At 46.5% G+C, this 144,179-nt stretch overlaps 2 protein-coding genes across 2 annotated transcripts; both read right to left on the bottom strand.

Moving 5' to 3' along the window:
• Positions 1-18,167: 18,167 nt before the first annotated feature.
• LOC143981497 (uncharacterized) lies at positions 18,168-40,322 on the bottom strand. Its single transcript, XM_077479364.1, has 4 exons — positions 40,268-40,322; positions 24,862-25,200; positions 22,434-22,685; positions 18,168-18,654 (listed from the first exon to the last, which is right to left on the bottom strand). The coding sequence occupies exons 1-4, from the start codon at positions 40,320-40,322 to the stop codon at positions 18,461-18,463; spliced, it is 840 nt and encodes a 279-aa protein (XP_077335490.1). The 3' UTR covers positions 18,168-18,460.
• Positions 40,323-73,338: 33,016 nt separating this feature from the next.
• Positions 73,339-128,385, bottom strand: LOC143981557 (T-lymphocyte surface antigen Ly-9-like). Its single transcript, XM_077479501.1, has 6 exons — positions 128,263-128,385; positions 116,124-116,447; positions 99,585-99,830; positions 88,237-88,560; positions 80,027-80,272; positions 73,339-75,475 (listed from the first exon to the last, which is right to left on the bottom strand). The coding sequence occupies exons 1-6, from the start codon at positions 128,333-128,335 to the stop codon at positions 75,369-75,371; spliced, it is 1,320 nt and encodes a 439-aa protein (XP_077335627.1). The 5' UTR covers positions 128,336-128,385; the 3' UTR covers positions 73,339-75,368.
• Positions 128,386-144,179: the final 15,794 nt, after the last annotated feature.

Raw genomic sequence — 144,179 nt, 5'->3', positions numbered from 1 at the left:
GCGGACCACTGTGACAGAATCCTGGTATGAAACACTGACAGAAAAACTGGGGCAGAACACTATGACAGCAACCCTGGGGCAGAACACTATGACAGCAACCCTGGGCAGAAACGCTATGACCAAAATCCAGGAACAGAAAATGCTATGACAGAAATCGAGGGGCAGAAAAACGCTAAGACAGAAGTCCTGGGGCAGAATGCTAAGACAGACATGCCGGGCAGAACGCTATGACAGGAATCCCGGGGCAGGACGCTATGACAGGAATCCCGGGGCAGAACGCTATGCCAGGAATACAGGGGCAGAACGCTATGCCAGGAATCCAGAGGCAGAACGCTATGACAGGAATCCAGGGGAAGAACGCTATGACAGGAACCCGGGTCAGAAACACTATGACAGAACGCTAACCGAAAATGCTGGACAGAACGCTATCACGGAAATGCTGGACAGAACGCTATGACGGAAATGCTGGACAGAACGCTATGACAGAAATGCTGGACAGAACGCTATGACGGAAATGCTGGACAGAAGGCTATGACAGAAATCACTATGACAGAAAACCACTATGACAGAAAACCACTATGACAGAAAACACTATGACAGAAAACCACTATGACAGAAAAAAGCAATGACAGAAAACACTATGACAGAAAAACGCTATGACAGAAAAACGCTATGACAGAAAACCACTATGACAGAAAACCACTATGACAGAAAACCACAATGACAGAAAATCGCTATGACAGAAAACACTATGACAGAAAAACGCTATGACAGAAAAACACTATGACAGAAAACACTATGACAGAAAAACGCTATGACAGAAAACACTATGACAGAAAACACTATGACAGAAAACACTATGACAGAAAAACGCTATGACAGAAAAACGCTATGACAGAAAAAACTATGACAGGAAACACTATGACAGAAAAACGCTATGACAGAAAACGCTATGACAGAAAACACTATGACAGAAAACACTATGACAGAAAACACTGACAGAAAACCGCTATGACAGAAAAAATGCTATGACAGAAAACACTATGACAGAAAACACTATGACAGAAAACGCAAAACGCCATGATGAAAACGTCATGACAGAAACGCTGAAAATGAATGCTGATGCAGAAACGTAGAGACAGAAATCCAGGGGCAGAACGCAATGACAGAAAAACCAAGACTGAAACGCTGAGGCATAAATGCAACGCCAGAAATCCTGGGGCAGAAACGCTATAACAGAAAATCTTAGACAGCGAAGCAACAGCAGAATCTTGGCCGGAAATGCAATGACCAAAAAACACGCTGAGACTGAACGCTGAGGCAGAAATGCAAAGACAGAAATCCTGGGGTAGAAATGCTATGACCAAAATGCTAAGACTGAATGCCATGCCAGAACATTGAGACTGAACGCCGAGCCTGAATTACTGAGACTGACGCCGAGCCAGAAAAAAGCTGGAGCAGAACACTATGACAAAAAAGCACGCAATGACAGAAAAGCTGGGGCAGAACACTATAACAGAAATACTGGGGTAGAGACGCAAAGACAGAAATGCTTGGGCAAAATGCTATGAAAGAAATTCTGGGCATCATGCTGGGGCAGACCCCTGTGACAGAAATGCTGGGGCGCACCACTGTGACAGAATCCTGGTATGAAACACTGACAGAAAAACTGGGGCAGAACACTATGACAGCAACCCTGGGGCAGAACACTATGACAGCAACCCTGGGGCAGAACACTATGACAGCAACCCTGGGGCAGAACACTATGACAGCAACCCTGGGGCAGAACACTATGACAGCAACCCTGGGGCAGAAACACTATGACCAAAATCCAGGAACAGAAAATGCTATGACAGAAATCCAGGGGCAGAAAAACGCTAAGACAGAAGTCCTGGGGCAGAATGCTAAGACAGACATGCCGGGCAGAACGCTATGACAGGAATCCCGGGGCAGGACGCTATGACAGGAATCCCGGGGCAGAACGCTATGCCAGGAATACAGGGGAAGAACGCTATGCCAGGAATCCAGAGGCAGAACGCTATGACAGGAATCCAGGGGAAGAACGCTATGACAGGAACCCGGGTCAGAAACACTATGACAGAACGCTAACCGAAAATGCTGGACAGAACGCTATCACGGAAATGCTGTACAGAACGCTATGACGGAAATGCTGGACAGAACGCTATGACAGAAATGCTGGACAGAACACTATGACGGAAATGCTGGACAGAAGGCTATGACAGAAAACACTATGACAGAAAACCACTATGACAGAAAACACTATGACAGAAAAACGCTATGACAGAAAACACTATGACAGAAAACACTATGACAGAAAAACGCTATGACAGAAAAACACTATGACAGAAAAACGCTATGACAGAAAAAACTATGACAGAGAACACTATGACAGAAAACACTATGACAGAAAACACTATGACAGAAAACGCAAAACGCCATGATGAAAACGTCATGACAGAAACGCTGAAAATGAATGCTGATGCAGAAACGTAGAGACAGAAATCCAGGGGCAGAACGCAATGACAGCAAAACCAAGACTGAAACCCTGAGGCATAAATGCAACGCCAGAAATCCTGGGGCAGAAACGCTATAACAGAAAATCTTAGACAGCGAAGCAACAGCAGAATCTTGGCCGGAAATGCAATGAAAAAAAACACGCTGAGACTGAACGCTGAGGCAGAAATGCAAAGACAGAAATCCTGGGGTAGAAATGCTATGACCAAAATGCTAAGACTGAATGCCATGCCAGAACATCGAGACTGAACGCCGAGCCTGAATTACTGAGTAGTGATGGACGAACTTCCGACGGGACGTTTCGCGAACGCGAAACGCGAACGGACACAAACGTTCGCGAAAACGACCGTTCGCCGCGGGCTCCATTGACTTCAATGGGAGGCGAATTTCGCAAACCTTTAGGTCGAATTTGCGGCCACGGGGTAATTATTAGGGGGTAGCACGTAGTCCCACCACCTGGACAATAGCATAATACATGTATGAGGTGAATTTGGGATCGATAACTACAAGCATTTTTTTTTTATTTGGGAAATTGTTCTGACAATTCAGGACTATGGAGCTAATGAAGGCAATGGAGGAGAGGGAAGGTCAGGGACCAGGGTAGGCAAACAAGAGGGTGCAGGAGATACAGAGCACTGACAGCAGCACCGTAATACAGAGCACTGACATCAGCACCGTGACATACAGCGCTGACAGCAGCTCCGTGACATACAGCGCTGACAGCAGCTCCGTGACATACAGCGCTGACAGCAGCTCCGTGACATACAGCGCTGACAGCAGCTCCGTGACATACAGCGCTGACAGCAGCTCCGTGACATACAGCGCTGACAGCAGCACCGTGACATACAGCGCTGACAGCAGCTCCGTGACATACAGCGCTGACAGCAGCTCCGTGACATACAGCGCTGACAGCAGCTCCGTGACATACAGCACTGACAGCAGCTCCGTGACATACAGCGCTGACAGCAGCTCCGTGACATACAGCGCTGACAGCAGCACCGTGACATACAGCGCTGACAGCAGCTCCGTGACATACAGCGCTGACAGCAGCTCCGTGACATACAGCGCTGACAGCAGCTCCGTGACATACAGCGCTGACAGCAGCTCCGTGACATACAGCGCTGACAGCAGCTCCGTGACATACAGCGCTGACAGCAGCTCCGTGACATACAGCGCTGACAGCAGCTCCGTGACATACAGCGCTGACAGCAGCTCCGTGACATACAGCGCTGACAGCAGCTCCGTGACATACAGCGCTGACAGCAGCTCCGTGACATACAGCGCTGACAGCAGCACCGTAAGCAGCCCCAGGAGGAAGTCAGCACAGCACAGGGATGGTGTGATCCCCTCATAATAAGAACCCCCAGGAGGAAGTCAGCACAGCACAGGGATGGTGGGAGCCCCTCATAATAAGAACACCCAGGAGGAAGTCAGCACAGCACAGGGATGGTGGGAACCCCTCATAATAAGCAGCCCCAGTAGAAATATGACACCGCTCAACCTCTTCAAAGAGGAGGGTAGGGGCATATAGTACGGTGTGCTTTTTTGGGTCAGGGAAGTGAGCCAAATGAATTAAGAAGGTCTGTGTGCTTGATTCCAAAAATTGTTTATAGACATATACATGGTCTACTGATCACATGTGTTGAATTCCTCCGAGATCCATGCCTCATTCATTTTTAGAAATGTGAGGTAGTTAACACTGTGGTGAGCTAGGCGAGTACGCTTATCGGTCACAATCCCCCCTGCTGCGCTGAACGTCCTTTCGGACAGGACACTGGATGAGGGGCAAGCCAACAGTTCGATTGCAAATTGGGCAAGCTCTGGCCAGAGGTCAAGCCTGCCCACCCAGTAGTCTAGGGGTTCATCACTCCTCAGAGCGTCCACATCGGCCGTTAACCCAATGTAGTCGGACACCTGACGGTCTAGGCGTTCCCTGATGCTGGATCCGGATGACACCTGTCGATGGGTCGGCTGAAAGAATGACCTCATATCCGAAGTCACCAACACATCTTCAAACCGGCCTCTTCTTGCAGGCGCTGTTGGATTGGTACCCGCAAATCCTTCTCTGGGAGTGGGAATTGCTCCTCTGCCAGCGCACGCAAAAGCAGAATGCAGCATTTCTCGAAGCAAGGCCTGGAAGTGCTGCATTCTGACAGCCCTCTGCGACGGCGGTAACATTTCCGCCATTTTGTGTTTGTACCGGGGGTCTAAGTACGTTGCCACCCAGTACTGGTCCTTGACCCTCATGCTTTTTATACGGGGGTCCCTATTAAAACACTGGAGCATGAAGGCCCCCATTTGCACTAAAGTGGAAGCGGTGTGGTGGCCTGGCTCCTGCTCATCATCCAGGATAATGTCGTCCTCTTCATTCTCCTCTCCCCATCCTCGCACAACAGGGATCCCAGAAAGGTTTAAAGCATGCTCTTCTTGCTCCTGCTCATCCGCCCCGGCACCATCCTCCTCTGACTCCTCATCAGACTCCTGTTGTTGACTTGTCTCAGATAGAGTAGCCCCCCCTGGGAATTCATCCAGCATTGCGACTTCCTCATCTTCCCGCTCCTGCTCCTCCACAGCCTGATCAATGACACGACGCAATGCACGCTCCAGAAAGAAGGCATAAGGTACCATGTCACTGATGGCGCCATGGCTGCGACTGACCAGTTTGGTGATCTCCTCAAATGGCCGCAGAAGTCTGCATGTGTCGCGCATGAGCAGCCACTGGCGCGGTGAAAAAAAACCCAGCTCCCCAGAACCGTTTCTTTCGCAGAGTTCATACAGGTAGACGTTAACTGCACGTTTCTGCTGGAGCAGCCTATCAAGCATATAGAAGGTTGAGTTCCATCGCGTCGGGCAATCGCAAATAAGACGTCTGACCGGCAGATGGTGTCGCCGCTGAATGTCAGCAAGGCGAGCCATGGCCGTGTAAGATCTTCTGAAATGGGCCGAGATTTTCCTTGCCTGCCGCAAGATGTCCTGGACCCCAGGGTATTTGACAAGGAATCGCTGCACGACCAAGTTTAAGACGTGTGCCATGCACGGCACGTGCGTGATTTTGCCCTGTTTCAATGCGCTAAGCAGATTGGCACCGTTGTCACACACCACTTTACCAACTGTCAAATTGAGCGGTGTTAGCCACTCATCTGCCTGTGAACGCAAAGCTGAAAGGAGTGCCGGGCCAGTGTGGCTCTTTGCTTCCAGGCACAACAGACGCAGCACGGCATGGCAACGTCTCACCTGGCATGTGGAATAGGTTCTGGGGAGCTTGGGCGGTGCAGTGGAAGAGACGCTAGCAGCGGAAAAGGAGGAGGCAGCTGAGGAGGAGAGGGAGGAGGATGGAGTAGGAGGAGGAGAAGAAGAGTCAGGCCTGCATGCAATCCGTGGCGGTAAAACCAAATCTACATGGGTGCCACGGGTTACATGCTTGACGGCCGTCAGAAGGTTCACCCAGTGGGCAGTAAAACTGATATACCTTCCCTGCCCGTGTTTGCTAGACCACGTGTCTGTGGTCAGATGTATCTTGGCACCGACACTGTGTGCCAGAGATACATTCACTTGCCGCTGAACATGGCCATATAGCTCTGGGATGCCCTTCTCTGAGAAATACTTCCTTCCTGGGACCTTCCATTGTGGTGTTCCAATGGCCACAAATTTGCGAAAGGCCTCCGAGTCCACCAGTTTATATGGCAGTAGTTGGCGGGCTATGAGTTCTGACAAGCCAGCCGCCAACCGTTGGGCAAGAGGGTTATCCGGCGTCATCATTTTTTTACGCTCAAACATTAGGCCCACGGAAGCCTGCCTTTTTGCAGAAAAATGTGAGCTTGGCGTGATGGAAGGTGGAGTGGAGGACAATTGTGAGGAGAGAGGAGAAGGAGAAGTAGAAGACGAGGCTGGACGGTGAGAGCCTGCAGTGTGGCTTTGTGTGTTCCGTTGCTCCCACTGGGCTCGGTGATGGCTGCTCATGTGCCTTCTTAAGGCGGTCGTCCCTAGGTGAGTATTGGGCTTACCGCGACTAACGCGTTGACTGCAAAGATTGCAGATGGCAACGCTATTGTCAGCAGCGGACACGTTAAAAAAAGCCCACACTGCGGAGCCATGTGCCGGTGTCCTGGGAGCGCCAGATGTGACCGTACATGGTCGATGACTCGCTCCTGATACATTTGCAGTCTGCTTTGTCCCTGCTGTGCAATGTAAGTCATTGCTGCTTCTCCTCCCTATCTGCTGGTCCATATCTCCCTCTGAACTCCCCTCCTCTTCCTCTCTTGTGGGCACCCACGTGACATCACTAGACACGTCATCATCAACGTCACCTTCCCCACCGCTATAAGTAGAGTAGGCAGCAACACCGGGGACCAACCTCCTCCTTGGGCTGATCTGGGTACTGGCGTCAGACTGCTGAGTAGCGCTTGTTGCTACCTCCTCTTCCTGATCCAATACCAAGAGTGGCTGCGCATCAGAAATGTCCTCTTGATATGGATCGGAAAATAATTCCAGTGACTCAAGCGGAAGGTATGTGGTGGTGGTGGTGGTGGTCGTGTTGTTGGTGGTAGTGTCTTTGGGGGTGCACATAGCAGAGAGTGAAGAAGAGGGTGCAGATCGAGAGGATGAGGAGGGTGCAGAAGAGTAAGGCTGAGCGAGCCACTCAACCAAGTCTGGTGCATCCTTTAAAGTAATTGAACGCACCTTCTGCAACTTCCCACTTTGGCTCAAGCCTGTTGCTCCTGCCCTACCCCTACCACCCCTGCGGAAGGGCCTGCCTCTTCCTCTGCATGTCATTTTTTAAATGACCCTGTGACAAAACTCTTAGTCCCTATACCGCTGAAGGACTGCTGCAGTATAGGTGAGCGGTCAGCAGTGGTGCACGTCAACCCTATCTATTGTGGACCTATAGCGGTCCTTACAGAACAGCAGACTGTACCGCACTCAAGCCTATGTACCGTAGCACCCTATACCAAGTTACCAGTCCTTATAAGAACTTTTGTGGACCAAGCAGGTTGTGTATTAGTGTTTAGCAGACTGTACGTCAGTCCCTATACCGCTGAAGGACTGCTGCAGTATAGGGCAGCGGTCAGCAGTGGTGCACGTCAACCCTATCTATTGTGGACCGATAGCGGTCCTTACAGAACAGCAGACTGTACCGCACTCAAGCCTATGTACCGTAGCACCCTATACCAAGTTACCAGTCCTTATAAGAACTTTTGTGGACCAAGCAGGTTGTGTGTTAGTGTTTAGCAGACTGTGCGTCAGTCCCTATACCGCTGAAGGACTGCTGCAGTATAGGGCAGCGGTCAGCAGTAGTGCACGGCAACCCTATGTATTGTGGACCGATAGCGGTCCTTACAGAACAGCAGACTGTAACGCACTCAGGCCTATGTACCGTAGCACCCTATACCAAGTTACCAGTCCTTATAAGAACTTTTGTGGACCAAGCAGGTTGTGTGTTAGTGATTAGCAGACTGTACGTCAGTCCCTATACCAATGAAGGACTGCTGCAGTATAGGGCAGCGGTCAGCAGTAGTGCACGGCAACCCTATGTATTGTGGACCGATAGCGGTCCTTACAGAACAGCAGACTGTAACGCACTCAGGCCTATGTACCGTAGCACCCTATACCAAGTTACCAGTCCTTATAAAAACTTTTGTGGACCAAGCAGGTTGTGTGTTAGTGTTTAGCAGACTGTGCGTCAGTCCCTATACCGCTGAAGGACTGCTGCAGTATAGGGCAGCGGTCAGCAGTGGTGCACGTCAACCCTATCTATTGTGGACCGATAGCGGTCCTTACAGAACAGCAGACTGTACCGCACTCAAGCCTATGTACCGTAGCACCCTATACCAAGTTACCAGTCCTTATAAGAACTTTTGTGGACCAAGCAGGTTGTGTATTAGTGTTTAGCAGACTGTACGTCAGTCCCTATACCGCTGAAGGACTGCTGCAGTATAGGGCAGCGGTCAGCAGTGGTGCACGTCAACCCTATCTATTGTGGACCGATAGCGGTCCTTACAGAACAGCAGACTGTACCGCACTCAAGCCTATGTACCGTAGCACCCTATACCAAGTTACCAGTCCTTATAAGAACTTTTGTGGAACAAGCAGGTTGTGTGTTAGTGATTAGCAGACTGTACGTCAGTCCCTATACCAATGAAGGACTGCTGCAGTATAGGGCAGCGGTCAGCAGTAGTGCACGGCAACCCTATGTATTGTGGACCGATAGCGGTCCTTACAGAACAGCAGACTGTACTGCACTCAGGCCTATGTACCGTAGCACCCTATACCAAGTTACCAGTCCTTATAAAAACTTTTGTGGACCAAGCAGGTTGTGTGTTAGTGTTTAGCAGACTGTGCGTCAGTCCCTATACCGCTGAAGGACTGCTGCAGTATAGGGCAGCGGTCAGCAGTAGTGCACGGCAACCCTATGTATTGTGGACCGATAGCGGTCCTTACAGAACAGCAGACTGTAACGCACTCAGGCCTATGTACCGTAGCACCCTATACCAAGTTACCAGTCCTTATAAGAACTTTTGTGGACCAAGCAGGTTGTGTGTTAGTGATTAGCAGACTGTACGTCAGTCCCTATACCAATGAAGGACTGCTGCAGTATAGGGCAGCGGTCAGCAGTAGTGCACGGCAACCCTATGTATTGTGGACCGATAGCGGTCCTTACAGAACAGCAGACTGTAACGCACTCAGGCCTATGTACCGTAGCACCCTATACCAAGTTACCAGTCCTTATAAGAACTTTTGTGGAACAAGCAGGTTGTGTGTTAGTGATTAGCAGACTGTACGTCAGTCCCTATACCAATGAAGGACTGCTGCAGTATAGGGCAGCGGTCAGCAGTAGTGCACGGCAACCCTATGTATTGTGGACCGATAGCGGTCCTTACAGAACAGCAGACTGTAACGCACTCAGGCCTATGTACCGTAGCACCCTATACCAAGTTACCAGTCCTTATAAAAACTTTTGTGGACCAAGCAGGTTGTGTGTTAGTGTTTAGCAGACTGTGCGTCAGTCCCTATACCGCTGAAGGACTGCTGCAGTATAGGGCAGCGGTCAGCAGTAGTGCACGGCAACCCTATGTATTGTGGACCGATAGCGGTCCTTACAGAACAGCAGACTGTAACGCACTCAGGCCTATGTACCGTAGCACCCTATACCAAGTTACCAGTCCTTATAAGAACTTTTGTGGACCAAGCAGGTTGTGTGTTAGTGATTAGCAGACTGTACGTCAGTCCCTATACCAATGAAGGACTGCTGCAGTATAGGGCAGCGGTCAGCAGTAGTGCACGGCAACCCTATGTATTGTGGACCGATAGCGGTCCTTACAGAACAGCAGACTGTACCGCACCCAAGCCTATGTACCGTAGCACCCTAGACAGACCAAGTTACCAGTCCTGATAAAGAGCTTTGTGGAACAAGTGAGTTGTGAATGATTAGCAGACTGCAGCAGAAGGGCAGCAGTCAAGTATAATATTCTTTCTATATTTGGAAGAAAGAATATTATACGTGTACAAGCCTATTACCGTACCACTGATACCAGTCCTGAAAAGAACCTTTGTGGAACTAATAGTAACAGCAAGTCTTTAAAATTATCCTCACTGCCTGACACACTGCTTCCTGCCTGTCCCTATACAAATTGGCAAAAAAGAGTAGGCTGGAACGATTAGCTGGAACAGCTCTTTTGTGGACCTGATAGTAACAGCTAATGATGATGATGATGATGATGATGAAGAAAGACTAATCTGGCTGAGCTGTCCCTAAAATAGCAGCATACAGCGCTCTGTCCCTTTATCTAAACTGACAAAAGAAACTCAGGCTGCTGACCTAACACCTATACCAGTCCTGAAAAGAACTTTTGTGTACCAAATAGCTAGCGTTTTCTCTGTCCCTACTCCACACAGGATCCTTTCCCTACAGTGACAGAAGAAAGAATGTAAAATGGCCACCGGATCGGGTGTATTTATAGGTTAGGGGGAATGTCCAAGTGTCCATGAGCTGTCATGTCTCAATTGGTTGTCCTGTAACACATGATAAACGTGTCACGAAAGGTTAAAGTTCTTGTATACATTAAACACGTAAGTCCGCCGGGGCGAACGACGGAAAAAGGCGTTCGAACCCGCGGACGGCGAAAGTCGGAAATTCGCCGCGAAACGACCGCCGGGCGAACCGTTCGGCCATCACTATTACTGAGACTGACGCCGAGCCAGAAAAAAGCTGGAGCAGAACACTATGACAGAAATGCTGGACAGAACGCTATGACGGAAATGCTGGGACAGAACGCTATGACAGAAATGCTGGAAAGAACGCTATGACAGAAATGCTGGAAAGAACGCTATGACAGAAATGCTGGAAAGAACGCTATGACAGAAATGCTGGACAGAATGCTATGACAGAAATGCTGGACAGAACGCTATGACGGAAATGCTGGACAGAACGCTATGACGGAAATGCTGGACAGAACGCTATGACGGAATTGCTGGACAGAACGCTATGACGGAAATGCTGGGCAGAACGCTATGACAGAAATGCTGGACAGAACGCTATGACGGAAATGCTGGACAGAACGCTATGACAGAAAACACTATGACAGAAAACCGCTATGACAGAAAAACGCTATGACAGAAAACAATATGACAGAAAAACGCTATGACAGAAGAACACTATGACAGAAATGCTGGACAGAATGCTATGACGGAAATGCTGGGACAGAACGCTATGACAGAAATGCTGGAAAGAACGCTATGACAGAAATGCTGGAAAGAATGCTATGACAGAAATGCTGGACAGAACGCTATGACAGAAATGCTGGACAGAACGCTATGACAGAAATGCTGGACAGAAATGCTGGACAGAAGGCTATGACGGAAATGCTGGACAGAACGCTATGACGGAAATGCTGGACAGAACGCTATGACAGAAATGCTGGAAAGAACGCTATGACAGAAATGCTGGAAAGAACGCTATGACAGAAATGCTGGAAAGAACGCTATGACAGAAATGCTGGAAAGAACGCTATGACAGAAATGCTGGACAGAATGCTATGACAGAAATGCTGGACAGAACGCTATGACGGAAATGCTGGACAGAACGCTATGACGGAAATGCTGGACAGAACGCTATGACGGAAATGCTGGGCAGAACGCTATGACAGAAATGCTGGACAGAACGCTATGACGGAAATGCTGGACAGAACGCTATGACAGAAAACACTATGACAGAAAACCGCTATGACAGAAAAACGCTATGACAGAAAACAATATGACAGAAAAACGCTATGACAGAAGAACACTATGACAGAAATGCTGGACAGAACGCTATGACGGAAATGCTGGGACAGAACGCTATGACAGAAATGCTGGAAAGAACGCTATGACAGAAATGCTGGACAGAACGCTATGACAGAAATGCTGGACAGAAATGCTGGACAGAAGGCTATGATGGAAATGCTGGACAGAACGCTATGACGGAAATGCTGGACAGAACGCTATGACAGAAATGCTGGACAGAACACTATGACGGAAATGCTGGGCAGAACGCTATGACAGAAATGCTGGACAGAACGCTATGACGGAAATGCTGGAAAGAACGCTATGACAGAAATGCTGGAAAGAACGCTATGACAGAAATGCTGGAAAGAACGCTATGACAGAAATGCTGGAAAGAACGCTATGACAGAAATGCTGGACAGAATGCTATGACAGAAATGCTGGACAGAACGCTATGACGGAAATGCTGGACAGAACGCTATGACGGAAATGCTGGACAGAACGCTATGACGGAAATGCTGGACAGAACGCTATGACGGAAATGCTGGGCAGAACGCTATGACAGAAATGCTGGACAGAACGCTATGACGGAAATGCTGGACAGAACGCTATGACAGAAAACACTATGACAGAAAACCGCTATGACAGAAAAACGCTATGACAGAAAACAATATGACAGAAAAACGCTATGACAGAAGAACACTATGACAGAAATGCTGGACAGAACGCTATGACGGAAATGCTGGGACAGAACGCTATGACAGAAATGCTGGAAAGAACGCTATGACAGAAATGCTGGAAAGAATGCTATGACAGAAATGCTGGACAGAACGCTATGACAGAAATGCTGGACAGAACGCTATGACAGAAATGCTGGACAGAAATGCTGGACAGAAGGCTATGACGGAAATGCTGGACAGAACGCTATGACGGAAATGCTGGACAGAACGCTATAACAGAAATGCTGGACAGAACACTATGACGGAAATGCTGGGCAGAACGCTATGACAGAAATGCTGGACAGAATGCTATGACGGAAATGCTGGACAGAACGCTATGACAGAAAACACTATGACAGAAAACCGCTATGACAGAAAAACGCTATGACAGAAAAACGCTATGACAGAAAACGCTATGACAGAAAACACTATGACAGAAAACACTGTCAGAAAACTGCTATGACAGAAAAAATGCTATGACAGAAAACACTATGACAGAAAACGCAAGATGCCATGATGAAAACGCCATAACAGAAACGCTGAAAATGAATGCTGATGCAGAAACGTAGAGACAGAAATCCAGGGGCAGAACGCAATGACAGCAAAACCAAGACTGAAACACTGAGGCATAAATGCAATGCCAGAAATCCTGGGGCAGAAACACTATAACAGAAAATCTGAGGCAGCGAAGCAACATCAGAATCTTGGCCGGAAATGCAATGACCGAAAACACGCTGAGACTGAACGCTGAGGCAGAAATGCAAAGACAGAAATCCTGGGGCAGAAATGCTATGACCGAAATGCTAAGACTGAATGCCGTGCCAGAACATCGAGACTGAACGCCGAGCCTGAATTACTGAGACTGACGCCAAGCCAGTAAAAAGCTGGGGCAGAACACTATGACAAAAAAGCACACAATGATAGAAAAGCTGGGGCAGAACACTATAACAGAAATACTGGGGTAGAGACGCAAAGACAGAAATGCTTGGGCAGAATGTTATGACGGAAATGCTGGGCATCATGCTAGGGCAGACCCCTTGACAGAAATGCTGGGGCGGACCACTGTGACAGAATGCTGGTGTGAAACACTGACAGCAACCCTGGGGCGGAAACCCTATGACCAAAATCCAGGACCAGAAAATGCTATGACAGAAATCCAGGGGCAGAAAAACGATAAGACAGAAGTCCTTGGGCAGAATGCTAAGACAGACATGCCGGGCAGAACGCTATGACAGGAATCCCAGGGCAGGACGCTATGACAGGAATCCCGGGGCAGAACGCTATGCCAGGAATCCAGGGGCAGAACGCTATGCCAGGAATCCAAGGGCAGAACGCTATGCCAGGAATCCAGGGGCAGAAAGCTATGACAGGAATCCAGGGGCAGAAAGCTATGACAGGAATCCAGGGGAAGAACGCTATGACAGGAACCCCGGGTCAGAAACACTATGACAGAACGCTAATCGAAAATGCTGGACAGAATGCTATGACGGGAATGCTGGAACAGAACGCTATGACAGAAATGCTGGACAGAACGCTATGACAGAAATGCTGGAAAGAACGCTATGACGGAAATGCTGGACAGAACGCTATGAGAGAAATGCTGGACAGAACGCTATGACAGAAATGCCGGAAAGAACGCTAGGACAGAAATGCCGGAAAGAACGCTAGGACAGAAATGCCGGAAAGAACGCTAGGACAGAAATGCTGGAAAGAACGCTAGGACAGAAATGCTGCACAGAACGCTATGACAGAAATGCTGGAAAGAACGCTAGGACAGAAATGCTGCACAGAACGCTATGACAGAAATGCCGGAAAGAACGCTAGGACAGAAATGCTGGAAAGAACGCTATGACAGAAATGCTGCACAGAACGCTATGACAGAAATGCTGGAAAGAACGCTATGACGGAAATGCTCCACAGAACGCTATAACAGAAATGCTAGACAGAACGCTATGACAGAAATGCTTAACAGAACGCTATGACGGAAATGCTGAACAGAACGCTATGACGGAAATGCTGGACAGAACGCTATGACAGAAATGCTGGACAGACGCTATGACAGAAATGCTGGACAGAACGCTATGACGGAAATGCTGGACAGAACGCTATGACGGAAATGCTGGACAGAACGCTATGACGGAAATGCTGGACAGAACGCTATGACAGAAATTCTGGACAGAAAGCTATGACAGAAATGCTGGACAGAACGCTATGACAGAAATGCTGGATAGAAATGCTATGACGGAAATACTGGACAGAATGCTATGACGGAAATGCTGGACAGAACGCTATGACAGAAACGCTATGACGGAAATGCTGGACAGAAACGCTATGACGGAAAAGCTGGACAGAAACGGAAAAGCTGGACCGACCGATATGATGGAAAAACCCTGGACAGAACATGATGACAGAAGAACGCAGAGACAGAAACCTGGGGCCGGACGCCAAGATGAAACCCTTGTGCCTGAAAAGGTGGGTGCCCGGTAGACCTGAGGGGATCCCCCTCGTGAGTACCGAGAGGTGAGCAGGCAGGTGAGTGCCCCCCCCATGAGAACCGGGAAGCGTGCGGGCTTCCCTTCCCTGGATCATAGCGTGAGTTCCCGGGAGGTGAACTGGCTGGTAAGTGGCCAGTGGTGTGTGTAGCCGAAAAGGACGTCCCCCCATGAGTGCCGGAAACACACAGGGGTGGAATGGAGAAGTGGATGATGCCCCCCCTAAATGTGTGGCATGAGCCCAGCAAAAATGGTGGGTGGACAGACAACACCCCCCCACCCCCGCGTGAAAAAGGGTGGCACCCTGGCCAGACTGAGCCCAGGAAGTTGGAAAAGAGGAGATGGATGAATGCCACCACCCCCCATGAGTGCCGGAGAAACGGGCAGCTGCACACTGGCCAACCGGAGCAGAGGGGAGAGCAAGGTGGAGGATGACCGATCACCCCCCTCCCCCCGGAGGAATACCGGGAGAAGCGGGCGGGCTGTATGCGGGAGAGCTGAGAGGAGAGCGTGGGTGGAGGACGGCCGAACACCCTCCCCACACTCCCACACCCGGTGGGAATAGACAAGCGTGCGGGCTGCCCGCTGACCCCACAGATATAAGGAGATTGTGGATGGATGGCTGGACAACCGACTACCGCTCCCCCGGCATGAGCGCTGGATAAAGCGGACGGGCCGCCCGCCAGCCATGTGAATCTATGAGGAAAACTGAGAATGGATGGCCGGACGAATGGCCCCCGCCCCCCTGGCATAAACGCCGGGAAAGTGGGCAGGCTGCATGCCGGCCACACGGAGTAGTGAGATGGAGGATGGCTTGCTGGACGAAACCCCCCCAACTTCCCCCCAAAATGAGCACCGGGAAAAGCGAGCGGGCTGCACGCCGGCCACATGGAGCTGTGAGATGGAGGATGGATGGCTGGATGAAATGCCCCCCCCCTGCTCCCCCCGGCATGAGCACTGGGAAAAGCGGGCGGGCTGCACGCTGGCCACACGGAGCTTGGATGGAAGGAAGGAAACATGGGCGGACGCCACCCCCCCTGCTCCCCCACCATGAACGCCGCGAGCAGCGGGTGGGATGTACGCTGGCCAGATGGAGCCGAGGGGAGAGTGTGAGGAAGAGGATGCTCCCCTGGCACCCCCCTCCCACGAGGCTGGAACATGGCCTCAAGGAAGGATGGGCAGGGCAGCCCCAATGGAACCCAGGGATGACGGGACAGACAAGGAACCGCCACACCCAGAAATCCCGACAACACTAGCCCTGACAGATGAGGAGGATGAAATAGCCCTCTCAGGCTCCTCCTACAAATACAGGCTGGCCTACGGCCAGCCTTACAACATATTGCCAGAATCTTGCAATAAATTACAGACGTGAGCAATTTTAAAAAACATTTTTTCCTTTAGAAGTGTCATTTTGCTGCAGTACTTTTCTAAACATGGGCAAAATGTGCAAATTTACAGGCAGACTAAGGGGGACCCCCGGCACGATATTTAAAGGAATATTTCATTTTTTCTGTTTCACTTTAAGCATTCTTAAATCACTGCTCTTGAAAAAAACGGCCATTTAAAAAAAAAAAATTGCATTGATACATGTCCCCTGGGGCAGTACCGGGTCCCCAAACACTTTTTATGGCAATAACTTGCATATAAGCCTTTGAAATGAGCACTTGGATTTTTCATGTTCGTGTCCCATAGACTTTAATGGTGTTTGCATAAATTTTTTGTCTGTTCACGAATTCTGGTGCGAACTGAAGCGGGGGGGGGATGTTTAGCTCATCCCTACTGCACATTTCAAAGAAGTGATCCAGTGGGCCATTAATGAGAAAGAATGTTCTACCTATTGACTGTTCTTCTCTGACGTTATGTGGACCCCCTGCAGATGACCACATGATCCAGAAAGGCGATGGCCTTATGGGTTGGAAAACTGCCCCTATGGTAAAAAAAAAAAAAAGCCACAAATTGATGGAAAAGGGCTATATCCACCAGATGAAATGGCAGAAGCTGTAAAGCCAGCAATTTTACCAAGCTGGTATTGAGATGATGGGTATGAGGTTAGCTAGAGGTGTACTTTTCCATTTGTTCTAGTGGCTGGGACATAGAAACCTGCCTGCTCAATACTGGAGATGGCAGGGCATTGATGGCTGAATCTGAGCATGGTTGTAGCCTATACTTGCCCCCACCCTTCATGTACTGATACTGAGCACCCCCCCCCCCCCCCAAGAAGTGCTGTAATGCCGCGTACACACGAGCGGACTTTTCAACATCCAAAGTCCGAAGGACTGAGTCCGTCAGACTATCCGATCGTGTGTGGGCTGCAACGGACTTTTGACTCACCAAAGTCCGAAGGACTTTAGAATATGGAACATGCTTCAAATTTTTCCGAGGGAACTCAGCCGGACCCGGTCCCCTTCGAAAAATCCGCTCGTGTGTATGCTACTCCGACGGACTAAAACCGACGCTAGGGCAGCTATTGGCTACTGGCTATGAACTTCCTTATTCGAGTCGGGTCATACGTCATCATGTTCGAATCCGTCGGAGTTTAGTGTGATCGTGTGTGGCCAAGTCCGTTCGGCCGAAAAGTCTGTTAGAACTCCGTCGGAATTCCAGCAGAACTCCGACGGAACTCCTTTGGAAGTCTGTCGGACATAAGTTCTCTCGTGTGTACGGGGCTTAAGGAAAACCTCTGACACTCCTTGAACTACTTTCATCCCTATTGTTTGAGGTTGATGATAGTTAATCTTGTATAGGAGGGGGAGGGGTGGAAATGGAGGAGCTTGAAGTAGCAGAAGAGTAAAGTGGTTCTTTTACTCTCTATCACAAGTCTTTGTAAGTTGCAATCAGGACAACATTTGGATACTTTACTCATCTCTCTTCTCCTAGTAGAGATTGTGGTCTCCTCAGGTCAGTCAAAGCTCTTCATCTTTGTTAGTGATTGTCAGGAAGGTGGGGGGATTATCAGGGTGGTATACCAATGAGTCCTAGGGGAAGGAAATGAGATGGAAAGGAGGTGGAACTGAACCAGAAGTCGGTATTGTTGGTATGAGAATATTTTATTGAGAATACACAAGAAAAAAATAATACGTATGTTAATCAATAATAAAGATCTACTGTATCTTCTAAGGTGGTTGTCAGATAAAAAGAAACAAAATCTGCATCTAAAAAATAATATATTGTATATAGAAAGTAAAAAAGTAGCTGTTGAATAATACGACTAAGCACAAATAAAATCAGAAAACATTCAGATACAGCCACCAATGGTCACCAATCCTTCAAGTCACTTGTCAACTTTGAGCCGGAGACTTAAGCTGGCCCTAGATGGCTCCCATTTCTACCAATACCTGCTGAATCAGCTGAAATTGGAGAAGTTGGTGGCCCTGTAAGTTTCCCCAGTTGGAGTTCTTTACATACGGTGTGCTTTGTTCTCATACAATTTCCAGGCTGACAATCTGGGGAGACGTTTCAATTCCTGTCATTATAGTAAGTTGGTTCCATTTCCATCTCCATCTGATCCCTTCTCCTTGTCTTCCTCTCACTCCGATTCTTCTCATCCTTCATCTTCCTCAGGTCATTGACTATAAAGATGAGGAGAACAGTGTAGAGGACAAAGACCGCAATGGGGGACAGGAGGTGACGTATCCCAGGCCAAACTTCTCCTAAATGGAGATAATGGGGTACAATGAGAGAGTTGTACAGAATAGTAAATATTAGATATGAAATCCAGTCAGATCTTCAGTACAGCAGTGTCAGTATAACAGGACAGAACACAATATTATAGGGCTGCACCATCTTTAATGCATCTTTTAGGGTGCGCCCCCCAAATCTCTGTTAGTATAACAGGACAGTCACACTGGTAACAGGGCAGAGATTCTGGTTGTCTTGATAAGGACATAGCCAGCCATTTAATAACTCATCCAGTAAACATGGAGGATAGAAGAAGGTCAGATTATCATCACTCAATGACAGCGGGCCGAGTGAGGACATGACTATGGGAGAGAGTCACCAGCCATTGTTCTATGTGTAACCAGTTGGCTCCGAGCGGCCGCATATTTGCATGCAATAGAACCAGCAGTGCTGTACTGAAAGCGCGTGCCGTGAAAGTTCCCAATCGCTCCTTGCAATCTGGAGACTTCTGATCATGTGGCCGCCATGACAGCCAATCACAGTGGTCACGTGGCCAAAAGCCCTGCCCCGCCTCCCAGAATAGCAAACCCCTTAAAGGGCCGGCGGTAGCTTGCACCAAGGGGTTAAACCTTATAAGCCATAGCAGGGTCCCACATACAGCATGGTGGGTTATGTTTTATTGGGTTTGCTGATACCATGGTGTGTTCTTTCCTTTAGTTTTCTATGTAAGGTGTTTTTGACTAAATGGCTGTGTGTTAATTGTATAGAATTATTGTTAGATAAGTGATATGTTTCTGTTCTAGGTTCTCAGTGGCAGTCTGTCCAGCTGTGTTTTCATATTTCTTTTGGATTACACAATTTCTGTTCTCCTTTTCTCTGAGCTCCGCACCGCTAGACAATCCCTTAGTGACACCTCCATTCCAATTTTGATCTCCACCTTAAACGTCTATGTCTACAATTTTATTCCCAGAACAATAAACCCGGAGCTAAGCAACTTAAACGTAGATTGGCTCATGCCAAAATCCCCCATCTCACTGATCATTCCGGCACCCGACACACCAACCCTAAAGATATTGCTGACCAATTTCTCTCTTTCTATGCCAAGCTATACAACCTCACATCTTCCACCACGGCACCAACTCCTGCATTTGCTGATATTGAGAGCTTCTTAAATAACTTGCAGTTATCCTCACTTCCACAGGACCAGATACATTCTCTTTCATCCCCTTTCACACCATCAGGAGTAGATAAAGCTATTGCTTCGCTTCCACCTCATATGGTCCCAGGGCCTGATGGTTTTAGTAACAAGTACTACAAACTATTCTCCAAAATTCTTACCCCTCACTTAAATGATTCATTCAACCATATCGCCTCTACGGGCTCCATACCTGCAGAATCCTTACAACCCACTATCACCACCATTCCAAAACCAGGCACACCACATGATGATCCTACCAGCTACAGACCCTTCTCCTTACTGAACACCAACACCAAGCTATTCACTAAACTTCTAGCTATGCGACTCTCCAACATCATCCCCTCCTTAGTACATATCAATTAGGTGGGTTTTGTGGCTGGCAGACAAGCATCGGATGGCACTAGGAGATTTATTGATCTATTGTAATGGGCAGAGCACCATCGAACACCTTCTCTGCTCATCTCCCTTGATGCATAGAAAGTGTTTGATAGAGACGACTGGAAGTACCTTAGAGACATTTTCCAAAGATTTGGCTTCTCTGGAACGATCATGAAAGCCATCTTATCGCTATACTCTTCCCCCAGCGCTAGGGTCATAACATCAGGCATACTTTCTGACCCTTTCCACATCACCAATGGGGCACGCCAGGGATGTCCACTTCCCACCTTAATATTTGCCCTAATTATGGAGCCCCTGGACCAATCCATTCCCACTAATCCCCTTATCTCGGATATTGAAATCGGTTATCACTCGCATAAAATCGGCCTCTACGCTGATGATGTGATTATATCCCTCACTGACCCTGTCATGTCTTTACCTGAACTCCATCACACCCTGGACCTAGATCCAGCTACCAGACAGAGAATTAACCTCTTTCTCATGGACCCCTAATTCTTCCCTTTCTTACCTGGGTATTCAGCTAATCTCTCCCTCTTCTCAACTAATCTCTCTCAATTTCTCTAACCACCTCTTAAAACAATACTAGACCCCCGTTATACTCAAGCATCATGGGCAGGTCAAATTGTCCCATCTAAGATGTACCGACTTCCACATATACCTTACACCTTTAGAAGGACCCCCTTCCCTTCCTTCAAGTGCAACACAAGAAACTCCAAAATATCATAACCTCATATATCTGGAATGGAAAACACTCACGGCTTAGACGTAATACACTGTGTACACCTATCCCCTCTGGAGGTATGGGTGCACCGAATATCTCTAGCTCTAGCTCCCAACCTATGCTGATCTGAAGTGCTTTATCTCTACACCACCATGGGGAGCGCTCTTATCTCCATATCATCAAAACCACCTTTTAGGACATGAAGAACAACTCTTGAAAGCACTAAGGGAGGCATAATGGAGAAGACACGATAGAGGAACATGGTTGAAGAGACAACCTGAAGGAGACATGAAGGAGAAGACACAGTGGAGAAGATGTGGTAGAGGAGATATGTTGGAGGGACATGGTTGAGGTGATAATGTGGAGGGGACATGGTGGAGGAGACCTGATGGAGGAAACACAGTGGAGAGGACATTGTGGAGGAGATATGGTGAGGAAAACGGGGTGGGGGGGGGGGGGCACGAAAAAAAGGAACATGGTGGGGGAGGCATGGAGGAGCTGATTTAGTAAGGGAGTAGAGAATATTCACTCTACAAGGTACATTTTAAATGAGCTTAGCGAATGAAGTAAAGATGTGCAAGGAAAAAATAAAAAGACAGGATATTTCCTTATACCCAATCACTAAGAGAAGTGGAATTCATTGTACAAAGTGAAGATGTTCAACTTCTTTAGTAAATCCACCTAATGAGACACTTTATTGAATATGATGAACCCAAAGGATTGATATATCGATAGAGATCTCTACTTCTTTATCTCAGACAATTAAATACAATTTCCTTTATGGATGGAGATGGTGAATTAGATGATTATTTATAAATTTACTTTCTCTACAGATAACTTGATGACCTGAAACTTAAAGAAAACAGAATTTCAATGAAGAGTGGAGACGGGGGAGGGGTTGGTTGTATTTCCCAGATTGGATACAAAGAACCTTTTTATTGATATAAATCTCATTTACTGGATTGCAGACAAATATATATTGTCAGGGATTTTATTCAGGGGGAGCGCAGTTCTGGGAACCTCCAGCACTGAATGTGTGTAATGGAAGGGGGGTTGGGGTGTGTTGGAGGGTCTATTGTTGCTGTCTGCTGGGGGGGTCTATTGTCACAGGGGATCTATTGTTTTTTGGGTGGATCTTTTATAGCTGGGAGGTTTATTGTTGCTAATGGGGGGTCTGTTGTTGCTGTGGGGTCTTATGTTGCTGGGAGGGAGAGGTGTATTGTTGCTGGCCACTGGGAGCTCAATTGTTGCTGGTGGAGATCTATTGTTACTGGGGGCTATTTTGTTGTGGGGGATCTGTTGTTACTGGGAGGGATCTACTGTTGCTGGCTGGTAGGGGGTGGAGCCAAGGGACGGTGTCTGGAGGTGGGTAGGGGGCGGAGACAAGGGGTGACTCGGAAGGAGGGGGGTATCTACACCTGGTCTCTCAGAAAAAAATCTCTTTATATTGTCATCTACAGACATTTCTCCATCCACTTCTGATCTCTCCTCACCTGGACAGGTGACCCCGGCTCTGCTCTCCTCCGACCGGCTGACCTCATTCTCCACAGTACAGGTGATGTTCCAGGGCCCCGGTGACTCCACAATGGCTGTAATGTTATTGGTGGATGCGGAATATCTCTCCTGGGATTCTCCAATCACAGATAGATGGATATTCGGCTTAGTCCCCTCCTCCACCCTGCAGGAGATCTCAGCGCTGCCATTCCGGAGACATGAGACATGGAGGAGCGGAACCGATACTGGAACTGAGAGAGACAATCATTTCCATTGATCAGATCCAATATATACACAGCATGCCCCTCCCCCATCCTTACCTATAATCAGGTGTGCAGACATCTTCCTGGAGACTGGAGGAGATAGATTGTGTCTGTGTGCACCCCTCCCCCAACACTAAATCCCCCCACTAACATGACACCCATTTTCTTCAGTCATGTGACCCCCATCAGGGTTGTCACCCCCACAACTTTTATTTACTTATTTAGAATCTACAGAAGAAGCTCATTATATTACTGACAACCTGAAATATGACAGAAACTCCTATTAGAGACGACTCTTTTATAAGAGGTGACACCTGATTGGCTGCTGTTGGCATAAGCTCCGCCCTCCATTGGGGATCTGTCACCCCCCCCCCCCGCCATCAATGGTCACATCTACCACATGGGGACCCCGAGCAGAAGGCACAGCACAGTTCAGATCACAGCAACTTCAGGAGGGCTGAGCACTGCAGATGTGACTCCACAGGGAATGGTGAGGATGGGGCAGTAATCAGAGGACATTGTACATACGTCTCTCCCAGATCTTCTACTATATAATGTATGGAGATAAAGACACGGAGCGGGGAGGACACTGCTAGGACTGGGGTTGGGGGTTGGATGGACTTGCCTTCTACATGGACGGTATATATAAAGACACGGAGCGGGGAGGACACTGCTAGGACTGGGGGTGGGGGTTGGATGGACTTGCCTTCTACATGGACGGTGTATATAAAGACACGGAGCGGGGAGGACACTGCTAGGACTGGGGGTGGGGGTTGGATGTACTTACCTTCTACATGGATGGTGTATATAAAGACACGGAGCGGGGAGGACATTGCTAGGACTGGAGGTGGGGGTTGGATGGACTTACCTTCTACATGGACGGTGTATATAAAGACACGGAGCGGGGGGGACACTGCTAGGACTGGGGGTGGGGGTTGGATGGACTTACCTTCTACATGGACGGTGTATATAAAGACACGGAGCGGGGAGGACACTGCTAGGACTGGGGGTGGGGGTTGGGTGGACTTACCTTCTACATGGACGGTGTATATAAAGACACGGAGCGGGGAGGACACTGCTAGGACTGGAGGTGGGGGTTGGATGCACTTACCTTCTACATGGACGGTGTATATAAAGACACGGAGCGGGGAGGACACTGCTAGGACTGGGGGTGGGGGTTGGGTGGACTTACCTTCTACATGGACGGTGTATATAAAGACACGGAGCGGTGAGGACACTGCTAGGACTGGGGGTGGGGGTTGGGTGGACTTACCTTCTACATGGACGGTGTATATAAAGACACGGAGCGGGGAGGACACTGCTAGGACTGGGGGTGGGGGTTGGGTGGACTTACCTTCTACATGGACGGTGTATATAAAGACACGGAGCGGTGAGGACACTGCTAGGACTGGGGGTGGGGGTTGGGTGGACTTACCTTCTACATGGACGGTGTATATAAAGACACGGAGCGGTGAGGACACTGCTAGGACTGGGGGTGGGGGTTGGATGCACTTACCTTCTACATGGACGGTGTATATAAAGACACAGAGCGGGGAGGACACTGCTAGGACTGGGGGTGGGGGTTGGATGGACTTACCTTCTACATGGACGGTGTATATAAAGACACAGAGCGGGGAGGACACTGCTAGGACTGGGGGTGGGGGTTGGATGGACTTACCTTCTACATGGACGGTGTATATAAATACACGGAGCGGGGAGGACACTGCTAGGACTGGAGGTGGGGGTTGGATGGACTTACCTTCTACATGGACGGTGTATATAAAGACACGGAGCGGGGAGGACACTGCTAAGACTGGGGGTGGGGGTTGGATGGACTTACCTTCTACATGGACGGTGTATATAAAGACACGGAGCGGGGAGGACACTGCTTAGACTGGGGGTGGGGGTTGGATGGACTTACCTTCTACATGGACGGTGTATATAAAGACACGGAGCGGGGAGGACACTGCTAGGACTGGGGGTAGGGGTTGGGTGGACTTACCTTCTACATGGACGGTGTATATAAAGACACGGAGGGGGAAGGACACTGCTAGGACTGGGGGTGGGGGTTGGATGGACTTACCTTCTACATGGACGATGTATATAAAGACACGGAGCGGGGAGGACACTGCTAGGACTGAGGGTGGGGGTTGGGTGGACTTACCTTCTACATGGACGATGTAATCATCTGTCTGTATACGGTGTCCTGTAGAATTGTATATATCCACACTGTATCTACCGTCATTCTCCGGAGTCACATTGGATATGATGAGACTTCCATTCTCTGATAATCTTGTATTGGGGGAGGGGACGTGGTGAGATTTCCTCAGTCTACATCCCCCATGTTCCTGTATTGTGATGTAATAATGTCCGGTTGGGTCATTATAATGCCAATCAATCCGGTCACATCTCCTTGTATCTGGATGGTTGAGGGTGAGATGGATTCTGATGGGGATGAGAAGGTCAGATCCCGGCCGCGTGAATATTTCCTCCTGGACATTTCCTGCACAGACAGAATACAGATCCCAGTTAGTGATGGCCGAACGGTTCGCCCGGCGGTCGTTTCGCGGCGAATTTCGGCCGTTCGCTCGACTATTGGCGCCGTTCGCCCGGCGGACTTTCGTGTTTAATGTGTTAAAGGACTTTGACCTATGATGACACATCCATCATGGGGTACAGGACAGCCAATTGAGACATGACAGCACATGGACACTTGGACATTCCCCCTAACTTATAAATAGACCCGATCCGGCGGCCATTTTACATTCTTTCTTCTGTCACTATAGGGAAAGGTTGCTGTGTGGAGTAGGGAGAGATAAACCACTAGCTATTTGGTACACAAAAGTTCTTTTCAGGACTGGTATAGGTGTTAGGTGTATATAGGTTTGCTGTGCTACTGATTGTTGCAGCAGCCTGAGTGTCTTTTGTCAGTTTAGAGAAAGGGACAGAGCGCTGTGTCTGCTGCTATTTTAGGGACAGCCAGATTAGTCATCATCATCATCATCATCATTAGCTGTTACTATCAGGTCCACAAAAGAGCTATTCCAGTAACCACTAATTGTTCCAGTCTCCTCTGTTTTGCCAGTTTGTATAGGGACAGGAAGGAAGCAGTGTGTCAGGCAGTGAGGGTCAGTTTAAAGACTTGCTGTTACTATTAGTTCCACAAAGGTTCTTTTCAGGACTGGTATCAGTGGTATGGTAATAGGCTTGTACACGTATAATATTCTTTCTTCCAAACATAGAAAGAATATTATACTTGACTGCTGCCCTTCTGCTGCAGTCTGCTAATCAGTCACAACTCACTTGTTCCACAAAGCTCTTTATCAGGACTGGTAACTTGGTCTGTCTAGGGTGCTACAGTACATAGGGTTGAGTGCGGTACAGTCTGCTGTTCTGTAAGGACCGCTATCGGTCCACAATACATAGGGTTGAGGTGCACCACTGCTGACCGCTGCCCTATACTGCAGCAGTCCTTCAGCAGTATAGGGACTGACGTACAGTCTGCTAATCAGTCACACACAACCTACTTGGTCCACAAAGGTCCTTATAAGGACTGGTAACTTGGTTAAGGGTGCTACAGTACATAGGGTTGAGTGAGGTACAGTCTGCTGTTCTGTAAGGACCGCTATCGGTCCACAATACATAGGGTTGAGGTGCACCACTGCTGACCGCTGCCCTATACTGCAGCAGTCCTTCAGCAGTATAGGGACTGACGTACAGTCTGCTAATCAGTCACACACAACCTACTTGGTCCACAAAGGTCCTTATAAGGACGGGTAACTTGGTTAAGGGTACTACAGTACATAGGGTTGAGTGAGGTACAGTCTGCTGTTCTGTAAGGACCGCTATCGGTCCACAATACATAGGGTTGAGGTGCACCACTGCTGACCGCTGCCCTATACTGCAGCAGTCCTTCAGCGGTATAGGGACTGACATACAGTCTGCTAATCAGTCACACACAACCTGCTTGGTCCACAAAGGTCCTTATAAGGACTGGTAACTTGGTGAAGGGTGCTACAGTACATAGGGTTGAGTGCGGTACAGTCTGCTGTTCTGTAAGGACCGCTATCGGTCCACAATACATAGGGTTGAGGTGCACCACTGCTGACCGCTGCCCTATACTGCAGCAGTCCTTCAGCGGTATAGGGACTAAGAGTTTTGTCACAGGGTGATTTAAAAAATGACAGGCAGAGGAAGAGGCAGGCCCTTCTGCAGGGGTGGTAGGGGTAGGGCAGGAGCACCAGCCTTGAGCCAAAGTGGGAAGTTGCAGAAGGTGCGTTCAATTACTTTAAAGGACGCACCAGACTTGGTTGAATGGCTCACTCAGCCTTACTCTTCTGCACCCTCCTCATCCTCTCGATCTGCACCCTCTTCTTCATTCTCTGCTATGTGCACCCCCAAAGACACTACCACCAACAACACCCCCACCAACAACACCCCCACCACCACCACATACCTTCCTATGAGTCACAGGAATTATTTTCCGATCCATATCAAGAGGACATTTCTGATGCACAGCCACTCTTGGTATTGGATCAGGAAGAGGAGGTAGCAACAACCGCTACTCAGCAGTCTGACGACAGTACCCAGATCAGCCCAAGGAGGAGGTTGGTCCCCGGTGTTGCTGCCTACTCCGAGATCTCTACTTATAGCGGTGGGGAAGGTGACGTTGATGATGACGTGTCTAGTGATGTCACGTGGGTGCCCACAAGAGAGGAAGAGGAGGGGAGTTCAGAGGGAGATATGGACCAGCAGATAGGGAGGAGAAGCAGGAATAACTTACATTGCACAGGAGGGACAAAGCAGACTGCAAATGTATCAGGAGCGAGTCATCGACCATGTGCGGTCACATCTGGCGCTCCCAGGACACCGGCACATGGCTCCGCAGTGTGGGCTTTTTTTAACGTGTCCGCTGCTGACAATAGCGTTGCCATCTGCAATCTTTGCAGTCAACGCATTAGTCACGGTAAGCCCAACACTCACCTAGGGACGACCGCCTTAAGAAGGCACATGAGCAGCCATCACCGAGCCCAGTGGGAGCAACGGAACACACAAAGCCACACTGCAGGCTCTCACCGTCCAACCTCGTCTTCTACTTCTCCTCTCTCCTCACAATTGTCCTCCACTCCACCTTCCATCACGCCAAGCTCACGTTTTTCTGCAAAAAGGCAGGCTTCCGTGGGCCTAATGTTCGAGCGTAAAAAAATGATGACGCCGGATAACCCTTTTGCCCAGCGGTTGACGGCTGGCTTGTCAGAACTCATAGCCCGCCAACTACTGCCATATAAACTGGTGGACTCGGAGGCCTTTCGCAAATTTGTGGCCATTGGAACACCACAATGGAAGGTCCCAGGAAGGAAGTATTTCTCAGAGAAGGGCATCCCAGAGCTATATGGCCATGTTCAGCGGCAAGTGAATGTATCTCTGGCACACAGTGTCGGTGCCAAGATACATCTGACCACAGACACGTGGTCTAGCAAACACGGGCAGAGAAGGTATATCACTTTTACTGCCCACTGGGTGAACCTTCTGACGGCCGTCAAGCATGTAACCCGTGGCACCCGTGTAGATTTGGTTTTACCGCCACGGATTGCATGCAGGCCTGACTCTTCTTCTCCTCCTCCTCCTACTCCATCCTCCTCCCTCTCCTCCTCAGCTGACTCCTCCTTTTCCGCTGCTAGCGTCTCTTCCGCTGCACCACCCAAGCTCCCCAGAACCTATTCGACATGCCAGATGAGACGTTGCCATGCCGTGCTGCGTCTGTTGTGCCTGGAAGCCAAGAGCCACACTGGCCCGGCACTCCTTTCAGCTTTGCGTTCACAGGCAGATCAGTGGCTAACACCGCTCAATTTGACAGTTGGTAAAGTGGTGTGTGACAACGGTGCCAATCTGCTTAGCGCATTGAAACAGGGCAAAATCACGCACGTGCCATGCATGGCACACGTCTTAAACTTGGTCGTGCAGCGATTCGTTGTCAAATACCCTGGGGTCCAGGACATCTTGCGGCAGGCAAGGAAAATCTCGGCCCATTTCAGAAGATCTTACACGGCCATGGCTCGCCTTGCTGACATTCAGCGGCGACACAATCTGCCGGTCAGACGTCTTATTTGCGATTGCCCGACGCGATGGAACTCAACCTTCTATGTGCTTGATAGGCTGCTCCAGCAGAAACGTGCAATTAACGTCTACCTGTATGAACTCTGCGGCAGAACAGGTTCTGGGGAGCTGGGTTTTTTTTCACCGCGCCAGTGGCTGCTCATGCACAACGCATGCAGACTTCTGCACCCATTTGAGGAGTTCACCAAACTGGTCAGTCGCAGCCATGGCGCCATCAGTGACACGGTACCTTATGCCTTCTTTATGGAGCGTGCATTGCGTCGTGTCATTGATCAAGCTGTGGAGGAGCAGGAGCGGGAAGATGAGGAAGTCGCAATGCTGGATGAATTCCCAGGGGGGGCTACTCTATCTGAGACAAGTCAACAACAGGAGTCTGAAGAGGAGTCAGAGGAGGATGGTGCCGGGGCGGATGAGGAGGAGCAAGAAGAGCATGCTTTAAACCTTTCTGGGATCCCTGTTGTGCGTGGATGGGGAGAGGAGAATGAAGAGGACGACATTATCCTGGATGATGAGCAGGAGCCAGGCCACCACACCGCTTCCACTTTAGTGCAAATGGGGGCCTTCATGCTCCAGTGTTTTAATAGGGACCCCCGTATAAAAAGCATAAGGGTCAAGGACCAGTACTGGGTGGCAAAATACTAAGACCCCCAGTACAAACACAAAATGGCGGAAATGTTACCGCCATCACAGAGGGCTGTCAGAATGCAGCACTTCCAGGCCGTGCTTCGAGAAATGCTGCATTCTGCTTTTGCGTGCGCTGGCAGAGGAGCAATTCCCACTCCCAGAGAAGGAGTTGCGGGTACCAATCCAACAGCGCCTGCAAGAAGAGGCCGGTTTGAAGATGTGTTGGTGACTTCGGATATGAGGTCATTCTTTCAGCCGACCCATCGACAGGTGTCATCCGGATCCAGCATCAGGGAACGCCTAGACTGTCAGGTGTCCGACTACATCGGGTTAACGGCTGATGTGGACGCTCTGAGGAGTGATGAACCCCTGGACTACTGGGTGGGCAGGCTTGACCTCTGGCCAGAGCTTGCCCAATTTGCAATGGAACTGTTGGCTTGCCCCTCATTCAGTGTCCTGTCTGAAAGGACGTTCAGCGCAGCAGGGGGGATCGTGACTGATAAGCGTACTCGCCTAGCTCACGACAGTGTTAACTACCTCACATTTCTAAAAATGAATGAGGCATGGATCTCGGAGGAATTCAACACATGTGACCAGTAGACCATGTATATGTCTATAAACAATTTTTTTAATCAAGCACACAGACCTTCTTTCTTCATTTGGCTCACTTCCTTGTCCGAAAAAAGCACACCGTACTATATGCCCGTACCCTCCTCTTTGAAGGGGTTGAGCGGTGTCATATTTCTACTGGGGCTGCTTATTATGAGGGGCTCCCACCATCCCTGTGCTGTGCTGACTTCCTCCTGGGGCTGTACCTGTGCTGTGCATATTTTAAGGTGCTCCCACCATCCCTGTGCTATGCTCATTATGAGGGGCTCCCACCATCCCTGTGCTATGCTCATTATGAGGGGCTCCCACCATCCCTGTGCTATGCTCATTATGAGGGGCTCCCACCATCCCTGTGCTGTGCTGACTTCCTCCTGGGGCTGTACCTCTGCTGTGCATATTTTGAGGTGCTCCCACCATCCCTGTGCTATGCTCATTATGAGGGGCTCCCACCATCCCTGTGCTGTGCTGACTTACTCCTGGGGCTGCTTATTATGAGGGGCTCCCACCATCCCTGTGCTACGCTGACATCCTCCTGGGGCTGCTTATTATGAGGGGCTCCCATCATCCCTGTGCTATGCTCATTATGAGGGGCTCCCACCATCCCTGTGCTATGCTGACTTCCTCCTGGGGCTGCTTACGGTGCAGGTGTCAGTGCTATATATCACGGTGCTGATGTCAGTGCTCTCTGTCACGGTGCTGCTGTCAGTGCTGTATATCACGGTGCTGGTGTGAGTGCTTTATGTCACAGTGCTGATGTCAGTGCTCTCTATCACGGTGCTGCTGTCAGTGCTGTATATCACGGTGCTGGTGTCATTGCTGTATGTCACGCTGCTGATGTCAGTGCTCTCTATCACAGTGCTGCTGTCAGTGCTGTATATCACGGTGCTGGTGTGAGTGCTTTATGTCATGCTGCTGATGTCAGTGCTCTCTATCACGGTGCTGTTGTCAGATGACTCTATCACGGTGCAGGTGTCATTGCTGTATGTCACGCTGCTGGTGATCATCTCCTGCACCCTCTTCTTTGCCTACCCTGGTCCCTGACCTTCCCTCTCCTCCATTGCCTTCATGCGCTCCACAGTCCTGAATTGTCACAACAATTTCCCATATAAAAAAAGAATGCTTGTAGTTGTCAATCCCAGATTCACCTCATACATGTGTTATGTCATTGGCCATGTGGTGGGACTATGTGTGCACAGCTAATAATTATTTTGTGGCTGCAAATTTGACCTATAGGTTTGCGAAGTTCGCCTCCCATTGAAGTCAATGGGGCCCGCCGCAAACGTTCCGGTTCGCGAACTATCGGCCGCGAAACGTCCCGTCGGAAATTCGTCCATCACTAGTGGCATTTATTTCTGAGGTAAAAGAAAGCCCAAAGGTGTTGGAGTTGCAGTGTGATAGACATTTCTGTACAGTATAAAGAGGACCATCCCAACTCCACCAATGAGTTGTCAGCTGTCAATGGGCTTCCGCACTGACAGCTACATGTTTAAAAAACATTTGCCAGTAAAAAAAATTGTAAAAAAAAAAATGGTGTAGGGGTCCCCCCCAGTCCATACCAGGCCCTTATCCAAGAATGCAGCCTGGCAGGTCAGGAAAGGGGGGGCGAGTTAGCACCCCCCCTGAATCATACCAGGCCACATGGGGGCCACAACATGGGGGGGTGGGTGCTTTGAGGCAGGTAAGGGTGTGGCCACTTGGCAGACCCCCACAATCACAGCCCAGGGTTGTGGGGAAGAGACCCTTGTCCCCATCAACATGGATAAGGGTCTGCTATGGATTTTGGGGGGCCCCCAAGCCATTTTTTTCTATAGCCGTCTGACGGCAATTATAAATGCGATTCAAGTTGAATGTGATTTGACTTGTTATTTTCTTTATAAAATGTCAGTTTTGCTGCAGCAGGCTCTATACAGGGTAGAGATGCACCACTTTACAGGCAGACTAAGGGGACCCCTGGCACTGTATTTAAAGGAATTTTAAATTTTTATTGTTGCACTTTGAGCATCATTAAATTCCCTGCTCCTGAAAAAAAAATCACTTTAAAAAAATTGCATTGATACATGTCCCCCAGGGCAGGATCCGGACCCCCATACACCTTTTTATGGCCAATTGCTTGCATATAAGTCAAATCTACAAATATATATATATAGCGATAATATTTTAACCATAGTCATAAACAGCATTACTATATTAACAGTGCTAATAATTAACAAATTAATAAAAAAATCTGTGTGATAAAATTTCATACACACTGCTAAAACTTATACAGTTAAAAAAAGAGACATTTAGTTCATAAAGTCCCCAAGACCGTAATTCATAAAGTGCGGGAAGTGCTCAGAAACCCCCAGACTTTATAGGAAATCCTTTCGGCGAGTCTACACCACACCAAACCGGCAGAAAAAACCTTGTGCTCCATGTGACCCCCTTTGGTTGTCCACTTACCCCCTCAAGGGTTAATATCGGCACTTCACAGATCACCACTTGTGTTGCTCAAACAGGTTGTCGGAGAATGGATAAAGGTAAGTGCTCATCAAATTATTCCTCAGCTGAAGGCTCACTTTCACCACAATCTCATTTATAATCCAATAGGTCATGTGAAAAACACAAACACAAGAAGATCCATAGTGTGATCTGTTTAATAGATCAATCGCACTCCACACACAATTTAAAAACTGCTTACAATGTAAACACTTGACTCTTTCCATAAACTATCAATCATACGTGTCCAGTAGGGATGAGCCGAACACCCCCCGGTTCGGTTCGCACCAGAACTTGCGAACGACCCCCGCGTTCGTTACGAACGTTAGAACCCCATTGAAGTCTGTGGGACTCGAACGTTCGAAATGGAAAGTGCTAATTTTAACGGCTAATATGCAAGATAGTGTCCTAAAAAGGGTTTGGGGACCTGGCTCCTGCCTCAGGGGACATGGGTCAATGCAAAAAAAAGTTTTAAAAACTGCCGTTTTGGCGGGAGCACTGATTTTAATGACGATTAAAGTGAAAAAAAAGGTGAAATATTCCTTTAAATATGGTGCCTGGGGGGTGTCTGTAGTATGCCTGTGAAGTGCCACGTGTTTCCCGTGTTTAGAACAGTCCCTGCACAAAATGACATTAAACGGAAATAACACCATTTAAAACTGCTTGCGGTTTTAATGTTATATCTGGTTCCTGCAATATGGTTGAAAATCATTGAGAAAAATGGCATGGGTAGCCCTCCCTGCCCATTACCAGCCTATTTGGGTCTTGTACGCATATTAAGGGGAACCCTGTACCCATATTAAAAAAAGGAAATGCGTGTGGCCCCCAGGCCCTATATACTCAGAACAGCAGTATACAGGCGGTGCAAACAAGACAGGGACTGTGTAGGTTTGTTGTGTTAAGTTGAATCTGTTTGTAATTTTCAACCGGTACATTTTTAAAGTGTAGCTCCAGTCAAAAAAACTATTTTTAAGCTTTTTGGAAAACATAGGGAAGGGTTATCACCCCTGTATAATTTGTTTTGTCGTCCATCTTTTTTCATCTCACTTGCTGCTGTCTCCTTGCGTTTGCAAGTAGGAGATGTTTGTAAGTTGGATGTTTGAAAGTAGGGGCCTGCCCTATATTATAGCGGTATGTACTGGGTACAGAGCACGCAGACAGCACGCACTATCTCCTAACACTACTGACTGCAAGCTCTATTATTAACCACTTGACCACTGGGCACTTAAACACCCTTAATAACCAGACCAATTTTCAGCTTTTGGTGCTCTCACATTTTGAATGACAATTACTCAGTCATGCAACACTGGACCTATAGGAAATGTTTGTCCTTTTTTTCACACAAATAGAGCTTTCTTTTGGTGGTATTTAATCACCTCTCAGTTTTTTTATTTTTTGTGCTATAAAAGAAAAAAGACCGAAAATTCTGCGAAAAAATGAATTTTTCTTCATTTCTGTTATAAAATTTAGCAGATTAGTAATTTTTTCTTCATAAATTTTGGCCAAAATTCATACTACTACATATCTTTGGTAAAAATAAGTACAAATTGGTGGATATTATTTGGTCTTTGTGAAAGTTATAGAGTCCACAAGCTATGGTGCCAATATCTAAAAATTGATCACACCTGAAGTACTGACGGCCTATTTCCTTTTTTTTTTTTTTTTTCACAAAATTGTCATATTATCAGGTTATTTCTCACACACAGCATATGCATACCACAAATTACACCCCAAAACACATTCTGCTATTACTCCCGAGTACGGCGATACTACATGTGTGAGACTTTTACACAGCGTGGCCACATACAGAGGCCCAACATGCAGGGAGCGCCATCAGGCGTTTTGGAGCACCCAGGACAATTCTGACATTTCTCTCCTACATGTAAAAATCATCATTTATTTGCTAGAAAATTACAGAGAACCCCAAAACATTATATATATATATATATTTTTTTTTTTAGCAAAGACCCTGGAGAATACAATGGTGGTCGTTGCAAATTTTTATCTCACACGGTATTTGCACAGCAATTTTTCAAACGCGTTTTTTTTGGGGAAAAAACAGTTTTGTGCTTAAAAAACAAACAAAAAAAACAGTAAAGTTAGCCCAATGTTTGCATAAAGTGAAAGATGAAGTTATGCTGAGTAAATAGATATCAAACATGTCACTCTTCAAAATTGCACATGCCCGTGGAATGGCGCCAAACGTCGCTACTTAAAAAATCCCCATAGGCGACGCTTTAAATTTATTTTTACTGGTTACATGTTTTGAGTTGCAGAGGAGGTCTAGGACTAGAATTATTGCTCTCGCTCTAACATTCTCGGCGATACCTCACATGTGTGGTTTGAACACCGTTTTCATATGTGGGCGGGGCTTACGCATGCGTTCGCTTCTGCATGCGAGCACATGGGGACATGGGCGCTTTAAAAATTTTTTTTTTTTTTTATTGTTCATTTTACTTTATTTATTTTAGTTTGAAATTTTTTTCCCCAAAAATATATTTTTGATCACTTTTATTCCTATTACAAGGAATGTAAACATCCCTTGTAATAGGAATATGGGGTGACAGGTCCTCTTTACAGTGAAATCTGGGGGTCAATATGACCCCACATCTCACCTCTAGGCTGGGAAGCCTGAAATAAAAAATAAAAAAAAGATTCTGGCTTTCATCGTACTGGCGAGTTGGTAGAAGCACCGGAGGGCGGTGAGGGGTGGGGGGCGTCTATGGCTGGGTATTTCAGGGTATCACCGAGTATGGCTGGGTATCTCCGAGTATGGCTGGGTATGGCAATTTATGGCAGGGTATTGCAGAGTATTGGCGGGGTATTGGCGGGGTACTACAGAGTAATAGCAGGGTACTGCAGAGTATTGGGGGGTACTCCAGAGTAATGGCAGGGTACTGCAGAGTAATGGCAGGGTACTGCACTGCAGAGTAATGGCAGGGTACTGCAGAGTAATGGCGGGGTACTGCAGAGTAATGGCGGGGTACTGCAGAGTAATGGCGGGGTACTGCAGAGTAATGGCGGGGTACTGCAGAGCAATGGCAGGGTACTGCAGAGTAATGGCGGGGTACTGCAGAGTAATGGCAGGGTACTGCAGAGTAATGGCGGGGTACTGCAGAGTAATGGCAGGGTACTGCAGAGTAATGGCAGGGTACTGCAGAGTAATGGCAGGGTACTGCAGAGTATTGGCAGGGAATTGAGGGGTTAAATTCGGTGAGCAGCGATGTGGGCACTGCAGATGCAGCCCACATCGCTGCTGACACCGATCTCTTTCCCCTCCGCTGTACCGATCGGTACAGAGAGGGGAGGGAGGAACCGGCGTCATAACATGACGCTGGTTTGTTTACAAGTGATCACTCCGTCATTTGACGGAGCGATCACGTGGTAAACGGCCGCTATGAGCTATGGACCCGGCTGTCACGGATGCTCTCGAGTGCGCGCCCCAGGGGGCGCGCGAGAGCAGAATTCTGGGAGGCCGTTAATTAACGGCCTCTCTGAGTTAAACAACCGCCCTGAAGCCGTTAATCGGCAATGGGCAGTTGTTAAGTGGTTAAAGCTAGATCACTAGCTATATAGGTGAGGTGAATATAGTGGTGTATACTGCGGTCAGGGCACAGACAACAACCACTACACAGCAGCAAGATAGGAAATCAGCCAAAAACGATTGGTGTGTAACTGTGTTGAAGGTACACAGAACACCCACTGCTTCAGATGCTAACACACTACACGAGGCCGCCTCAGAGGCGGCCTTATATAGTGTGGGGCGTGCACTACACAGCCTGAGCTATGATTGGCCACAGGCAGGATGCCTGTGGCCAATCATGGCTCTCCTCGCTGCTGGCGCTGCGATTGGCCAAGCATGCGGGGTCACAGTGCATGCTTGGCCAATCATGAGCCAGCAATGCACTGCGTCACCACAGTGCATTGTGGTCCGCGCGCGCCACTCGAATTTTGACGCGAACGGCCCAAATGTTCGGAATTCGCCGAACGCCCGAACAGCCAATGTTCGAGTCGAACACGAAGCTCATCCCTAGTGTCCAGTTACATCAAGTTAAATCTCCCCGCTACCCCACTGGGATTGTTTAACAGGCAGTGGCGGCGAGTCCCGGGAAAACTATGGTTAAAATATTATCGCTATATATATATATACTTGTAGATTTGACTTATGATTAATAACAGCTGCTTTCTTAGAGATATTGGTTGTTTTTCCATTGAGCGATAGGATCAGTAATATATATATATATATTATTATATTATTGATATTTGTATTATACTTGCATATAAGCCTTCAGAATGGGGACTTTTGATTTCTCACGTTCGGCTCTCATAGACTTCAATGGAGTTTGCTGTTTGGGGCAGAACTTTTCCCCTGTTCAGGAGTTCTGCTGAGAACCGAACAAGGGAGGGTGTTCGGCCCATCTCTATTTACAGGCAGCATTGGTGTTTGTGGGTTTTATTGATTAATACATTGCAGGGCCATCTTAATAGCATCATGGGCCCCTGGGCAATGTAATGCTCTGGGGCCCCTACAATGGAGACAGCGCAGGTAAACGGACATCATGTAGGTGGGAGGCAGACAAGCGGAGCTTCACATTAACTACATGAACAATCATTCTGTACAGCAAAGAAAGAAAATACTCCATATAAAGTAACAAAGCTGTCCTGTGCAGATCATATATCTGCTAGAATGATGATCAGGACAGTTGTAATAAGTATAGACACGGCCGCCAATACAAATCATGAGGCACCATCCAGCCTGACAGGACCTCAGATACCCCCAACATTGTAACCCCCCTCTACATCTTATATACATCCAGCACTCCTAACTGCACCCACCCCCCCCCCCCCCCACACACACACCAGGTTTCCCCTACCGTTGTTATCCTTTTACCACCTCCACACCCCTGGATTCCCAACCCCAAATAAATTACCCCCGAACACTGTGACCCCTCTACACCCCAGATATCCCCCAGCACTCTGACCCCTCTACACCCCAGATATCCCCCCAGCGCTGTGACCCCTCTACACCCCAGATATCCCCCCAGCGCTGTGACCCCTCTACACCCCAAATATCCCCCCAGCACTGTGACCCCTCTACACCACAGATACCCCCCCAGCACTGTGATACCCCCCCCAGCACTGTGATCCCTCTACACCCCAGATATCCCCCCAGCACTCTGACCCCTCTACACCCCAGATATCCCCCCAGCACTCTGACCCCTCTACACCCCAGATATCCCCCCAGCACTCTGACCCCTCTACACCCCAGATATCCCCCCAGCACTCTGACCCCTCTACATCCCAGATATCCACCCAGCATTCTGACCCCTCTACACCCCAGATATCCTCTCAGCACTCTGACCCCTCTACATCCCAGATATCCACCCAGCATTCTGACCCCTCTACACCCCAGATATCCCCCCAGCATTCTGACCCCTCTACACCCCAGATATCCTCTCAGCACTCTGATCCCTCTACACCCCAGATATCCCCCCAGCATTCTGACCCCTCTACACCCCAGATATCCTCTCAGCACTGTGATCCCTCTACACCCCAGATATCCCCCCAGCACTCTGACCCCTCTACATCCCAGATATCCCCCCAGCACTCTGACCCCTCTACACCCCAGATATCACCCCAGCACTCTGACCCCTCTACACTCCAGATATCCACCCAGCATTCTGACCCCTCTACACCCCAGATATCCTCTCAGCACTCTGACCCCTCTACATCCCAGATATCCACCCAGCATTCTGACCCCTCTACACCCCAGATATCCCCCCAGCATTCTGACCCCTCTACACCCCAGATATCCTCTCAGCACTCTGATCCCTCTACACCCCAGATATCCCCCCAGCATTCTGACCCCTCTACACCCCAGATATCCTCTCAGCACTGTGATCCCTCTACACCCCAGATATCCCCCCAGCACTCTGACCCCTCTACATCCCAGATATCCCCCCAGCACTCTGACCCCTCTACACCCCAGATATCACCCCAGCACTCTGACCCCTCTACACTCCAGATATCCCCCCAGCACTCTGACCCCTCTACACTCCAGATATCACCCCAGCACTCTGACCCCTCTACACCCCAGATATCCCCCCAGCACTCTGACCCCTCTACACCCCAGATATCCCCCCAGCACTTTGACCCCTCTACACCACAGATATCCCCCCAGCACTCTGACCCCTCTATATCCCAGATATCCCCCCAGCACTCTGACCCATCTACATCCCAGATATACCCCAGCACTCTGACCCCTCTACACCCCAGATATCCCCCCCCACCATTGCTACCCCCTATCAGTGTTGGTCATCTTACTTTAAAAAAGTAAATATTTAAGTTACAAATTACTTCCCCCCAAAAGTAATTGCGTTAGTAACTCGGTTACTACATTGGAAAAGCAATTCGTTACTCAGCAAAGTAACTGTGACAGGGGTCTCAGCGGTGGTACTTGAGGGGGTAGCAGTGGTATACTTGGGGGGGGTGGTAGTGGTGGTGGTGTACAGTACTTGGGGGGGTGGCAGCGGTGGTGTACTTGGGGGGTGGCAGCAGGGGTGTACTTGGGGGGTGGCAGGCTGCGGTGGTACTTGGGGGGGTGGCAGCGGTGGTGGTGCCATCCTCTCCCACCACCACCTTTGCCTCTTACTGATCCCATCCCCCATCACCACTGATCTCATCCCTACCAGACCCCCAACCCATCCTACACCCAACCCATCACTGATCAGACCTCCAACCCATCACTGATCAGACCCCCAAACCATCCTACACCCAACTCTTCACTGATCAGATCCCCAACCCATCCTACACCCAACCCATCATTGATCAGACCCCCAACCCATCACTGATCAGTTCCACAACCCATCACTGATCAGATCCCCAACCCATCCTACACCCAACCCATCACTGATCAGACCCCCAACCCATCCTACACCCAACCCATCACTGATCAGACCCCCAACCCATTCTACACTCAACCCATCACTGATCAGATCCCCAACCCAGCTGTGCAATAAATATGTCTACTTCTTCTGTGCTTTCTTTCAGTGTTAATGTAATCAATTATTAATGATTCTGGTGATGATTTTATGAATGTATGGCACCCAAACGGGCTTCACACATTTTGCAGGGTTGGGATAAGAGGAGTTTTGTTATCAGAGGTCCATCATAGATTGGGGAGACCGGACGAACACTTCTCCAGGGAAGGAACCTTCATAGATTCACAACTACCAACAGATGTTTCTGTAGCGGCACATTTCTGCAGCAGAGGACACAATGATCTCAGGATCATATCACTGATGGGGAACTTCAAATCACAGAAAAAGAGGTGGAATGACAACCTATAGACAAATCCCAAACTCCAGACTGTGGTCTGAACAGGGACAGAGATTTTGTTTGCTGCTCTGGTTCTAAAGCGGACCAGAAGTTCCATTGAAACAAAGAGCTGGCACTGCGCAATGTCTGCTCTGCAATACAATGCATTTGGAGTGATGTCATCACGCGCTGGCCAATGATGATGGTTTACTTTGGAGTGATGTCATGATGCCAATGATGATGGTTTTATTTAAACTCCAAACTATAAAATACTTCTCCAGGCTGGTTCAGTTATTAATATAATAGAATATTCTCCATGGTTACAGCCGTAATATACAGCCCTGATCAATAAAAGTATACAATGTATATAAGACTGGACTGGACAACCCCTTCAGAATCCTAGAAAATCCCGGAATGTCTATACTCACCAGAAGAGGCTTGGTGGAGGACACAGAGCAGGAGGAGAGCGGTCTGAGATCTCATGGTGAATGGGGCTCTCATGCAGCAAATGACACAGATAGAGAATGTATAGAGAGGAAGCTATGTGGTTGGGTCATTTCTAAGGGGACGAGTCTACAGGACAACCACATGTCATGCACAGAGGTAGCAGAATATCACTCGACCCCTTTCTATGCACATTATAGAGAGACGAGACATTTACACCATCACACAACAGCTACAAAAAGCTTTCATTTCTCTCCCTGAGATGAATTCTTGTTTCAATAAAAATGTCACTATTCCTCCCACTGACACCAATGATGGGGCACTATTCCTCCCACTGATACCAATGATGGGGCACTATTCCTCCCACTGATACCAATGATGGGGCACTATTCCTCCCACTGACACCAAAGATGGGGCACTATTCCTCCCACTGACACCAAAGATGGGGCACTATTCTTCCCACTGACACCAATGATGGGGCACTATTCTTCCCACTGATACCAATGATGGGGACACTATTCCTCCCACTGACACCAATGATGGGGCTCTATTCTTCCCACTGACTCCAATGATGGTGCTCTATTCTTCCCACTGATACCAATGATGGGACACTATTCTTCCCACTGACACCAATGATGGGGCACTATTCTTCCCACTGATACCAATGATGGGACACTATTCCTCCCACTGACACCAATGATGGGACACTATTCTTCCCACTGACACCAATGATGGGGCACTATTCTTCCCACTGATACCAATGATGGGACACTTTTCCTCCCACTGACACCAATGATGGGGCACTATTCCTCCCACTGATACCAATGATGGGGCACTATTCCTCCCACTGACACCAATGATGGTGCTCTATTCTTCCCACTGACACCAATGATGGGGCACTATTCCTCCCACTGATACCAATGATGGGACACTATTCCTCCCACTGACACCAATGATAGGACACTATTCCTACCACTGACACCAATGATGGGGCACTATTCTTCCAACTGACACCAACGATGGGACACTATTCCTCCCACTGACACCAATGATGGAGCACTATTCCTCCCACTGACACCAATGATGGGGCACTATTCCTCCCACTGACACCAATGATGGGGCACTATTCCTCCACTGACACCAATAATGGGGCACTATTCCTCCCACTGATACCAATGATGGGGCACTATTCCTCCCACTGATACCAATGATGGGGCACTATTCCTCCCACTGACACTAGGGATGAGCTTCGTGTTTGACTCAAACATTGTCTGTTCGTCCGTTCAGCAAATTCCGAACATTATGAGCCACTCGCACCAAATTCGAGTGGCGCATCATGGCCCATAATTCACTGCGGCATCGCAGTGCATTGCTGGCTGATGATTGGCCAATTATGCACTATGACCCACATGCTTGGCCAATCACAGCGCCGTCTGTACAGAGAGCCGTAATTGGCCAAATTAAAGGTGGATTTGGCCAATTATGGCTCAGGGGGTTTAGTACACTCCCCACACTATATAAGGCCGCCTGCGTGGCGGCCTTGTGTAGTGTGTTGGGGTGGCGGAGACAGATAGACAGAGAGACAGTGTGATTTCATTTGAGTTAGATAGAGCAGGCAGGAGGCTAGTCAGTTAGCTGCAATCAGTGTATTGCGCATATATATGCATCCTAGGTGTTGTGTGTGTGTGTGTGTGTGTACAGTGGGGATGGAAAGTTTGGGCACCCCAGGTAAAAATGTGTATTAATGTGCATAACGAAGCCAAGGAAAGATGGAAAAATCTCCAAATGGCATCAAATTACAGATTAGACATTCTTATAATATGTAAAAAAAAGTTAGATTTTATTTCCATCATTTACACTTTCAAAATTACAGAAAACAAAAAAATGGCGTCTGCAAAAGTTTGGGCACCCTGCAGAATTTATAGCTTGCACTGCCCCCTTTGCAAAGCTGAGACCTGCCAGTGTCATGGATTGTTCTCAATCATCGTCTGGGAAGACCAGGTGATGTCAATCTCTAAGGTTTTAAATGGCCAGACTCATCTGACCTTACCCCAACAATCAGCACCATTGGTTCTTCTAAGCAGTTGTCTAGAAAACTGAAACTGAAAATAGTTGACGCTCACAAAGCTGGAGAAGGCTATAAGAAGATAGCAAAGCGTTTTCAGATGTCAATATCCTCTGTTCGGAATGTAATTAAGAAATGGCAGTCATCAGGAACAGTGGAAGTTAAAGCAAGATCTGGACGACCAAGAAAAATATCAGACAGAACGGCTCGCAGGATTGTGAGAAAAGCAATTCAAAACCCACGTTTGACTGCACGATCCCTCCAGAAAGATCTGGCAGACACTGGAGTTGTGGTACACTATTCCACTATAAAGAGATACTTGTACAAATATGGTCTTCATGGAAGAGTCATCAGAAGAAAACCTCTTCTACGTCCTCACCACAAAAATCAGCGTTTGAACTTTGCAAATGAACATATAGACAAGCCTGAGGCATTTTGGAAACAAGTTCTGTGGACCGATGAGGTTAAAATAGAACTTTTTGGCCGGAATGAGCAAAGGTACGTTTAGAGAAGAAAGGGCACAGAATTTAATGAAAAGAACCTCTGTCCAACTGTTAAGCATGGGGGTGGATCAATCATACTTTGGGGTTGTATTGCAGCCAGTGGCACAGGGAACATTTCACGAGTAGAAGGAAAAATTGATTCAATAAAATTTCAGCAAATTTTGGATGGTAACTTGATGCCATCTGTGAAAAAGCTGAAGTTAAAGAGAGGATGGCTTCTACAAATGGATAATGATCCTAAACACACCTCAAAATCCACGGGGGATTACATCAAGAGGCGTAAACTGAAGGTTTTGCCATGGCCTTCACAATCTCCTGACCTCAACATTATTGAAAATCTATGGATAGACCTTAAAAGAGCCGTGCGTGACAGACAGCCCAGAAATCTCAAAGAACTGGAACACTTTTGTAAGGAAGAATGGGCAAAGAGACCTCAAACAAGAATTGAAAGACTCTTGGCTGGCTACAAAAAGCATTTACAAGCTGTGATACTTGCCAAAGGGGGCAGTACAAGATATTAACTCTGCAGGGTGCCCAAACTTTTGCAGACGCCATTTTTTTTGTTTTCTGTAATTTTGAAAGTGTAAATGATGGAAATAAAATCTAACTTTTTTGATGTATTATAAGAATGTCTAATCTGCAATTTGATGCCATTTGGAGATTTTTCCATCTTTCCTTGGCTTCGTTATGCACATTAATACACATTTTTACCTGGGTGCCCAAACTTTCGATCCCCACTGTGTATATATATATATATTTATATATACACACACACTTATACATACATACACTGTCTTCAGTTTAGCTAGATTCCTTCCTGTGTACTGTGTCTTTTACACAGTGTTCGCTTAAAGCTACCCCAATTGCTGGTGTTCTGCTGATCCTATCCACAGGCAGCTGTAGCAATTACAGTTGGTGTATTGGGCCATCTGCACAGTGTGCACCTAAAGCTACCCCAATTTTTGGTGTTCTTCTGATCCTATACCACAGGCAGCTGCAGTAATTACAGTTGGTGTATTGTTTCCTCTGCACAGTGTGCACCTAAAGATACCCCAATTGCTGGTGTTCTTCTGATTCTATACAGCAAGCAGCTGCAGTAATTACAGATGGTGTACTTTGTCATCTGCACAGTGTGCACTTAAAGCTACACCAATTGTTGGTGTTCTTCTAATCCTATACCACAGGCAGGCAGCTGCAGTAATTACAGTTGGTGTATTGTGTCATCTGCACAGTGTGCACCTAAAGCTACCCCACTTGCTGGTGTTCTTCTGATCGTATACCACAGGCAGCTGCAGTAATTACAGTCCGTGTATTGTATCATCTGCACAGTGTGCACCTAAAGCTACTCCAATTGCTAGTGTTCTTCTGATCCTATACCGCAGGCAGCTGCAGTAATTGCAGTTGGTGTACTGTGCACTCTGCACAGTGTGCACCTAAAGCTACCCCAATTTCTGGTATTCCTCTGATCCTATACCGCAGGCAGGCAGCTGCAGTAATTACAGTTGGTGTATTGTGTCATCTGCACAGTGTGCACCTAAAGCTACCCCAATTGCTGGTGTTCTTCTGATCCTATACCACAGGCAGCTGAAGTAATTACAGTTGGTGTACTGTGTACTCTGCACGGTGTGCACTTAAAGCTACCCCATTTGCTGGTGTTCTCATACTAATAATACTACAGGCAGGCAGTTGACTCTGCTAGCTGCAGTATAATCAGTATATACGTCCAGGCTTTGTGCAGCTACATCTCCCTGCAGGCCAAAAGTATGTCTGGAAGGCCAACAAGGAGAGGCAGACAGTCATTAGCCAAAAAAGAGGGCAAGCAGGCTCTGCGTCTAGAGACAACAGTGCTGGTCATAGACATGGTGCATCCTCATCAGCACGTGGCCATGGGACACGCTTGTCCTTTTTTTCGTCAGCTGTCCATGTTGAGCCGCAACACGCCGAAGACTTCTTAGAGTGGATGACCAAGCTGTCCTCATCCTCCTCATTCTCTCTCACCCTGGCTCAGGGTACTGGCAAAGCAGCCAATGCGGCCTCTTCCCTCGGCTCAATGGCATCAGTCACTCCTTACCTACCTCCCCATGTACTCCTGAGGAGTCCCCCAAACAGTTTGAGCACAGTGTTGGGTACATGCTCCAGTAGGATGCCCAGTGTTTTGAAGGCTCTGATGATGATACCCAGCTGGAGGAAGGCAGTAACGTGAGCCCAGAGAGAGGGGGTGCCCAAGAAGGACAGCAATCCGGCAGTCGTGTTCCCCCAGCTGCAGCATACTGCCAGGTTTGCTCCAGTGATGTGGAGGGAGGGGATGATGAGGTCACTGACTCCACATGGGTGCCTGATAGGAGAGAGGAGGAGGAGGCACATCTCAAACAAGACAGGATACCTTCGAGGGGCCAGCTTAAGGGCAGCACACCGACTGCATCACGCCACAGAGCTCCGCATGCGCAGGGCACTGTCTCTGTGCGTTATTCCAAAAGTTCTTTAGTGTGGGCCTTTTTTGAGATGAGTGCATCAGATCGCACCGCTGCTATTTGCAACATATGTTTCAAGCGTATCTCACGTGGTCAAAACATCAGCCGTTTGGGCACCACATGCTTGACCAGACATATGTCGACCTGCCATGCAGTTCATTGGCAAGCGTGCCTAAAAGACCCACATCAAAGAACAAAGCGGACCTCTCCTTGCTCCTCATCATCTGGGATCTCCAACCCCACTATATCTTCAGTCCTCTCTGAAACCTGCACTGAGAGGAATGAAGGTATAGAATTAGGTGTGTCACAGTCAAGTATTTGCGGGCAATCTGCTAGTGGTACACCGATGTCCGATTGTACCAGTTGACTCTGCTAGCTGCAGTATAATCAGTATATACGTCCAGGCTTTGTGCAGCTACATCTCCCTGCAGGCCAAAAGTATGTCTGGAAGGCCAACAAGGAGAGGCAGACAGTCATTAGCCAAAAAAGAGGGCAAGCAGGCTCTGCGTCTAGAGACAACAGTGCTGGTCATAGACATGGTGCATCCTCATCAGCACGTGGCCATGGGACACGCTTGTCCTTTTTTTCGTCAGCTGTCCATGTTGAGCCGCAACACGCCGAAGACTTCTTAGAGTGGATGACCAAGCTGTCCTCATCCTCCTCATTCTCTCTCACCCTGGCTCAGGGTACTGGCAAAGCAGCCAATGCGGCCTCTTCCCTCGGCTCAATGGCATCAGTCACTCCTTACCTACCTCCCCATGTACTCCTGAGGAGTCCCCCAAACAGTTTGAGCACAGTGTTGGGTACATGCTCCAGTAGGATGCCCAGTGTTTTGAAGGCTCTGATGATGATACCCAGCTGGAGGAAGGCAGTAACGTGAGCCCAGAGAGAGGGGGTGCCCAAGAAGGACAGCAATCCGGCAGTCGTGTTCCCCCAGCTGCAGCATACTGCCAGGTTTGCTCCAGTGATGTGGAGGGAGGGGATGATGAGGTCACTGACTCCACATGGGTGCCTGATAGGAGAGAGGAGGAGGAGGCACATCTCAAACAAGACAGGATACCTTCGAGGGGCCAGCTTAAGGGCAGCACACCGACTGCATCACGCCACAGAGCTCCGCATGCGCAGGGCACTGTCTCTGTGCGTTATTCCAAAAGTTCTTTAGTGTGGGCCTTTTTTGAGATGAGTGCATCAGATCGCACCGCTGCTATTTGCAACATATGTTTCAAGCGTATCTCACGTGGTCAAAACATCAGCCGTTTGGGCACCACATGCTTGACCAGACATATGTCGACCTGCCATGCAGTTCATTGGCAAGTGTGCCTAAAAGACCCACATCAAAGAACAAAGCGGACCTCTCCTTGCTCCTCATCATCTGGGATCTCCAACCCCACTATATCTTCAGTCCTCTCTGAAACCTGCACTGAGAGGAATGAAGGTATAGAATTAGGTGTGTCACAGTCAAGTATTTGCGGGCAATCTGCTAGTGGTACACCGATGTCCGATTGTACCAGGAAAATTCCCCTGCCCCAGCTGCTGGACCGTCGAAAGAGGTTCACTCCCAGCCATCCACATGCCCAGCGGTTGAATGCTAGCTTGGCTAAATTGCTAGCACTTCAACTGCTGCCTTTTCAGTTGGTAGACTCAGCCCCCTTCCATGAGTTTGTGCAATGTGCGGTTCCACAATGGCAGGTTCCCAAACGCCACTTTTTCGCATGGAAGGGGATTCCGGTGCTCTACCGGCATGTGGAAGGCAATGTCTTGGCCTCACTGGACAGGGCGGTCAATGGCAAGGTGCATATTACCGCTGAGTCATGGTCCAGCAGGCATGGACAGGGACGCTACCTATCTTTCACTGTGCATTGGGTGACTCTGCTGGCAGCTGGGAAGAATGCAGGACAAGGTGCAGCAGTGTTAGTGGTTGTTCCACCACCACGCCTCCAAAAAGCTACTACTGGTGATTCTGACTCACCTCTCTCCTCCACCCCCTCCACTTCTTCTTCCTCCATGGCCTCGTCCTTTGCTTTGTCCTCAGAACCAGTGGTGCTCTGTAGGCATTCAAGGGACTACCCAAGTACGCAGGCAAAAAAATGCCATGCGGTGCTTGCGCTGGTGTGCTTGGGGACAGGAGCCACACTGGGGCAGAGATTCTGTCAGCTCTGCAGGGGCAGGCTGAGAGGTGGTTGATGCCATGCTAGCTTAAGCCAGGAATGGCGGTTTGCGAGAATGGCACCAACCTCCTCTCCGCCCTCCGACAGGGACAATTGACCCATGTACCCTGTTTGGCTCATGTGCTAAACTAAACCTTAACTTTGAGTCAGACTTAGAAGGGGTAGACACCTGGGGGTAACTGACCTGGGGCACAGACATGGAAGGTTCTGACACAAGAGGAGAGGGTACAGTAGGCTGGGGGGACACAGAGACAGATACAGAAGGAATACTTACAGGGTAAAAAAAAAGTCATCCTATCCCTCCCTATAAAAGCTGAGGGGGGCAGGTGATGGACAACATTCCCATCCCTGGCCAACCTGACTGTTACTGACCAACCCAGAGTCCAGATGTTATGTTCATCAAGGAATTTGCTGGGCTTAGTCAAAACCTCCCCATAGTTGCGTAACCAAACCTCTAGATCCCAAGCGGGGATGCTCTCATTAGTCAGAAAAATTTTGATTTTTTTTTTTACTGCTGACCTCTGAGAAACCGCAACTGGGGCCAGACCTTCCTGTTCAGGTCTTGACCTGCACCAAGCCTCATATCGCTCCCAGAACAGGTCAAGACCCTCTGGCCTGGTGAAGTTAACCGTATAATCCCGTGTCCAAGCTACATGTATAAAGGCATACAGGTCATTTGCCCCAAAACCCATTTCTAAAATGAGATCCACCACCGCACGCCGCGCTGGAGGGACTGCACCACCTTCTCATTTCAGAATTACTACATTACATCTGGGACTCCCAACAGAAGCCAGAGACCCAAGACCAGATCTCGGGGGAGGGCAAAAGGGGTAGCCTGTAGGGGAAAACCCCGCTTGGGAGCGGAGCTACCAGAAGCAGAGCGTACCACCTGAACAAATGTAGGTTTATCAGGGCCAAGGCCCCACACTGAAGTCACATTAGTCTGTACATTTTTATTATCAACTGTTTGAAGTGAATTGTCAGAATCAGTAGCAGGACCATTGTCCATCACACTGGTACTGGGGTGATTGTTATCAATCACAGAAATGTTCAATCTCCCACCAGGAATGGTCACAGTTACTGCTGCAGTACCAGTTGTCTCCTGATGCTGTGCTGTAGAGTCTTCAGAAGCAGTTTTGGACTCAGCTAAAGAAGGGTTAATGGGCTGTGCTGACACCTGTAGTTCCTCCACAGAAATTACACTTTTTAAATGTAACTCTTGCTGCATTGCAGAATCAGCAGGCACAACATTGCTGCCCACAGGATTATCAGCCTGACTGTCATTAGGCACATTGTCAGCATCAGTGAAAGGCACAAAAACAGTCTTATCCACAACATGGGACTTGGCGGGCTTTACCTTATCAGGTACATCACCCATAATGTCCTCCTCATAAAAAACCAACTGATCCCCCCGTATAGGAGACTCCATTACCTGGATGGCCCTCAGCATGCCTCCTGAGTCCTGGGAAGGCATGGGGCTGCTTACCTCTCCCTGGGGGGGCAGGGGGGCAGAATTGGGGGTCTCCTCCTCCCCCTCAATCTTTGTCATCATTCCAAACCTCCTGTTATTTCCAAACTTCTTCTGGAAGGGCCCATCTCTGCCTTCCATCATGGCCACAACGGTCTCCTGATGGTCCACATGGACTTTGGCCAATTGGATCTCCGGATCCATGGATCCACGTTTCTGACTGTGCAAGCCCTCATGCTGCCTTCACAGACAGGGCCGGACTGGCCTACCGGGATACCAGGAAATTTCCCGGTAGGCCCGCCTGCCCTGGGGGGCCGCTTTCAGTTCCAGCTGCATTGCTCCCCTCTCCAGTGCTCTCCAGTCCCACCCCTGTTCTTTCTGGCCCACACTGGTGCTCTCCAGCCCCCATGCTCTTCCCCCCCGTTTTTCTGCCCCCCAGTGCTCTTCACCACCCCACACTCTTAGCTCCCCCAGTGCTCTCAGCCTGCCATTCTCTCCACCCCTGTTCCTTTTGGCCCCCGTGCTCTCAAAATCCCCCCCCCAGCGCTCTCTGCTACCCGTCCCTGTGATCTCCACTCCCCCCTGCTCTTTGCCCCCACCCTGCCAGTACTCTCTGCTCCCCCTTCTCTCCAGCTCTCACCCAGTGCTCTCCACTTCCCCAGGACCAAAGGACAGGCTGACTGGGGCCAGAAAATGAGGACGGCTGAAGGTGCAGGTGGCCAGGGACCACTCCATCTCACAGCAAACAGATCCTCTGGAAGGAGCACTGTCCCTAACCAAAATGAGAACAGACCCTGTCTGCTGCTGGCTGTCATGGATATCCTGCTGGCATGCAAGGTACCGTACCGAGCATCAACAGCACAAGCTTCCACAGACAGGGACTGGAGACTGGGACATGGGGCACAGGAGGGGCTGCCATGATGGGCACAATGAGACTGCATTCACGGCACAGTAAAGCTGCATTTAATGGGCACAGTGAGGCTGCATTAATGGGCACAGCAAGGCTGCAATGTTGGGTACAGTGAGGCTGCAATGGTGGGCATGGTGAGGCCGCATTTGTGGGCACAATGAGACTGCATTCACGGGCAGAGTAAAGCTGCAGTTGGTGGGCACAGTGAGGCTGCATTGGTGGGCACAGTGAGGCTGCATTGATGGGGACAGTGAGGCTGCTTTAATGGGCACTGGTGAGGCTGCATTGAGCTCTTGCATCAAGTCTGCAGTCTCTGACCATCTCCTGTATCATGTCTGCAGTCTCTGACCATCTCCTGTATCATGTCTGCAGTCTCTGACCATCTCCTATATCATGTCTGCAGTCTCTGACCATCTCCTGTATCATGTCTGCAGTCTCTGACCACCTCCTGTATCATGTCTGCAGCCTCTTACCATCTCCTGTATCATGTCTGCAGTCTCTGACCATCTCCTGTATCATGTCTGCAGTCTCTGACCATCTCCTGTATCATGTCTGCAGTCTCTGACCACCTCCTGTATCATGCCTGCAGTCTCTGACCACCTCCTGTATCATGTCTGCAGTCTCTGACCATCTCCTGTATCATGTCTGCAGTCTCTGAGTGAGTCTGGAGAGGAGTCAAGAGTGGGAGCGCCGGTCGGATGGGGGTCATGGGAGGAGTCAGAAATGTGTGGACTGTGGAGAGGAGACTATAGCATAAAACCAGAGCCACCAAGCTGGAGCCGACTGACTGAGCCCTGCACAGTGCACCTGAGAGGAGGTCAGTGACAGCACCGCCAGGCCAGTCTGAAGGGGGTCACTGATGTTTGTAACCTTTATCCCGGACACCACTCTCTCCCGAATGGCTTCCGAGTGTCATGGTTATGCAATAGAGTTTGTCTGCTTACCTGTTTCCATGTGTTCATCTCTAGAGACCAGCCGACCCTCATCTGACTGCTTTTGTAATCCATCCTCTGGCATGACTCCACCCTAGCTCCTATCAGAGAACTCTATATTAACCTGTGCACTGCAGGCCAACTCTGCTGATCAACCATTGTGTATTCCTTTGTGTGTTTAGCTTCCTGTTACCTGCCGTGTGCTCTTTTGTTGTTCCGTTACCGACTTTGTCCTTGACTATCCCTGTTTGCCTGTGATCCTGACCTATTGGCGTGTCCCTGACTATTCCTGTCTGCTTGTGGTCCCGATCTTGGCTTTATCCCTCACTATCCCTATCCTCCTGTTGCCTACTGTGGGTGTGAGCTTGGTGACCCTGGGGGTCGCGACCTGGAGCCAGTTGAAGCCAAGTCCATCCTCACCACTAGAGGCTCTGGTGAACACCTGCTGGCTCTTAGACTCCGCGCCCCAGGGAATCTTACGCTCTAACCTCGGTGGGATCTGTCTCCTTTCCGCAGCAGTCAGCCGTAGGGTCCACAACCTTGCGGTGCACTCCTGATCCCTATGGTGTGCATCTGTCACCTCGCCTCAAGGTGACCTGACACCGAGCCTTCATCCTCACCAGGGATAGAGAGATCGGCTTATACAGAGGAAGGCATGTCGCCCGACGGCCCAGGAGATGGCTGCGAGCTTCCAGCAGGAGAGACCCCACTGGGCTCCATGGCTTCCCCAGAAAGGGGCCAGGAGAGCTGGGATAGATTTCACCACCACTCCCCTCTCACACCGATCATCTGGAGGAGCTCCAGGGACACCTTCCTCCTGACACACCTGTGCTCCAATGATGGGTGGGGCACTATTCCTCCCACTGACACCAATGATGGGGCACTATTCCTCCCACTGACACCAATGATGGGACACTATTCCTCCAACTGATACCAATGATGGAGCACTATTCCTCCCACTGACACCAATGATTGGGCACTATTCCCCCCCACTGACTCCAATGATGGGGCACTATTCCTCCTACTGATACCAATCATGGGACACGATTCCTCCCACTGACACCAATGATGGGGCACTATTCATCCCACTGACATCAATGATGGGGCACTATTCCTCCTACTGATACCAATCATGAGACACTATTCCTCCTACTGACTCCAATGATGGGGCACTATTCCTTCCACTGACACCAATGATGGGGCACTATTCCTCCCGCTGACACCAATGATGGGGCACTATTCCTCCTACTGATACCAATCATGGGACACTATTCCTCCAACTTACATCAATGATGGGGCACTATTCCTCCCACTGACACCAATGATGGGACACTATTCCTCCCACTAACACCAATGATGGGACACTATTCCTCCCACTGACACCAATGATGGGGCCCTACTCCTCCCACTCATACCATAGATGGGGCACTATTCCTCCCACCGACACCAATGATGGGGCACTATTCCCCCCACTCATGCCAATGATGGAGCACTATTCCCCCCACTGATACCAATGATGGGGCATAGGGGAAAACTTCCTGTTCGAGTCAAACCCATGTTTGACTCGAACATTGGCTGTTCGTTCCAATTGCCAAATTCCGAACGTTATGGGCCGTTCACACCAAATTCGAGTGGCACGTCACGGCCCATAATTCACTGCGGCATCACAGTCCATTGCTGGCTGATGATTGGCCAAGCATGCACTATGACCTGCATGCTTGGCCAATCACAGCGCCGTCTGTCTAGTGAGCTTTAATTGGCCAAAGCCAGGGTGACTTTGGCCAATTATGGCTCAGGGGGTTTAATAAATGCCCCACACTATATAAGGCTGCCTGGACGTCGGCCTTGTGTATTGTGTTCCAGCATGGTGATAGAGAGAGAGAGAGAGAGAGAGTATCATTTCATTTCATTTGAGTTAGATAGAGCAGGCAGGAGGCTAGTCAGTTAGCTGCAGTCAATGTACTGTGTATATATATATATATATATATATATATATATATATATATATATATATATATATATATATATATATATATATATATATATATATATATATATATATATATATATATATATATATATATATATATATATATATATATATATATATATATATATATATATTCCCAACGGTGTGTGTCTTTTTTAACATTTTTTTACACTTTCATTGTGAAATGGTAGGGGTACTTTTGTACCCCCTTACCATTTCAAACAGGGGGGCCGAGATCTGGGGGTCCCCTTCTTAAAGGGGGCTTCCAGATTCTGATAAGCCCCCCCACCCGCAGACCCCCACAACCACCGGCCAGGGTTGTGGGGATGAGGCCCTTGTCCTCATCAACATGGGGACAAGGTGCTTTCGGGGGACCCCAAAGCATCCTCCCAATGTTGAGGGCATGTGGCCTGGTATGGTTCAGGAGGGGGGGGGCTGCTATCTCATCCCCTCTTTTCCTGTGGCCTGCCAGGTTACATGCTCTGGCATGGATTTTTAGAGGGAACTCCATGCAATTTTTTTTTTAAATTTGGCGTGGAGTTCCCCTTAAAATCCATACCAGACCTGAAGGGTCTGCTGTTGATATTTGGGGGGATGTAAATATTGACAAGGAAAAGGGGGAATAAGGGAGAAAAATAAAAAATAAAAATAAAAGAACCTTCATATAAAAGACCTTAAAAGAAAAAATGTGGGTTCAGTTGGACTTTTTAGGCATAAAGAAAGTTGTAAACACAACCAGTATATTCAAAAGGAATTATTTCTATTTATTGTTAAAACAAAAAATAAAAACAGAAAATAAAAAGTTCAATTTCCTTTTTACACACAAAAAAGAAATGTTTCCTCCTTATAATTACATGTTTAAGACCTAATTGACATCCTATCAAAAGTGGTAAAATCCATTTCAAATTTTCCAAAACGGAAAAAACAAAATATATATCTATATAAATATAGGATTAAGGATATCAACCATACAGTCAGCAATTACATATATTTTTGGTGCTCTACATGTTTCGCGTCTGTGACGACGCTTCTTCAGGAGCTGATAACAGTGTTATTCCTTCATAAAGTGTGTCCCAGATAGAGAGACCACCATTTCCGAAGGAGAGTAGGGAAGTTGGTACGATTGATTACACAACCATTTCTCCACAGAGGGAAAAAAAAAAAAAAAAAGAAGAGAAGAAGATGAAGGGGAAAAGGGGAAAAAAAGGAAGTAATTGTTGAGCAAATAAATATAAATATAGATTTTGAGCTTAGTGGAATCACTTTAAAGGTGTATTGGGCTCATAAGGTTTCAAATCTTTAGTGTTTAATAAGTATTCTTGAGACGTAAGTAAACAGAAGTAGGATCGGTGATGGATACTATTTAGTATCCCCTGAGCTCAAGGTGCAATAAAAAACGGACCAAGTTCCCACTGGGTAACGAAGGAAGGTAAAGGGGGAATCAAAAAGGCAGACTATTCGGCCCATTCACCCTGTCATATTGTTTTTTTGTGTATAAGAGATGGCCGCCATCTCTTATACACAAAAAAACAATATGACAGGGGTGAATGGGCCGAATCATGTAGAGCACCAAAAATATATGTAATTGCTGACTGTATGGTTGATATCCTTGATCCTATATTTATATAGATATATATTTTGTTTTTTCCGTTTTGGAAAATTTGAAATGGATTTTACCACTTTTGATAGGATGTCAATTAGGTCTTAAACGTGTAATTATAAGGAGGAAACATTTCTTTTTTGTGTGTAAAAAGGAAATTGAACTTTTTATTTTCTGTTTTTATTTTTTGTTTTAACAATAAATAGAAATAATTTCTTTTGAATATACTGGTTGTGTTTACAACTTTCTTTATGCCTAAAAAGTCCAACTGAACCCACATTTTTTCTTTTGAGGTCTTTTATGTGAAGGTTCTTTTATTTTTATTTTTCACCCTTATTCCCCCTTTTCCTTGTCAATATTTACATTCACAAAGTGATAACCAGGACGTGGCATTTTATTTATCAGTGTATCCACAGACACCACCCTGTGATAGATACACACTTTTTCCATTTTAAATATTAATGATATTTGGGGGAACCCCACATCATTTTTTTTTATTTGACGCGGGGTTCCCCTTAATATCCATACCAGACCTGAAGGGCCTGATAACTGAATTTTGGGGAACCCCCCACTTTTTTTTTATCAATGACTTTCAATGAGTGTTCTCTGTATTACGGGGAGCCGACAATTCATTATAGCTGCAAGTGATTTTAAATGACTTCCCTGCAGAAATGACACTTTGTGCAGGGACCATTCTAAGCACGGGAAACATGCGCCCCTTTACAGGCATACTATAGACACCCCCAGGTATGAAATTTAAAGGAATATTACACTTTTATTGTTTCACGTTAAGCATTATTAAAATCACTGCTCCCGAAAAAACTTCAGTTTTTAAAACTTTTTTTTGCATTGATACATGTCCCCTGGGGCAGGACCCGGGTCCCCAAACACTTTTCATGACAATAACTTGCATATAAGCCTTTAAAATTAGCACTTTAGATTGCTCCCATAGACTTGTACAGGCTTTTCGAATTTGCCGCAAACACTCCAAATTGTTCGCTGTTCGGAGCTCATCCCTACTCCTGATCCTCAAAAATTGGCCTATTGGTATACCATTAATCAAGGATTTTGGATGATGACTTTGGGCCTGGAGAAGGGTATTAGCTGCCGTTTCATTTTGAAAAGTCCATGTAACCACTTGATTGTCTTTGATCATTAGTTGTAAATCCAAGGGAGGGTAATAGCATGATAGGCATAAGTTAATTTGATATTTCTATCATTAGTATTTAATTGAGATATGAACTCCATGAGTTCATCCGCTGTGCCCCGCAAGTACATCATCTATGTACCTCAGCCACATGAGACAGTGGCCAAGGTACATAGAGGATTGAATATACCACTTCCTCCTCCGATAAGTCTAAATGGAGGCACGCATAAGAAGGTGCCCACGGAGCACCCATGCAAGTACCTCTTTTCTGCTGGTAGTACGCTCCCAGGAACTGGAAATAATTATTATTTAACATGAATTCCAAAAGTTCCACCAGGAACTCATTATGTGCCCCCATCAGGGGGTATTCCTGCTCTAGGAAGTGCTCCACTGCAGCAATTCCCCAGTCATGGGGTATTGACATATAGAGGCTTTCTATGTCAATGTCTACCAACAAAACATCATCAGGAAAAGTAAGGTCAACCAAATTACGGAGAACATCACTTGTGTCCTTAACGAAAGATGGGAGCTTGCAAATCATTTCTTTGATCAAAGAGTCCACGTACTTCCCCACTTTTTCCAAAGGTCCATTAATAGCGGAAAATATAGGCCTTCCAGGTGGACAGCTAAGTGACTTATGTAATTTCGGAATTATGTAAAAAGTCGGGATGGTGGGGTTCTCAATCTTAAGGTATTCATACTCTTTTTTTGGAAAGGAGACCAGCTTCAAACCCCAGTTTAAGTTTGATGTTCAGAGTTTCGACAATTGGAATTTTTTTCACTGATTTATATGTGTATTGCTGTGACCGACAATGCATTATAGCCGCAAATAGTTTTAAATGGCTTTTTTTTCCTTTAGAAATGTCATTTTGCGCAGGGCCTGTTCTAAACACGGGAAACATGCGCCACTTTACAGGCATACTATAGACACCAATGTGGTAATACGGCGCTGTCTGAAAAATGATAACAAAAATGAAATGAAAAAGTGCTGAATGAAACTGTGAATGAATTAAAAGCTGCAACCCAAATGTGAGATACCCACAATAATAGTAACGATTTTCCAAAAAGTAACGCTATAGTGAACAACTATACAATAACAGAATGCATATAAATAAAAAAAGAAAAAAAAGGTCAATTAATACCATTTGCACATATATAAAGTGAGATACAAATCATGCAAAATTAATTGCAACTGTAAATTCATATGAAATAAACTCATACACCACTAAAGTTCTGAGTTTTAACCCTCGGTGCAAACAATTATTTAGTCCATTTCCAAAAGGGAACAATTTTCCATGCGATCTCCACCGTGATAATACACATAACACCGACGAGAAAGTGTCACCAAAGGGAGAGAAAGGATCCTTCACCACCAACAATACTGCTGCTTACCAGCTGCTTAGATCCCTTATGTGAGATCAAGTATCGCCACTGACTTGTCACCCAGTCAAGGTTTAAACTGCTTGGAGGATGAATCCTTTAAGAACGCTCCACTCTGGCATTACTATATTCCTACGGCCACACCGCTCATTTCCCACCATATGGAAAAAAAGGAAGGAACCACCATAGTGTAATATTGTCGAATAGTTTAATAAACGAATAAAGATTGCACTTACACGTCTCTTGCAAATAAAAGCATCAATAATAAAAACTCAAGCCGGCCGGCTACTGTATCGCTGCCCGTTGCTTCCGGCATCAGCGCAGATTCATGGTGACGTCAGCACGCCGCTCCTCCCTACGACGTTTCGTTAAAGGTAACGTCTTCCAGGGGCACTGGAAGACGTAACCTTTATTCGTTTATTAAACTATTCGACAATATTACACTATGGTGGTTCCTTCCTTTTTATCCATATGGTGGGAAATGAGAGGTGTGGCCGTAGGAATATAGTATTGTAGTGTGTGGGAAGCACAATCACGGGAGGACTGCAATTGGAGCATGCACAGTAGCCATCGTTTGGTTATAGTCCGGTTAGGAAGTGGTTAAGTATGGTGAGTAAATATGTCCATGCTTTGCCTGTACTAATGACACTAAATGGAGGAGTTCTACCTCAGAAATGGGAAAACTGTCTATGCAGTATATGAAGCGTAAAACAAGATATATTGTTCATCTTATGACCTGTAATGTGTGTGGAAGTTCATATGTCGGTAGGACGTCTAGAAGGGTCAATGACAGGAGATAGGAGACCATTGAAGAGCTATTAAGTCCAACAAACCCTCCAATTTAGCAAAATATTTTCTTCCAGGACCATAACACAGAAATTGGTTTGGTTTCAGTACAACACATAGTCACCCCTAACATGACAGAGGTATTCTGTTTTTTTCTAAATGGAAACCAGAATCCCAAAACAGTTAAATTCTGAATAAGACATTTCATATTATTATGTACAAATGATCTCTCTGGGGGGATTCAGAAGTGAACATGGTTATGACATCTCTTAGATCTGTGGTTATTTTCTATATGAGGAAAATTAGAATAGGAAGCTGCACACCGCAAGGGGACACCAGTAGAACGTCTTTGTTGAAATGTAGACAGACGCAGTCACAGGAAGGAACGGAAGGTTAATATGCCTCATACATCTTCTACTTAGTCATATATGACTTGACTTTACCACCACTTTAAGCTGTAAGTGGTTTTACAGACCATTATGATTCTCAGAGACAGCATCAGAAATACCATACTGTGGCATCAATTAAATTGCATGTGTATCAATTTAGTTTACTTTTACATCATTTATCAGCTCACATATAACAGCAGCAACCCAATATGATTCATTTCCATTCCAAAAAAAGTCTTTCTAATGTAGATTTTGCAAAGACAACTGATTTTTTTGTGCCACAGAGAAAGGACATAATTAAGTAGTGGAAGTAGCAGAGATAATATAACTAATAGCTATCAGTGAGTATAAAAAATAATACTTGGAGAGTATGTAAGCATCTTCAATAGGGCACAGGGCAGTGACATAATGGGGAGATATCTCATTTTTTTTCAAGAAATAACAATTAGTGTATGATATTTTAAAGACGTCAATACTGGTTGCACATTATGCTAGCATTTGTACTTGTCCACTGCGTTAGAGGAAGAGATTAGGCATTTTTAATATAAAGAAAATTGTTTTTTTTTGTTACAGTCAAATGTCACAAATATTTAATGGACACACTGCACACCATGCAAGCATTCTTATTAGGATGCAATAGAAGATAAAGAGACTACTCAGGTTTTATACTTAAATAATAATTAGAGTGCGCTTTTTCTGAGCTACACGTAAGAAAAAGTTAACTAAATTGCTGGACAGCGTGTACTCCTTATTTTGCTAAGATGTAATGTCATAGAGAGAGAGAAGGCAGATTTTACCTGGATTAAACAAATAACAGTGACTTTTTTCTGGGACAATTGAAAAAGTGTACAAATTTGTAGCAAAGTTTTTGAAAGCCTTTTAGATAGACGCTTGTTTCAGAGGCGGAGTTCAGGCAGATTGCATGTATAAAAAAATAATTATCATTGTCTAAATTCTTTGAGGATTCTTTGAAGATTGAAGACTGAAAAGTCGTACAGATTGGATAGACAACAATTTTTTAAGGGATAGAGAAAGCAAATTGCATTTGTAAAAATAAAACATTTTTATTATTATATATTTATATTAAATGTAATATAGAAAAATGTTAGTGTACACACCTTTTAAGCCTTTTGGATAGTCCACAATTTCTTAAGGTTTCAGCAGGCAAATTGCATCTAGACAACAATTTTTTCCCGTTTTACTTTTTAGACAAACTTTTGTTACAGAATTGCATTCCTTGTTTATACTTATTTAGATAGACCATACATTCTAAGGGAGAGAGCAGGGTGATTTAATTAATTGATATGTAATATTTCTGTAGAGACAGAGCATTAAAACAATACTGATTTGCTGCTAAGAATAAGATTCTTATTTATAATACAAGAATTTGTAGGCAGACAGTAGGTCTATTACAGCTAAAAATATTACATGGAACTGTATATTTCAGAAAGAGATTATAAAAAGGTTTTCTGAATACAATAGCATCCTTTTTATTAGGAGGAACATTTGAAGGCAGAGAGTCAGATATGTAGCTAGATATATTAAATTAAACTATATTTTTTCAAAGACATTTTACAAAACTGAGAGCTGTTGAGCAGAATCGCACCCTTTTTAAGGTGAAGCAATTTTGGAGGCAGAGATTAGGCCTGAATTATTTTATTTTCTAATCATATTTTATTGAAATATTTTTCAAGTAAACATTGTCAGAGTTCAGGAGAAAAAAAAATGTGATCAGGATCACATTTTGGCAAAATAAAATAAAATAGAGGTGGCGGAAAAAAACATTCACCAGTGTTCACTATGCATCCATTCAAGTAGCAGAGAGTTTGTAAACATAATTTGTAAAGATAGTACATTGGTTCTTTTGAAGTTCTTAGACGAGAGAATCATTAAAGACATGGTGAGCTGATTTGTTACATAGTAGGTAAGGCTGAAAAAAGACAATAGTCCATCCAGTTGAACCTGTGTAGGTGTACGTGTGTCAGTGTTTATAATTATTTCCCATATCCCTGTATGATGTGTTCTTTAAGATATATATACAAGAGTCTTTTAAAAATATCCATACTCCCGGCAGTCACCACCAATTGTGGAAGAGACTTCCACATCCTTATTGCCCTGACAGTGAAGAACCCCCTATGTAGTTTAAGGTAAACCGCTTCTCCTCCAGTCTCATTGTGTGACCCCCCATGTCCTCTTAAGCCTTGTACACACGATCGGAGAATCCGTCGGAATGCGTCTTATCAGACCGTGTTGTCGGATATTCCGACTGTGTGTGGTATGCATCGGACTGATTCCGTCCGAATCTCCGTTGGACCCAAATTTCCAACGTGTTGAAAATATTTTCCGACCAACTGGTTTGATCGCACATACTCCGATCATGTGTAGAGAATTTTGATCGGACCAAGTGCCACGCATGCTCAGATCAAATTCCTACATCAAAGCTATTGGCTACTAGTCCCATCGTAACGAAATTACGTCATTACGTTCTGAATGATCAGATTTTTCGACATCTTATTCCGACCGTGTGTATGCAACAGTTTCGGACAAGATCTGACGGGCAAAATCCGACAGACAAAATCCGACGGATTTGGTTGGCAGAATGTCCGATCGTGTGTACAGGGGCTAAGGCCGCGTACACACGCGGGGACTGTTCGCCCAACTTTGTCCGTCCAACAGTTTCGGCAAACAGTCCGCTCAAAATTAGCATGGACGGACATGGCCACACACAACGGACGAACAGTTTGCTGAAACCGTGCGCGATGACGTGAACGGCACGTACGACGGGACGAAAAATACGACGTCCTATACACTGCATTATAACTTTCGGCGTGCAAATCCTTTCTGAGCATGCGCGGAACTTAGTTTGACGAACAAGCCTACACACGAGGGGACTGTTCACTAAAACAAGGTTTCAGCGGACAGTTTTTCGGAATTTCCGAAAAACCTTGTTCAGCGGACTGTTCGCTGAAACTGTCCGCTGAAAGCCCACACACGAGCGGACTGTCCGCCGAAACACTGTTCAGCGGACAAAGTTGGGCGAACAGTCCCCGCGTGTGTACACGGCCTAACACTCCCTGAGACTGAATAGTTTTTTTCCTATACTGGGATCCCTATTGAGGTATTTGTAGATTGCCATCATGTATCCTCTCAAGCATCGCTTCTCCAGCAAGAATAAATCTGGGTAAAGAAGAGGGAAGGGAAAAATAAACAGCAACCACAATGAGACATGAAAATGCACCCATTTCAAGTCATCTAATAAAACTGAATGCCAGTGGCACTGACACAATTCAAAATAAAGGTAGTCCAAGACTTGGACTATGATAGTAAGTATCTTAAGAAAACACCCTGTCACGTTTGTGAAGGGTAGAGACCCGAGAGCATGGATTTCGAGATAATTTCCTTCAAGGTTTAACAAACAGATCATCCGTAACTTGGCCACTGGGCTATTGATGGTTTGAAAAAGGTAAAGATCCTGTTCCTACAATTGGTAGTCTCGTCATTTAGACTTGGGAAGTTGGAGATTAATTCAGCATCAAGTTTTTCATTAAGGTATACATATTATTTAGCCCAAAATATTCAATGAAAATGTATTTTTAATGTAACTCTATATAAGGCCAGATTCACATATGCTCTGGCCACAGCTCGCAGCAGGGGGTTAGGTGTGTCTTGGTTCTCTGCTTCAGGTGCAAATTTTTGCCTGAATTCAGACCTGAAACAGAGCCAAGGATGAACAGGACCCTTTTCCAGTGCGGACCGCGGCCGCTCCGGAGCTGTGTGATCCGGTTCCATTGAGAGCCGGTCACAGTCTCCTGTCATGCGAATTGGATTTGGAGAAACCCACATCCAGTTTGCATAAGTGTGAACCCAGTCTAAAAGTTCAACAGATTTAATTTTAATTTAAAAAAAGAGTTTAATGATTTTTAAAAGAAGGCAATTTTACAAATAGAGAAAAGTCATAGCATAGGGGCGACCAGGCATGGTTGTTACAATAGAAAAGGTTTTGTGTTGAAAGGACTACGGCCTGTGGGAATGTTCTGAGCAAACATGCAAGCAACATTGTCCTGTGTGTCTGGTGACCTTTCAGGGTGAGAATGTGAACTTTGGGGACAAGAGTGTATGTTTCAGCCGTGTTATTTTGTGGTTTATGTGGCGTTGTTGTTTCATTGGATAGCATGTGTTCCTAAGTGTGCATTCTCAATTGTGCAGTCAGTCTTTGTGGTGAAAGATTTTGGGGTTTTCTAGTGAAGAAATCCTGGTTTTGGCCGGATTACATACTTTTCAGTGGAACCGTTCCTAAAGTGTTTGTCTACAGCAGGGGTGCCCAACTAGTGGCCCGCGGAGCCCTCTGATGTGGCCCGCGACCTCCTGCTCTGGGATGGCGGGTTGGCAAGCCCAGATAGCAGGTTGTCTACCCGCCATGCCAGAGCATCAGTGTTGTGAATGAAGCCAGTAGTAGAGGAAGCAAGCAGCTGTTGAGCAGAGCTGCATAAGCCAATGCTTCCTGTATAGCACCGGCTCCTGTCATAGGTGGAGTGATACCAAATGCACTCTGCCTGGGACAGCAAGTTTATTACTAAAATCAGTGTATATATGGACATATCTGTTCTGCAGTGGTTACTGGGCTGCTTTTAAACTGATTCGCAGGTGTTGCGCAGTGTACCTGCGGCTTACCTGCATTGAGCCAGACTTCTCGTCTTACCTGTGGGTTTGGTGCACTTTCAGAAATAAATTTTTTGGCAAAGTACTGCTAGCCTGCAGGAAATCCACAGGTGCGGCAGACCATCCATGTAAAAGTAGCCTTAGGCCCCTTTAACATGATCTATCTGACCCAATCGGACCCTCCATTCACCTCTATGGAGCAGCAGATGTAAACAGACTTGTGTCCGTTTTACACCTGCCTCCTTCCAATTCCGATCTGCTAAAAAAAAATGGAAAGTGGATCCGTCTCCTTCCATTTGATCAGATGAGAGGGTCCATAGAGTAGAGTAGAGTAGAGTGGGCTGTGTCTATTTCTGCTTTGCATATGCAGAGTGGACGCAGAACTGTCATCTGCTCATTGTGGCCCACGACTGGTTACTAAGTAGCCCTCGCTCTTCAAAAGGTTGGGCACCCCTGGTCTTACGGTTTAAGTATTCATTTTGATGTCTCAATGGTTTGTTAGTTTTTGAGGGAAGACATTTGTGTAGCTAGTGAAGAAATCTTGGTGCCATTTTGACGTGGCCTGGTCGATGGTGACAAGCAACGTGGAGTCATCAACTTCTACTGTTTTCAAGAGCTGGATCACATCTTTACTATCTTTCAAAAAAGCTTGTCCCTTCCCTGCTAATGGTTGCAGGAATACATCTAAGTATTCCCCCAATCTTGAATAGACAGACCCTATACCGCTAATTATAGGTCTTTGTTCTATTTTTATTAACTTTCGGTACCTGATAAATAACCAGAACTTTTGGTGTATCTGGTAACAGGTAGCGCCCCTCTTTCTTATTTAATATTTTATCTGCAATGTCTTTGTTTAGACTGAAACTCTTTATTAGGGTTTTTCTTCAATTCCTGGTAGGTTTTTTTATCCATTACTAGTTTATTGAGTTCCCTCCCATAGTCCTCCTTAGTTAGCACCACCAGTCCTCCCCCTTTATCCGCAGGCCTTATTACTATATTTTTGCGCTTTTCCAATTTCCTAATCCCTTGCCATACTTTATCATTACTATTGTATTTCTCCAGTACCACATTTTTTATCTCCTTTTCCACCATTTTTTTTGAACACCTCAATGTGTTGATTAGAACTGGATTTGGGGTTGAACGTGGATTTATTTTTGAAATTACTGTGTATATAAACTGAATTCGATGGTTGCTTTTTACTTTCCCCTTTCTCTAAATAATGTTTCTTTAGGTTTAATTTTCTAATAAATTTCTGTAAATGCCACAAACTGGTTGAAGGGTTTATTGGGGGCATATTTAATTCCTTTGTCCAATACCAATAATTCCTCATTGGAGAACACTATATCTGTTAGATTGAATATTCCATGGCCTAACTCTCTCTTTTTCTTTTTGCCTCCACCTCTACATCCTCTCCTTCTCGCTGGTTTTCTCTTCTCATTCCCTCCTGGACTGAAAAATTACAGTTTTAAAATATTAAATAAGAAAGAGGGGCACTTGACTCTAGATTTATGCCTGTCTGCTGCCTTCCCCAGGAAATGTCACTGGAGACTCAACGAGTCCCTGCTCAAGCACCCTGAAACCAATGCTAAACTCGAGGCCGCCCTGACCGAATATTTTATCCTGAACAAAGGCTCCGTGCCCAGCCCATCCACCCTCTGGGAGGCCCACAAGGCCTTCTTCCGGGGGCAATGTATTGCTCTCGGTTCACGAAGGAAAAAAGATGCGGCTCTCTTGAAATCTTCTTTGCTCCTAGAGCTTCACAGAGCAGAAAGGGCTCTGCTGCGCTCCCCCATGGTGGATCGGCTGCGCACGGTCACTGGCCTGAGGAACCGTATAAAATCCCTAGACATGTCTCACATAGACAAATCAATCTTGTGGGCTAAACAAAAGTTCTACGAGTACTCGAATAAGCCCCACAGGATGCTGGTCTCTAGACTTAACCCAAGGCCCTATCACGCCTTCCCAGACCACATCAAACTCCCTGACGGGTCCACCACTTTCTGCCCCCAGACAATGACCCAGGTGTTTGGCAACTTCTATAACAAACTCTATAATTGCCTAACCTCCGCACAACATCCTACATTTGATGGGGCTGCTTTTGAGGAGTTCATGTCGGGCCTGAAGCTCCCCCAGTTGTCAGATTCGGATCTGCATATACTAAACGCGCCCATTACAGAGGATGAAGTGGACAACACCGTTAAGGCTCTCCCTTCCCACAAAGCTCCAGGTCCGGATGGCCTCCCATACTCCTACTACAAACGCTTCCTCCCCATCCTGTCGCCTCATCTAGTGACCCTGTATAACTCGCTACTTCTAGGTAAGTCCCCTCACCAACACTTTCTCCACTCCTTCATCACGGTTATACCTAAACAGGACAGGGACCCGACCCTACCAGACAACTACAGGCCTATAGCCCTTTTAAATTCAGACTAAAAATTATTTACAAAAATCCTCGCCAACCGTTTATCCCAATTTCTGACGAAGCTCATAGACAGAGACCAGGTGGGCTTCGTTCCTACCAGACATGCGGGAGATAACACCCGGCGAACTATAGACCTAATTGACATGCTGGACAGGGTCCGACGCCCCGCCCTGATTCTCAGTCTGGAAGCCCAAAAGGCATTTGACATGTTCGCAACCCTCACTAGATTTGGCTTAAGGGGACCCTTTCTCTCCGCACTGCAATCTTTATACTCCAATCCCTCTTCCCAGTTCCGACTAGTGTCCTTCACCTCCCATTCATTCCCTATGACAAATGGGACTAGACAGGGTTGCCCTCTCTCCCCGCTCCTCTTTATACTCTGCCTAGAATCCCTGGCAGAGGCTATCAGATCCCACCCTGATATCAAGGGGGTACCCATGTGGCAAAGGGAGTATAAATTATCCCTATTTGCAAATGACGTCCTCCTTACTCTGACCAGTCCTCACACTTCCCTCCCTTCCCTGCATGCCCTACTCACTCACTTTAGTTCCCTATCAGGCTATAAGGTCAACACGGCAAAGACGGAGGCCCTCCCCCTCCATGTTCCCCCGGAGGAACTTTTGCATCTGCAAAATACATTCCCCTACCGATGTTGCACGTCGTCCCTCAAATATCTGGGGGTTCAGCTAACGACATTCCTACTCCTTCCTTTACTCGACCAATTACATCCCATTGTTTAAGTCCATCAACAGTATGCTATCCCGATGGACCTCCCTCCCTTTGTCCTGGATAGGCCGAATTAATGTGCTAAAAATGTCAATCATGCCAAAACTGTTATATTATTTTGAAACCCTACCTGTCCCCATCCCGATGTCACAGATCAAGTTACTTAAGCGCTGGTTCTTGAAATTTATTTGGAATGGCAGGGCCCATAGAGTGGCCGGTTCGGTTGTTTTTGCCCCCAAGGATCAGGGGGGCATGGGTGCCCCGGACGTCTACAAATTTTATCTGGCGTCTCATCTTGCCCGATAGTGTCTTGGTCTTGTCTGAGACCTCCGAATCGCTGGACGGAGATAGAGATGGGTTCCCTATATCCGACCCATCCTTGCTCCTTGGCGTGGTCGCCGGGGACAATGGGGGACCCCAGGCTTCTGGATCTCTGCCTGGGTCCCATGTTGTTCACACTCAGACTGTGGTGTTCCTGCTCTTCCAAATTCGCATTATCATCACCCTGCCCCCCCCCCCCTCTAATGTGCTCTTTAACCCCTTAGTTCCTGACAGTCTTTCGCATGTTCGTATGTTTCCAGGGACTGTTCCAACTCCGCCACTTCGTTCACCCTGTCACGCATAAACTTAAACCCTTTTCGGCCCTTCAATCTGACAGACAACTCCCTCACCACATGTGGTATTCATACCTCCAGATAACTCACTACTTTTCAACTCTTTCCCCCTCTCTCTCCCTCACCACACCGACGCCTTTTGAGCTGCTCTGCTCCCAAGGCCCCTACCAAGCAAAGCTTATCTCTAGTATTTACCATATACTTCAGCAGAGGTCCTCTCTCACTGCCCTATCTCACTTCTACATGGACAAATGGGCGCAGCTCACACATCAACAAATCACTCTCCCACAATGGTCCACAATCTGGTCCTCAACCTCTAAAATTTCAAGATGCGTGGCTCAGAGAGAGACAGCATATAAAGTCTTACTGTTCTGGTACAGGACCCCCGAGGTTATTCATCGATATGACCCCTCTCTTTCTCCCATGTGCTGGATGTGTGGGAAAACCAAGGGGACACATTATATCTTCTGGCAATGTGCTCTAATTATTCCTTTCTAGTCCATGGTATCTCACATGCTCCAGCAGATTTTCGACACCTCCATCCCATTGGATCCTGTCAACCTTCTCCTAGGCCTTCCCTTCCCAGAGTTGGGGAAGGCAGCTAATAAATTAGCCTCCTATGTTCTGCTTGCTGCTAAAAGAGCTATACCCTCTAACTGGTTATCTACTCAGCCCCCAACCCAGGCTCAGCTGATACAAACCATCAAGGACATACACAGAATGGAACACCTGACGGGTATGGTGGAGGATAGGATTGACCGGTTTGGTGTGATTTGGGCCCCCTGGGACGCCTCGACCTTTGGGCTCCCTATTTTGCCCTTAGTACCCCTAGCCATCCGGTCTTTAGCTATCCCTTAGCGTTCTCTAGTCTTCATGCTCCCCAATGTTTCATATCATGTCGGTACTTTAAGTCTTTTTCTAATGGCCCAACGGCCATTCGAAGCCTACCTTCTCTCTGTCGAGGAAGTCTATAGTGAAGCCCTCTTTTGTCAGATATTCGTCATGTTATTGAAGCACAAGTTCAAGACCCCAATCTCTGCATTACGAAATATACGATGGCTCTCAGTTTTTATTTTTATTTTAATATTATTTTATGTAATATTTTTCTATCGTTTTTTTTTTTTGTGTTTTTGTTTTGTTTTGTTTTATTTTATTTTTCTTTGACTGCTACTTTATACTTGTAGTCACCATGTTGTTATACCAGTCTCTTCAATATGGTATGTTTCAGACATTTATTGTCTATTGTCAGTTCTGTATGTCTTTTTGTATACTGTAAAATTTCTCTTAATAAAAATTACAATTTACAAAAAAAAAAATTTTTACCGGCAAGTTGGAAAAGTTGGTCCGTCGGATACTCCGACGGAAACAGTCCGATGCGTACCACACACAGTCAGAATATCCGACAAAACGGTCCTATAGGAAACATTCCGACTGAATCTCCAACCGTGTGTACAAGGGCTAAGAGTTCATACTGGCAGTGCAACCCCCATCGCCTCTAATTTAGAAAAATAAATTTTCAAGTTTGATAAGGCACCATATAAATCAAATTGTTTAAGGAGATTTGGTAAAGATACTGCTGGATTCATTAAAGAAAATAATAGGTCATCGGCATAAGCCGAGACCTTATGTTGTGTATTACCCACTCTCACTCCCTGTATATCCTGATTTAGCCTGATCGTAGAAAGAAAAGGCTCCAAGGAAAGGGCATATAAAAGAGGGGACAGTGGGCATCCCTGCCTGGTACCACTCCTAATTGTAAAAGACTCTGAGAGCACCCCATTCACCTTGACCTGCGCGGTCGGGTTAAAATATATCTTGTTATCCGGCTCATTATCACCTCCCCAAGTCCAATATGTCTGAGTATGGAGAGCATAAATGGCCAACTTACTCGGTCAAATGCTTTCTCAGCATCTGTATTTAAAAAGACACATGCGGTTTTCGTGGATTTGGTCACATGAAGTAGGTTCAGCACTTTAGAAGTGCCGTCCCTCACTTCACATGTCGGGGTGAATCCAACCTGATCTAAGTAGATTCATTTTTGTAAATGGTTTGACAGCCGGGTAGCCAAGATTTTAGTATAGAGCTTTAGGTCTACGTTCAAAATGAGATAGGCCTATAGCTACCGCACAAGGTAGAGTCTTTACCTTCTTTATATATCACAGCAATGTGGGCTCTCAGGGTATCCCTAGCAAATGAAGATCCAGAGTCGATCGGACAAAATAAATTAATCAAGCGTGGGCCTAATATTTCAAATAGCATTTTTATAGTATTTTACTGTAAACCCATCCGGGCCCAGGGCCTTCCCTGATTTCATAGACCCTAACGCTTGTTGAAGTTCCAACAATGTTATGGGGGCCATCTAGTTCCATCCATATCTCATGGGCTAAGGGCGGCATTTGAGAGTTTTGAATATATTCATCTATAGCAGCACGAGGCGATATAGGTAATGCTAGATCATATAAGTGTGAATAGAATTCTTTAAATTCCTGGGAGATATACGTTGGTAAAATTACCTTTTGGCCGTTCCCATTAACAACTTGGGGGATATATGTTGACAGTTTATGTTCTCTAACTTTTCTTGCTAATACTTTCCCACATTTATCACCTGATTCGTAATTCAGCTTATGGCAAAACTGTAACGCTGCTTTCGCCGTGTAGTCAAGCAAGTCCGTAATTTGCTTCCTCAGTACCGCCAAGTCTGTTTCCAGAGTCTTATTAGGAGCATGTTTATGACTAGATTCATACTTTCATAGTTAGTAAGGTTGAATAAAGACACCAGTCCATCCAGAGTGAGTGTCCCTGTATCCCTGTACATTGCACACTCACATCGGTCCCTACCCTCAAGGAGCCAACAATCCAAGGTCCCCATTCATATACTAGGGCCGATTTTGGACAGAAGCCAATTAACCTACCTGCATGTCTTTGGTGTGTGGGAGGAAACCGGAGTACCCGGAGGAAACCCACGCAGGCACAGGGAGAACATGCAAACTCCAGGCAGGTAGTGTCGTGGTTGGGATACGAACCAGCGACCCTTTTTACTGCCAGGGGAGAGTGCTAACCACTACACCACTGTAATCACAATCACAAAAGCATGTACTACACATCCATCAACGCACTCACCATTACAGATTTCGGAATCCGCAGTCGCGCAACATCAACTCCAGAGGGATACCCAAAATAGTATCCTTGGACCACCTATGTCAATCTTTAAAGGGGTCTAATGGCCTTAGCCCCAAAACTAGGCTTTTATGTACTGTGCAGCCATCTGACTGTGGGAAGCCTCCAATCCTTCCCTTTCATGGACCTCCTACTGCCCATGGCGATTTGAATCGGCTTATTGTCTTACCCCTTCGTCCAGAGAAACCATTGCACCTATTTAGGAGACCACCGCCCGGTGCCTTCTTTTACGGTGGATCGACAGACTACAACTACTATACCTGGTCTCGTCCTCCAACTAGAAACCCTCACCGAGGCTTTATCACCCCCCGAATTAGGTCTCTACCCCTCACAGTGTATGCAAACACAAGCGTTTCCGTTGTACGCCCGTACACTGCGTTGCCAGACAAATCTACACAGAGCACTTACGCCTGCTTTCTTTTACAAAACAGCGCGACTTCTCTCTGTACCTCGATATTACAACAATAACATGAAGGCCTCCTGTTTGCTCTCTACCCAAAACTGTATTACAGTATAAACCTTAGAAAAAAACAACTGAAATTAAAATTTGAAACACTCTTTCAAACGCCAGTGTTTTCCCCATTATCCTTCCAAACACATCTCATTGCTTGTGTCATAGGGCCCCAAGCTCCTCCCACCAACTTCCTGTGGATACATAAAATGCTGAAAAGAACTTCCTGTTGCATGCCCAGCTCTAAAAAAAACAAACATCAAAACTGGTTTATTTACATATCAATGTTAAAGGGAAAGGGAGAGGGAGGGTAAACCTAGTTTCATATGCAAGCTATACAAGACATGCCTAAAAAACACTGAATTGCCCTCTGGGAAACCCCCATACATTTGTAAAATAGAAATAACACACACCGCTGTGTACAAAAACTCAGTTAAAGTTAGATTCACTATCCACTGAAATCCAGTGCAAAGCAGAGATCTTCACTCAAAACAAAAATTCAATACAGAAAACGCAATAGCTTTACTGAAAAGTTGACAAAAAGTACAAACCCAGCTAACCTACAATAGCTTACATTCACTTAAAGGAAAACAGAAATGATGCCTGGAAACAAGGTGGTGGCTCATGTCACATGGTACAAAAAACATATTTAGGGGGCCACACCCTAATGCGTTTAAATTCAAGATGGTGCTGCTATAAGACCAACAAACAGCACAAAACATATTACAGCGCACACATTCAAGAATGACATTTCCTGCAGGCTAGTTAAAAACACCTGAACATATTCAAAAAATATGGGGGTTTGGTCACACTATATGGTTGTAGCGGTGATACTTTGGACAAAGTGTCATTCCTGTGTAAATTTAGTTTTTTGGCTCAGAATGGTAATGGGATTCTAAAGCCGCGTACACACGGGCGGACTGTCTGGCCAACTTAGTCCGTCGAAACACATTTCAGCGGACAGTCCGCTCGTGTGTGGGCTTCAGCGGACTTTTTCAGCGTGCAGTCTGGCGGATTAAGTATTTCGGAATTTCCGTAATACTGTCCGTCATACTTTGGTTTCAGCGGACAATCCGCTCGTGAGTAGGCTAGTTCGACGGACTAAGAATGGCGCATGCTCAGAAAGGATTTACACGGCGAAAGGTTGCATTGCTGTGTATTGGACTTCCTATTTCTAGTCCCGTCGTACGTGCTGTACACGTCATCGCGCAAGCTTTCGACGGACTGTTTGTTCATCCGTGTGTGGTCAAGTCCCTTCATTCGAAAGTAGGACGGACTGTCCGTCGGATTGTCTGACGGACTAAGTTGGCCATACAGTCCGCCCGTGTGTACGCGGCTTGAGGGTTAATTGTGTAGGTTAACTTTGACATCAGTTTGGCTGGGCTGTGTTAGAGTTCTATCATGTGTACAGTGAGGTGCACATGACAAGCCAGAACCAGGCCTGGTTGGACGTTTTGGGTATCAGCTTCCTCGGAGCCAATCAGTGGGTGTGCCGGGCCCCGCTGAGGAGTCTGGGTAAAGGTACTTAAGATGTTGAGGTCACGTGTTTCAGGTGGTTCATCGTGAGGCCCTAGCAGTCTGTTCCTGATTCTGGACCGCGGTAGCCCCACGAGGGGTCCCGATCATGCGAGCGTTCGACACTCCGCAACATGCTTTGGTTGGTTAACCCCAATAGACCCGACTGGTCTGGGGTAGGGATCCGTCTGTTCCTGAGTCTCAGAACTGGCTGGTCCAAGGCATAGTAACTGAGGGAGGATTCAAGGCGTCCGGGGGTGCTCTCAGTTTGGAGATACCTCCTCTTCGTCCTTCTCTCACTCCGGTTCATCCTTCCTCTTCATCTTCAAAAGTGTGATAGGTAGGAATGGAATGAGATGTGTAATTTATTCTCCTAGAACGCCTGAAGGTACTACTTCAATGTTGGGCCTCTGTATGTGGCCAAGCTGTGTAAAAGTCTCACACATGTGGGATCACCATACTCAGGAGGAGTAGCAGAATGTGTTTTGTGGTCTAGTTTTTGCTATATACATGCTATGTGTTAGAAATATCTTATAAATTGACAACTTTCTGTACAAAAATGTGTTTTTTCATTTTTTTTTACACATTTTCCAAAAACCTCTGGAAAAAAAAATGAACCATTCAAAAGACTCATTATGCCTCATAGATTATACGTTGGGGTGTTTTCTTTCCAAAATAGGGTCATTTTGTGGGCATTTCCATTGACCTGGTGCTCCAGGGCCTTCAAAATTAGGTGGTTGAGAAATGAGATGTGTCATTTATGCTCGTAGAACGCTTGAAGGTGCTACTTCAATGTTGGGCCTTTCTATGTGGCCAGGCTGTGTAAAAGTCTCACACATGTGGGATCGCCATACTCAGGAGGAGTAGCAGAATGTATTTTGGGGTCTAGTTTTTGCTATATACATGCTATGTGTTAGAAATATCATATAAATTGACAACTTTGTGTACAAAAATGTGTTTTTTCATTTTTTTTTTACACATTTTCCAAAAACCTCTGGAAAAAAAAAATGAACCATTCAAAAGACTCATTATGCCTCATAGATTATACGTTGGGGTGTTTTCTTTCCAAAATGGGGTCATTTTGTGGGCATTTCCATTGACCTGGTGCTCCAGGGCCTTCAAAATTAGGTGGTTGAGAAATGAGATGTGTCATTTTTGCTCGTAGAATGCTTGAAGGTGCTACTTCAATGTTGGGCCTTTGTATGTGGCCAAGCTGTGTAAAAGTCTCACACATGTGGTATTGCCATACTTGGGAAGAGTAGCAGAATGTATATTGGGGTGTAATTTGTTTTATGTATATGCTCTGTGAGAGAAATAACCTGATAATATGACAATCCGGTTAAAAAATTTAAAAATCGTAATTTTGCAAAGAATTGTTGTAAAAAATTACAAATCAAAAAAAAAACTTACTATGCTACTTACTTAATACCTTGGAATGTTTACTTTATAAAAAGGGTTCATGGGGGGGAGGGGGATTTGTACTTCCCTGACCTGTTAGTGTCTGAAGAAATGCGTTAGGCCTTCAGTACATCAAGTGTGATCGATTTTCAGTGATTGGCACCATAGTTTGCAGACGCTATAACTATCACAAAGACCAAATAATATCCACTAATTTGGGTTATTTTTACCAAAGATATGTAGCAGTATAAATTTTGGCCAAAATGTATGAAGAAAAATTACTAATTTGCAAAATGTTATGACAGAAACAAAGAAAAGGGCATTGTTTCACAAAATTGACGGCCTTTTTTTTTTATTTATAGCACAGAAAATAAAAAACTTACTAGTGATTAAATACCACCAAAAGAAAGAAGAAAGTTCTATTTGTGTGAAGAAAGGATGCAAATTTCATATGGGTACAAAGTGTGAGAGCGCTGAAAGCTGAAAATTGGTCTGGGCAGGAAGGGGGTGTAAGTGCTCTGTATTGAGGTGGTTAAACACTAGTAGCCTTCTGGGGCGCTACATAACAGGTCTTACAGTCGTACAGTAGGTTAATGAGCTTTAACGACTTCCCGACCGGCGCACGCCAATGTACATTGGCCGAATGGCACAGGCAGGCAAATGGGTGTACCTGTACGTCCCTTTAAATTTGCCGTCCTGCCATCGCGAGCCCGCTGCTGGCAGCGCGCTCGCGTGCCAGTCGGGACCCCCATGAGTCCGTTCGCGGGTCCCGCGGACTCGTTTACTGCGGGCATACCCGCGATCGTCTTACGGGGAGGCTGAACGAGGAGATGCTGTTGTAAACAGCATCTCCCCGTTCTGCCTAGCAACAAGTGATGCTGATCTCTGTTCCGTGTGATTGGAGATCAGTGTTCACTACAACAAAGCCCAGCCCACACACAGTTAGTAACACGCCCCTAGGAACACTTAACCCCTACACTGCCACCCACTGGTTAACCCCTTCACTGCCAGTGTCATTTACACAGGAATCACTGCATTTGTATAGCACTGATTGTTGTATAAATGACAATTGTCCCAAAAATGTGTCAAAAATGTCCGATGTGTCCGCCATAATGTCGCACTCACAATAAAAATCGCTGATCGCCGCCATTACTAGTAAAAAAAAAAAAATATTAATAGAAAATGCCATAAAACTATCCCCTATTTTGTAAACGCTATAACTTTTGCGCAAACCAATCAATAATTGCTTATTGGGATTTTTTATACCAAAAATATGTAGAAGAATACGTATCGGCCTAAACTGAGGGAAATTTTTTTTTTTTATATATATTTTTGGGGGATATTTATTATAACAAAAAGTAAAAAATAATGTGTTTTTTTCAAAATTGTCGCTCTATTTTTGTTTATAGCGCAAAAAATAAAATACGCAGAGGTGATCAAATACCACCAAAAGAAAGCTCTATTTGTGAGGGAAAAAAAGGACATAAATTTTGTTTGGGAGTCACGTCTCAAGACTGCGAAATTGTCAATTAAAGCGACGCAGTGCCGAATCGCAAAAAGTGGTCTGGTCTTAAAGCCGGAGTCCGCTGGGAGTTCAGCCGTTTTTTTGTTTTTAAAAGCCAGCAGCTACAAATACTGCAGCTGCTGACTTTTAAAATAGTGACACTTACCTGCCAGCCTGCCCGCGATGTCGGCACCCAAAGCCGATCTCTTGATCGTCTCTCGGGTGCTGCCACCGCCATCTTGGGTATGGGAATCAGGAAGTGGAGCCTTTCGGCTTCATTTCCCGGTTCCCTATTGCACATGTGCGAGTTGCGCTGCGCAATAAGGATGGACCCCGCTGCCTCTGGGATCTGTGTGTTTCCCAGCAGGCAGCGGGGGACTTTCGGAAATCTACGCCCCTTTCCGCAGAGAGCTATCCCGGAAGTGGGTGCAGATACCTGTACTGTACAGGTATCTCCACCCCCCTCCCCCCTGAAAGGTGGCAATTGTGGCGCCGGAGGGGGGGAGGATTCCAATGAGCGGAAGGTCCACTTTAGGGTGGACCTCCGCTTTAAGCCAGCAAAATGGTCCAGGGCTGAAAGTGGTTAAAAAGAGAAATGATGTACGTTTGCTGGGGAGAAGGTTACGCAGCGGGCAAAAGAAAGAAATCTATACATATAGATACAAAATGGCAGATTAGCGTCCCTTGCAAGATAAGGGCAGATTTACAAATCCAGCAGTAGATGTTTCAGTTGCAGTCATCATAGTCAGTTGTTTCCATTTCCATCTCCATCTGACTCCTTCTCTTCGTCCTCCTCTCACTCCGACTCTTCTAATTTTTCCTCTTCCTCAGGTCATTGACGAAAAAGACGAGTAGCGTGGTGTAGAGGACAAAGACCGCACCGAATGACAGGAGGTGACCCCAAATCTCAGGCCCACCTACCGGTGAATGAAGATAAAAACTAGGGGTTAGACAGCAATGTGAAATATAAAACACAATTAGAAAAAAAGAGCAAAGTGCAGTAATTGACCAATCAGGTGTCAGGTAGTTGGATCAGTGGTATATGAAATCTGATTTGTTGTTATGAGATCTGATCTGATGTTCTCTATATCCCTTGGGTCTGGTTGCGGGAATGTCGGTTCTGAGCAGCACATGAACCAGAGGTTAGACAGGCCGGTCAGGAGTCAGGACAGGGTTGTGGAAGCATAAAGTAGCAGACCAGTAATCAAAATGAAACAAATGCAAACCAGTTCAGATCACTCAATATCAGCCTTCGAGATATTTCTGAAATAATGTCACACCATTGTGGTGATATGAAAGTCACTGAAAGACTTATCTGTGAAATGCTTTTCTTGGGGTACATCACAAGACACAGGAATCGGTTAATTCTTCTACGTTGGGTTATGCTCCCCCTTCAGGTGATTGGACATGGGCAAATAGAGAAGCTGAAACCCAGTCCTGCCTAACCCCTCCCACTCCCAGCATGCCTCAGTTCCGTAAGCAAGCAATATATAGGTGAACATAGAAACAGAGGGGGTAGGGACTTGTGTCCTCTGATGTCCCAGAGCACAGATATTGGTTAATTCTTAGCCCTTGTACACACGGGTCGGACATTCTGACAACCAAATCCATTGGATTTTGTCCAACGGGTTTTGTCTGAAACTGTTGCATACACACGGTCGGACAAAGTTGTCGGAAAATCCGATTGTACATAACGTGATGATGTTATTTCGTTACGACGGGACTACGTTCAGGCTAGTAGCCAATAGCTTTGGTCTAGGAATTTGATCTGAGCATGCGTGGCACTTTGTCTGCCGGAGTAGGCTACACATGATCGGAGTATGTCCAATCTGAGCATTTTGTCAGAAAATTTTACGGACAAGTTGGAAAACTTGGTCCGTCGGATACTCCGACGGAAACAGTCCGATAGAGACCACACACAGACGGAATATCCGACAAAACAGTCCGATAGGACACATTCCGTCGGAATCTCCGACCGTGTGTACAAGGGCTTAGACCTTTTGGGCATCCAAAAGCAAGTATATGAGGGGCAGGTAATATGACACGCAACCGCTAATAAGGACCAACAAAAACCCAAATAAGGTAAGTGGAATGGAACCATAAATTAGACTGAGACAGAAATGCAGTAAACATCACTCCTTTAATGTAATGGTAAAAATTGTACAGGACAAGCAGCTACGAACGTGGCTACATCAGCGTGGAGACTAGGCCACCTGAATTGTTAAGAAATAGACCAGATGAGCTGATTCTTCCCCAAGAGACCAGCTGCCTTGGAAGAACGGTATGTCTGGAGCAAAGCAGTGCGGAAGATCTGAACAGAAAGAATTCTGTCACCCAAAGGTGAAGTGAGACACTCGAATAGTGGCTGGAATATGATCGGGAGGTATCACTGGAGTAGGAACTGACTCCATCTTGGAGGAGGAGGAAAACTGTTGTGACCCTTTCTTACATTCTTAGTACAGGGTAAGAATGAGCCTATGTAATTGAACCTTGACAGAAAAAGAGCCCATCGTGCTCTTCTGGGAGATAATCGTTTTCCGTCAGATAAGAATGTGAGAGTCTAAGCCTTTGTACACACGATTGGAGATTCCGCCAGAATGTGTCCGATCGGAGCGTTTTGTCGGATATTCCGACTGTGTGTGATCTGCATTGGACTGTTTCCGTCGGAATATCCGTCAGACCAAATTTTCCAACTTGCCGGAAATATTTTCGGACAAAATGCTCCGATCGGACATACTCCGATCATGTGTAGAGAATTCTGATCGGACAAAGTGCCACGCATGCTCAGATCAAATTCCTACACCCAAGCTATTGGCTACTAGCCTGAACGCAGTCCCATCGTAACGAAATAACGTCATCACGTTCTGAACGATCGGATTTTCCGACAACTTCGTCCGACCGTTTGTATACAATAGTTTCGGACAAAATCCGACGGATTTGGTTGTCGGAATCTCCGACCGTGTGTACAAGGGCTTACTGTCAGTCAGTATGAGGACCGGCACAGTGGTACCCTCAAGGAGAGGCCTCCATTCCTTAAGATCTAAAATGATAGCTAACAATTCTCTGTCCCCAATCTCGTAATTGCATTCTGCAGGAGACAATTTCTTAGCCCCCGTACACACGGTTGAAGATTCCGGCAACCAAATCCGTCGGATTAATTCCGGAAGAGGTCTGGAAGTGATGTTGCATATACACGGTCAGACTCAGTTGTCGGAATATCCGATTGTACATAATGTGATGCCGTTATTTCGTTACGACGGGACTACGTTCAGGCTAGTAGCCAATAGCTTTGGTCTAGGAATTTGATCTGAGCATGCGTGGCACTTTGTCCGTCGGAGTAGGCTACACATGATCGGAGTATGTGCGATCGAAACATTTTGTTGGAAAATTTTACCGGCAAGTTGGAAAAGTTGGTCCGTCGGATATTCCGACGGAAACAGTCCGATGCATACCACACACAGACAGAATATCCGACAAAACGGTCCGATAGGAAACATTCCGTCGGAATCTCCGACCGTGTGTACAAGGGCTAAGAAAAAGTATCCACAAGGATGCATAGAACTCTCAGAGGTTGGATGTTGAGACAGAAGGGTGCCTACTCCAGTCTCAGATGCCTCAACCTCAAGAATGAATGGTAACGTAGGATCAGGATAAGCCAACACAGGAGTTGAAACAAAGGCAGCATTGAGAGACTGAAAAGCTTTAAGGCAGGGGTGTCATACTCACTTTCATCGCGGGCCGCATCAGCATTATGATTGTCTTCAAAAGGGCTTCTTGTATCTGTAAGATTAGATGTCCAGCGCATCCCCTCCCCTTACATTAGATGTCACCCCACCATCAGAAGTTGAGTCCCCTACTCTCCCTAACATCACAGTGCACCCCCTTTCCTTATGCTGCTGCTGGGAAGAAGCTGGATGCATTGCTTGAAATCAGAAAGTAAGGTTCTGGAGGAGGACCAGAGGAGGGCTGGAGCTCTCCTGCAGCTGTAGGAGAGGTGCGAGGGCCGCATGAAATGGCCTGGAGGGCTGGATTCGGCCCACGGGCCTTGTGTTTGACACCTGTGCTTTAAGGGAATCTGGAGACCAATTCTGTGGGTTGCCGCTCTTCCTGGTCATATCAGTCAGAGGCTTGACCAGAGAAGAGAAATTACAAATAAATTTGCAATAGTAATTGGCAAAGCCAAGAAAACTTTGTAGCGGACATAGACCTATGGGACGAGGCCACTGTAGAACTGCAGATGGTTTTTCAATTGGACCCAGAGAAACTAGCAGTAGAAATTACATAACCCAGAAATGTAACCTGTTTGCAATGGAACTCACACTTTTCCAATTTACAATACAGGTTAGGTTTTTGTCTTTCAGCCTCTGTTAATTATGCCTCTCCCATTGTGTGCCTTCTAGGTGTGCATTCCCATTGTTTATTGAGTCACCTATTGTTTCTGTCAGTTTGATCATTTCTTGGAGAGGTTATTAATATTGTGACCACTGTACCTTGTTATAGAACAATTGTGGGTTGTTTATGCTTCTGATAATGTGTAATGTACTTTGTATCCAGGGTTGTGGGCTTGGTGCCAAACGGTCTTGGCGGGCACTGAGTCACCTCACCAAGGTGGTTAGTTGTTTTATTAGCTTAATGTTTATATTTATGTTGGTTGTTCCCTCGATGTGCTAATGATATTCCTGTTTACAATTTATACTGTTAGGATAATGTAATCAGGTCACCTGAGCTTGTGTGGTATATAAATTCTATGCCAGTTTTCAATAAAGTGAGTTCCAGTTTGCATCTAAGCTATTGTTGCCTAGTCTTGGGTGCAATTTTCAGCTACACTATATTACCAAAAGTATTGGGACACCAGTCCGCAGGGTTCAATATTGAGTTGACCCACCCTTTGGCACCAATAATCATTGCCGGTGTCTGTAAGGGTGACATTCTGACAGTAGGGTGGCCATTGTTCCCATTGGCCACCAATATAAGGGTATAGTTTTAGCAGCCCTAAAGACTATTTTAAGGGTTCCTCTGGGGTAAATAGGTTGAGAAAGGCTGCTCTAGAGTTTACTCAGAATAATGTGAAAAATAAATCTTGTGAGTGTCAGTTCTGTGGGTAGAAACACCAGGCTGATGAGAGAGGTCAGAGAAGAATGGTCAGTCTGGTTGAAGCTGACAGAAATGCTCTGATATCTCAGATAACCGATCTTTACAATTGTGGTGAGCAGAATGTACAATACCTGGAACCTTGAGGTGGATGGGCTACTATAGCAGAAGACCATGTTGGGTTCCTGTCAGCTAAGAACAGGAAGCTGAGGCTGCGGTGGGCACTGGATCACCAGAACCAGACAGACTGGACAAATGTAGGCTGGTGTGACGAATCTTCATTTCTGCTAAGTTCCACATATGTTAGGCCAGTCAATGCATCTAAATCTAAAATAACTCTTTTTTGCTATGTCAGATGTTGGACATGTTCTACTCACTTTGACAGGACTTGTGGAAGACATTGGTCATCTTCTGGCTGACATTGTTGGTTGCAGAGCAGCTAATGTTCCAGGGAGGAGGCAATGACGTTGTCACGTTGATAAGACCCATTTCAGACTCCCTGAACTCTTGTCTATTGATGGTCAGAAGGATTTGGGGTTTTGTCCCTTGTTCCACAGCACATGTGACCAGAAGACTGTCATTGGAGAGACATTGGAGCGTCACAACAGGATCCGATACAACATCTGAGAGGAAGAGATGGAGGGAAAGGGAGAACAAGGAGGGAAAGAAAGAGAGAAGAGACAATTAAATAAAGTAAAAGAAATGCCATAAGTTATCACAAGTCTTATAGGCATTGGGCTGAAACCTGGGGGAGATTTCTACCGGCTGGAAATTGGATCAATGTGTGAGTCACATTTCATGGAGAACTAATGCCGCGTACACACGAGCGGACTTTTCAACATCCAAAGTCCGAAGGACTGAGTCCGTCAGACTATCCGATCGTGTGTGGGCTGCAACGGACTCCTGACTCACCAAAGTCCGAAGGACTTTAGAATATGGAACATGCTTCAAATTTTCCCGACGGAACTCCGCCGGACCCAGTCCCCTTCGAAAAATCCGCTCGTGTGTATGCTACTCCGACGGACTAAAACCGACGCTAGGGCAGCTATTGGCTACTGGCTATGAACTTCCTTATTCGAGTCGGGTCATACGTCATCACGTTCGAATCCGTCGGAGTTTAGTGTGATCGTGTGTGGCCAAGTCCGTTCGGCCAAAAAGTCTGTCAGAACTCCGTCGGAATTCCAGCAGAACTCTGACGGAACTCCTTTGGAAGTCTGTCGGACATAAGTCCTCTCGTGTGTACGGGGCTTTAGAAAGAGGGTCAAAAAATGTGAAGTTGTGTTGCTGGTCCTCCAGACTTGGCCAACATGAACATTGTAATGGGAAATCCAGCTGCTGCCAGATCTTCCATGAATATTTGTGTATATATGTGTTTAGTTGCGCCTGTAGAGCAGCCACCATATACCATAGAGGATGTGCACTAACCCTGAAGCTCACATTTGCTTCTAAGCCCCTGTACACACGGTCGGAGATTTCGACAACCAAATCCGTCGGGTTTTCTCCATCGGATCTTGTCCGAAACTGTTACATACACACGGTCGGACTAAGTTTCAGAACGTGATGACGTAATTTCGTTACGATGGGACTACGTTCAGGTTAGTAGCCAATAGCTTTGATGTAGGAATTTGATCTGAGCATGCGTGGCACTTGGTCCGATCAAAATTCGCTACACATGATCGGAGTATGTCCGACCGGCCCAGTTGGTCGGGAAATATTTCCAAGATGTTGGAAAATTGGGTCCGACGGATATTCCGACGGAATCAGTCCGATGCAGACCACACACAGTCGGATTATCCGATGACATGGTCCGATAGGACACATTCCGACGCATTCTCCGACCGTGTGTACAAGGGCTAAGAGGGCACCCTGTTTATTTATGGAAGGGAAATCAGGTAGAATTGGCGCTATACCTTTAAATTTACACCTTTAAATGCTGTGTGTGTAAAACTCTATTCATGAATGAAATGATTCCTTATCCGTGCAATTGATTAAACAGTTGTAAATCCATACTAAAAGATTGTGAAAAAAAAAAAATAAAAAAAAATATTATTATGTGAATTGTGTGCCCAATAATGGGAGCCTTATGCCCCTATGGTATCCACGAGTGGGAAAAGAAAAAAAAAAACTCAGTGAAAAATAAACTGAAATAGGTAAAAATAGAATTCAAATCCTGCTATCCCATAAACATAAAGTGCCGACAAGTCCTTTATGATGTATTAGACAGTTCATAGCCAGTTAATTCCAAATGGTGCCTTGTGCAAATATCCAAAAAGAATCCCCGGTGCGCTTTGGTGAAAATAAATTATGTTGCGCTCACCAGATCCTTTACCCCTACTTGGGGAAAACCGCCTTCACAGTGTTTAGCCCCTGTGTCACTCTCTGACGTCTCCCTGGGAGTTTGGTTTTTCATCCGCGGGTTAGATTCTCATTCATACGTTGCATGGAAAGAGGAAGAGAGCCCATAGTGCAGTATGTCTTTAACCGGTTCCCGACCAGCGCACACCGATGTACGTCGGCAGAATGGCACGGGCAGGCATATTGGCGTACCTGTACGTCCAATATTCAATGCCACCCTGTCATCGGCTCGTATGCCGGTCGGGACCCCCATGAGTCCGGTCGCGAGTCCCGTGGACTCGATCGCCGCGGGCATACCCGCGATCGTCTCACGGGACGGCTGAATGGAGGAAATGCCGTGTAAACAGCATTTCTCCATTCTGCCTAGCAACTAGTGACGCTGATCTCTGCTTCATGTGATTGGAGCAGAGATCAGTGTTCACTAAATGAAAGCCCAACCCCCCCACAGTTAGTAACACACCCCTAGGAACACTTAACCCCTACACTGCCACCCACTGGTTAACCCCTTCACTGCCAGTGTCATTTACACAGGAATCACTGCATTTATATAGCACTGATTGCTGTATAAATGACAATGGTCCCAAAAATGTGTCAAAAATGTCTGATGTGTCTGCCTCAATGTCACAGCAGTCACAATAAAAAATCGCTGATCACCGCCATTACTAGTAAAAAAAAATAATAAAGAATTATTAATAAAAATGCTATAAAACTATCCCTATTTTGTAAACGCTATAACTTTTGCGCAAACCAATCAATAATCGCTTATTGCGTTTTTTTTTACCAAAAATATGTAGAAGAATACGTATCGGCCTAAACTGAGAGAAAAAAATGTTTTTTTATATATTTTTGGGGGATATTTATTATAACAAAAAGTAAGAAATAATGAGTTTTTTTCAAAATTGTCGCTCTATTTTTGTTTATATCGCAAAAAATAAAAACCGCAGAGGTGATCAAATACCACCAAAAGAAAGCTCTATTTGTGGGGAAAAAAGGACGTCAATTTTATTTGGGAGCCACGTCGCACAATCGCGCAATTGTCAGTTAAAGCGACGCAGTGCCGAATCGCAAAAAGTGGTCTGGTCCTTGACCAGCAAAATGGTCCGGTCTGAAAGTGGTTAAAGAAAGTTTATTACAAAACGTGGCGTGGCTGTAGAGACCTCTCTTGAGTACACCGCAGCAGCTGGCGGTGTGAGGATTTCTTATAGCGAATTTTGCTTTGATGAGATGTGAGTCGTTTTCTGTTTTGTAATAAACAGGGAATTTGCTTCCTTTGCCCCCCAGAGGCCCAAGCCGCCTTTTGAGTCCCTCAAAAGGTTGTTTACATCTGCCTCTGTTTTAAAGTATCCTGATTCCACCCGGCCATTTGTACTTGAGGTAGACGCTTCCGAAATCACTGTTGGGCAGTTCTCTCCCAATGCCAAAGAACCAAGGCCCTGCTCCACCCAGTGACCTTCTTCCCCGCAAATTATCATCAGCAGAAAAGAACTATGATGTGGGAGATCGGGAACTATTGGCAATAAAATCTGCACTGGAGGAATGGCGATATCTATTGGAAGGAGCAGCTCACCCAATTCTGATTTTCACTGATCATAAGAACCTGGAGTACCTGAGGTTGGCAGAGGTTGAAACCATGGCAAGCCAGGTGGGCATTGTTTTTCTCTGGGTTCTCTTTTCACATCACTTATCGACCAGGTTCTAAAAACACAAAACCTGATGCCCTATCCAGAAATGTTTCATAAATCTAAAGAAATGTCTCCCCCAGATACTATTCTCTCTCCAGGGAACTTCCTTCTAGTACATGAAGATCTGATTTCCCGGATCAAGCAAGCTGCCGTGGGGTGGGCACCCCCCATTGAATCAAAGCTCAAAGCAAAGGTTGCTCTGGTACAAGGACAACATTTTTGTACCCAAGAGCTTACGAGTTTCTATATTGGAGCTTTGTCATGACCATGCATTAGCTGGGCATTTTGGCATAACTAAGACCACTGACCTGGTGCAACAAAGCTTTTGGTGGCCTCAAGTATGCAGAGACTGCAGGAAGTTTGTGGAATCCTGTACCACCTGCATTTGGAACAAAAGCAGTAGAGCTAAGGCCTGGGGATTATTAAAACCATTGCCTGTTCCAGATAGACCATGGAAGATGTTATCCATAGGCCGCGTACACACGGGCGGACTGTTCGCCCAACTTTGTCCGCTGAACAGTGTTTCAGCGGACAGTCCGCTCGTGTGTGGGCTTCAGCGGACAGTTTCAGCGGAAGTCTGACGAACAAAGTTTTTCGGAATTCCCGTTAGACAGTCCGCTGAAACTTGGTTTGAGCGGACAGTCCGCTCGTGTGTAGGCTTGTTCGTCAAACTAAGTTTCGCGCATGCTCAGAAAGGATTTACACGGCGAAGGTTGCATTGCAGTGTATTGGACGTCGAATTTCTCATCCCGTCGTACGTGCCGTTCACGTCATCGCGCAAGTTTTCAGCAGACTGTTCGTTCGTCGTGTGTGGTCAAGTCCGTTCATTCAAATTTTGAACGGACTGTTTGTCAAACAGTTTGACAAACTTAGTTGGGCGAACAGTCCGCCCGTGTGTACGCGGCCATAGACTTCATTGTTGAGATGCCCCCAGCAGAGGACCATACTGCTATCCTTGTGGTGGTAGACCGCTTGTCGAAGATGGCACACTTTATTCCTACGAAAGGCACTCCCTCAGCTCCTGAAACAGCGCAGGTATTCATTAAAGAAATTATTAGACTTCATGGAGTGCTGGCCAACATTGTCTCAGATCGGGGAGTACAATTTACTTCACGATTCTGGAGGTCTTTGTGCGAAGCTCTGAGGATCGAGTTATCATTTTACTCCACTTATCACCCCCAGACAAATGGGCAGACAGAGAGGACCAACCAAACCCTCAAACAATACCTGCATTGCTTTTCTTCATTTGCCCAAGCTGATTGGATCTCTTTGCTTCCTTTGGCTGAATTGACCTACAACAACTCCACATACTCTGCTACAAAACAAACCCAATTTTTCGCCAATTATGGCTTTCATCCATCATTTCTGCCTAGCTCCATCCCGGAATGCCCTGTACCAGAAGTCCATGAAACAATAAACGTTTTCTCCTCCAACAATTAGTTGTTACAAGAAACCATGATCAGGACACAGGAACACAATAAGGAGGTCTTTGACAAGAAGAGACGAGGGGAACTGATTCTAGCACTTGGTAATCTAATATGGTTGTTTACAATGAATCTAAAGAAATTAGCGTGTGGCACCTTAAAAAAGGGCCATGTAGCTACCTTGTTCACAGGAAGGAGGGAACTATTTCCTCCAGACATCTTTTGGATGTACTTATCACGATCATCCCCAAACAAACATTCTCCATTAAAAGGAAAACCAGCAGTCATCCTTTTACAAGGGAGCTCTGCTGACCAGCCTTTTAGCCGTAAAATTCTGTACATGTGCTCAAACTCCCTCTAGGTTGTAATGCAGTTCTCAATATATATGTATATGACAAGGTAAGTTTGCTTTATAGTGAATAGTAAAGTCTCTTGACTTCTTCCTCTTCAGCAAGCTTTATTAAACTGCAGTATTTGTAATCCAGAGAACAAGTGAGTAGCAATTTATAATAAAGGTGACATGTAGATAACTGTGTGCTCAGTTATATAAAGCACCTGTAGAGAACTTCTTTCTTGCTGAAACATGCAGCTCAAAGGTAACACTAAAGTACAGAGATAACAAACTCTGGGACCTATTTGCACAGTAACAAAGTATTAAATCAATCTGGGCAACTGCCCGCTCACCACACAAGGCCCAGATGCTTGTACTGCTCCGCTTCTGATATATCAGTCCCGCTCCAAGCCAGCACCATCACACCACACTGTCCTTCTGATGGTTGGTGACTGTCATGAAGGAAACATTCGGGTTATCTTGAGCCGTCTGATCCGTCCAATGCTGATCCAGCAAACTGTGTTCCGGAATTCCTTAGAGGCCACCCGATTTCACTCCGTGTCACACAGGCCGCAGTCTTTCAATCGCACACCCACAGCATGCCTGTCCCTTATATCTGCTTACCCAGCAGGCTATTCAGTGGCTTGGCCTTGTGGGTAGGTAAGTGGGGTATTGTGGGTAGGTAGTTCCTTGACTGATTTGAACAAATGAGTCGCTTCCTCATTCACTACATCTCCCACAATGCTTTGTATTATGGATTAATGAAACCAAACAAAAATCTTAGTAACATTAATTAGAATGGACACTAGAGGGAGGCAAACTATTGTTTAAAGAACATCACATATTTACATAGCAACTTTGGTGGCAAAAACTCCTGCGCTACATATCCTATGGAGGAAAGCAGGTTTCCTACCTGAGCACGACCTTAACTTGTCCAGTGGACAATACACAGGTCTTTAAGGATCCTACAGATAAGAAGCTGGAAGCCTTTTTAAAGGCATCCTTCTTCCTGGCAGGTTCTGCTATTCAGCCCAAAGTAGCAGCAATTGGGGTCTGTCAAGCCTTGAAGGATCAGACTAGACAGCCCAATAGACCGGAGGATTCTGTTCAGGGTGGAGCAGATCTGCCTCAGGCTCTTTGCTTGCTATAGATGCCCTTAAAGACTCCAAGCAGCAGATCTCCCGCATGGCTCTTTTGTCTGTGCACATGTACAGAATGTTCCAGCAATTTTTCCCTGTAAACCAGCCAAAGCTGATGCCAGGTCCTCTATAGTAATAAATTCCAAGTTAGTAGTACTGGTAGTAGCCACAATGCCGGATAGAGAAAGCGGCTCAGATTCCCCGGCGACATCCAGTCTTTCAGGAGAGTCTATTGCAGCAGAGTTTCGTTTAGCCTCTACAGGGGCCACTGATGGAACACATGTGTCCTTTTGCTGCAGCGCTCCCCACAGAACGTTTCCTTGGAAGACATGGGTTGTTGAAGCAATGGTAACTGGCTTTGTGACAATACACAAGTTCCTCAGTACCATAATTCCCCCTTGGAAGAATCTTATACAATGAATTGTTCTTCCAGCTACTGCAACATAATTAGGCTGTGTCTGTCATCACCCATAGGACTCGCATGTCAGCCAGGACAGACAGCTCCATGTCCCTTCCACTGGCCAGCAACATTTTAGATAATAATTGGACCCTGGTTTTTCACAGGGCCCCTTACCACCTCTGTGCTATATATCCCATCTCTGATGCTGAGCTGTATACTCTGTCCTGTGATACTGAGCTGTATACTCCTGCCATTATGGGTGGAAGCAAGTGGAATACAGGGGACAGCGTGGGTGGATTATATAAGGGGTGGGGCTTATGCAAAGTGGGAGGGGTCAAAAAAGGGGGCAGGGTCTGCTGTCCCCCATCCTAAAACGTCCCCAGCCACCACTGCTATAAATACTCTGAGACACAGAGCTGCTGGGTTATTTCCTGCAGAGGATCAGTCCAGCCTGGAGGGTTTGCTGCCCTCTGGGCAGTGCTGCCATGTGCTTGCTGTTCATGAGGCCTTGGGTGGGTGACCTGAGGGCCTGGATGCTGATGCTACAGAGAGCTGACTGAGGGGTTGTCTTCTGAAGATGCAGTCTGGTATCCCAGGAGAAAGGTGTGCCATAGATGTTGGAAGGAGGAAACCAACTTTCCTTAAACATTTATGAGTACAGGCTGTTGAGAGATAATAGAGACCTTCGGGCTGCTGCCACGATTTGTGTTAGAGGGTCAGCTGTGTGTTTGCTAAAGGGGGCATTGGTTGGTGTCCTGAAGAGCTCAGTCTATCTAGTTCTCTGTGAAGGGGCTCTGCTCTTGGTGTTCTAGAGAAGAAGCTTGTGTGCTTTACCTGCTTCTGCCACAAAGCCAAGTCTCCAGTTTGCTATATGCAAGGACTTCTGCTTCAGTCCTACAGAAGGGAGTTCACTGTCCTCAACCTGTACATAGTTCTCTTTTAGGAGTATCCCACTCCATTCCCTCATCCCTATCCCAGTTACTACAAATATAAAAAAACACCAAAAACAACAGCCCTAGACTGGTTATTGAGCTGAAGAGTGGATGTGACCATGTGTCTGGCTGCGGGGCAATTTCTGGGAAAAAAGAACCTGGGCAATTTCCAGCGGCTCCTCCAGGGGTAGCGATGCACAGTACTTGTATAGTTGGATACAAACGCAGCATGGGTACAGTAAAAGGTGGGGGACGGCTCGGTTCTATAACTTATCCTCTATTGGGGTGTATCCAGAATCAGCAGACATCTGGATGTTCACTCACCTAATACGTGGAGCTGAAATTCCTTCTCTGTATTTCTATTATTATTTAGATGGTAAGTGATGACGTTATAGAGTCCAGAGTCCTGGTGGGTGACACGATGGAGAATCAGACTCCCGTTATCGGACAGGGAACATGCAGGCTTCTTGCAGTCCATCTTCTGGCAGCTATTGGTCACCTCTGCAATGTGATTCGGAAATGGATCGGCCGATGACTGATACCTCCATATCAATCTATTACAGAACTGTCCACTTGTACGATCTAGCCTCGTCTCCAGAGGAATCACAATCTTCTCTTCAGCAGCAACATACAAGTCCTGGGGATCGGCTGGAAATACAGGAGAAAGTCAGTGATTTATAGAAACATTCCCAGTCATACACAGGCATCACTCCGACACCATTCCTCATTGCTCAGCGGAGTTCCTGCCTGTTTCTGCAATCTTATTTTAGTGAAATAAAATGAACTAGGGACTAGGGAAGAGCACAAAATTGTACACAGTACCTACCAAACTGATGGTCCTGGATCACAGGACACTGGTCCCCCCCCGCCCATGTGTAAGCAGCCCTGATTTGCTGGCAACCAAGCTGGCCAGGTGCTCCTCTCATATCCTTCATGCTCAGAGATTGAGCAGGGTACACACACACCTGTATAGGGAGAACCTCAACCATCTTTGCTGTTCACATTCTCCTGGCCTGAGGTCCACAACCAAGAGTGAAGGAAAGTAGACTTTTCATGATTTTACTGCAATAGCAACATATCCCAAAATATAACATTACATTCTCTCGCTCCATAGCTCTATCTTTGCTACTCACATTCTCCTGGCCCGAGGTCCACAGCCAAAAGGAAGGAAAGTCCCCCAAGTAACCTTTTAATGATTTTACTGCAATAGCAACATATCCCAAAACTTAACATTACCATAGTTGCCAACATTGTCAAAAAAAATTTAGGGATATTTTTTTTGGTTGTAGGTGGAGTCGCATTATAATTAGGGGGCGGTGCATGCATTAGTAGGCATGGCATAGGGGGAAGAAAAATCAGCGCACATCATGCCTTGCCGAAAACGGGCGTGGTTTGTGTGAAATAGTGGGTGTGGCTTAATGGGCATGACTTGAAGGGGGTGTGGTTAGAGCCTGAGATGAACGAGGGATGGAGGGAGAAACAAAGGGAGAAAGAAAGGGATGGAGGGACAGCAGGCCAGATCCTACAGCACAATAGAAATATGGGTATTTCAGAAAGTTTAGCAATCAGCAGATAAAGATACTTCAAACACCCAGAGTTGGTGCTTCAATCATCCTGGCACCATGGTTGTTATGGTGTCAGAATGATTGAAGCGCATTATTATTACATTGTAATATAAAATTAAATAGTTCAACTCACCATAGTTCCACTCACCATAATGCCAAACCAGTGGGAGCCCCAAATGTGTCACTTGTCATGTGGCCTGCCACCAGATGCTGTCAGCTGTCCCCAGTGGAGTGCCTCCTTACATCTCAGTGTCCCCAGCGGAGTGCCTCCTTACATCTCAGTGTCCCCAGCGGAGTGCCTCCTTACATCTGTGTCCCCCGCGGAGTGCCTCCTTACATCTCAGGTCGGTCAGTATGCAGTGTTGCAGTGTAGGGGTCCCTCTATAATAGGGGGTAGGTGAGTGTGGGGGTCCCTCTAAATTTAGGACTCATTTTTTAAACAGAGAACAAAGATTATTATGAAAAAAAAAATTATTATGTTACAGTATCATATTTTATAGAGAAAGCGATCTGGACAGTCTGGGATAAAAAGATGTAGTGGCGCACAATTTGGAATAGCCTATAAAGGGGCACTATGGGGGCACAAGTAATATGATGAAAAATTATAAAAATGGGGTCTGCGAAAAAAAAAAAAAGTATTATTAAAATAATATATTATTACCCTTTACGGATATAGATCTGTAAATTCCTAGCAGGACGAAGGGAGCCAAGTGTCTATTATATTTCTCCAGCCAGAAAAGGAGAAGCTCAAAAAGAAGGAGAAAAGTTTGGTATGGAGAACCAAACATGTTTATAGTAAACTGAAGCCAGCAGGGCGGATGTTAAATAAGGTTCCCTATAAGTGAAAAGAGAATTTTCTTTTTTAAAACCATAAGATAGACTTGAAGAACGATTTTATAGAAAAATTAGTTTTTCAGTATATATAAAAAATCCATTCAATTTTATTTGCTCAAAAGCAAATATGGACTCACCGCCAAAGGTATAGGCAAACAGATGAAGACCCACAATTTTAAACGTCCTCCAATGAGCGGTGCCAAAAAATTAATAGCAAAACGCCTATGCTATTAAAAAAGGGGAGATAGCAGCAATGAAACCGACTGGCCTGGAATGATAAAAATCATAGGTAGAAGGATAATCGGAGAATTGGCTTTAAAAGCAACAAATGTAACAAAGTAGTTAGGGAGTCATTAGACATCGTACCTGAATACTGGGATCTCTCCAGTGGGTGCCGGTCTGTCTTCTAGTATTGTTTTCTACAAACCGATATCACGGTAAGACACGCCGGGGGCGTGTCTTAAATACATGTGTCCCGTCCATAGGCGCCCAATCGGCGTATTGCCGATATGGCGTCATTAGGACCGGGCAAGCCTCCAGCCGCGCACGCGCCTGCCACCACAACATTGCGCCTGCGCATTGAGGTCTAAAAAGAACAGTACGCAAAGGGGGATATCATGCAGTGAAGCTGAATGGAACATAGCCACTCTAACGAACCGGTCCATCGCGTCACAAAGGCAACATGAGCCTGTGACGCTGGGTGGCCGCATAGTGCCCAAAGCTAAACCCATATGCCCCGACACATCAGTCAGCCAATTACATGTCCAGAGAACAAATATAGTATAATAAATATAGATTTCAATTTAATAAACTGTATACAACACGTAGTTTGTTTAATTTGATCTATGGGCAAAAAAAACCCCCAAAAAAACGTTTATTTTATCAAATGACATTATAGCATCAATTGATTAATAAATATAAGCAAAATAGGACTTTTTACATGTAAGGGCTATATGACTGGGTCTCGTCTGAGTTGCATTGAGTCGCTCGATCCATGTGGTTTCTTTAAGAATTTGTTTATCCCAATCACCTCCTCGTGGATTCTGAGGGATCGCAGCGAGGGCAATAAATGATATGACAGAGGTGTCAAATTTGTGATATAGGTCTAAATGTCTACTTACTGACGTAATCATTTTTCCTCCTGTAGAGTAATATACATGGTCTTTAATGCGGGAACGAAAATGTCTAATCGTTTTTCCCACATAGAAAGCAGAACATTTGCATAACATGAGGTAAGACCAGTCCACGAGTATCACAGTCAGCATTAGGAATAAACTGTTCACCATTAGGTAGTGTAAAACATTGACCTGTCTGGATCCAGGGACAAAATTAACATTTGCCACATCTATATATTCCATGTCAAGATTGGTTTTGAGGTGCAATGGAAAAATGACTGGACGTGAGTTTATCATGTAGATATTTAGATTTTCAAAAAGTAATGTTTGGAGAATTGTTTACATATTTAGCAAGGATAAGATCCTCACGTAGTATAGACCAATGTAAGGCCAATATTGCACGCAACTCAGAATGATGGTTGGAAAATCTCTTAATGAATCTTAAGCCACGTACACACGGGCGGACTGTATGGCCTACTTAGTCCGTCATACAATCCGACGGACAGTCCGTCATACTTTTGAATGAACGGACTTGACCACACACGGATGCACAAACAGTCCGTGGAAAGCTTGCGCGATGACGTGTACAGCACGTACGATGGGACTAGAAATAGGAAGTCCAATACACAGCAAAGCACCCTTCCGCCGTGTAAATCCTTTCTGAGCATGCGCCATTCTTAGTCCGTCGAACTAGCCTACTGACCAGCGGATTGTCCGCTGAAACCAAAGTATGACGGACAGAATTTCGAAAAATGAAATGTGTTTCGATGGACTAAGTAGGCCATACAGTCCGCCCGTGTGTACGTGGCATTACAGTTGAAGTCTGATCATTGGTCTTTTGCTTGTACAATAGGGAGTTTTATGATTGACGTAGGGCTCTGTTATATTCTCTGCGTAAAATGGATTTGCTATACCCCCTATCTTTCAAGCGGTCACGTAATAAATTAGCTTGAATTTGAAATTCCTCCATATGGGTACAATTGCGGCGCAGTCTGACATACTGTGCATATGGTATGCTGCGTATAAGTGTATCAGGGTGTGCACTTGCTGCATGCAGGAGTGTATTGCCTGCTGTCTCCTTCCTAGAAAGGGTAGAGGCAATACATCCTGCATCATCTTTAAAAATAGTAAGATCAAGAAATGTGATTTTTGAGACATGACCTTAAATTTAAGATTAAAGGAATTTTGATTCAACCTAACAACAAAGGACTCGAGTTCATCAGAAGTACCTGTCCAGATGATGAATGCGTCATCGATGTATCGCAGCCAGCATAACGCTTGGCTGGTATACATCAACAAGGCATCATCTGAAAATATATTTCGCTCCCACCCCACCAGGTACAGGTTGGCGTAGGCCGGGGCACAGCAAGAGCCCATGGCCACCCCCTGTACCTGGAGTTAGTGGGACTCTTTAAATAAAAAACAATTACGTGTAAGTATGAATTGTAATAAGTCCAATAGGAATTCACAGAATTCCCATCGATGATGGTCTTGTTCCCGTAGGAAGGTACGTGCTGTCCTAATGCCTTGCTCGTGGGGGATGCTGGAGTACAGTGCCTCCACGTCCAAAGTCACGAGCAGGGCATCAGGAGGCACTACCATTCCTTTGATATGTTTTAATAGATCAAGTGTATGCTTGATGTATGAAGGCATCAGGATAGAGTCCACTAAACGGCTTGCATTTTCCGTAAGAGAACCGATTCCTGATATTCCTGGGGGGATAGTAGAATGCTTGTGTATCTTGGGTAGGGCATAGAATGTTGCTATTTTGAGATTTTTTACATTCTGGTATTCATAGGTATCCTTATCAATAAGGCTTTTCTGATAGGCAAGGTCGATGATCTGTAGATATTCATTTTTAAAAGATTGAATTTGTGTTGCAGGAATTTGTGTATACCACAAGTCAAAGTACACTTGATGCACATATTGCTCAATCTACCAATCCTCCGTCAAATTTTCAAATACTCCCCAACACTCATCCTCTCACGTAAATTCAAACCCTGATGTGATCAACCTCACTCCTTACACTTTTACTACACAAGAACTGGATGTTCTTCGTTTAGGTCTTAGCTTTTGTCCATCTATGGACATCGACAAATATGAAGTAATTAAAGATCTTTATCTATTCTCACGCAATTTAACATACTAATTTCTTTTTAATGGTGACCGTCTCCGTTCATTGCAAGATAAACAAATTTCTGACCAAGTAAAAAATTACACTATGGATGATTTCAGAGCCCTCCGGGACTTAATACTCCTGCAGGAAAATAAATCTATGGACCTAACAGATCATGAGACAGCATTAATAGCTAATCCCCCTGACCCGGTGTTTTCCAAATTTAAATCAAAATCTCAACGTTTTCTTGATCTTACGTTTAACCCCAACATCTGCGCCTCTTCCTGAAGGGTACTGTTAATGCCATTAAACAACTATGCCTAGTAATCTTACTCGATCACAAATACAAGCGATTCAGCGACTACGAAAACATACAGAGCTTGAAATTAAAGCTGCCGATAAAGGCGGCAATATTGTACTGATGACTAAGGCCATGTATACAACCATGGCCCTCAAAATTCTATGCAATAGAGAATGGTATACACAAATTCCTGCAACACAAATTCAATCTTTTAAAAATGAATATCTACAGATCATCGGCCTTGCCTATCAGAAAAACCTTATTGATAAGGATACCTATGAATACCTGAATGTAAAAAATCCCAAAATGGTAACATTCTATACCCTACCCAAGATACACAAGCATTCTACTATCCCCCCAGGAAGGCCGATAATATCAGGAATTGGTTCTCTTACGTAAAATGCAAGCCGCTTAGTGGGCTCTATCCTGATGTCACATGAATTAGCCCTACCTTCATACATCAAAGATACACTTGATCTATTACAACATATGGAAGGAATGGTCGTGCCTCCTGATGCCCTGCTTGTGACTTTGGACGTGGAGGCACTGTACTCCAGCATCCTCCACAAGCAGGGCGTCAGGATCGCACGTACCTTCCTACGGGAACAAGACCATTATTGACGGGAATTCTGTGAATTCATATTGGACTTATTACAATTCATACTTACACGTAATTGTTTTTTATTTAAAGAGTCCCACTACCGCCAGGTGCCGGGGTGGCCATGGGCAAATTCTGTGCCCCGGCCTACGCCAACCTGTACCTGGGGAGGTGGGAGTGAAAAGTATTTTCAGATGCCTTGTCAATGTATACCAGCAAAGCGTTAGGCCGCGTACACACGGGCGGACTGTTCGCCCAACTTTGTCCGCTGAACAGTGTTTCAGCGGACAGTCCGCTCGTGTGTGGGCTTCAGCGGACAGTTTCAGCGGACAGTTTGACGAACAAAGTTTTTCGGAAATTCCGAAAAACTGTCCGCTGAAACTTTGTTTGAGCGAACAGTCCGCCCGTGTGTAGGCATGTTCGACAAACTAAGTTGCGCGCATGCTCAGAAAGGCTTAACACGCCGAAAATTATAATGCAGTGTATAGGAAGTCGTATTTTTCGTCCCGTCGTACGTGCCGTTCACGTCATCGCGCACGGTTTCAGCAAACTGTTCGTTCGTCGTGTGTGGCCATGTCCGTCCATGCTAATTTTGAGCGGACTGTTTGCCGAAACTGTTTGACGGACAAAGTTGGGCGAACAGTCCCCACGTGTGTACGCGGCCTCATGCTGGCTGCGATACATTGATGATATATTCATCATCTGGACAGGTACTTCTGATGAACTCGAGTCCTTTGTTGTTAGGTTGAATCATAATTCCTTTAATCTTAAATTTAAGGTAGCCAGTCATGTCTCAAAAATCACATTTCTTGATCTTACTATTTTTAAAGATGATGCAGGATGTATTGCCTCTACCCTTTTTAGGAAGGAGACAGCAGGCAATACACTCCTGCATGCAGCAAGTGCACACCCTGATACACTTATACGCAGCATACCATATGCACAGTATGTCAGACTGCGCCGCAATTGTACCCATATGGAGGAATTTCAAATTCAAGCTAATTTATTACGTGACCACTTGAAACATAGGGGGTATAGAAAATTCATTTTACGCAGAGCCCTATGTCAATCACGAAACTCCTTATTGTACAAGCAAAAGATTTATGATCAGTCTTCAACTGTAAGATTCATTACCAGATTTTCCAACCATCATTCTGAGTTGCGTGCAATATTGGCCTCACATTGGTCTATACTACGCGAGGATCCTATCCTTGCTAAATATGTAAACAATTCTCCAAACATTACTTTTCGAAAATCTAGATCTCTACGTAATAAACTCACGTCCAGTCATTTTTCCATTGCAACACAAAACCGATCTCGACATGGAATATATAGATGTGGCAAATGTTAATTTTGTCCCTGGATCCAGACAGGTCAATGTTTTACACTACCTAATGGTGAACAGTTTATTCCTAATTTTTATGCTGACTGTGATACTCGTGGACTGGTCTACCTCATGTTATGCAAATGTTCTGCTTTCTATGTGGGCAAAACGATTAGACATTTTCGTTCCCACATTAAAGACCATGTATATTACTCTACAGGCGGAAAAATGATTACATCAGTAAGTAGACATTTAGACCTATACCACAAATTTGACACCTCTCATATCATTTATTGCTCTCGCTGTGATCCCTCAGAATTCACAAGGAGGCGATTGGGATAAACAAATTCTTAAAAAAAGAAAGCACATGGATTGAGCGACTCAATGCAACTTATGCCCCGGGTATTAACGAGACCCAGTCATATAGACCTTACCTTTAAAAAGTCCTATTTTGTTTATATTTATTAATAAATTGATGCTATAATGTCATTTGATAAAATAAAAGTTTTTTTTGCCCATTGATCAAATTAAACTATGTGTTGTAACCAGTTTATTAAATTGAAATCTATATTTATTATACTATATTTGTTCTCTGGACATGTAATTGGTTGACTGATGTGTCGGGGCATATGGGTTTAGCTTTGGGCACTACGCGGCCACCCAGCGTCACAGGCTCATGTTGCCTTTGTGACACGATGGACCGGTTCGTTAGAGTGGCTATGTTCCATCTGCCTGTCCGTCCGGTCTTCTCCAGCTTCACTGCGTCATATCCCTCTTTGCGTACTGTTCTTTTTAGATCTCAATGCGCAGGCGTAATGTTGTGTTGGCGGGCGCATGCGCGGCTGGAGGCTTGGCCAGTCCTAATGACGCCATATCGCCAATACGCCGATTGGGTACCTATGACACATGTATTTATGATACGCCCCCCGGCGTGTCTCAACGTGATATCTGTTTGTAGAAACCAATACTGGCAGACAGAGCTGCACCCACTGGAGAGATCCCAGTATTCAGGTACGATGTCTAATGACTCCCTAACTACTTTGTTACATTTGTTGCTTTTAAAGCCAATTCTCCGATTATCCTTCTACCTATGATTTTTATCATTCTAGGCCAGTCGGTTTCATTGCTGCTACCCCCCCCCCCCCCCCTTTTTTAATAGCAGAGGCATTCTGCTATTAATATTTTGCCACCGCTCATTGGAGGACGTTTAAAATTGTGGGTCTTCCCTCGTTTGCCTATACCTTTGGCGGTGAGTCTATATTTGCTTTTGAGCAAACAAAATTAAATGGATTTTTTATATATACTGAAAAACAAATTTTTCTATAAAATCTTGCTTCAAGTCTATCTTATGGTTTTAAAAAAGAAAATTCTCTTTTCACTTTTAGGGAACCTTATTTAACATCCGCCCTGCTGGCTTCAGTTTACTATAAACACGTTTGGTTCTCCATATCAAACTTTTCTCCTTCCTTTTGAGCTTCTCCCTTTCTGGCTGGAGAAATATAATAGACACTTGGCTCCCTTCGTCCTGCTAGGAATTTACAGATCTATATCCGTTAAGGGTAATAATAAATTATTTTAATAATATTTTTTTTTTCTCGTAGACCCCATTTTTATAATTTTTCATCATATTACTTGTTCCCCCATAGTGCTCCTTTATAAGCTATTCCAAATTGTGCGCCGCTACATCTTTTTAGCCCAGACTGTCCAGATCACTTTCTCTATAAAATATGATACTGTAACATAATCTTTTTTTTTTTCATATTAAATAATCTTTGTTGTTCTCTGCTTAAAAAAATTGTCATAAGTTTGCTCCAGAAGAAGCGTAAAGGTACGAGAAACATGTCGGGCACGAATCCAGCATCAGCACTTTGTCATCTCTGATGTTCCGCTATTTTGTCAATTATATCAAAGTCTTGGATTACCTACTATTGAAGAAAACATCCTTTGTGTCTTAGTAACTATATTATGACTACAATATTAATAGTGGTAACATCGTTTGTTGATGAACTCTTGACTGTTTATGACTTTCTTTCTTTTTAATATTTATTTATGTAAATGTTTTATCTGTAAATAAAATTATATCTTTTTAACAATGAAATCCTTTGTAATAGTGCCTAGAAAGTCCATAGCCCCTCTCTCCATTCTTCTTTTTTTCCTGTTAATTATGTCTCTCCCATTGTGTGCCTCCTAGGTGTGCATTCCCATTGTTTATTGAGTCATCTATTGTTTCTGTTTGTCTGATCATTTCTTGGAGAGGTAATTAATATTGTGACCACTGTACCTTGTTATAGAACATGAACTCTCATGGCATCCCAGTCTTAGTCCGTAGAGTTCAATATTGAGTTGGCCCACCCTTTGGCACCAATAATCTTTGCAGATGTCTGTAATGCCGCGTACACACGATCAAACAATCGAGTGGAAAAGTCCACTCCAGGAGAAGAAGAAGAAGAAGAACGGAAGGCGGCGGCGGCGACAGAAGACCGGGCCACCGCCTGTAAAAGAGCTAGAAGAAGGCGCGGTGGACTGGCAGAAGAACCGAAGAGGGGGACAAGACCCCCGAAGTCGGGAGAAGAGGCCGGCGGCGGGGAGGAAGAAAGCCGGACTCCTCCGCTAGTAAAAGAGCTACACACACATAGCGGAGGAGTCCGGCGAGAAGACCCCCAAAGACGGAAGACCCCCGGAGCTGTGCAATAAAATATTTTTTCCCTGTGTTGTGTTTTTTTTTGTACTTTATTTCACAGGTGAATGGGTAGGGGTACATTGTACCCCATACTCATTCACATAGGGTGGGGGGGCCGGTATCTGGGGTCCCCTTTTTAAAGAGGGCTCCCGGATTCCGATAAGCCCCCTGCCCGCAAACCCCCGACAACCAACGGCCAGGGTTGTCGGGAAGAGGCCCTTGTCCTCATCAACATGGCCCCCCCTTCCCCAATGCACCCTCCATGTTGAGGGCACGCGGCCTGGTACGGCTCGGGGGGGCGCTCACTCGTCCCCCCCTTTCCTGGCCGGCCGGGTAGCATGCTCGGACAAGGGTCTGATGTGGACCTGGGGGGACCCCCACACCGATTTTTTTCGGCATTGGGGTTCCCCTTTGAGTCCGTACCAGGCGGCGGGGCCAGCAATGTATCCTTCGCGGGCCCCGCCTACCTGGAGTTGCGCTCGAAATGAGCGGACTTTCCTCCGCGTGTGTGGGCGAGTCCGTTCATTTCAAAATCAGGGCGGATAGTACGGCGGACTTTGTACGCCGTATTAGTCTGCTGAAAAAGTGCCGTGTGTGGGCAAGTACCAGTGGGAGTACCATCAAAGACCAAAAAGCTGTATGTTTAATAAAGTTGCCGTTACAAATGTTATTTGAAAATATTTACATTTTGGTTAATAAAATAAGGCTGCTATGGCCTTTTAAAACTCCAAATCCATGTGTGGTCTGGCCATTTGAGGGTGATAAAAGGTGGGCATGGGTAAGTTGGGTGTAAAAAGGTATGGGGTTGAGGTTGGTGATATCTGAGCTACACTGGTCATGCTCTGATATCTCAGATAACCGATCTTTACAATTGTTGTGAGCAGAATGTACAATACGTGGAACCTTGAGGTGGATGGGCTACTATAGCAGAAGACCATGTTGGGTTCCTGTCAGCTAAGAACAGGAAGCTGAGGCTGCAGTGGGCACTGGATCACCAGAACCAGACAGACTGGACAAATGTAGCCTGGTGTGATGAATCTTCATTTCTGATAAGTTCCACATATGTTAGGCCAGTCAATGGATCTAAAGCTAAAAGAACACTTGTTGGCTATGTCAGATGTTGGACATGTTCTACTCACCTTGACAGGACTTGCGGAAGACATTTGTCATCTTCTGGCTGACCTTGTTGTTTGCAGAGCAGCTAATGTTCCAGGGAGGAGGCAACAGCGTTGTCACGTTGATAAGACCCATTTCAGACTCCCTGAACTCTTCTCTATTGATGGTGAGAAGGATTTGGGGTTTTGTCCCATTCTCCACAGCACATGTGACCAGAAGACTGTCATTGGAGAGACATTGGAGCGTCACAACAGGATCCGATACAACATCTGAGATTAAGAGATGGAGGTAAAGGGAGAACAAGGAGGGAAAGAAAGAGAGAAGAGACAATTAAATAAAGTAAAAAAAATGCCATAAGTTAACAAAAGTCTTATAGGCATTGGGCGAAACCTGGGGGAGATTTCTACCGGCTGGAAATTGGATCAATGTGAGTCACATTTCATGGAGAACTAAGAAAGAGGGTCAAAAAATGTGAAGTTGTGTTGCTGGTCCTCCAGTCTTGGCCAACATGATCATTGTAATGGGAAATCCAGCTGCTGCCAGATATTGCATGAATATTTGTGTATATATGTGTTTAGTTGCTCCTGTAGAGCAGCCGCCATATACCATAGAGCAGGGATATGTAATCAGCGGACCTCCAGCTGTTGCAAAACTACAAGTCCCATCATGCCTCTGCCTCTGAGTGTAATGCTGGTGGCTGTCAGAGTCTTGCTATGCCTCATGGGACTTGTAGTTCTGCAACAGCTGGAGGTCCACTAATTGCATATCCCTGCCATAGAGGATATGCACTAACCCTGAAGCTCACATTTGCTTCTGAGAGGGCACCCTGTTTATTTATACCTGGTTCATTTATATACAACTTCATTTTTTCCTTGTCTATAGGAAGCTAGAAACAGCCAACAACCGGGTAACATTAAATAATCCTTGGACTGCACATTCTCAATATTCCCAGAATGCCATCCACAAAAACAAAAATTTCATATATTGCCATTTACCTGTCCTTAGATCGTAGATTCAGGGGTTTTTTTAAGGTTAAAAGAAGGTCAGGTTTAAAAAAGCAAACATTTATACTCCGCTAGGTGGATGCAGCATTGGTCCGATGCTGTGTCTGTCCCTTGCTGCCTATAAGACTGAGAACTGAGTGATTAAACACTGCTGATTGCTCAGTTCTCAGTCTTCAGTCTGCAGAGAGCCAATGACTGTCAATCACCAGCTCTCTGCTGTGCCCCTCCAGTGCTCACTGGAGCTCTGGGATTTGGAGGGGACAGGATGGCTGGCTTCAGGCTCTTAGCAGCATGCTGAGAGGCTGAGCCAGCTACTGGTCATGCTTCAGGTGGATCCTGGCAATATAGTTAGAATCCTGGATCGGATGTGTGATGTCAGCCAACAGTGGGCCATAGGAGTGTCGGGTGGTTCCAGTCTGCTGATCCAGTCCCAGCCTGCGGTGCCTGTCTGCTGTTCCAGTTGTTCTGGTCCCAGTCCGCTGAGTCCAGTTCCAGCCTGCAGTGCCAGTTCCGACCTGAATCTCCTGAACCTCTGGACTGACTTTCTGCTGTTGATCCTACCACTCTTCACTCCTGTGCTTCCTGTCTATCCTATCAGGGGCCTCAAGTCGGAGGAGTAAGAGAGGCCTCTTCTGAAATTTGGCTCACCTACTAGGTACGTAACAGTAGCAAACAGCCATGTCTGAGGCCGAGCAAGGAGCCTCTCCAATGCAGGAACTTTGCTTGTACCTGGCAGACCTGACCCAGGCTGTCAAGAGCCTTCAGGAAGGTTATACTCAGATGGAGGGATGGGTTCAAGTACTGTCCTCTCCCACCGGGATCCAGGAATCCTCTCAAGCCTCGACTTCTTCAACTGGTACCACGCCCCCTCCTATGGTTGTGATGATTCCACCTGAACCAAGAGTTCCCACACCTGGAAAGTTCTCCGGGGAAGGAAGCAAATTCAGGGCATTTCTCAATACCTGTGAACTTTACTTTCCCCTACAGACACCTACTTTCTCCCTGGAAGCTACCAAGGTGGGCTTTGTTGTCTCCCTGCTCCTAGGTGAACCCCAAACCTGGGCTCAGCATTTCCTGGAACAGAAAGCTGAAGTGTTAACCAACCTCACCATTTTCTTTAATGCAATGGCTCAATTATATAAAGACTCTCAGCTCTCTGCAACTGCAGAAGCTGCCCTGCATGCCCTCCAGCAGGGACGCTGGGTGGTGGAAGATTATGTAGCCAAATTCCGGCAGTGGAGTGCCGACACTAACTGGAATGACGCTGCCCTCCGTTACCAGTTCCGCGTGGGACTGTCTGACACCTTTTAAAGATGAGCTGGTCCGAGTTGGTGTACCCCAGACCTTAGATGCACTAATCAATCTTGCCATACAGATTGACCGGTGCCTGAGAGAACGAAGGGTGGAAAGGGCGACAGGGTTTTCCTGACCAACCTGGATGTTACCAAGAGTACCCAGTTACTCACATCCGGCTCAGTCAGCCCTCAAGACTGACACATCTGAACCCATGCAGCTGGGGGCACTTTGCCCCTCTCTCACTATAGAAGAAGGCCAACACTGTCGGGTAAACAATCTATGCCTGTACTGTGGAGGACTCAGGCTCTACGTCAGAAATTGCCCAGTCAAACTTCGTAAGTGTCTGTCAAAATTCCAGGAAGGACTTTATTGGTGCCTGCCATTATTGACTCTTGAGCCTGCAGTTGCTTTATGGACTCGTCCTTTGCACATCAGATCCCACTGCTTCTTAAGGCTCAGAGACTTTCCATTCACCTGGCTGATGGATCCACTATTAAATCTGGGCCAGTTATCCAAGAAACTTCCCATTTATCAGTCACCATTTCCAATGCACACCAGGAGCTACTACGTATGGACATCATCTCTTCACCTTTGTTTCCTGTAATCCTTGGTATGCCATGGCTACAAGCCCACAATCCTGGTATCAACTGAGCCACAGGGGAAGTCACATTTCCCTCTCCTTACTGCCTGCAATTCTGTGGCTCTAAAGACTCCTACGGACCTTCTTCTCTGCTATGTCTGGACATTGAAACCAAGTTTCACCAATCTGTTCCAGAGGCTTACCATGACTTCATGGACATATTCAGCAAAAAAAGAGCAGAAACACTACCGCCCCATCGGGCTTATGACTGCCACATCGAGCTCCTTCCAGGAGCCAAATTTGGCAGAATCTTTCCACTAACCGAATTGGAACAAGGGGAACTTAAGGAGTATAATGACGAAAAGTGAAAAAAGTTTCATCCGTCCATCCATGCCCCCGGCAGGTGCAGGTATCTTTTTTGTGGAGAAGAAAGATTACACCCTTTGGCCTTGCATAGACTATCGTGAGCGAAATAAAATCACCGCTAAAAACCGGTATCCTCTTCCCTTGGTACCCGAAATATTCCAGAGACTGGGAACCACTACCATCTTAACCAAGCTTGATCTCCGAGGGGCTTATAACTTGATTTGGGCACTTTGAGCATTGCATCAAAAATTGTAATTATATGTCCCTGTTAAACAGGGGCAGAAAAATTGGGCTGGTGGCATCACCCAGAACCAAAAATGTTCTTCCAACATATCAGCGGAGGAGGAAGAGGATAGACAATCAACATAACTGGACAGTCACTCACCATTAGCATAGGCAGTCTTGAAGGGATGTGATATTTAAAAAAAAATTATTCGGTTACATCAGCTTCAGGTGCTTGGTAGCTGTGGGTGATCCAAGACTGATTCATCTTGATGAAGGTCAGTCGATCAATTGAGTCGGTGGACAGGCGCACCCTGTGATCGGTAACAAAGCCACCAGCAGCACTGAAGGTGCGTTCCGAAAGAACGCTGGATGCAGGACAGGCCAGTAGCTCAATTGCATACTGTGCAAGCTCTGGCCAGTGATCAGTGGCGGAATTATCAGGGTCGCAACAGTCGCAGTTGCGACTGGGCCCTGGAATTCCATCACTGTGGGGGGGCCCCGGCGTGGTTGCTATCCACAGGGCTGTGAGTGGAGAGCGTGTCTCATGTAAACAGCAGCACAGAGACACCGGGACTTGGGAGTGAAGTTTCGTCCGCTCTCGCAAAGCACACAGCTGATCCTGCTCCCCCTTCGCCCCCCCTCCCCTCCCCTCCTCTCTCGTGTGTTCTCTGCTCTCTGCGGGCATTCAGGTGTGAAGCGAACAAGCTCACATTTCCCGCAGAGAACACAGGAGAGAGGAGAGGAGAGGAGGGGAGGGGGGGCGAAGGGGGAGCAGGATCAGCTGTGTGCTTTGCGAGAGCGGACGAAACTTCACTCCCAAGTCCCGGTGTCTCTGTGCTGCTGTTTACATGAGACACGCTCTCCACTCACAGCCATGCTGACCCCTCTCCAGTGTGTGTGTGTAGACTCAGGAAGATCCCGCCGTCCATCAACATCATAGAGCTGCTGATCGCTGCCTCCCCCCAGGTGGGGGGGGGGGGGGTACAGAGATCTGCTGGGGGCCAAGGTGCACAGCAGAGTCCAGCAAGGTACAGAGAAACCTCTTTAAGGGGGGTGACTGTCTAGGGACCCTAAAGTAAGGGGGGGTATCTGGGGATCCTGATGTCCAGTACCACCGCCACCCCTCCTCCAGTACCACCACCCCCGTACCACCCACCTCCAGTACCACCGCCACCCCCTCTCCAGTACCACCACCATGCCACCCACCTCCAGTACCACCGCCACCCCTCTCCAGGACCACCATGCCTCTCTAGTACCACCACCCACCTCCAGAACCACCATGCCACTCCAGTACCATTGCCACCCACCTCCAGTACCACCGCCACCCCTCTCCAGTACCGCCACCCCTCTCCAGGACCACCATGCCTCTCCAGTACCACCACCCACCTCCAGAACCACCATGCCGCTCCAGTACCATCGCCACCCACCTCCAGTACCACCGCCACCCCTCTCCAGTACCGCCACCCCTCTCCAGGACCGCCACCCCTCTCCAGTACCACCACCCCCCCTTCAGTACCACCACTGCCACCCACCTCCAGTCCCACCGCCACCCACCTCCAGTACCACCGCCACCCCTCTCCAGGACCACCATCCCCCTCCAGTACCACCACCACCCCTCTCCGGGACCACTATTCCCTCCAGTACCACTACCACCCACCTCCAGTACCACCACCACCCCTCTCCAGGACCACCATCCCCCTCCAGTACCACCACCGCCACCCACCTCCAGTACCACCACCCCTCTCCACGGCCACCACTGCACTGGTGACACAAGTTCCACTCGGGACACAGGCTGCACAGAAATGTTTTACTTTGTTGTACAGTGGAAAAAAAATATAGTATCAAAATCATGCTTTTCGGGGGGGGGGCCCTTCCTGATTTCTTGCACCGGGGCCCTGAGGTTTCTAGTTACGCCTCTGCCAGTGATCTATCCTCAAGACCCAGTAAGCCAGAGGATTTTTGGTGGGGAAGGTGTCCAAGTCTGACCTTGCCCCTAGGTATTCCTGCACCATGTAAATCAGACGCTGGCGATGGTTGCTGGAACCGATCATACCTTGGGGCTGCGGACTAAAAAATTGTCTGAACGCATCGGTCAGACGGCCACCTTCTCCACCGCTCCTTCTGACCGATGCCTCAGCAACATGTTGTCCAGGACCAGGAGTTTGTAATCTCACGCGTTGCACAGACCTTTCTGCAAGGCCTCCCGGATATGTCTCATCCTCTGCTCCCTCTGCGATGGCAAGATAAGGTCGGCAACCTTACCCTTGTACCGTGGATCAAGGAGAGTGGCCAGCCAGTAATGGTCCCTCTCCTTGATCCGAAGAATACGAGGATCCTTCAGGGAGGCCATGCAGCGTAGGTTAGCTGAGGCATTCGGTCCGGAGTCCTCTGGGTCACTAAGGATAACATGATCCACAGCTACCTCCTCCCAGCCACATACAAGTCCACAGGTTTCTTGGGACTGTAAATCATCCCCACAAGACTGCTTCTGCTGCTGATGCTGAGTGCCAGCCTCCACCTCCATGCTGACACAATCATCCTCCTCCTTCTCCTCCTCATCCTCTTCCTGTGTGATGGGTGGCACAACAGGAACACTGTCTAGATAAAGGGGGCCTTGAGAGGCAAGGAAGTCCTCCTCTTCCTGCCTCTGTTCTGCCTCAAGTGCCCTGTCCATTATTCCACGCAGCGTATGCTCCAAGAGGTGGACAAGAGGTACAGTGTCACTGATGCATGCACTGTCACTGCTCACCATCCTTGTGGCCTCCTCAAACGGTGACAGGACAGTGCATGCATCCCTGATCATGCCCCACTGGCGTGGTGAGAAAAAACCGAGCTCCCCTGACCCTGTCCTGGTGCCGTAGTCGCACAGGTACTCATTGATGGCCCTCTGCTGCGTGTGCAGCCGCTGCAGCATGGCTAACATTGAGTTCCACCTGGTGGGCATGTCACATATAAGGCGGTTCTTGGGCAGGTTCAACTCCTTTTGGAGCTCAGCCAGCCGAGCACAGGCATTAAATGATCGGCGGAAATGCACATAGACTTTGCTGGCCTGCTTCAGGACATCCTGTAAGCCCGGGTATCTGCCCAAGAACCACTGCACCACTAGGTTAAGGACGTGAACCACACAGGGCACATGGGTCAGTTGTCCCTGTCGGAGGGCGGAGAGGAGGTTGGTGCCATTGTCGCAAACCACCATTCCTGGCTTAAGCTGGCATGGCATCAACCACCTCTCGGCCTGCCCCTGCAGAGCTGACAAAACATCTGCCCCAGTGTGGCTCCTGTCCCCCAAACAAACCACATGGCGGTAGAGAGCCGGAATCGCCTTCTGTGAGAAAAAGTGGCGTTTGAGGACCTGCCACTGAGGAACCGCACATTGTACAAACTCACGGAAGGGGGCCGGGTCTACCAACTGAAAAGGCAGCAGTTGAAGTGCTAACAATTTAGCCAAGCTAGCATTCAACCGCTGGTCATGTGGATGGCTGGGAGTGAACTTCTTTCGGCGGTCCAGCAGCTGGGGCAGGGACATTTGCCTGCTATAATCGGACGTGGGTGTACTGCTAGCAGAGTGCCTGGAAGCACTTGGCTGTGACACACCAAATTCTACACCTTCATTCCTCTCAGAGCAGGTTTCAGAGAGGACTGAAGGTCTAGTGGGGTTGGAGATCCCAGCTGATGAGGAGCAAGGAGAGGTCCGCTTTGTTCTTTGGTATGGGTCTTTGAGGTACGCTTGCCAACGAGCTGCATGGCAGGTCAACATATGTCTGGTCAAGCATGTGGTGCCCAAGCGGCTGATGTTTTGGCCACGCGAGATACGCTTGAGACATATGTTGCAAATATCAGCGGTGCGATCTGATGCACTCATCTCAAAAAAGGCCCACACCAAAGAACTTTTAGAATAACGCGCAGAGGCAGCGCCCTGCACAGGCAGAGCTCTGCGGTGTGATTCAGTCGCTGTGCTGTCCCTAAGCTGGCCCCCGGAGGGCATCCTGCCTCATTGGACATGTACTTCCTCCTCCTCTCTCCTACCAGGCACCCACGTGGAGTCAGTGCCCTCATCATCCCCTCCCTCTTCATCGCTGGAGCAAACCTGACAGTATGCTGCAGCTTGTGGAACAAGACTGCCAGATTGCTGTCCTTCTTGAGCATCCCCTCTCTCTGGGAATCCTCTTGGAGCATGTACCCAAAACTGTGCTCAAAGAGTTCAGGAGACTCCTCAGGAGGACGTGGTGGGTCTAGGGAAGAAGTCACTGATGATGACATTGAAAGGAGGGAAGACAATGCATTGGCAGCTGCTTTGCTAGTACCCTGAGCCTGGGTGAGAGAGGATGAGGAGGATGAAGAGGGCTTGGTCATCCACTCTACCAAGTCTTCGGCATGTTGCGGCTCAACATGTCCAGCTGCCCAAAAGAAGGACAAGCGTGTCCCATGGCCACGTGCTGATGATGACGATGCACCGTGTCCACGACCAGCACTTTTGTCTCTAGATACAGAGCCTGCTTGCCCTCTTTTATCGGCTTGCGCCTGTCTGCCTCTCCTTGCTGGCCTTCCAGACATGGTAATGGCCTGAAGGGAGATGGGAAAACCAGCAATTGGGTAGTGTATATTGTGCTGGAGGCACACACAACACCCACTCCTGCAGATGGCAGATGGCTCAATTAGAAAAGAGCTATGTAGGTGGATATAACGGTGTATACTGAGGTCAGGGCACGCAGACAGCACGCACAATCTCCTACAACTGACTGCAAGCTCTATTTAAAAAGAGCAATATAGCTAGCTATATAGGTGGATATAACGGTGTATTCTGCGGTCAGGGCACGCAGACAACAACCACTACAGAAGAGCAAGAATGCTAAATCGGCCGATAACGAACGGTGTATACTGCGTTGAAGGTACACAGAGAACACCCACTAACTCCTACAGACGCCAACACACTACACAAGGCCGCCGAGCTGGCGGCCTTATATAGTGTGGGGCGTGTACTACACAGCCTGAGCTATGATTGGCCACAGGCATCCTGCCTGTGGCCAATCATGGCTCTCCTCGCTGCAGGCGCTGTGATTGGCCAAGCATGCGGGGTCACAGTGCATGCTTGGCCAATCATGAGCCAGCAATGCACTGCGATGGTGCAGTGCATTGTGGGCCGTGAGCGCCACACGAATTTGGCACAAACGGCCCATAACGTTCGGTATTCGCCGAATGGGCAAACAGCCGATGTTTGACTCGAACACGAAGCTCATCCCTAGCGGAAACTGCAGAAGGTTTGTGGAATTCTGTACCACCTGCATTCGGAACAAAAGCAGTAGAACTAAGGCCTTAAACAGTCTAGTGCTTGGAGTGATAAACCCTTTCTTGAAAGGTCCGTAGGAACGCTGGACCTCACAAATCTTTGAGGAGGGTAACAGTGTAATTCCAGCATGTACCCCTGAGACACTGTGGAGATGACCCACCTGTCCTAAATTAGCTTTCCCCACAATCCCGAAAACTGCAGCAACCTTCCCCCCACCAGGAGTGGGGACGTCCCTTCACAAGGAAGGCTTGGGTTCCGGTATTAGCGGACCTTTGGACTCACGGCCTCTTTTGGCCCTGGCCCTGCTGTTTACTTTTGGCAGCAGATCCCTGGTGCCGTTGGAACTGACTAGTGCCTGAAAAACCTGAGAAATGAGTGTGTGGCATCTTAAAAAAGGGCCGTGTAGCTACCTTGTTCACAGGAAGGAGGGAACTATTTCCTCCAGATATCTTTTGGATGTACTTATCAAGATCATCCCCAAACAAACGTTCTCCATTAAAAGGAAAACCAGCTAGCATCCTTTTACAAGGGAGCTCTGCTGGCCAGCCTTTTAGCCGTAAAATTCTGCGCATGTGCACAGACAAAAGAGCCATGCGGGAGATCTGCTGCATGGAGTCTTTAAGGGCATCTACAGCAAAGCAAAGAGCCTGAGGCAGATCTGCTCCATCCTGAACAGAATCCTCCGGTCTATTGGGCCGTCTAGCCTGATCCTTCAACGCTTGACAGACCCCAATTGCTGCTACTTTGGGCTGAATAGCGGAACCTGCCAGGGCGAAGGATGCCTTTAAAAAGGCTTCCAGATTCTTATCTGCAGGATCCTTAAAGACCTGTGTATTATCCACTGGACAAGTTAAGGTCTTGCTCAGGTAGGAAACCTGCTTTCCTCCATAGGATATGTAGCGCAGCAGTTTTTACCACCTAACTTACTATGTAAATATGTGATGTTCTTTAAACAATAGTTTGGCTTCCTCTAGTGTTCATTCTAATTAATGTTACTAAGATTTTTGTTTGGTTTCATTAAGCCATAATACAAAGCATTGTGGGAGATGTAGTGATTGAGGAAGTGACTCATATGTTCAAATCAGTCAAGGAACTACCTACCCACAATACTCCACTTACCTACCCACAAGGCCAAGCCACCGAACAGCCTGCTGGGTAAGCAGATATAAGGGACAGACATGGCACGTTTCTGTCTCTTGCTGGGATGCTATTAAAGACCTGCCTGCAGGCAGCTGTGGGTGTGCGATTGAAAGACTGCGGCCTGTGTGGCATGAAGCAGAATCGGGTGGCCTCTAATGAATTCCGGAACACAGTTTGCTGGATCAGCGTGTGGACGGATCGGAGGGCTCAAGATAACCCAAATGTTTCCTGCATGACAGTCACCAACCATCAGAAGGATGGTGCGGTGTGACGACGCTGGCTTGGAGAGGGACTGATACATCAGAAGTGGAGCAGTACAAGCATCTGGGCCTTGTGTGGTGAGCGGGCACTTGCCCAGATTGATTTAATACTTTGTTACTGTGCAAATAGGTCCTAGAAGGCTGGAGAGACCTGTATGTATGTTGTCAGATATCCCCCAGTGTCGTTTTTGCTGTAATGCGCTCATGTGAGCGTATATTCGCACAGACAGACGTTGGCGGACACTGCAGATATGGTTGCTCTTTATATGAATATTATGGTCCACTGAGCCATGATTTTGTATGGTTCGCGTCATTGAAAGCATTTAGTCAGTTTGCACACTGATCTTGTGCAGAGCCATATTTCTAGTGTTTGCCTCACAGAAAACATGGCTCTGCACCTGATCGTTTGCACACTTCACTGCTAGTCTATTTGAACATGTCTGTGATTGGTTCTTTTGAAAGAATACAAATGTCTGATTGGCTGTCTGTGAAGACACCACCTTCTTTTATTACTCATGCTGTTGTTTGTATTCACATCCTTATATGGTCATTTCCTGTGAGGTCACAATCTGTGTAGGAGGCGATTGGCGGTTGGAGCCAATCCCTCCCCTTTGTAATTTCTTTTTTTTTTTTTTCCATAAAATGTTTATTTATTTTCAAAGAAAAAAGTATAACAAGCATGACTTGATGTACTAAATAAGTAAAGTACAAGTCGATATCACAGACAATAACAATGGAAATAATAGTACAGGTGAACAGTCGGAAAGAGCTTAATTTCGAAGTGGAAATCGGAGGTGAGTCCTTCCCAGCATCTCCTGTTCAAACTTAACACAGTGCTATGTCCGCCACGTCTCAACTCCTTTCCGTTTCCTCTCCAAGATTGCAATCACAATGAGTGTTAAGGGGTATCTGTCCAGTGGCAAATTGCTCGTCTCGGGGATGTTCAGTTGTCCATGGCAATCGGACTGTTTCCCCGGGGTATAATGGAGGGAAGTGGTGGGTGGGCGGTAAGACTTCAGCCAGAAGAGAGGGGCGTAGGGGGCCGGGGAGGGGTTCACTCCTTCAGTGAGAAGCCATCAACCGTTCTCGGGGATGGGTGTCTGCGTCAAAGGTCTAATCCCCGTGCGGGGGGATAGCAAAGTCAAAAAGAAAGAAGGAAAGGGTATGAACGGGAGAACAGCAAAAGAGGGGATGGGGGGTAGGTAGTGGGTGCATAGGTTAGGGAGGGGGTCTTCTCTCCGGGCTCCCCCATTTGTCCATGTGCAGAATGAGGGGTGGGAACGATAAAGCAGTCTATCTTAAATAACCTGGGACCGAGCGATCGGTGTGGGTCGAGGCGGGGGTGTTCCCTAGATCAGACGGGTGATTACCTATTAAGTGAAGGACTAGTCGGGTTGGCCCCGGAGTTCAAGGGGTTACTGCTTTGAAAAATTATCCATCTATCCCAGATCTGTGCAAATTTGTGTGGGGAGTCTTTAGCATTGTAATTTCTTTTGTTGTCTTAAAGCGGTTTGGTACCTAAAAATGAATCTTCATGTTATTAAAATCCCCAGATAGAATACTTACCTAAATGAACCCTGAAAAAAAAAAAAATATTCTTTACTTACCTTTTATTTCAGATGTTTCTGCTGACTTCCGGGTTGTCCTCCCGTGGGAGTAGGCGTGGCTATCGTCCTCGCAATGGTCCCTGGGAAATTTCTAAGCTATTTCCCAAGAATCCATGGGGGGACAATGAAATTGCGAAATCTCGCAAGATTTTGTTAGGAGGCCGGTCACGTGACGAGGGCTTGTCCGAATTTGCCATTTTTAAAGTGGGCAGGCAGCTGTATCTGCCATTACCACCATTGCACACGAGGAAGCAAAACAAAGCACACAAAGGAAACAGCACTTTTTCATTGCTGCTCACTGCTATCACTGAGCATGTGCGAGATGGAGCGGAGCATGCTGGGAGCCGAGCGTCATCGATATACAGGAAGTAAATGCCTGTGGGCTTCAGACGCCCACACTTGAAATGGAAAACGCCAGAGCACTTTTTTAAAAGTCATCCCGAGGAAAAGAATCGTCACGCCGGTGGTCAAAAAAACGCCGGACGTGGATGCTAAGCGAAGGTAGCAGTTGCCCACCTGTGACACAGGTAAGAAAAAAAAAAAGAGCGGAATCCCGCTTTAAATAAAAGCAGACAACCGGCTCAGAAAAGGCAATGATGCTGAGATGAGGACGTAAGAATGTGGTGATGTCTGTTTACTGGGGAATGGGGAACCAGAGGGGAGACATACGATCAAAAGGCTGCATTACAGTATATCATTAGACGGAAGGTGGGCTTAATAGTACAGGAGATCAGGAGATATGGCTGTGGTACAGCCTAGATTCTCTGCCAGGTTTCACCTACACTTTGATTTTTATTACTCTTAAGGCCCATACACACGATCGGGCTTTTTGACAACAAACATGCGAATTAGCTGTTTTAAGGCAACATCCGACCGTGTGTACGCTCCATGGGACAAACTTTTTCATCTGACTTTTGTTGGCTGTGTGAACGGACAAACTTTCCAGCAACAAAAGTCTGATGGAGTAAAGTCCGATCGTGTGTACAGAAAACCATAGGACTTTTGTACAAAGTACAAACACACCATCCTCAGAACCAATGCAAAAGATCAGACAACAATACAGAAGTTGACCAAAGGTGGCAGTAAGGAGCATAAAAAACGTGTGATTTGGTAAAAGTTGGCTGAAAAAGTCCTGCTGTGTGTATGCAATACAAGTTCACGGCCGACGCCCTTTGTACAAAAATCCACGGGAAAGTTTGTACAAAGTCTGATTGTGTGTATGAGGCTAAACTCTTTATGTTGGGATTACCGCTGTGTTTAATGTGTTAAACAGATTTCTCTCAGTAAACCGTTTATGTGGTTGGCTTATAATTGTCGTGAAACTCTATCTATTGCTACAGCTGGTGGAGTGATGGATACCCGGGTGACGGTAAATATAAAATATATTGTGTTATTATTGTGTTACTCTTTACCATTGGGTCTTACACCAACATTACCACACAGTTGTGCCGAGGGGGTCAAGTTTATTTTCTGGGGTTGAGAGGCAGAGTGCAGGCCCAATCAATTATCAGCAGCTCCTTAGGAGGTCAGTGCTACAGATATAACAGAGAAAATCTCCTTGGAGACACAAATATCCTGTCTGGGTGCTCCCAGTCGGACTATACCACCATCTAAAGAGTGGGTGAAAAGGAAATACCTTGTTCCTCCCTGGGTTCCTTGCAACCACAGCAGGGTACACAAGTGCTTCAGGGACCTCTACTGGAGGTAACTTAAAGAGGAAGTAAACCCTGATGAGTTTACTTCCTCTTTTTTTCCCTGCAAAGGTAAAGCATAATGGACTACTATGCATCGCATCGCATCGCATAGTAGCCCATTATGTGTCACTTACCTGACACAGGAGCCAGCGAAGTCGCGCTGTCCCCTGTAGTCCGCCGCATCCATCTTGCTTGTGGCGTCTCGCAGCTCCGCCGCTGTCATTCAGCGGAGCCGCGATGACGTCACTCCCGCGCATGCGCACGGGAGTCGACAAATGCGGCAGCTCCATTTTTGGAACTGCCGCGTTCAGTGCGCCTGCGCACCGCTGTCTACGGCGCATGCGCCGTAGACAGCGGTGCCCGTTTTCGGGCAAATATCTCCTAAACCATATAGGTTTAGGAGATATTGCTTGGACCTACAGGTAAGCCTTAATCTAGGCTTACCTGTAGGTCAAAGTCATTTGGAAGGGTTTACTTCCTCTTTAAAAGCTGTATGGACCATCTGTAGAGATAATGAATGAGAAGCTTTTGTGATTGAGAGGCTGATATAATCTGAGCCTCTTCAGGCTCTGAATCACTTGAGGGAGATTCCTCTGCTTGCATATCATTTGCCTGACCGGCCATTACCTCTTCTACCTCGTCAACCCATTCTTGCTGCAATATAGGAGGAATAGGGGAAGGGGACCTGTCACCCTTCCTGCCACTTTGTGTGATGGAAGAGATCATTCCAGCAATTTTGCCCTCTAAACCAGCCAAAGCTGATGCCATGTCCTCTTTAGTAATAAACTCTGAGGTAGTAGTACTGGTAGTAGCCACAATGCCAGATAGACAAAGAGGCTCTGTTTCCCCGGTGACATCCGGTCTTTCAGGAGAGGCTATTGCAGCCTCTACAGGGGCCACTGATGGAACACATGCGCCCTTTTGCTGCAGCGCTCCCCACAGAACGTTTCCTTGGAAGATATGGCTTGTTGAAGCAATGGTAACTGGCTTCATGACAATACACAAGACCCTCATTACAATAATTCCCCCTTGGAAGAATCATCACCCATAGGACTCGCATGTCAGCCAGGACAGACGGCTCTGTGTCCCCTCCGCCAGCTAGCAACATTTTTGTAGGGGAAAATGGATAATAATTGGACCCTGGTTTTTCGCAGGGCCCCTTACCACCTCTAGTGGGCAAAAAAAATGCATTGCAAGCAAAACTTTTTTTTTTTTAAAAGCCCCGGACGCCAGACGCATATACTCCTATGGCGGGGGGTGGGAGGGGTATTGTTTTTTTTTAAGCACCTGATTAGAGCTAGAGGCTTATCTGTACACCCTATTTGTGATGCCGATCTATATACCCTATTGCAGCATACATACCATCGGACATTTCGACAACAAAATCCTGGATTTATTTCCGACGCATCTTGGCTCAAACTTGTCTTGCATACACACAGTCGCACAAATGTTGTCGGAAATTGCGAACGTCAAGAACGCGGTGACGTACAACGCATAGGATGAGCCGAGAAAAATTAAGTTCAATAGCTAGTGCGCCTCTTCTGCTTGATTCCGAACATGCGAGGAATTTTGTGCGTCGGAATTGTGTACACACGATCAAAATTTCCGACAACGGATTTTGTTGTCGGAAAATTTGAGAACCAGCTCTCAAATTTTTGTCGTCGGAAATTCCGACAAAAAATGTCGGACTGTGTGTGGAACCCTACACACAGTCGGAATTTCCGACAACAAGCTCCCATCGAACATTTGTTTCACGGAAACTCCGATCATGTGTACGTGGCATATCTGTGATGCTGATCTACATACCCTATCTGTGATGCTGATCTACATACCCTATCTGTGATGCTGATCTATATACCCTATCTGTGATGCTGATCTATATACCCTATCTGTGATGCTGATCTATATACCCTATCTGTGATGCTGATCAATATACCTTATCTGTGATGCTGATCTATATACCCTATCTGTGATGTTAATCTATATACCAGATCTGTAATGCTGAGCTATATATCCTATCTGTGATGCTGAACTATATACTCTGTCCTGTGATTATGGGGCTGTATATTCTGTCCTGTGATGCTGAGCTGTATACTCCTGATCCTATGGGTGGAAGCAAGTGAAACACAGGGGACAGAGTGGGTGGATTATATAAGGGGTGGGGCTTATGATAAGTGGGAGGGGTCAAAAGGAAGGGCAGGGTCTGCCCCCCCATCCTAAAACATCACCAACTGCCACTGGTATAAATACTCCAAGACACAGAGCTGATGGGTTATTTCCTGCAGAGGATCAGTCCAGCCTGGAGGGTTTGCTGCCCTCTGGGCAGTGCTGCCATGTGTTTGCTGTTCATGAGGCCTCGGGTGGGTGACCTGAGGGCCTGGATGCTGAAGCTACAGAGAGCTGACTGAGGGGTTGTCTGCTGAAGATGCAGTCTGGTATCCCAGGAGAAAGGTGTGCCATAGATGTTGGAAAGAGGAAACCAACTTTCCTTGGACATTTGTGAGTATAGACTGTTGAGAGATAATAGAGACCTTCGGGCTGCTGCCACGATTTGTATTAGAGGGTCAGCTGTGTGTTTGCTAAAGGGGGCATTGGCTGGTGTCCTGAAGAGCTCAGTCTATCTAGTTCTCTGTGAAGGGGCTCTGCTCTTGGTGTTCTAGAGAAGAAGCTTGTGTGCTTTACCTGCTTCTGCCACAAAGCCAAGTCTCCAGTTTGCTATATGCAAGGACTTCTGCTTCAGTCCTACAGAAGGGAGTTCACTGTCCTCAACCTGTACATAGTTCTCTTTTAGGAGTATCCCACTCCATTCCCTCATCCCTATCCCAGTAACTTCAAATATAAAAAACACCAAAAACAACAGCCCTAGACTGGTTATTGAGCTGAAGAGTGGATGTGACCATGTGCCTGGCTGAGGGGCAATTACTGCGAAAAAAAGAACCTGGGCAATTTCCAGCGGATCCTCCAGGGGTAGCGATGCAAAGTACTTCTATAGTCGGATACAAACCCAGCATGGGTACAGTAGAAGGTGGGGGTGGCTCGGTTCTATAACTTATCCTCTATTGGGGTGTATCCAGAATCAGCAGACATCTGGATGTGCACTCACCTAATACGTGGAGCTGAAATTCCTTCTCAGTATTTTTATTATTGTTTAGATGGTAAGTGATGATGTTATAGAGTCCGGAGTCCTGGTGGGTGACACGATGGATAATCAGACTCCCGTTATCGGACAGGGAACTTGCAGGCTTCTTGTATTCCGTTTTCTGGCAGCTATCGCTCACCTCTGCAACGCGCTTCGCAAATTGATCGGGCGATGGCTGATACCTCCATATCAATCTATTACAGAACTGTCCACTTGTACGATCTAGCCTCGTCTCCAGAGGAATCACAATCTTCTCTTCGGCAGCAACATACAAGTCCTGGGCATTGGCTGGAAATACAGGAGGAGAAAGTCAGTGATTTATAGAAACATTCCCAGTCATACACAGGCATCACTCCGACACCATTCCTCATTGCTCAGCGGAGTTCCTGCCTGTTTCTGCAATCTTATTTTATTGAAAGAAAATTAACTAGGGACTAGGGAGGAGCACAAAACTGCACACAGTACCTACCAAAATGATGGTCCTGGATCACAGGACACTGGTCCCCCGCCCGTGTGTAAGCAGCCCTGATTTGCTGGCAGCCAAGCTGGCCAGGGGCTCCTCCAATCTCCTTCATGCTCAGAGATTGAGCAGGGTACACACACACCTGTATAGGGAGAACCTCAACCATCTTTGCTACTCACATTCTCCTGGCCCGAGATCCACAACCAAGAGTGAAGGAATGTAGACTTTTCATGATTTTACTGCAATAGCAACATATCCCAAAATGTAACATTACATCCTCCCACTCCATAGCTCTATATGCAGTACACAATTTATCATCAGTCACAGGTACCTGAACACCAAATGTCCAACCAACTCTCCCACATCCCTCACTGTAGGTCCTCCACTAGTGAGCTCTCTCTCAGAGTCTTCATGGTCTACCCTGAAGGGAAATCTCCTTCCTAGGCTATAGACTCTGCCTTAGACCCATCTCATACCAGATTATATAGAGGTACAATTCTCCACCCACTAGCTCCACCAAAAAGGGAGCTGCTTGCACATGGTCCACATTTGGTCTGCACGCTTTACAGGTTTATGGGTTGAGCCATCCCAGACCCCCACATCTGAAAATGCAGGAACCTTCCATGATGCTCAGCTTATGGGTTGATCCTATGTAAGCTGGTGCAGTTAGCTAGTCGGCCACTGGGGGGCTCTGTTCCAGAATAGTGTCTTGTTATAGAAGACAGTGTCATGAGGTGTTAGGCCCATTTTAGATAGAACCCTCCAGCAGTGATGCCCTGAATGAGTCAATGCCCAGATATAAGCCAGGTTGCTAAGAGCCCTAGTGCACATGGGGCATGGGAGCCGAGTATTCCAGACCAGCACAAATATAATCAGCATGTGGAGGCCCTGAACAGGACAGGAGGGCAGAGAGGAGTAGACCTGAACCCAGGAGAGACAGCTGTACTGTATTCTTTCTGATCCTTATGGAGGTGGAGGCTAGTGTATGTCGATGTGACGCGGACATTCCTTCCTTGAGATATAAAGGCCAGGAATGTCATTGGGTGCCTCGGGCATGGAGAGGGCACAATATAGCAGAAGGTTTGGCCTCAGCAGGAGGCACAGTGTTCTAGCAAATGGACCAGAGGCAGGGCAGGGACTTGTGCCTTTTGAAGCCAATTCTAGCCAATCGCAAAGCCCCTCTTACACCAAGACCTGATATCTAAATATGCAGAGACCACCCACTCATGGCCCCCGATCTCTACAATTAATGACGTTTCAAGTTACTGTGCATGTGCGGTAACTCCAAAAAGGTTGATACTGTGATCCTGGAACATGGCCCAGGAGATAGCATAGACTGGACAGAAGGCCAAGATGCTGGACTGTCCCAGATAATCTGGGACATTTGTCATGTCTGAAATTTTATTTCCATGAAAAACAACCCCCCACCACAATCTCCCCCTCCACCAAATGGTTTGGACCAGGACACAAAGCAAGGTCTATAAAGACATGGATGAGCGAGTTTGGGGTGGAGGAACTTGACTGGCCTGCACAGAGCCCTGACCTCAGCCGCATAGAACACCTTTAGAATGAATTTGAGCGGTGACTGCGAGCCATGCCTTCTCATCCAACATCAGTGCCTGACCTCACAAATGCTCTTCTGGAAGAATAATCAAACATTCCCATAGACACATCTCCTAAACCTTGTGGACGGCCCTCCCAGAAGAGGTGAAGCTGTTATAGCTGCAAAGGGCCAACTCAATATTGAACCCTACGGACTAAGCCCCTGTACACACGGTCGGAGATTTCGACAACCAAATCCGTCGGATTTTGTCCGTCGGATCTTGTCTGAAACTGTTGCATACACACGGTCGGACAAAGTTGTTGAAAAATCCAATCTTTCAGAACGCGGTGACGTTATTTCGTTACGATGGGACTAGATTCAGGCTAGTAGCCAATAGCTTTGATGTAGGAATTTGATCTGAGCATGCGTGGCACTTGGTCCGATCGGAATTCTCTACACATGATCGGAGTATGTCCGATCGAACCAGTTGGTCGGAAAATATTTCCAACAAGTTGGAAATTTGGGTCCGGCGGAGATTCCGACGGAAACATTCCGATGCAGACCACACACAGTCGGATTATCCGACAACACGGTCTGATAGGACACATTCCGGCGGATTCTCCGATCGCGTGTACAAGGGCTTAAGACTGGGATGCCATTAAATTTCATGTGTGTGTAAAGGCAGGTGTCCCAATACTTTTGGTAATACAGTGTATATATAATATAAACTTTAATATAACTGACACAAAAAAGCAGCAGGTCCTGTTTAGGTGAGGGTGGATCGCTGAGAATGGTTTGTAGGAGATCAGATCTATGGGAGATGGAGCAGTGCCCTCTGCTGGCTGAACACACAACACGCGGTCACTGAAAGCCTCATCTGTGACGGCTGCGCATGCGATAGGAGATTAGAGATTTCCTTCCTCTTTTTCTTGTAGAAAAGATAATGCGGCAAACCTCCAGATAGACATTAAACAGACCATATGGGGAGTATTTACAAAGCAGTCAACGTGACTTCACACAGGGAGGGGCAATAGAAGACTTGAATTGAAGTAATGCAGTGACAGTTCACAAACATCCAATGGGAAGGCTGCCCAGCCGGGGGGACTCATGGTTTCCAGCCACGTGGATAAAGCAGATCCCAGCTGGACTGAGAGGGGACAGAATGCGGCATGGCCGTCTGGTACCCAATCGAGAACGTGCCCAAAAGATATACAACTCTGCGCTTTCCCTCCTTGTCAGGAACCTCTCCCTAATGCCAATAGTGTCCCTAACAGATAGGGTACTTGTCCTTACTCTGCCCACTCGCAAAATGTGTGACAAACCTGGGAGCCCGGGGCCCTAAATAGACTCTGCCTGACCCAAGATGGCTGCTCAAGTCACATGGAGCGGCAGCATCCAATTGGATCGCTTCTCCAGTGACCCAGGAAACCATACGAATGATGTTCCTCCTGACTTCCTCTCCGGCTGCCAAATAGCTCCACCTGCAGGGGAGAAAGTAGACTGCACCTGCCTACATGCAGAGAATGTTTGGTGAATGTCAGATTCTACTTTTTAAATATGCCCCTTAGTGTTGTCCCTTGAGAAAAGCAGCTCCAGGATCAGCGATGTCACATGCGGGGGTGGGAGGGGCGATGCGAGGAATCGTGCTCCTCCAAACACTCTCCAAACCAGGGGCTGGAAACCATCAGGTCGTGGAGTCATGTCCGCTCAGACAGCTACTGTTTTCACACTATGCTCCAACTTGCCTAGGGCCCCAACCCAGCCACCCGCAACTGACACAGAAATCACACCGCACATGTGCAACCGCCCCCCCCCCCCCCCCCCCAGCTGTTAGAAGAGAAAACGATTGGCCACACGTGCTTTGCATGCTTCATGCCATCCATGACAGCTGGAGCAAGGTATCAGAGAACACAGGAGGAGAAGGGAGAGTGATGGAAAGGTGGGATACAAATTCCCAAATAGATATAGGAAGCAGCAGGCGATTGCTCAAAATAGGGTCAATGTATGCAGGGGGGCAGTGTGTACAGGGGAAAAGAGGGTCAGTGTATACAGGGGGCAGTGTGTACAGGGGAAAAGAGGGTCAGTGTGTACAGGGGACAGTGTGTACAGGGGAAAAGAGGGTCGTTGTATACAGGGGGCAGTGTGTACAGGAGAAAAGAGGGTCAATGTATGCAGGGGGGCAGTGTGTACAGGGGAAAAGAGGGTCAGTGTATACAGGGGGCAGTGTGTACAGGGGAAAAGAGGGTCAGTGTGTACAGGGGGCAGGGTGTACAGGGGAAAAGAGGGTCGTTGTATACAGGGGGCAGTGTGTACAGGAGAAAAGAGGGTCAATGTATGCAGGGGGGCAGTGTGTACAGGGGAAAATAGGGTCAGTGTATACAGAGGGGCAGTGTGTACAGGGGAAAAGAGGGTCAGTGTATACAGGGGGCAGTCTATACAGGGGGGCAGTGTGTACAGGGGAAAAGAGGATCAGTGTATACAGGGGGCAGTGTGTACAGGGGAAAAGAGGGTCAGTGTGTACAGGGGGCAGTGTGTACAGGGGAAAAGAGGGTCAGTGTGTACAGGGGGCAGTGTGGTACAGGGGAAAAGAGGGTCGTTGTATACAGGGGGCAGTGTGTACAGGAGAAAAGAGGGTCAATGTATGCAGGGGGGCAGTGTGTACAGGGGAAAATAGGGTCAGTGTATACAGAGGGGCAGTGTGTACAGGGGAAAAGAGGGTCAGTGTATGCAGGGGGGCAGGGTGTACAGGGGAAAAGAGGGTCAGTGTATACAGAGAGGCAGTGTGTACAGGGGAAAAGAGGGTCAGTGTATACAGAGGGGCAGTGTGTACAGAGGAAAAGAGGGTCAGTGTATACAGGGGGGATGTGTACAGGAGAAAAAGAGTGTCAGTGTATAAAGGGGGAATGTATACAGGGGAAAAGAGGACCATTGTATACAGGGGGCAGTGTATAAAGGGGGAAAGAGGGTCAGTGCATGCAGGGAGGCAGTGTGCACAGGGGGGCAGTGTGTACAGGGGAAAAGAGGGTCAGTGTGTCCAGGGGGCAGTGTGGTACAGGGGAAAAGAGGGTCAGTGCATGCAGGGGGCAGTGTGTAAAGGGGAAAAGAGGGTCAGTGTATACAGGGAGGGCAGTGTGTACAGGGAAAAAGAGGGTCAGTGTATACAGGGGGGGGGGGGCAGTGTATACAGAGGAAAAGAGGGTCAGTGTATACAAGGGGGATGCGTACAGGAGAAAAAAGTGTGTCAGTGTATAAAGGGGGAATGTATACAGGGGAAAAGAGGGCCATTGTATACAGGGGGCAGTGTGTACAGGGGAAAAGAGGGGAAGTGTATGCAGGGGGCAGTGTGTACAGGGGAAAAGAGGGTCAGTGTGTACAGGGGGCAGTGTGTACAGGGGAAAAGAGGGTCAGTGTATATTGGGGGCAGTGTGTAAAGGGGAAGAGAGGATCAGTGTATACAGGGGGCTGTGTGTACAGGAGAAAAGAGGGTCAATGTATGCAGGGGGCAGTGTGTACAGGAGAAAAGAGGGTCAGCGTTATTCTAAAAGTTCTTTGGTGTGGGCCTTTTTTGAGACGAGTGCATCAGATCGCACCGCTGCTATTTACAACATATGTCTCAAGCGTATCTCGCGTGGCCAAAACATCAGCCGCTTGGGCACCACATGCTTGACCAGACATATGTTGACCTGCCATGCAGCTCGTTGGCAACCTCTCCTTGCTCCTCATCAGCTGGCATCTCCAACCCTACTAGACCTTCAGTCCTCTGAAACCTGCTCTGAGAGGAATGAAGGTGTAGAATTAGGTGTGTCACAGCCAAGTGCTTCCGGGAACTCTGCTAGCGGTACACCCACGTCCAATTATAGCAGGCAAATGTCCCTGCCCCAGCTGCTGGACTGGCAAAAGAAGTTCACTCCCAGCCACCCACATGCCCAGCGGTTGAATGCTAGCTGAGCTAAATTGCTAGCACTTCAACTGCTGCCTTTTCAGTTGGTAGACTCGGCCCCCTTCCGTGAGTTTGTACAATGTGCGGTTCCTCAGTGGCAGGTCCCCAAACGCCATTTTTTCTCACGAAAGGCGATTCCGTCTCTCTACCAGCATGTGGAAGGCAATGTCCTTGCCTCGCTGGACAGGGCGGTCAGCGGTAAGGTGCATATTACCGCTGACTCATGGTCCAGCAGGCATGGACAGGGACGTTACCTGTCTTTCACGGCCCATTGGGTCACTCTTCTGGCAGCTGGGAAGGATGCAGGACAAGGTGCAGTAGTGTTGGAGGTTGTTCCGCCACCACGCCTCCAAAATGCTACTATTGGTTGTGACACACCTCTCTCCTCCACCCCCTCCTCTTCTTCTTCCTCCATGGCCTCTTCCAGTGCTCTGTCCTCAGAACCAGCGGTGCTCCGTAGGCGTTCAAGGGGCTACGCAAGTACACAGGCAAAACGATGCCATGCCGTGCTTGCGCTGGTTTGTTTGGGGGACAAGAGCCACACTGGGGCGGATGTTTTGTCAGCTCTGCAGGGGCAGGCCGAGAGGTGGTTGACGCCACGCCAGCTTAAGCCACGAATGGTGGTTTGCGACAATGGCACCAACCTCCTCTCCACCCTCCGACAGGGACAACTGACCCATGTGCCCTGTGTGGCTCACGTCCTTAACCTGGTGGTGCAGCGGTTCCTGCCGTCGCAGAGGGAGCGGAGGATGAGACATCTCCGTGAGACCTTGCAGAAAGGTTTGTGCAACGTGTTCCCAGAGACTGGGAGGTTACAAACTCCTGGTCCTGGACAACGTGTTGCTGAGGCATCGGTCAGAAGGAGCGGTGGAGAAGGTGGCCGTCTGACCGATGCTTTCAGACAATTTTTTAGTCCGCAGCCCCAAGATATGATCGGTTCCAGCAACCATTGCCAGCGTCTGATTTTCATGGTGCAGGAATGCCTAGGGGCAAGGTCAGACTTGGACACCTTTCCCACCGAAAATCCTCTGGCTTGCTGGGTCTTGAGGATGGATCACTGGCCAGAGCTTGCACAGTATGCAATTGAGCTACTGGCCTGTCCTGCATCCAGCATTCTTTCGGAACGCACCTTCAGTGCTGCTGGTGTTTTTTTTTACCGATCACAGGGTAAGCCTGTCCACCGACTCAGTTGATCGACTGACCTTCATCAAGATGAATCAGTCTTGGATCACCCACAGCTACCAAGCACCTGAAGCTGATGTAACTGAATAATTTTTTTAGAAATATCACATCCTTTCAAGAATGCCTATGCTAATGCTGATTGACTGTCCTGTTATGTTGATTGTCTATCCTCTTCCTCCTCCGCTGATATGTTGGAAGAACATTATTGGTTCTGGGTGATGCCACCAGCCCAATTTTTCTGCCCCTGTTTAACAGGGGCGTTTCATTACAATTTTTGATGCAATGCTTTGCAGCAGGGCTCATTCCTGCACTACAACTAGAGTATATGGGAGAGGTTGCAGTGTCGTGGCACCAGCACCAGTGCCTAAGGCCCAATTTTTCAGCCCCTGTTTAACAGGGGCATGTAATTACAATTCTTGATATAATATTTCACAAGAGGGCCCCTTCCTGTGCCCACCCAGACTAACTGTGAGGACTTATAGTGTTGTGCCACCAGCACCACAACCACCAAAGGCCCAATTTTTCTACCACTGTTCAACAATGGCATGTAATTACAATTCTTGATATAATCGTTCACAGCAGGGCTCTCCAGCGCCCACCAAGTGTCACTTTGAGGGCTTACAGTGTTGTGGCAAAACCAACACCTTGTTCCGCCATTTCTGCAGAGCATATAGGGCAGGCCCCTACTTTCAAACATCCAACTTACAAACGTCTCCTACTTGCAAACGGAAGGAGACAACAGGAAGTGAGATGAAAAAAGAGGGACGGCAAAACAAATTATACAGGGGTGATAACCCTTCCCTATGTTTTCCAAAAAGCTTAAAAATAGATTTTGTGACTGGAGCTACACTTTAAAAATGTACCAGTTGAAAATTACAAACAGATTCTACTTAACACAACAAACCTACACAGTCCCTGTCTTGTTTGCACCGCCTGTATACTGCCGTTCTGAGTATATAGGGCCTGGGGGCCACACGTATTTCCTTTTTTTAATATGGGTACGGGGTTCCCCTTAATATCCGTACAAGACCCAAATGGGCTGGTAATGGGCAGGGAGGGCTACCCATGCCATTTTTCTCAATGATTTTCAACCATATTGCAACCGCAAGCAGTTTTAAATGACGTTATTTCCGTTAAATGTCATTTTGTGCAGGGACTGTTCTAAACACGGGAAACACGTGGCACTTCACAGGCATACTACAGACACCCCCCAGGCACCATATTTAAAGGAATATTTCACTTTCTTTTTTTTTTCACTTTAATCGTCATTAAAATCAGTGCTCCCGCCAAAACGGCCATTTTTAAAAACATTTTAGGCATTGACCCATGTCCCCTGGGGCAGGAGCCAGGTCCCCAAACCCTTTTTAGGACAGTATCTTGCATATTAGCAGTTAAAATTAGCACTTTTAATTTCAAACGTTCGAGTCCCATAGACTTCAATGGGGTTCTAACGTTCGTACGAATTTGGGGTCCGTTCGAAAGTTCTGGTGCGAACCGAAGCGGGGGGTGTTCGGCTAATCCCTACATACCACCAAAACAAATTAAAGCTTAGGTCACAGCCTCAGATCAGCCCCATTCATTGCATGCACCCCAGACCTCAGATCAGCCCCATTCATTGCATGCACCCCAGACCTCAGATCAGCCCCTATCATTGCATAAACCTCAGACCTCAGATTAGCCTCACTGCATAAACCTTAGTAAACCCCTCATGTAAAATAAGATCTTCATTTCTACTTTAAGTTATTTCTATCATACTTCTATTACTGAAGGATCTTGAAGTTTATAAACTTACTTTGTGAAGTTCCCATACATTTATTCCTCGAATACACTAACAATTAGTCACCATGCCCTGTGCACCGACCCCGGGACATATTTTATTTTCAGTGACACCACTGGTTATTTCTTTCCTTCCTCTGACACCACTGAGTCGGGAAAATTTTGACACCAACTATCGGCCCCATCCCCTTCTCCACCCAACTGGGAGTTTGGGTTTGGGGTTTCTGATAGGTGAGGGGTTGTGCATTGGTGAGCTTCTGGGGTGGGGTGGGGTAGTTTCCTATCTTCACCCTGGGCACTGGGTGACCTTGTCCCGGCACTGCCTGTTGCGGCCCATTTCTGCAGAGGATGACACGGCATCTCCATGTCCTATCACTGATGGGGAAGTGGCTGGCATAGGAGTGACAATCCATACACAAATCCTGACCTCCAGACTGCGGTCTGATCCGGGACAGAGATTTATCTATCACTGTGATTTCCACTGATTCTTATTTTTTTATGCATTCTTTATTTATCAGAAAGGTTTTCCTAAAAAAACACAGTTAGCGTTAGAATGTACAAATAGCGATGAACACCAAGAGGTTGAGCAGAAATGAAAGACATTCTGAGTGAGGTACAAAGACCAAATATACAGGCGGTGCAAAACCACATCAATACCATCTCAAAACCCACAAGTGGGGGGGGGGGGGGACTCAACGAGAAACGCCATTCCGTGAATTATGCCTGACTCTGACATCAACATTTCGAATGGAAAGGAAAGTGTGTCTTAGTGAATAGAAACCAAATCAAGGCTCGTAGAGAGTCTGACTTCTACTGTCTAGGTCAGGGGTCTCCTAACATTCTATTCTTTTGACTTTAGGGGGGTCATACTGTGACCAGCAAGAGTGGAAATTGTTCTGGCATCAGTGGGAGTAAGCAGTGCATCTTTGACTTTAGGGGGAGGAATAGTGCCCCATCATTAGTGTTAGTGTGAGGAATAGTGCCCCATCATTGGTGTCAGTGTGAGGAATAGTGCCCCATCATTAGTGTTAGTGTGAGGAATAGTGCCCCATCATTGGTGTCAGTGTGAGGAATAGTGCCCCATCATTGGTGTCAGTGGGAGGAATAGTGCCCCATCATTGGTGTCAGTGGAAGGAATAGTGCCCCATCATTAGTGTCAGTGTGAGGAATAGTGCCCCACCATTGGTGTCAGTGGGAGGAATAGTGCCCCATCATTGGTGTCAGTGGGAGGAATAGTGCCCCACCATTGGTATCAGTGGGAGGAATAGTGCCCCATCATTGATGTCAGTGGGAGGAATAGCGTCCCATCATTGGTGTCAGTGGGAGGAATAGTATTCCATCATTGATATCAGTGGGCGGAATAGTGCCCCATCATTGGTATCAGTGGGAGGAATAGTGCCCCATCATTGGTGTCAGTGGGAGGAATAGTGCCCCATCATTGGTATCAGTGGGATGAATAGTGCCCCATCACCCCATCATTGGTATCAGTTGGAGGAATAGTACCCCATCATTGATGTCAGTGGGAGGAATAGTGCCCCATCATTGGTGTCAGTGGGAGGAATAGTGCCCCGTCATTGGTGTCAGTGGGAGGAATAGTGCCCCGTCATTGGTGTCAGTGGGAGGAATAGTGCCCCATCATTGGTATCAGTGTGAGGAATAGTACCCCATCATTGGTGTCAGTGGGAGGAATAGTGTCCCATCATTGGTGTCAGTGGGAGGAATAGTACCCTATCATTGGTATCAGTGGGAGGAATAGTACCCTATCATTGGTGTCAGTGGGAGGAATAGTGCCCCATCATTGGTGTCAGTGGGAGGAATAGTACCCTATCATTGGTGTCAGTGTGAGGAATAGTACCCCATCATTGGTGTCAGTGGGAGGAATAGTGCCCCATCATTGGTGTCAGTGGGAGGAATAGTACCCTATCATTGGTATCAGTGTGAGGAATAGTACCCCATCATTGGTGTCAGTGGGAGGAATAGTGTCCCATCATTGGTGTCAGTGGGAGGAATAGTGCCCCATCATTGGTATCAGTGGGAGGAATAGTACCCTATCATTGGTGTCAGTGGGAGGAATAGTGCCCCATCATTGGTGTCAGTGGGAGGAATAGTGCCCCATCATTGGTATCAGTGGGAGGAATAGTGCCCCATAAATATGAGGAGTCCTTGGCCTTGTCCAATCCTCAGTGGTAGGCTGGCAGGGGGCTGAGACCATTCCATAAATACAGTAGACTTGGGCCATGCCAGCAAGGGGCAGTCAGGTGGAAGATGGAGATACATGGTTGAGGAGGCTGTCAGTGGCCCTCAAGGGGGCCCACTAGTTTGGGTGGGGGGTGTCCTGCCTTGGGGTCAGGGCGCAGGTGCTGGAAAGATCCTGCCATAACACATGGGAGGAAGTCCTTCCTGGAGGCACGGGAGCAAGAGAGGGCAGAGTGAGTAGAGCAACACTGTTGGAGACTAGGAAAGGGGGAGACTGCCATATGTAGCCGGTCTCCCTTAAAGACATGGGTGTGCTTAAGTCTTCATCCTTCCCTGAGAGATCTCCTGAGGGTCACCTGGGTGGGCTGGTGAAGAGTCAGTCGGGTGAACTGGTAAAGAGTCAGTCGGGTGGGCTGGTGAAGAGTCAGTCGGGTGGGCTGGTGAAGAGTCAGTCGGGTGGGCTGGTGAAGAGTCAGTCGGGTGGACTGGTGAAGAGTCAGTCGGGTGGGCTGGTGAAGAGTCAGTCGGGTGGGCTGGTGAAGAGTCAGTCGGGTGGGCTGGTGAAGAGTCAGTCGGGTGGACTGGTGAAGAGTCAGTCGGGTGGACTGGTGAAGAGTCAGTCGGGTGGGCTGGTGAAGAGTCAGTCGGGTGGGCTGGTGAAGAGTCAGTCGGGTGGGCTGGTGAAGAGTCAGTCGGGTGGACTGGTGAAGAGTCAGTCGGGTGGACTGGTGAAGAGTCAGTCGGGTGGACTGGTGAAGAGTCAGTCGGGTGGGCTGGTGAAGAGTCAGTCGGGTGGGCTGGTGAAGAGTCAGTCGGGTGGACTGGTGAAGAGTCAGTCTGTTCTCTGTCTCTGGACGCTTGTGAAAATTCAGTGTGCCTGGCTGTGCAGGAGGGTGGGATTCTAGTTTATCTGCAACTCCTATGGGGGTAGTGCTACGTATATAAGACTGGATTGGACAACCCCTTCAGGATCTCAGAAAAAGCCCGGAATGTCTATACTCACCAGATGAGGCTTGGTGGAGGACACAGAGCAGGAGGAGAGCGGTCTGGGATCTCATGGTGAATGGGGCTCTCATGCAGCAAATGACACAGATAGAAGATGTATAGAGAGGAAATGATCATGTGGTTGGGCCATTTCTGGGGGGCGAGTTTACAGGACAACCACAGGTCACACTTAGAGGTGACAGAATATCTCTCACTCCCTTCTATGCGCATTATAGAGAGGAGAAACAATTACGATATCACATCTCAAGACGCTTTCACTTCCCTCCCTGAGACTAATTTTAACAACACCATTGTGACATTTTAAAGGGAACTTCAAAAATGTTGTAAATAAGTAACTTAGTAATTATTCTTCACTGGCGTGCGCTGATGAGGCTGCACTGATGGACACTGGTGAGGCTGCACTGATGGGCACTGGTGAGGCTGCTCTAATGGGCACTGGTGAGGCTGCTCTGATGGGCAATGGTGAGGCTACACGGATATGCGCTGGTAAGATTGCACTGATGGGCACTCATGAGCCTGCACTGATGAGGTGTTACTGATGGGCACTGATGAGGCGGCACCGATGAGGCTGCCCTGATGATCAGTGCCATGATTATCAGTGCAAATGCTCCCTGTCAGCCTTCCCAGTTATTGTCTCTCCTTTCCTCATACAGTGACAGCGTGTGAGGGAAGGATTGCTGATAACTGGCTAGTTGGTTTAAATGTGATAAGCTATGATTGGACACAGCTGATCACATGGTAAAGGGCCGCTGTGATTGGGCTTTACCCTGATCTGTAATCAGATGTGCCCAAAGGACACAGTGATCACAGAGTGCGATTGATGCGTGTCGCAGGGGGTGTGCGGGAATCATATATGGGAAGATCTCAATGGATGCCTCCCCACAACAAGAGAGCCTCGCTGTAGTCATCTTTCGGCTATGGCATGGTACTGAGGTGGTTAATATTATTTTAATATGTTTTAAAGTTCAAAAGAAACAGTTCCCAATCTGTGCTAAATTAATATATACTGTATATATATATATATATATATATATATATATATATATTTTTTATATATATATATATATATATATATATATATATATATATATATATTTTTTTTTTATATATATATATATATATATATATATATATATATATATATATATATATATATATATTTTTTTTTATATATATATATATATATATATATATATATATATATATATATATATATATATATATATTATTATTTTTTTTTTATTTACAGTATCTCACTAAAGTGAGTACACCCCTCACATTTTTGTACATTTTTATTACAAAATTTCCTGTTACAATTTTGTAAATTTCCTGTTACAAGAGGCCCACAGCCATCACAGATCACAACTTCTACAGCTTGTGTGAGTGACCTGACGGTGCAGGAGACACAGTGACCGGACTGGAGACATCCAGAGTAGTGATGGCCGAACGGTTCGCCCGGCGGTCGGTTCGCGGCGAATTTCGGCTGTTCGCGGTCCACCCGTTCGGCGGACTATTGGCGCCGTTCGCCCGGCGGACTTCCGTGTTTACTGTGTAAAAGAACTTTGACCTATGATGACACATCCATCATGTGGTACAGGACAGCCAATTGAGACATGACAGCACATGGACACTTGGACATTCCCCCTAACTTATAAATACACCCGATCCGGCGGCCATTTTACATTCTTTCTTCTGTCACTATAGGGAGAGGTTGCTGTGTGGAGTAGGGAGAGATAAATCGCTAGCTATTTGGTACACAAAAGTTCTTTTCACCAGAGAGAGAGAGAGAGAGGTGGGAGGAAAAGAAAGAAGATGGGAGAAACAGAGAGAGAAGGAGAGAGTGAGGAGAGGAGAAAGAAGAAGAAAAAAGGGGGGTGGGGGGAGGAGCTGGAAGGTTAAAGGAATCAGTACGACCTGAGAGAAAGATGAAATCGGAAGCTTTAGTATGTTCAGTAGGTGACTCCAGTACCAGCTGGAGACCCCTACTTATATTTGCAGAATGCCCCTAATATGGGCAGAGTGTTACATTTACCAAGGGTGGGTATAACCCTGCTTACCCACCTAGTGAGTGATCTACAGGGATACGGGTATAGGAATAAACTATTGCGGGTATGTTCAAGGGGGGAACCTGCCTCCTTGAGGTGGGAAAAAAGCCCAACACCAAGGTGGATCCAGATGCTATTGCCACCCAGAGACTTCTAAGTTGGAGTGTAGTCATTATGGGATATACATCCTCTATCTATAGGGATCTGAGAGTACCAGATACAGCCCCTTCGTATTGAGCCCCTATTGATGCTATCGGCGGTCCCCCTTCCCCTCTTGCCACCTTCCGCTGATAGGATAATAGACTTCGAAAATTGGGGTTTAAATATCTCTATTGACATATTAGAATTTGTTCCCGGACCTTGTGAAATATACAATACTTGTAACATATAAAACATATACAACTTACAGAGGGCCATGTCCCCTGGGTATCGAGTGTATGAGATGGCTTAAGCCAAGGTTGGTGGACCGGCATCCTCGATTTCCATTGGCCCTGCATCTCAACCATATCCCAAAATACAGATCCAGAGGATGCAGAGCCCCCGGTCCCCGGGGTCCATAGACAATCACCCATCAATGTCATTGACACCGCTGGGGGTGTCAGTCCCCACTTCTGTCTTGTATAGGAGCCTAAACATATCTAGCATAACTTCTAGTCCCAGGAGTATCTAACAACGTTGTAACCTTTGGCGTTGGGTTTCAGGGGGTTCTAGATAAGAACTGGTAAATGACAGCTACTAGCCCCCGCTATCCAAGGATAGACACAGTCATCAGTAGAGAGACCCAGGGCCGTCTTTAATATTGATTGGACCCTGGACAAAACTTTTCTTGGGCCCCCCCCCATGCAGTTTTGCTCTCTGTCTGCTCTGAGACATACAATAAATAGCAGCTAGGCTCAAAATCAGTGTACTGAATCAGATCAGGCAGCTATTGCAATTGGTTGCCAGAGGTTACAGTGTATCATTACCGCACACTGACTGGTTGCTAGAGGTTACAGCACACATTACAGCTCACTGATTAGTTACTAGAGGTTACAGCACATGATTTCTGCTTGTTGATTGGTTGCTAGAGATTACTGTGGCTATGACCTCAGGGGGGCATGATATACATATCCATGCCGCCGGGCACCCCCTATTTACATATAAATGCTGGTAATTTACATGTAAACACAGGGTCTGCAGGTGAGTCATCTGTACACAACAATAGGGCAGAGCTGGGGCAGAATTAGTAGCAGCACTTCACACTGAGATATCAGGACACAACACAGGACTAAAATCTCAAGGGACAAGGGAATTTAAACCAGGATAGTTGGCAAGTATGAGGCAGCTGCTTTGGGCCCCACAACAATGACAGGGCCCAGGGCAGCTGCCCCTTTTGCCCTGCCTTAAAAACGGCCCTGGAGAGACCCATACACACAAAAAAAAAAAAAAAATTGTACACATTAACAAATATATCTAACTAGGAGTAGTTAAAGTAGAAGGCCGAGCAACAGAGCCTCTATATGCACCCTTATCAATGATGAACCCTTATCACTGAGCATGGATATACCAGTATGTTGGTGGTTCACCAGAGCCTCAGATGTTCTCCTGTTGCCAGGAGGGAGCTGTGGGTCTCGCACACCAGCAAATAACATAGTAACCAAGTGCCAGTGCTGTAAGGAAAAGAAGACATTTGTATGGCAGACGTTCAGTGGTTGGCAAGTTCTACCAAAGGCCCAGTGGGGGAGGCACCGCGGTTCCCATATCTCCCATTGTAGCCTTGCTCAATGTTAACTTTTAAGACATCAATAACATGTAATTTATGTACTATTGCAAATTTGTATGAGAACAGGGGAACGCACCCCTCCACTTTTTGTGCCACCAAGTCCTGCAGCTAGGAAACTTTCCTGTTCATTGTGCTCGCATAAGGTTTTAATGCAAGTTAAACTGAGCCGGAAGGTATAAGCAGTCCCCCCCCCTCCCCCCAGGCCTGGGGTATTACCTGTTGTCCGGTTCCAGTGCAGTTTCTAGTCACAGGGTTATCTGGCGCATTCCCAGAAGAATAGCCACCATGCGCTGGCCTCCATTTTGTGGAGGCTACTCGTGTGTTGGCGCTTGATGGTGCCAACGTGGTCACCCATAACAAATGTCAGGTCTCGGATTTTAGGGTGTAAACAAAGAGGGTGGTGTAGATCCACTCACCCGTCTGTTTGTAGTGGAGTTAGCGATCGGTTCTGCATCGAATGGATGAAGGGGATACTCATGGGCTCTCATCTGTTTCCATATCACCCCGAATCCCTGATGGTGAGGTAGTTGAGATTCTGCGTCTCCTTTGTCTTTGTGCTCTTGGCGTGGCGTCAGGTTGTGTGGGGATCCAAGGGTCTGGTTGCATAAATGCCCTGTACCAGTCCGGGGACATCCACTACAGGAATGCCCAGAGTATCGCAAAAGGGCTGCAAACCAGCACAGGTTCTCAGGTATGCCGTGCGTTTACCTGCAGTGGCCTGTAAGCAAAAGGGGAATTTCCACTGGTAGGGGATGCGTCTGTCATGCAGGGCTTGCAGCAGGGGACGGAGATCTCTCCTGTGTTGCAAGGTAATGGCCGACAAGTCCTGAAACAGTTGAATACGTGCCCCTTCATGTTCCAGATGATCATGGTTGCACGCAAGTCGCAGTATCTCCTCCTTTTGAGTAATGTTCACTAGGCAGCACACTACATCTCTAGGGGGATCAGTGTCTCTACCCCTCGGCCTGAGAGCCCTCTGACACCTTTGCATCTCCACTGGGGCATCTGGCGGCCTACCTAGCAGAGTACTGAAGATAGCCCAGATAGTGGCTTGTAACTGGGGCCCTTCCACTGATTCTGGTATGCCTCTTACACGTAAATTGCGCCTGCAGCCCCTGTTTTCAAGGTCCTCCATGTGTCTGTGCATTTCCATCAGGTGCTGGGCATGGACACTGGTGACCTGTTGTACCCGCTGGATGGCTGCTCCGTGTGTCATGGCTGCTGCTTCCACATGCTCCAGTCTGGAAGCCACTGATCTAATGTCTGTTTTAAGGTCAGATATGGCTGCAAAAAGCTGTCTGTGGCTACTAAATGGAGGTCTGCCAGGCTCGGGGAGGGAGAGGGGTGTGAGCTAAGCGTACCCGCTGCCGCGGAGGCTCCAGGGGTGTCAACGGTGGCGGCGGAGGAACTCCGGTCCGAGGCTTGAGATGCGACCTGTGGGTCCGCGTGTTGAGTGTGGAACATCGCCGGTATATTTGGGTTGAGCTGAGTGGATGAGTCCTGCGGGGATCGGGTGACCGATGAGCTTCTCCCGGTCATCCTCACTGTTGTGTGGGAGGTTTATCCCGCTGATAAAGGCACTTCATCTGGGTGGTGGAGCTCCCTGACTATGCTGCCATCTTCCTCCGGTGCCAAGCCACGCCCTTAGTTATTTTTTCTAGCGCTGTTAGGCTGGGTTCACACCGGAGCGATGCGGGAACGCCGCGATTCCGCGGCGTTTTCCCGTATCGCATGCCTCCCGCCGGCAGTTCACACTGCCCTATGCGGACTGCTGGGAGTGTCAGTGAAATGTTAATGACACCCCCAGATCAGTTCGCATATCGCAGTGCGATCTGCAAACTCGCACAGGAATCGCATCGCATGGTGTGAACACCCATGCTATCCGATTCTGCTGCAGACCAAAAAAAGGGTCCTGTGCGAGTTTGCGGCGGGTGCGATGCGAATTCAGCCATACTATCTGTATACTATCTGTATACTATCTGTATACTATCTGTATCGCTGAACTCGCATCGCACAGAGATCGGATGTGATTTGCACTGCAGTGCGGTGCGAAAAACATCCGGTTCTCGCTGCCGCGGCGGTGTGACCCCGGCCTTAATGATAGGATAATTGTGTTCTATATTTTATCATCGCTTCTTCAACAATTGGTTTATTTTTATAATAGTTGCTATAGAACATTAACTTCATTTATCCATTTGAGTGCTGAGATCAGCAATACGTAGTGTTCTGATAGTTTGGATTATCCCTAATGATTACCGCAAACCCTAACCCCAACAATTACCCCTAACCCCAACAATTACCCCTAACCCCAACAATTACCCCTAACCCCAACAATTACCCCTAACCCCAACAATTACCCCTAACTCTAACAATTACTCCTAACCCTAACGATTACCCCTAACCCTAACAATTACTCCTAACCCAAACCCTAATGATTACCCCTAACCCTAACGATTACCACTAACCCTAACGATTACCCCTAACCCTAATGATTTCCGCTAACCCTAACAATTACCCCTAACACTAACAATTACCCCTAACCCTAATAATTACTCCTAACCCAAACCCTAACGATTACCCCTAACCCTAATAATTATCGCTAACCCTAACAATTACCCCTAACCCTAATGATTACCGCTAACCCTAACCCTAACAATTACCCCTAACCCTAACGATTACCCCTAACCCTAACGATTACCCCTAACCCTAATAATTACACTAACCCTAACAATTACCCCTAACCCTAATAATTACACTAACCCTAACGATTACCCCTAACGCTTACGATTACCCCTAACCCTAACAATTACCCCTAACCCTAATGATTACCGCTAACCCTAACCCTAACAATTACCCCTAACCCTAATGATTACCGCTAACCCTAACGATTACCGCTAGCCCTAACAATTACCCCTAACCCTAATGATTACACCAACCCTAACAATTACCCCTAACCCTAATAATTACACTAACCCTAACAATTACCCCTGACCCTAACGATTACCCCTAACCCTAACGATTACCCCTAACGATTACCACTAACCCTAACAATTACCCCTAACCCTAATGATTACCGCTAACCCTAACCCTAACAATTACCCCTAACCCTAATGATTACCGCTAACCCTAACCCTAACGATTACCGCTAGCCCTAACAATTACCCCTAACCCCAACAATTACCCCTAACCCCAACAATTACCCCTAACTCTAACAATTACTCCTAACCCTAACGATTACCCCTAACCCTAACAATTACTCCTAACCCAAACCCTAATGATTACCCCTAACCCTAACGATTACCACTAACCCTAACGATTACCCCTAACCCTAATGATTTCCGCTAACCCTAACAATTACCCCTAACCCTAACAATTACCCCTAACCCTAATAATTACTCCTAACCCAAACCCTAACGATTACCCCTAACCCTAATAATTATCGCTAACCCTAACAATTACCCCTAACCCTAATGATTACCGCTAACCCTAACCCTAACAATTACCCCTAACCCTAACGATTACCCCTAACCCTAACGATTACCCCTAACCCTAATAATTACACTAACCCTAACAATTACCCCTAACCCTAATAATTACACTAACCCTAACGATTACCCCTAACGCTTACGATTACCCCTAACCCTAACGATTACCATTAACCCTAACAATTACCCCTAACCCTAATGATTACCGCTAACCCTAACCCTAACAATTACCCCTAACCCTAATGATTACCGCTAACCCTAACGATTACCGCTAGCCCTAACAATTACCCCTAACCCTAATGATTACACCAACCCTAACAATTACCCCTAACCCTAATAATTACACTAACCCTAACAATTACCCCTGACCCTAACGATTACCCCTAACCCTAACGATTACCCCTAACGATTACCACTAACCCTAACAATTACCCCTAACCCTAATGATTACCGCTAACCCTAACCCTAACAATTACCCCTAACCCTAATGATTACCGCTAACCCTAACCCTAACGATTACCGCTAGCCCTAACAATTACCCCTAACCCCAACAATTACCCCTAACCCCAACAATTACCCCTAACTCTAACAATTACTCCTAACCCTAACGATTACCCCTAACCCTAACAATTACTCCTAACCCAAACCCTAATGATTACCCCTAACCCTAACGATTACCACTAACCCTAACGATTACCCCTAACCCTAATGATTTCCGCTAACCCTAACAATTACCCCTAACCCTAACAATTACCCCTAACCCTAATAATTACTCCTAACCCAAACCCTAACGATTACCCCTAACCCTAATAATTATCGCTAACCCTAACAATTACCCCTAACCCTAATGATTACCGCTAACCCTAACCCTAACAATTACCCCTAACCCTAACGATTACCCCTAACCCTAACGATTACCCCTAACCCTAATAATTACACTAACCCTAACAATTACCCCTAACCCTAATAATTACACTAACCCTAACGATTACCCCTAACGCTTACGATTACCCCTAACCCTAACGATTACCATTAACCCTAACAATTACCCCTAACCCTAATGATTACCGCTAACCCTAACCCTAACAATTACCCCTAACCCTAATGATTACCGCTAACCCTAACGATTACCGCTAGCCCTAACAATTACCCCTAACCCTAATGATTACACCAACCCTAACAATTACCCCTAACCCTAATAATTACACTAACCCTAACAATTACCCCTGACCCTAACGATTACCCCTAACCCTAACGATTACCCCTAACGATTACCACTAACCCTAACAATTACCCCTAACCCTAATGATTACCGCTAACCCTAACCCTAACAATTACCCCTAACCCTAATGATTACCGCTAACCCTAACCCTAACGATTACCGCTAGCCCTAACAATTACCCCTAACCCCAACAATTACCCCTAACCCCAACAATTACCCCTAACTCTAACAATTACTCCTAACCCTAACGATTACCCCTAACCCTAACAATTACTCCTAACCCAAACCCTAATGATTACCCCTAACCCTAACGATTACCACTAACCCTAACGATTACCCCTAACCCTAATGATTTCCGCTAACCCTAACAATTACCCCTAACCCTAACAATTACCCCTAACCCTAATAATTACTCCTAACCCAAACCCTAACGATTACCCCTAACCCTAATAATTATCGCTAACCCTAACAATTACCCCTAACCCTAATGATTACCGCTAACCCTAACCCTAACAATTACCCCTAACCCTAACGATTACCCCTAACCCTAACGATTACCCCTAACCCTAATAATTACACTAACCCTAACAATTACCCCTAACCCTAATAATTACACTAACCCTAACGATTACCCCTAACGCTTACGATTACCCCTAACCCTAACGATTACCATTAACCCTAACAATTACCCCTAACCCTAATGATTACCGCTAACCCTAACCCTAACAATTACCCCTAACCCTAATGATTACCGCTAACCCTAACGATTACCGCTAGCCCTAACAATTACCCCTAACCCTAATGATTACACCAACCCTAACAATTACCCCTAACCCTAATAATTACACTAACCCTAACAATTACCCCTGACCCTAACGATTACCCCTAACCCTAACGATTACCCCTAACGATTACCACTAACCCTAACAATTACCCCTAACCCTAATGATTACCGCTAACCCTAACCCTAACAATTACCCCTAACCCTAATGATTACCGCTAACCCTAACCCTAACGATTACCGCTAGCCCTAACAATTACCCCTAACCCTAACGATTACCCCTAACGATTACCACTAACCCTAACAATTACCCCTAACCCTAACGATTACCGCTAGCCCTAACAATTACCCCTAACCCTAATAATTACACTAACCCTAACAATTACCCCTAACCCTAATGATTACCCCTAACCCTAACGATTACCCCTAACGATTACCACTAACCCTAACAATTACCCCTAACCCTAATGATTACCGCTAACCCTAACCCTAACAATTACCCCTAACCCTAATGATTACCGCTAACCCTAACCCTAACGATTACCGCTAGCCCTAACAATTACCCCTAACCCTAATGATTACAACAACCCTAACAATTACCCCTAACCCTAATAATTACACTAACCCTAACAATTACCCCTAACCCTAACGATTACCCCTAACCCTAACGATTACCCCTAACGATTACCACTAACCCTAACAATTACCCCTAACCATAATGATTACCGCTAACCCTAACCCTAACAATTACCCCTAACCCTAATGATTACCGCTAACCCTAACGATTACCGCTAGCCCTAACAATTACCCCTAACCCTAATGATTACACCAACCCTAACAATTACCCCTAACCCTAATAAGTACACTAACCCAAACAATTACCCCTAACCCTAATGATTACCCCTAACCCTAACGATTACCCCTAACGATTACCCCTAACCCTAATGATTACCGCTAACCCTAACCCTAACGATTACCGCTAGCCCTAACAATTACCCCTAACCCTAATGATTACACCAACCCTAACAATTACCCCTAACCCTAATAAGTACACTAACCCTAACAATTACCCTTAACCCTAATGATTACCGCTAACCCTAACAATTACCCCTAACCCTAATGATTACACCAACCCTAACAATTACCCCTAACCATAATAATTACACTAACCCTAACAATTACCCCTAACCCTAATGATTACACTAACCCTAACAATTACCCCTAACCCTAATGATTACACCAACCCTAACAATTATCCCTAACCCTAATAATTACACTAACCCTAACAATTACCCCTAACCCTAATAATTACATTAACCCTAACAATTACCCCTAACCCTAATGATTACACCAACCCTAACAATTACCCCTAACCCTAATAATTACACTAACCCTAACAATTACCCCTAACCCTAATGATCACTGCAAGCCCTAACCCTAATTATCACCGTTAAACCTAACCCTAACGATTACCTGTAAGGCCGCGTACACACGGGCGGACTGTCTGACGGACTTGGTCCGCTGAAACGTGTTTCAGTGGACAATCCGCTCGTGTGTGGGCTTCAGCGGACTTTTTCGGCGGACAGTCTGGCGGACTAAGTCTTTCGGAATGTCCGTAATATTGTCCGTCCAAACTTGGTTTCAGCGGACAGTCCGCTCGTGAGTAGGCAAGTTCGACGGACTAAGTATGGCGCATGCTCAGAAAGGATTTACACGGCGGAAGGTTGCATTGCAGTGTATTGGACGTCGTATTTCTAGTCCCGTCGTACGTGCTGTACACGTCATCGTGCAAGCTTTCAGCGGACTGTCTGTTCATCGTGTGTGGTCAAGTCCGTTCATTCGAAAGTAGGACGGACTGTTTGTCGGATTGTCTGACGGACTTAGTTGGGCAGACAATCCGCCCGTGTGTACGCGGCCTAATGCCGCATACACACAATCTGACTTTCCAGCAGACTTGGTCCAGCGGACCGGAATCCGTCGGACAATTCGATCGTGTGTGGGCTCCATCTGACTTTTTTTCCCCCCAAAAGTCAGAGGGACCTAGAAATAAAATATGCTTCAAATCTGTCCGACGGACTCGGCTATCTAGCATGCAATCCGTTCGTCTGTGTGCTAGTCCGATGGACCAAATACGACGCAAAGACAGCTATTGGCTACTGGCTATTGAACTTCCTTGTATAGTTCCATTTACATCATCACATTCAAAATGAATGGACTTTCGAACGGACCCTAACCCTAATGAGTACTGCTAACCCTAACCCGTACCGCTAACCCTAACCCTAATGAGTACCGCTAACCCTAACCCTAATGAGTACCGCTAACCCTAACCCTAATGAGTACTGCTAACCCTAACCCTAATGAGTACCGCTAACCCTAACCCTAATGAGTACCGCTAACCCTAATGAGTACTGCTAACCCTAACCCTAATGAGTACCGCTAACCCTAACCCTAATGAGTACCGCTAACCCTAACCCTAACCCGTACCGCTAACCCTAACCCTAATGAGTACCGCTAACCCTAACCCTAATGAGTACCGCTAACCCTAACCCGTACCGCTAACCCTAACCCTAATGAGTACCGCTAACCCTAACCCTAATGAGTACCGCTAACCCTAACCCTAATGAGTACCGCTAACCCTAACCCTAATGAGTACCGCTAACCCTAACCCTAATGAGTACTGCTAACCCTAACCCGTACCGCTAACCCTAACCCTAATGAGTACCACTAACCCTAAGCCTAGAGATTACCACTAACTCTAATGATTACCACTTACCCTAACTTAAGTGCCAGCGAGTGTAAAGCCGCATCAAAGTTGCACTCCATGAACAGAACCCCCATAATTTCCTATCAAAACAAAAATACAAAAAGCATTAAAATCAGGTAAAAATACATGTTCAAAAGCACAACATGAACGAGAAAAATGCATCAATTGCAACATGTATTGGTGTGAACCTTTCCTAAATCTAGTGGATTCCTGATTCACAGCCTAATGTAGAAAAAGGGGTGGGGATACTGGTGACATCATTGACCTAATATGGCCATGTGATCACTATTCCTCCCACTGACACCAATGATGGGGCACTATTCCTCCCACTGACACCAATGATGGGGCACTATTCCTCCCACTGACACCAATGATGGGGCACTATTCCTCCCACTGGCACTAATGATGGGGCACTATTCCTCCCACTGATACCAATGATGGGACACTATTCCTCCCACTGGCACCAATGATGAGGTCTGGGCACTGATTTGGGAAACATGTACAAAAGAAAAAAATCTCCCTTGGTGGGAGTATTGATTCAAGAATGCTTAACGGGCTAAATGCCCTTAAATTATGACTGGGATGCCCTTGACCTGCCTGTGAAGTGGGACATCTGTACGATGTATATAACCTTCTACAGCAACTCTGACCTTTGCCAAGATATAAAATGCCATTTAAATCCCCGGCAAATGACCGTTCCCAGTCACTTACTTCTGTTTGTGAACAAATTGGCCGCATAATTCCTTTAATCTACCCCGGACCCTTATCCTGGAGGAGGGTGTCTTGTGGGGTTCCCTTTAAAATAACATTCCAATTGTAAGAACATACAATAAGAAATATATATTTAGGGAATGTATGGGATTAATGTATGGGACTAATGTATGGGATTAATGTACGGGATTAATGAATGGGATTAGTGTATGGGACTAATGTATGGGACTAATGTATGGGATTAATGTATGGGACTAATGTATGGGACTAATGTATGGGATTAATGTATGGGATTAATGAATGGGATTAATGTATGGGACTAATGTATGGGGCTAATGTACGGGACTAATGTATGGGGCTAATGTACGGGACTAATGTACGGGATTAATGTATGTGATTAATGTATGGGACTAATGTATGGGATTAATGTATGTGATTAATGTACGGGACTAATGTATGGGACTAATGTATGGGACTAATGTATGGGACTAATGTATGGGATTAATGTACGGGATTAGTGTATGGGATTAATGTATGTGATTAATGTATAGGAATAATGTATGGGACTAATGTATGGGATTAATGTACGGGATTAATGTATGGGATTAATGAATGGGATTAATGTATGGGACTAATGTATGGGATTAATGTATGTGATTAATGTATGGGACTAATGTATGGGACTAATGTATGGGATTAATGTATGTGATTAATGTACGGGACTAATGTATGGGACTAATGTATGGGACTAATGTATGGGACTAATGTATGGGATTAATGTACGGGATTAATGTATGGGATTAATGTATGGGATTAATGTATGGGATTAATGTATGGGACTAATGTATGGGACTAATGTATGGGACTAATGTATGGGACTAATGTATGGGATTAATGTACAGGATTAATGTATGGGATTAATGAATGGGATTAATGTATGGGACTAATGTATGGGGCTAATGTACGGGACTAATGTACGGGATTAATGTATGGGACTAATGTATGGGATTAATGTATGGGACTAATGTATGGGACTAATGTATGGGATTAATGTATGTGATTAATGTATGGGACTAATGTATGGGACTAATGTATGGGATTAATGTATGTGATTAATGTATGGGACTAATGTATGGGATTAATGTATGTGATTAATGTACGGGACTAATGTATGGGACTAATGTATGGGACTAATGTATGGGACTAATGTATGGGATTAATGTACGGGATTAGTGTATGGGATTAATGTATGGGATTAATGTATGTGATTAATGTATGGGACTAATGTATGGGACTAATGTATGGGACTAATGTATGGGATTAATGTACGGGATTAATGTATGGGATTAATGAATGGGATTAATGTATGGGACTAATGTATGGGGCTAATGTACGGGACTAATGTACGGGATTAATGTATGGGACTAATGTATGGGATTAATGTATGTGATTAATGTATGGGACTAATGTATGGGACTAATGTATGGGATTAATGTATGTGATTAATGTATGGGACAAATGTATGGGACTAATGTATGGGATTAATGTATGTGATTAATGTATGGGACTAATGTATGGGATTAATGTATGTGATTAATGTATGGGACTAATGTATGGGATTAATGTATGGGATTAATGTATGGGATTAATGTATGTGATTAATGTATGGGACTAATGTATGGGATTAATGTATGGGATTAATGTATGTGATTAATGTATGGGATTAATGTATGTGATTAATGTATGGGATTAATGTATGTGATTAATGTATGGGACTAATGTATGGGATTAATGTATGGGATTAATGTATGGGATTAATGTATGTGATTAATGTACGGGACTAATGTATGGGATTAATGTATGTGATTAATGTATGGGACTAATGTATGGGACTAATGTATGGGATTAATATATGGGACTAATGTATGGGGCTAATGTATGGGGCTAATGTACGGGATTAATGTACGGGATTAATGTATGGGATTAATGTATGGGATTAATGTACGGGATTAATGTATGGGACTAATGTATGGGACTAATGTACGGGATTAATGTATGGGATTAATGTATGGGACTAATGTACGGGATTAATGTACGGGATTAATGTATGGGATTAATGAATGGGATTAATGTATGGGACTAATGTATGGGATTAATGTATGGGACTAATGTATGGGGCTAATGTACGGGACTAATGTACGGGATTAATGTATGGGATTAATGTACGGGATTAATGTATGGGACTAATGTATGGGATTAATGTATGGGACTAATGTATGGGGCTAATGTACGGGATTAATGTACGGGATTAATGTATGGGATTCATGTATGGGATTAATGTATGGGATTAATATATGGGACTAATGTATGGGGCTAATGTATGGGGCTAATGTACGGGATTAATGTACGGGATTAATGTATGGGATTAATGTACGGGATTAATGTATGGGACTAATGTATGGGATTAATGTATGGGATTAATGTATGGGATTAATGTACGGGATTAATGTATGGGACTAATGTATGGGATTAATGTATGGGATTAATGTATGGGATTAATGTATGGGATTAATGTATGGGATTAATGTACGGGATTAATGTATGGGACTAATGTATGGGACTAATGTACGGGATTAATGTATGGAATTGATGTATGGGACTAATGTACGGGATTAATGTATGGGATTAATGTATGGGACTAATGTACGGGATTAATGTATGGGACTAATGTATGGGACTAATGTATGGGATTAATGTATGGGATTAATGTATGGGACTAATGTATGGGACTAATGCATGGGATTAATGTATGGGACTAATGTACGGGATTAATGTATGGGATTAATGTATGGGACTAATGTACGGGATTAATGTATGGGACTAATGTATGGGACTAATGTACGGGATTAATGTATGGGATTAATGTATGGGACTAATGTATGGGACTAATGTATGGGATTAATGTATGGGATAAATGTATGGGACTAATGTATGGGATTAATGTATGGGATTAATGTATGGGACTAATGTATGGGATTAATGTATGGGACTAATGTATGGGACTAATGTACGGGATTAATGTATGGGATTAATGTATGGGACTAATGTATGGGACTAATGTACGGGATTAATGTATGGGATTAAT

This window comes from Lithobates pipiens, unplaced genomic scaffold (assembly GCF_037356315.1).
Source record: "Lithobates pipiens isolate NorthernLeopardFrog02 unplaced genomic scaffold, aLitPip1_a1.2 Scaffold_16, whole genome shotgun sequence".
Lineage (NCBI taxonomy): Eukaryota > Metazoa > Chordata > Amphibia > Anura > Ranidae > Lithobates > Lithobates pipiens.
The sequence above is the reverse complement of the archived record's forward strand: the minus strand, read 5'-3'. Positions and strand labels throughout refer to the sequence as shown.

Bases quoted from the DNA above. Each gene is read 5' to 3' on its own strand.
- LOC143981497 (XM_077479364.1), bottom strand. From the start codon at position 40,322: ATGAGATCTCAGACCGCTCTCCTCCTGCTCTGTGTCCTCCACCAAGCC. The intron at 25,201-40,267 runs GTGAGTATAGAC...CTGTCTGTGCAG, and splicing joins CCTCCACCAAGCCTCTTCTG to GAAATGTCCAGGAGGAAATA. The intron at 18,655-22,433 runs GTGAGGAGAGAT...ATCTCCATTTAG, and splicing joins AGCCGGGGTCACCTGTCCAG to GAGAAGTTTGGCCTGGGATA.
- LOC143981557 (XM_077479501.1), bottom strand. From the start codon at position 128,335: ATGAGAGCCCCATTCACCATGAGATCCCAGACCGCTCTCCTCCTGCTC. The intron at 116,448-128,262 runs GTGAGTATAGAC...CTGTATTTCCAG, and splicing joins CCTCCACCAAGCCTCATCTG to CCAATGCCCAGGACTTGTAT. The intron at 99,831-116,123 runs GTGAGTGCACAT...TCTTAATCTCAG, and splicing joins ATTTCAGCTCCACGTATTAG to ATGTTGTATCGGATCCTGTT.